The sequence below is a fragment of the Myodes glareolus genome, chromosome 4 (assembly GCF_982192425.1).
Source record: "Myodes glareolus chromosome 4, mMyoGla1.1, whole genome shotgun sequence".
In the NCBI taxonomy this organism is placed as follows: Eukaryota; Metazoa; Chordata; class Mammalia; order Rodentia; family Cricetidae; genus Myodes; species Myodes glareolus.
In genome coordinates this window covers 94122141-94266319 of record NC_142029.1, presented here as the reverse complement: position 1 = coordinate 94266319, position 144179 = coordinate 94122141, and the positions used below count along the sequence as shown (strand labels likewise).

General features: G+C 43.1%; 1 protein-coding gene across 1 annotated transcript; it reads right to left on the bottom strand.

Moving 5' to 3' along the window:
- Window positions 1-63165: 63165 nt before the first annotated feature.
- On the bottom strand, window positions 63166-129729 carry Barx2 (BARX homeobox 2). Its single transcript, XM_048458782.3, has 4 exons — window positions 129106-129729; window positions 76741-77041; window positions 71547-71631; window positions 63166-64201 (listed from the first exon to the last, which is right to left on the bottom strand). The coding sequence occupies exons 1-4, from the start codon at window positions 129290-129292 to the stop codon at window positions 63932-63934; spliced, it is 843 nt and encodes a 280-aa protein (XP_048314739.1). The 5' UTR covers window positions 129293-129729; the 3' UTR covers window positions 63166-63931.
- Between the last annotated feature and the right edge of the window lie 14450 nt (window positions 129730-144179).

Genomic DNA, 144179 nt, shown 5'->3' with positions numbered 1-144179 from the left:
AATTCTACCACACCAATTAACAGAACATTTGAAAACTTTAGAACAAAAAGAAGCAAACTCACCCAAGAGAACTAGATGGCAGGAAATAATCAAATTGAGAGCTAAAATCAACAAAATAGAAACAAAGAAACAATACAAAGAGTCAATGAGACAAAGAGTTGGTTCTTTATGAAAATCAAAAAAATAGTCAAATTTTTATCTAAACTAACCAAAAGGAAGAGAGAGAATATTCAAATTAATAAAACCAGAAATGAAAGGGGGGACATAACAACAGACACAGAGGAAATACAGAGAATCGTCAAGTTTTATTTCAAAACTTGTACTCCAAAAATTGGAAAACTTAAAGGAAAAACGCAACTTTCTGGATAAAGATCACTTACCAAAATTAAATGAAGACCAGATAAGCAAATTAAACAGACCTATAACTGCTACAGAAATAAAAACAGTCATCAAAAGTCTCCCAACCAAAAAAAGCTCAGGACCAGATGATTTCAGCTCAGAATTCTATAAGATTTTCAAAGAAGAACTAATACCAGTACTCCTCAAATTGTTCCACACAATAGAAACAGAAGGAACATTGCCAAACTCTTTTCATTCAGCTACAATTACCCTGATACCCAAACCACATAAAGATATTATTAAGAAAGAGAATTGTAGCATGGTGATATGCTTGTTGGGGCTTCTGTCCTGCCCAGTTCCCACAGTCTTTGGGTCCCAAAGAATCACACAAAAGTTCTACATAAGTTATAAAACTTACTGACCCATTAACTCAGGGCTTGTATTAGCTCTTATAACTTATATTAACCCATTATTCTAGTATATGTTAGCCACATGGCTTGGTTCCTTTTTCAACAGGGCAGGTCACATCTTGCTTCTTCCATGATCTGGGCAGGACTGGGAGGAATGGGCTTCCTTCTTCCCAGAATTCTCCTGTTCTCATTGTCCCACCTCTACTTCCTGTCTGGTTTTCCTGCCTATACTTCCTGCCTGGTCAATCAGTGTTTATTTAAAACATGATTGACAGAATACAGACAATTCTCCCACACTAGAGAATTATAGAGCAATCTCACTCATGACCATTGATGCAAAATACTAAATAAAATACTAGCAAATCTAATCCAGGAACAAATTAGAATCATCATACACCATGATCAAGTGGGCTTCATGCCAGAGAAACAGGAATGGTTCAACATACAAAAATCTGTCAACATAAGCCACCATATAAACAAACTGAAAAATAAAAACCACATGATCATCTCATTAGGTGCCAAAAAAGCTTTCAACAAAATACAACATTCATTCATGATAAAGGTCTTGGAGAGAGCAGGGATACAAGGAACATACCCAAACATAATAAAGATAATATATAGCAAACCAACAGCCAACATCAAACGAAATGGAGAGAAACTCTCAGCGATCCCACTGAAATCAGGAACAAGACAAGATTGTCTGGTGTGGGAGGTCCTTCTGCCTATGTGTTGTTTTTGTTGGTTAATGAATAAAGAAACAGCTTTGGACCTATAGCAAAGCAGAGTTTAAGTAGGCAGGGAAAGCTAGGGTGAATGCTGGGAGAAAGAAGGGCAGAGTCAGAGACACCATGGAACCACCATCACATGGCACTCTACACAGATTAATGGAGATGGGTTAAAATAATATGTAAGAGTTAGCCAATAAGAAGTTAGAGCTAATCTGCCAAGCAGTGATTTAATTAATACCATTTCTGTGTGATTATTTTGGGTCTAAGCTAGCCAGGTGGCTGGGAACCAACAAGCCCCTCCTGCTACAAATTGGCACCCAATGTGGCCAACTAAAATCCACTTAAAAACCTGTGAGAGTTTAATTCTAGACACAAAAATACAAAGATTAATACAGCTTCTTGCTGTTTGCTTGCGGCTTGTCACAGCTCCTTTACAAGAGATTTTCCTGACTCAGCTGTAGAAAAAAAGTCATGCTGTTTTAAAATGCCGGCTTTCTGGACCATGCTGCCTGCACAACCTCTGGCTCTTTCAGGAGACCAACTATATTGATGGGGTTTGTGAACAATGTGCTGAAGTTTGCTTGATGGCAACTTGGACTGGCTGTATGACTGGAAGTGGTTAGGTATGTGTAGCTCTCAGAGGCAGTGAGCAGCTCTGCCATGCTGGACTGGAAAGGCAAGAAGGAAGTACCATATATATCATAGTAATGGCACAGCTTAAGTTTTAGGCTGGCTGGTAAAGCAGGAAGTTCAATATATGCCATAGTAATGGTGCAGCTTAAGCTTTAAGAAGTGCTTAGCATTTTAAGAAGCACTCCTGGACAGTAAAGAATTACAGATATCCAATAAAGACAAATCCAGATGGAAAAGAACTCTAAATGGGTCACAATGTTGGAGAAATGTATGTAGACTTGGCAGAGAAAAAAAGAGAATAGAGAGTTATAAAAGGAAATAAATGGTTTATAAAAAAATAGAACAAAATCTTTAAAGACAGAGTACAGACAGTCATAGATGAAAAGGCGTAAAGAAAAATAAGCCATGTAAAATAGAAAATTCCCAGAGAGTCTGGGTTATGTATATTATTGTCTTTGAATTTTTTGACTGTGAATGAGCTAAGTACAGAGAGACATTTCATTGTATAGGCTGCTAAGCTAAACCAGCATGTATATTATAAAGATATCACAACTTCCAAATTTGGGTCTAAGGATATGTTGCTTTGAAAAAGAGGTTCTTCTCTTATTTCTACAGAGGATGAGAACTTGTGAATTGCTTTCAGACTCGTGTGGTTTGATGGAACAAGACCTCCTGAAAAGATACCCCTCAAAAACACTTCACTCAATAAACATCAGGAAGAAGTTTGGAGAGAACTATGCCCATATTCCCAAATATTGTCTATAAATGTTTGTTTACATTTAAATGGGGATATGATATAGACATGAATAATTTGCATTGGTATGGATCTTGGTTTATTTATACAAATTTAAGGTCAATTTTGTTATATGTGTATGTATTTCTGATCTTGATTAAGGTATCGTGTTTGTGTAGCTCATTTAAAAATGTGATGTATAATTAAGAAATATAAGTTAATAGATACTCATCCATAATAGTCAAGCTTGTAATCATGTTAGTTAGATTTTTTTAGGCGTATAGAGATATATTTCAGTTAGATAGGTAGTCTTCAAATCTTTCAGAGACCTATAGAATATGTCATTTAAAATATTTTAAGAAGTTAGATCTTTTCATGACAATGAGACATATCTATTCCTGGCAGCATCAGTTACTTTGAGAGAAATATGGGCATCGAAGAGGCTTCTTAACCATTTGGGCAAGAAACTGCTCTTGTCTGAACTGCTTAACTGGACATGCAGAACCCACAGAGAAAGGACTGCTGAACTTGGCTAAAGGTAAGACAGTCCTTCAGGGTTCCTGCTTCATGAAAGAGTCTGCTACATATTCTACAGAATACAGAAGAAAGTGACTGAAAACTGCCAATATAGGTGGGACTGTCTTTGAAATTTCCTGCTTCATGGAAAAGTCTTCCAGATACTATTAGCCTGTAAGTTAAAGATGGATGCTCCAAAGGTACAGAAGAACTTTGGGTGATTGTCCAGGCAGCGAGATGTCTCAATTCTAGAGTTTTGGAAGTTGCTTACAATATACTTCCAGTTTACATAGGTAATATAATATCCTTCTGGAGTCTTGTTTGTGATAGCCAGCACCTGGAAATAACCTAAATGCCCATTGACTAAAGAATGGATAAGGAAAGTGTGGTAAATTTACACAATGGAGTACGACACAGCAGAGAAAAAAGCAACATCTTGAAATTTGCAGCCAAATGGATGGAGCTAGAAAACATCATTTTGAGTGAGGTAACCCAGATCCAGAATGACAATTACCATATGTACTAACTCATAAGCGGTTTTTAAACATAAAGCAAGAGAAAACCAGCCTACAAATCACAATCCTAGAGAACCTAGACAACTAAGGGAAGTCTAAGAGAGACATACATGGATCTAATCTATATGGGAAGTAGAAAAAGACAAGATTTCCTGAGTAAATTGGTAGCATGGGGATCTTGGGAGAAGGTTGAAAGGGAGGGGAGAGGCAGGGAGAGGAGCAGAGAAAAATGTAGAGCTCAATAAACTGAATATAAACAAATAAATAATTAAAAATTTAAAAAAACAAACAAAAAAGAAAAGAAAAAACAGGCTTTTAAGAGATAACAATATAATATAATAAGACAAAAAAGAATAATAGTATCTTCTCTATTCAGGATATATTGTATAAGAACACATTTTCAATAAAACGGGGAATTAGTTTACATAATAACTCTGAGACACATACAACAGAGACACAGTGTGAAAGACCCTCTACAAAGCAGAGGGAGAACCCAGCTTTTCCTTGAGGGCTTTTAGTTTGTTTTAGTTATTGAAGGGGCTTCTTTCTCTGATTTAGGATTGGTCAGTCTGAAGAAAACCAGGATAGCCTATTAACCCACACTGGTGTGAAAACATGTCTTGATCTGCCCTTGAACTTGTTGAGCTAGTCTATCATCAAGGGGGTTCCTACTGGTATGAGAAGGAGCCTGCAAGACCTTTGCCTTAAACTGCCAGGTTTTTGTCTTATGTCAGTAGGGTGAGGAAGAAGCCAGTCATCTTGGAAGTTCACCATGTTTATTACACAATAATTGCCATTTTCCCCATCTGTCTGCCTATCAGGGAACCTGTCTAATTCCTAGTCCTTCGTTGTCCCCTCTCAGAGGCCATCCTGACTGCTGTATGGATGGCACTTACTGCTCTCGCCTCTTCCAGTTGTCTAAAGGGGACAAGCAAGGGGCTGCAGTCCGAATGTCTCAGAAAGGGATTGGTCTAAGGGTCCACAAAGAAGCTTAACATATTGGTGACGATCAGGAACATAATAGTCGTTTCATGAGAATGTATATCCTTACAGAGTGATAGCTATGTGAAGTGGCATCTGGAACATAGACAAATAGTGACACTGTTGCTACTACTATATAGCCATGCTACCACATTGAACACACATGATCTCATCTGCTGTTATGTTCCTTCCACCCTCCCTTCCATAATGATCCCTGAGTCCTAGAATAGGTTGTAAAAATGTCCTGTTTGGGGATGAACACTCAGTTGTCATTTATTCTCAGTTTCTCGAGCAGCCATATATCTCTGGACTTAGGACGGCTCATTGCAAAGAGAAGCTTCTCTGATGAAGGCAGGAGGCAGCATTTGTCTACGGGTATCAACATAAGCATTTAGATGGCATCTCAGTGAAATGAGAATTTAATGAATAACGGTAGCAAGTTTACCCCTATGGCCATAGACTTTTCCAGCCGTGGGCTGTGACCAGGTTTACAGCAGAAGGTTTTAATACTCTTCTGTAGAGTGGGACTCAAATGCTGTCAGAGAGTGGTTGCCTCAGTAACAGTCATGTTACTACTGGACCAGCAGTCACATCTTCCTGTCGGGTTGGTTCCAGATCTTTGGTTACCTTTATAAAAGTTTTCAAAAGAAGAAAATGTCATATACATACATATATATATATGTATATATTATACACACAGCTACTATTTTCATTACTCTTCAATTATTGATATTAATCCACACTTCCATACTATATATGCATACATTATAAACCCCAAACACATACTGTATTTCCTAACACTGTCAGGTATCTTTTGGGAGGTAGGATGCCGGGGACTGAATTTAAAGCCTTGGACATATTAGTCATGCACTTGGTCACCGAGTTACACCCCTGTCCTGTCTTCTCAATTATTTTTTTAAAGATAGCTAATGAGAATGAAAGCCTTTTACAGATCCTTGTATTAACTGTATGTGTTCCCTTTTGCCTTTCCTGGCTTCCGTAGGGTCTCTTTCTGCCTACAGGATAGGATTGCTATGATGAATCTTTTTAACTTTTTAATATCTGGAAAACAATCAACTGTACTTTCATTTTTTTGTTGTTATTGTTTTAATTGAGCTGTATATTTTCTCCGCTCCCCTCCCTTGTAGTATGGAGTGTGGGCCCTTTGTTCATCCCACCTGGCTAGTTTACATCTGAAATAATCACACAAAATTGTATTAATTAAATTACTGCCTGACCCATTATATCTAGCCTCTTCTTGGCTAATTTTTAAATCTTAATTCAACCCATTTCTAATTATCTGTGTAGAACCACGAGGTCATGGCTTACCGGGAAAGATTCAGCATGTCTGACCTACATCTCGGGCAGGAGCTTCATGGCGTCTTCTATACTGCCTTCTTCCTCCAAGAATTCAGTTTTGTCCTCACTGCCTACCTCAGTTCTGCCCTATCAAAAGGTCAAGACAGTTTATTTAACCAATGAAAGCAGCACAAATACAGAAGGACCTCATACATCACTCCCTTCTTCTCTACCCCCTCTACCCTCTCCCATGATCCCATGCTCCCAATTAACTCAGGAAATCTTGTTGTTTTCTACTTACCACGTAGATTAGATCCATGTATGTCTCTCTTAGGGTCCTCTTTGTTGTCTAGGTTCTCTGGGATTGCGAATTGTAGGCTGGTTTTTCTTTGTTTCGTGTCTAAAAGCCACTTATGAGTGAGTACATATGTTATTTTGTGGTAGGGAGGCCGCTTGTTTGTTCCCGGCTACCCAGACTTGAAATAACCACTCAGAAACTATATTGTTCAAATCACTGCATGGCCAAACATTTAAGTGTATTGCTAGCTAGGGCTTATATCTTTGGTTAACCCATTTCTTTTGTTTTATATTTTTCTATGAGGCTTGTGGTTTACTGACAAGGTTCCAGTGCATCTGTCCATGGCTGTGGCTACATGGTATCTTCTGCCTCTACCTTCTTCCTCCCAGTATTCAGTTTAGTTTTCCCTGCCTAGCTCTACTCTGCCCTATCACCGGCCAATGCAGATTCTTTATTCACTAACCAATAAAAGCAACACATATACAGAAGGACTTCCTATATCAATATTTGTCTTTCTGGGTCTGGATTGCCTCACTCAATAAGATGTTTTCTAGATTCATCCATTTGCTCACAAATTTCAAAAATGTCATTTTTTTCTGCTGTGTAGTACTTTGTTGTGCAAATGTTCCACATTTCCTCATCCATTCTTCAGTAGAGGGGCATTTAGGTTGTTTCCAGGTTCTGGCTATGATAAGTAAAGCTGCTATGAACATAGTTAAGCACATGTCCTTGTGGTATGATTGAGTATTCTTTGGGTATATACACAAAAGTGGTATTCCTGGGTCTTAAGGAAGTTGCTTCCTAATTTTCTGGGAAATTGCCATACTGATATTCAAGGGACTGTACCAGTTTGCATTCTCACCAGCAATGCAGGAGTGTTCCTTTTACCCCACATCCTTTCCAGCATAAATTGTCCTCAGTGTTTTGATCTTGGACATTCTTACAGGTGTAAGATGGAATCTCAGAGGTGTTTTGATTTGCATGTCTCTGATGGCTAAGGGTGTTGAACATTTCCTTATGTATCTTTCAGCCATTTTAGATTCCTCTTTTGAGAGTTCTTTGTTTAGGTCTGTACCCTATTTTTATTAAATTATTTGTTCTTTTGATGACCAATTTCTCAAGTTCTTTGTATATTTTGGAGATCAGACCTCTGTCTGATGTGGGATTGGTCAAGATCTTTTCCCATTCTATAGACTGCTATTTTGTCTTGTTGACCGCATCCTTTGATTTACAGAAGCTTTTCAGTTTCAGGATGGACCTTCATTTTTAAAGATAGTTTTTAAGTGGGTATAGGAAGGGGGTTCATTTTTGTTTGTTGTTTGTTTTTTTCAGCGTTTCTAAGACTTTACTTCACTCTCTTCTGGCTTATAATGTTTCCAAATAGAAATTTGCAGTTGCTTTTTCTTCTTCTGTATAATGATGTATTTTCTTCCTGGCTGTATTAAGCTATCGTTCTTATCATGAATTTGAATTAGTTTAGCTGTAGCATACCTTGATATAGCTTCCTTCATGTTTCTTGTGCCTGGGATTTGTTGAACTTGTTGGATCTGTGTGAAATTTTTAGCAAATTTAGAAATTTTTTGCCCTTTTTTTTTGCTACATACCTACTCTTTTTCCTTTTAATTACATATATTGTGTGGATAAGAGTTTTCTGCAGTTGCTCATGCTTTGGTTTGTTTTCTTTTTCCTTTTGTGCTTCTTTTCTTCTTCCTTCCCTCCCTTTCTCTTCCCTCTCTCCCTCCCTTTTGCCTCCCTCCCTTACTTCCTTCTTCCCTCCCTTCCTTTCTTTTTCTTCTTTTTGGTCTTCTTTCATTGTTTTATCTTGGGTAGCTTTTATTTCCATGTTGAAAAGTTAACAAGTATTTTTTGCACATTGTCGAAGTTTCTATCCAGTGAATTTCTCATCTCAGATATTATTAATGACTACTATAATAACTATTTTGAGCAATCCTGTCTAATTACACATTTGGTGTTATTTCAGATCATTTCGTGCATATGCATTTGCTTGTGTATGAGTATGTTTCTGCAGATCGAATAAGAGTTCAATAGTTAATTATTTTTGCATTACAAGTAATATTTCCAACTTCCTCTGTATGTCTGCTAGGTTTTGATAACATACCACGAATTACATATTTTCATTTTGGCACTGACTATTTTCACATTCTTGGAAGTATTGTGAACCTTGTCCCAGAATTTAGAAACAATATTAGAATTGGTCTGACCCTGTCAAGTCTTGTTCCGCCTTAATCCGGTGTCCTCAGAACTAGGATCAATGTTCCCTACTATTGAAGCAAAATTCCAAATACTCTATTCTACCACATGAATTATTAGTTCGAGACCCTTCCCAGCCCTGTGTGAGTTCCAGCTATCATCTTTGCTCTTCCTCTAGTGTGCTTTTTCACCGTTCTTGAATAGCTGTCTCCCGGGTACCGACTGGCCCTTACTCTGGTAAAGAAGAGCCCTTTGCAGATCTCTGGACCTCTTTCCTGTGCAGCTTCATTCTCAAAATTCTTGACTCTGTAAACTCTCTCTTCTCTCTTCCCTCCCTCCCAGTTTTGTCTCCTCACTCACCAATATCACCAAATAGTCCCGTTCTCTAGAAACTCTTCTGACCTGTAAGGTGATATCATCACCATCAACTTGCACCCATGATATGTTCCCATTTCTTGGAATTGCTCTCCTTTGTTATCTGGTTTTTGATGTTAAACCATTGTCTGTGGATATGCATATTTATACATATATATGTATACACACATATATATTGCTTTTTATAAATTTCAGATAAGATGGTAAATCTGGTCCCTACTTTCCCATTTTGGAAGAAATTAAATTCCTTATTACCGATCACTGAATTCAACTAAAATTTTGGCCAATCTTGCTTCTGTGGGTTAAATCCTGTACTTGATCCCTGTTTCTGTATAGTAGCCTTGATCACATTCACTCAAAGAAAGAATTTCCATGGCCCCAACCTTCACATGCATCCTCCATCTGCAGAAAGCAGCTGCTACATCCCCAGTCCTTTCACTACCTCTGGGTCATGTGCTCTCAGGGACCTAATTATGGTTGTGTGGATGGTCCCCATGTTAGATCTACTTCAGTGTTCTTTCTCACGCAGAATCCTTTGGATTTCTCCTCCCCACTTTCTGAACACTGTCTAGCACTTTGACTACCATGTGGTAGAGACATGTACCCTGCTGACACCGTTTCAGCCACTAAATGAGAGACAATTGCAATTGCAGAAAGTCCTCATAGCACACTAAACCCCAGATCACCACAAACTGAACTCATATTAATGAATTTGGTCTAAATTTAAAATTCCATTTTTGTCCTCTATCCTCATTCATCCCCTTATCATTTGTATTTCCAGATTCTGACCTTGTAAGTCAGTACAGCCTTATTTCGTTTCCTATTCCCAGACTGCCTTTGCAATCACTTCCATGGCATATTCTGAGACCGGACTTTAGTTATAGGCCAGAAGGCAATGAGAGGTGGTTAATATAGGACATGAGGTCAACTGGCTTTTACCATTAAATGAACAGCTTTTAAAGAGACATTTCATTAAGAAAGGAATGGTTTTTAATGCAGAAGGGAGGGTGGGTTTCTCCTGCTGAGTCTTTGTATATTGACATGCTCTTAAATGTCTCCACAGTAGTTCTCCATGACTCAGTGGTTCCCAGTCAGTGCCCTGACATTGACCTGAGAATCCTCTTAATTCTGAGCTGTCAGCTTCCCATGAATTTTTCAGCTACTTCAGCCTGTGACTACACGAGGTAACACAGAAACTATGTGATTGTAGGAATCTCCAAAGCTAAAAACTTCAGCTTGTGGTACGTCTTTTTCTGTCTTTAAACCCTCAGCAAGAGGGCTGGCTATTCAGGTAGAATGTTCGCATAGCACTCACGAAGACTATGATCAATAGCACCACATACAAAACAAAACACCCAAAAGGTTTAGAAGCTAAAACTGAGTCTGTGTCCTGTACATTTTCTAGTCCTTCCTTTAAGGAGGCCACCAAGCATTCAGTGGGTAGGTTAGGTGATAATTTAGTTAATTATTGAATCGCTATCAGGTATGACTTTCCTTCTAGTACATGAAAGTGCAAGTGATATGGAAAGCAGTCAAATGATTCCATGGTCCAGTCTTGCCTGGAACAAGAAGCCTGTATCTGATGCCAAGAATGTCTTCCCTGCCCCTTGGAAATGCCATCACTTTGTCCCTGTGTGATATTCCTCCATAACCCTTGCTACAATCTGGCATACTGGTTCCTCTATTTATAAAGCAGAATTTCTGGGTAGGAGATCCTTGGCAAATATTAGGACACTGCTGTGCCAAGGCAGGATTATGGTCCTCTGAATCTTAGTCACAGCAAATACTCATAGAAGAGAAGGAAGCAGGTTGTGGCTAAAATTATAGGGTCCACCTGACTCCCAGCAACCAGCCCATCATGCCCACGTTTGGAAGAGCTAATATTCCCTGCCCTTCTAGAGGTCCTGTGGCTGAGGACCACAGCCAGGGCTCTTCCGATTGTGATGCGAACATTAGAATTCACAGGGGCAGCAGTACCCCCTGGGATTAAAAGGTTGCCACCTCTTTAAATCTAATCTTCCAGAGTTATTAGCAGGCTGTTCTTTGGTCTTTTCCTCTACCATCCTTCATTCAGGATGTAATCTGATCCCGAGAAGTAGATCTCTGTGCTCAGGAGGCTCTTTCCTAGCCAGAAGAGCTGTGTAGGAAGATCATCATTAGCAAGACACATTCATCAAATACCTTCTCACCATCTGCTCTACCAGTGCTCTGAGAAACAGAAGCAGGAGGCACGGCCCTTGGCTCAAGGACGTGTAACCTAACACAGACACGGGGGCTTGGACAGGTCTGGAAGGATCAGACATGTGGTGAAGAACAAGAGGCAGCTGACACATAGAAAGACTACAAACTATTGTGCTGACAGTGAACCCTTTGTGTTTAGCCCATCCAGGTCCTCATTACTTCATCCTGGAGCTATGCGAACAACCCCTTCACTGCATGAGCCCACAGTGGCTCTCTTTCTGGGTCCACCCTAAGCATGTCATTTTGCTCAGTGACTACCCCTTGCTTCTCCCAAACCTTTCTTAACCTAAGGTTAAAAACAAAACAAAAACCATAGCTTTCCATACAATAAAATTTTATTGTCATAATTTTCTAAAAGAACCAAAAGCTAGTCATAACTAACCAAATCTTTTCTATTAAGTTGTATTTTATTAATCCAAGCAGTACCCACCTCCTTTTACATTTAAGCGGTACCTTATTTGTTCTGCTGAAAGACTGGTGCACACTCTGATGGGACCCCCACGTCTTACTTTGTCAGGCATTTTGTCCTCTCTAGTTTACTACTCATTTCTAGGTTTGTTTTACAGAGTCCATTCCTTGGCTCATACTGTTTGTCCTCTGAAAACCACTTCCTGCTACTATCTGGTTTCTATCTTCATGTAACCAGAGCCTCCCAATAGTATAAAGCATAATTTAAATACCTCTCAGGATAGTTAGTGCAGTCATTCAAAGCATGGATTCCTTCCAGCAGGGCACATACAATACCTGTGAAAAAAAAATCCTGGATTCCCAAGGCTTTCATCTCCCAGTTCATTGGTTCTGGATGAGAATCAGGAATTGTATTTTTTTTCCATGTCAAAGGACAATAAGAGACGGTTAATTTAGTAAATGTGAACAAAATTGGCTTCTGCCACTAAGCTAGTGGCACTTATTGAAGTAATGGCAGATATTTCATCCAGAAAGGATCAGCTGTGATCCAGAAGGAAGGCCAGGTTCCTCATCCTGAGATTTGGGATATTTACAATGAAACAACTCAATGAAATTGAAGAGAAAAAACTTAAAGAGAATAAATGCCTATATGACGCCCAAGAAAATGTAAATATAAGGATGATAATGAAGACAATTTGGGATTTAAAAACAGAATTCATTAAAGAGATAGAACCATTGAAGAGACTCAAGCTGAAACGAAGAAGGGATTGAAAAACCCAGTAGTCCAGCTAGAAAATGCTAAGGTAGGTCCTACAAGTTAAATGAATCAAGCAGAAGATAGAACCCTGGTCTCAAAGATAAAATGGAGGATCTAGACCAAACAAGCAAGAAACATGAACAATTTAAAATCTACAGGAAAGCAACATTCAGGAAATATGGACATTATGGAAAGAACAACCTTTAAATTGTAGGCATAGATGAGGGAGAAGAATCTCAAGTCAATAACATAGACCAGATCATCAACAAGATGATAGAAGAAAATGTCCCCAAATTAAGAAAAGATACACCCATACAGTTACAAGCAGTACCCAGAACATCAAACAGTCAAAATCAGAAAAGAAAATCCCCATGGCATATTATAGTTAACACACTAAATACACAGAATGAAGAAAGTATTGAAAGTTCTAAGACAAAAGGCAGAAGTCACATATAAAAGAAAACTCATCAGAACAACAGCCGATTTCTCAGAGGAAACTATGGAAGCTAGAAGAGTTGGGAGCAAGACAGTCCCAGTCTTAAAAGACTATGAAGGCCAACCTAAACTAATATACCCAGCAAAACTATTTGCCATTGTTGAAGAAGAAATAAAAGCTTTCTACAATATAAACAGGTTTAAAAATTATACCACACAGACAAAACCAAAAAAAAAAAAAAAACGTAGGAAGCAATGTTTTGAGGTGAATTGAAGAATGAACAGAGTCAAGAGGATGTGGAAAGAAATATGAAGTCATGATTACTAAAAAACCAAAATTCCACCAAGAACACAAATAACAACACCAAAACCCAACAACATATTGATCACAATTAATAAACACATTTCAATAACTCTAAATAGTAATGGCCTCAATGCTCTCATCAAAAGACACAGACTGAATGAATAGACCAAGAAACAAAAATTCGTCTCTCTGTTGTTTACAAGAAGCACAACTTAGCTTCAAATACAGACGAAACAATCCTGAGCAAAATAAAAATTAACAATAGTGCATTTCAAGATACATTATAGAGCCTTGGCAATAAAAAACAATATGGTACCTGCACAGACTTACAGACTTGCAGATCAATAGAACAAAATTGAAGTACCAAATATATGCAACATCAGATAATTAATATTTGATAAAGTTGCCAATAAAATACACTTTAGAAAAGAAAACATTCTCAACAAATGGTGCTGGGAAACTGGATTCCTACACATAGAAGAATGAAATTAAACCCATCTATAACTTTGAAAAAAAACTAACTTCAAATGGATCAAAAATGGGAAGCTTGAGATACTGAAACAGCTAGAAGAAAATATAAGTGGTATCCTACAGGATACCGGTGTAGGAAAGAACTTTCTGAAGAGGGATCCACTTGTCTAAGAATTGAGAGCAATTCATAAAGCTAAAAACTTTTGCACAGCAAGAAACAATCACTCTGGTAAATAAAAACCCATAGAATTTGAGAGAATCTTTGTCAAATATAGATCTGACAGATGGTTAATATCCAGAATATCCAGAGAACTAAAAGATAACCGACCCACTCAAAAATGGGATGAGGTCTAGACCGGGAGTTCTCCAAAGAAAATGTGGGGAGGGGGAACTATCTCTCAACAGAAAAAGTTCATCGAACAAAAATCTTGACACTGGGTATAAAGCCATCTTTTGAATTGCTGGTCCTGGTCACTCAAAAGACTGCTAAAATATTATAGACCACTGCTGTAGTTTTTAGTTGCCCTCCAAGAGGGGAAAGTAATGACCCTTTTACTGAAGATACTATGCACTTCAGACACAGAGCCCAGAGGTCCCTCGACTAGAACTGACCTAAATGCTTCCTCCCTGCGGACCAATTTACATGGAACCAGAAGGCACCATGAAAGATTCCAAAGGAGGGAAGCCACCAACAGGCCTCCCTAGCTATAATACCTGGGAAGCACAGCAACCTGCATGTGAGGATGACCCTAAGGGTGCAAGGGTACAGTCATGGCCTGCATATCTGGGTGGTAACCAACAACTCTCTGATTGGACTGAAGACCCACTCAACAAGAGGGAAACCGTGCTTGGTACGGGCTACCTGGGCAACTACCCAGGGATAGTGAAGTCACGGATCTTGGAAGAGAACCTACAATTGCTACTTTACTAAACCAGCATAGCTCCTAACTACATTCTAAATACTTGTCCTTAACCTCACAGCGAAGTGCAGTCCTCAACCCTTATCAAGGAAAGTTCTTTTTGCAACAGATCACAACTATTTCAGAAAATCACAACCAATCAAAATGCAGAGTTTTGGATTCTAGTCCCAACTAACACATCTACAATGCAATTCATGCGCCTAAGGCTCAGGGGTCATTATGGAAGAGGGGGGGCGAAAGATTGGTAGGAAGAGCCAGCGGAGCAAGGAGTCTGTTGTGAGACAGTATCTCCTAGGAATCCTAGGACCTGCACCTATAAAGTCCCACCAACATGACTGCCTAAACAAGAGTTGAACAGGACAAGATCAACAGACAAGCTAATGCGGAAGGAACAGAGGCTCATGGGATCCCCATCCTGCATGAGGAACTGCAGGAAACTAAGCAATACTGAGAATGGGAGACCTGTTCTTCCCCATACGGACACACATACACATGTAAAAGCAAATAATGAAAAAAGAGCCACAAGTTTGAACGAGAAGAAGGAGGAAGGAGAAGGGGGGAAATGATATAATTATACTACAGTCTTGAAAAAATTTAAAAATTTTAAAACCTGTAGAAAAATAAGAAATCAGGGCAATCTCTCTGATAAGCAAGAATAGAATATTCCCAGTAAGCCAGACAGTGGTGATACATGCCTTTAATCCCAGCACTTGGAAGGCAGAGGCAGGAGAATCTCTGTGAGTTCGGGGCTAGTCTGGTCTAAAGAACACATTCCAGGACAGGTTCCAAAGCTACACAGTGAAACCCTGCCTCACAAAACCAAAAATAAAAAAAGAAATATTCCCAGTAAAATACTTGCAAATTGAATGTAACAGCATATTTTGAAAAGTTTATTCATCTTCAGCAAGTTTGTTTCATTCCAGACATGCAACATGCAAGTTTGATTTAGTGTATCTACATCAATAAATATATGTTAATATATTTTGGGGGTTTTAAAGCAGATATATCCAAGACAGAAATCACGTGACCTTATTAATAGAGGAAAAGCTTTTGGCAAAGTTCAACATTGCTTTATTGAAAAAAAAAGCTCAGGAAAAACTAGGAATAAAAACAACAACCTCAATATAATAAAGTTCATGCATGACAAACCATACCTAACACTATAATATAAAACATACCTAAGAATAAACCAAGGGCACAGAAATACCTCTACAGTGCAAATTTCAAGATGCTAAAGAAAGAATTTAAAGAAGACACTAGAAGACAAAAGGACTTCTCATGTTCATGTCTTAGCAGAATCAATGCAGAGAAATTGCCAAAGGTGACCATACAGATACTGTGCCACCTCCCATCAAATTCCAATGGCATTCTTCACAGAACTAGAAAACAACCAACCCTAAAATTCTCATGTAAAAACAAGGAGACCCTAAGTAGAAGTATTCCTGAGGAAAAAGGACAATGCTGGACATTTCCCAATACCTGATTTCAAGTTACATTCCAGATCCATAGTATAAAGCCAGTGTGCTGCTGGCACAAAGACAGACAGACATACAAAGGAAACAGAGTAGAGGGCCCAGTAACAAACTCACGCAGCTATGGACTCCTGATTTTTGGCAAAGATGGCAAAACCCACATTGAAGAAAAGACAGTGTCTTTAACAAATGGTGCTACAGACAGCTCTGTGATAATGAAGTCTAAATGGCCAATGAAAACAGCACTCCACATCCTTAGTCATCGGGGAAATTCAGATTTAAACTACCCTGAGATCCATCTCACTCCAGTCAGAGTCTAATCATTAAGAGAGCAACACATACTGTCGTGGATGGAGGGGGAAAGAATTCTTATACACAGCTGGCAGGAATGTAAACTGATAAAGCCATCATTAAAATTAATGCAAGGTTTCTCAAAAAACTGTCAATATAATTACCATATAATTCCACTCTTCCACTCGATCGTTGCTACACCAGAGGAATCTTAGTCAGGGTACCACAGAGGAACTTCCATATCTCTGTTCATTTTAGCACTACTCATACCAAGTTCCTGAATCAGCCTAGTTTCCCACCAAGAGATGAATGGATAAAGATGTGAAATATATACATATCATGCATATATGCATAATAGAGTTCTACTTAGTCATAAGGAGTGAAGTTATGTCATGTGCTGGAATGAATACACTGAAGATGGTCATGTCAAGCAAAATATGTCAGACTCAGAGAGATAACTGTTATATGTTCTTTCTAATACATGGACCATATACAGATACTTAAAATTTTACACACACACACATACACACACACACACACACACACACACACACACACACACACACACACACACACCATGAAAGCAGAGCAAAGACTATCTGAGGCAAGGACGGAAACCTAGTGGGAAAAGTGGCAGGTATGGGTGATTATGGTCAACACACATGATACATTTGAGTGACAAAAATCGCCATGTGCAATGAGTATATGCTGACTAATTTTAAGTAAATTATCATCAGGTGGAAACCGAGCACAATCTGCTGACCTGCTAGAGTGTAGATGCTCAAACCCTCTGAACGTGAGCAAGAGGGAAAGAAAGTCAGAATAGGACCACTCCCTTCGACCTGACACAGTGGTCATGCCTGGAGTCTTAACACTCGCAGGGCTGGCACAGGGCTGTCATGAGTTTGGGCCAAACTGAGGTGAAATTAAGGATTCTGTCAAAGAATAAATAAATAAAAACTGATTCAGAAGACTGTTGAGAAGGCACTTGTCACCAAGCCTGACCACCAGAGTTTGGTCCTTGGAACCCACACAGTAAAAGGAGAAAACTGACCAGGGCGCATTGTCCTCTGACCTCCACACATGCACTGTGACATGCACACATGCACGAACAAATACACACACACACACACACACACACACACACACACACACACACAATGTAAAATATTTAATTATAAATATTCTCTTGGAAGTTAAAAAAAAAACAAGCAAACCAAAGCACTCATCCCTGCTGCTCTCACTGCCTTGAGGTCATACTATAACAGGATCCTTCCTATCCAGTTTAATGATGGAAAAGGAAAGAAGGGAGGTGGGAAAGGGAGAGAAATCATGAAACTAGAGAAGAGCTATTGTCATAGCAGAGGGTAAACTGTCTACTGCAATAGCTAAAGGCACTTGCAGTTTCAGTTAGCACTAACGAGTGATCCCAACAATGTTCTGTGGAACCCACTATACAGAAATGACCCATAGTCTTACAGAAGATCACCACTGAAAATGGAAAATAAAATTATGAAAAGATACTACCTACAGCAACAATGGAAAATATAAAATATGTGAGGATGATCATCATATTTATGTTCTGGATGTTGTTGAGACATTTTTTCATCATTAAAAAATAATTTCAAGATTATTTTCTTTAGAGATTCGGTCTCATTATGTAGCTCTGGTTGACCTGGAACTTCCTACGTAGACCAGGCTAGCTCTGAACTCACAGAAGTACACCTGCTTCTGCCTTCCAGCTACTTAGCTACCTAGCTAATTTCCCAGATTTTTAAAAAGATTTTAAAGATAATATTCCCTAAGTTAATGTGCATACTCAATATAATTTCAAATTAACAAGGCTTTGTTTCAGATAGCTTGTTATACTCACTTAAAAGTTCATATTTTATGAATCAAAAAAAAAACTATGTAGGTAAAGATGCTGTAAAGAAGAATTAAATTGACCAGGTAGAACTTTTCTAGAAAGCCAAATAATTATATGAGTGTGCGTTTTCATGAAGGTAGACAAAAGACAAATGAAGTAAATGATTATAAAGTTCACTACAGTGATCCAGACAGTCATACATGTGTGTCTCATAAGACTTTTCAAACCAGTGGAAACTGGATTAGCTATTTAATAAATGACACATATCTGCACAAGAGGAAAACCATATTTTACTTCATGTGCTATACAAAAAAGCAACACCCAGAAGATTCCAGTTGTTGCAAAAGAAACCTAGGGATTATAGGAGAAAACAGAGTTTATGAGACCCAAAGTGTAAACAAGCCACCGGCTAATATTTTGCGACTGCATTGTGATCCACTGTACGTAAGGATAAAGAAAAGCACATTGTAAATTTAGAAAAATATTTTTAGATAATGCACAGAGGAATATACAAAAAGGGAAAACACGTCCACCTAATAGACAATTAGATACCATTCCATAGCAATTAGATTACATAAGAGCAGATCTGACAACAGTCTCATTCACAGCTGCCCATTGCACACTGTGGAGAGTGATTTGGTGATTCCCATCGAGTAGAAGTTGTGCACACAGCAAACAATAGTAATTCTTCCTTCTCGGGATCTGTTCCAAAGAGACTCACAGATATGCTCAAGAGGACATGTACCAGTTTTATAGATTCTGTGCCATACACATGAATGACAGTTGCCTTAGTGAATGTCTTTCTTAAATCATGAACTAGAAAAACAAAGGCCTTGCTTTGTAAGTGTGGTGTGGGGAATTGAACCCAAAGCCTTGTGCATTCTAGGCAACTGCTCTACTACCTAGCTAAATCCCCAGCCTTGCATTTATATGCCCCCAGGCTGTCCTCAAACTCATAATCCTCGTGCCTCTGCCTCCTCCATACTGGGGTTACAGACAAGCATTACCATGTCTGTTTTAGACCTACTTAATCTAGACATAGCATCCTTGAATTCTTGGCAATGTTCCTTGATTAGTTCTTTAATGAATCCCTCCACTTTGAACAATTTAATATGGTTTCTGCAATAAAATTTAGGTTAATGCCTCCCCAGGCTTGTGTTGTGATACTTGGTTTCCTAGCTTATAAAGCTGTTTTGAAGGCTATGGAGCTTTGAGCTTTTAGGAGGTAGGGTCTCATTGATGGAAGCAGGTGCAGGGCTTTGAAGGTTACCCCTGCCCTTGGTTCTGGCTGCCTCTTTGCTCCTGATCCTGTTGTGCAAAGGGGCCATTGGTGCAAGCTCCCATGGCCAAGGAATGAATTACTCCTGCCACCAAGTGGGCCCTGACACAGTGGACTGAACACTTGGGGCAAAATGCCCCTTTCTTCCCTTAAGATGTCTGTGCCAAGTGTTTTGCCACAGCAACAGAAAGGTGGCTAGTCCAACCGAGAGTCCAGTTAACAGCCAGGTGCATTGCTCTGTAGACAAAGATTACCTACATTTGAGGAGCATTCCTAATCGGTTAGAGACAGGGAGAAAAGGCAGAGAACACACGATGGAAGAAGTTTCTTTTCTGTTGTATACTGGGAACTGTACATGGAACTTGGGGTCTGTGTTAGTGGGGTGCATGCACAGGAGCGAGGGCTAGGTCTTAAGGAATTCACTTATGCAACTGCGAGCCCTAAATCTGCAGTGCACATTGGAAGACTGGAAATGCCAGCAGACGATGTTGTCATGTTGACGTTGAAGGTAGACTGGAGGTAGAACTGTTTATTATTTTTTTGAGGAGGGCCTTGGTGTTTTTTCTTAAGGCCTTTAACCAATGGGATGAAACCTTCCCACATTACCGAAGATAAAGAGTTCACTTGAGATCTACTGACTTTAAGTCAATTATATCCACTTCTCACTGCCACAGCAATGTCTAGACTAGTGGTTGATTGAACAACTTGACCCAATGGCCTTTCCAAGTTGACACATAAAATCTACCATCACAGGGCCTCTCTATGGTTAGTGATGAGTCAGGAAGAAAATACAATTCAACTCACCTATTCAAATTTGAAACAAATTCATGTAATGAAAGACAGACTAGCAAGAGAAAAGAAGTATGTTTTCTAATGTGCACAGGGGACCTCTTGCAGAACAGTAACTCTATGTCATGGCTCAGGAGTCTGCCGTCAGAAGCAGCAGCATTCCACTTCAGAAAGGCGACCAGACCAAGGAGAGTGGGCTCTGGCTTCAGAGACAGGAAAGCCATGGGAAGGTGTATATGGGCTGAAAACGTAGACCCTTTAGTGAGGCATCTTAACAGACAAGCATGCTTATTCAGTCTTTCCCAGGGACCCCTTGTTTTTATGAATCTCTGTCCTTCTTTGAAACAACACAGAGGAGACACAGCATTTGACTGCGTTTGATTCAATGCTTCTTTCCTTATATTGGGGCGAAAGGCATTTACTCTGTCTTAGGTACTTCCCCAAACTCTTGATGAAAAATAAAATCACTGACGTCTTCGGGTTAACACTCTTAATCTGAATATCTGAAATTCAAGGGCACTGTAAAATATGGATTTTTTTTCTGAATGTCAGTGATTGATTGCACAAGAGGAAAACATCACACTATTGTTGAAAACATGGTAACATAATGTATAATGTATGAACACAATATAAATGAATTCTGAGCTTATATTTGGGTCCCCTCCAAAAGATATCTCATTGCACATATGCCAATATTCCAAAATCTAGACCATCAGTATACAACATACATTTTAGACTTGGGGAATATTCACTCCCTGTTGTGTCTTTCCTTCTCCCTTTGGCTCCTCCGTGTTTCTCCTTCTGCAGCTCCTCACAGCCGCTTCCATACCTAACATTGCTTCTAGCTTATGATCTGCACTGAAGAGCAGAAGCCCAGTTCTGAGCACTAGTAGACTCCAGTCTAGAAAGTACTGGACCAACGGCCGCATGTGCGTTTAGCATGCTCCTTAAAGATTCTGGAATGTGCAAAAATTGCCAAAAAATGTACAAACAATAGGGGAGACAGAGCCCAACTTGCACCTCTCTTCTCACCAAATGAAGCTTCTAGTACTGGGAATGGGTTACATCAGATTGAGGTTTTGTCCAAAGAGGCTCCATGGGAATCCCCAAACAACCCAGGATCAGAGGTTTGAGGCCAACCCTAAATATAAAACACCTTATCTCAAAAAAGAAAAACAATGTGGGTTACTCATAGGGACCCAACAAGGATCACAAAGTAGAAAGTGATGCCAGAGAGAGAAAGATGAATTGCATTAGGTTATGCCTCCGGGTGACCTGCACAAATCAATGTTTTGATATTTTGAAGTTTCATTTTTCCTTTGATGTTACAATATTCAGATTATCTTATACTTTTATTTCTTGTGAAGCCCGTGTGTGATAATGGCACAGGGTCTTAACCTGTCTCTATGCGGTTATTATTGTAACATGACCTTGTGTTCCTTTATCCTTAGCGTTCTTGTAGCCATTAGTCTGAAAGGACAACCCCCAAAGAAGGTAGCCAGCGGCAAAGGCTGACACACTACATTCGCTATGAGGCATGTGGGCTGACTGGGAATGAAGGGAGGGCCTGCTTTCTCCTCACCTCTTGAAGCTTTTGTTGTTTCTACAACAAACAAGCCCGGTACCAAATAGAGGCAAATAAGGCAACACCAGGACAGCAAGTCTGTCCAGCGCGGAGGTCTGGGTCTGCCTCACCAGTGAAGTCTCTAAGAACTTCTGACCCTGCTTCCACATGGTCTCATTTCAACCTTCTCACCATCTTTTCCTGATCTACTCTCACTTCCTTTTCTCAACAACCTCCTGCTAGGGGTTCTTCTGAGCAGTAGGGCATTTGCCTACTGCAGCTGAGGCCTGGTTCTCTTGCCAGCACTGCAAAAGAATAAGATAGACTGGTGTGCAGGTCTACTCTTAAAGCCATCTCTTAGTTCAATCTGTGCCTTTCTCCTGCCTCAAGACCTGTTTTGTTTTCTGAAGGCAAAAACAAATCAAACTTTTATGGATGCTTATGTCCCTTCTTTTGTCCCCTCCCTTCTGCTATTTACCCACATAAAAGATTCACATCTGAGCCTTGCTTATTTCTTCATTGCTATTCTATAACTAGATACAGAAAAATAACCCATGAGAATTCGAATGGTTTTTAGAGATGAGCAGTCTCAAGCCATTTAGTTTATAGCTGAGACCCCAGAATCGTTTGTGAGAGGCACTGTCTCAGGCAATGCCACTGATAGAAGCAGGATCAAAAATATTGTGTGTGTCCTGCCTGCCGTCCTGCCCCAGGCTCCATTCTGTCCTGTGAGTCATTGGATTTAGTAGGGTGGGATATTCTGGTAAGTGTGGGAGGCTCTTCTCAGAGCTCTTCCCACACCTCTGCCTGAAATAATTCACCACCTCTCATCTTACATCAACACGACTTTTGTTTTTAGCAAAGAGTGTCACTGTCACTTCGTCCCATTCAGCCATTCATTATTCACTTAGCAAACATTTTCAGCCACCAGGGTAGAGTCTTGGGAAACAAAGAGGACTGAAAATATTCTTACTCTTCAAAAGTGTAGAGTCCCAGCAGGGAGGAGGAAGAGGACATAGACACATAAATAATCGTTGACGCATGGGAGTCCGGAAAGTATCTGAGACAAGCTTGGCATCTTCAGAAAAGAACATACCGAAGCAACTTAAGCTTGAAACTCTGGGGTATAAAGGAAATTCCAGGTAGCTTTCTGAGGCTGGAGTGTGGGGGACGGGCCAGTCTTGAGGGGTGAGAGGAGAAGTATGTAAACCTGGCAGTGAGAAGCTCAAATCATGAAGGCCTTGTGGGCCATGCACGGAAATCTAGACGTTATCTTTCAGTCTAACAGGAGCCTTAAAGGTATGTAAACTCTGGAGTTGTGTGTCTAGACATGTATCTTTAAAAGGTTACTTTGGGGACACAGTAAAGAATGATGAGAAGGAAGTGAAGGCATAGAACAGGAAATAAATTGACAGATTGTTGTCACAGCAAAACCAACAAGGGCCTGCATGGATTCACTCACCAGCAGTATTTAAGAAAACTCGGGGTCAACCTTGCGAAGGGGCCATGCTAGCCTTAGGGGAGGTGCCTACTATTATTGCAACTTGATATGCCATGTTTGGCTGATATCCAGGAAAGGCCTGCTGCTGTTGGTTACTTTTTACTCTTTTTGGATCTTTGGGGGCTGCCACCCAGCTCCCAAATAAATCACACACAGAGTCTTATGCTTTCTTATGAATGCCCAGCCTTAGCTTGGCTTGTTTTTAGTCAACATTTTATTTTATTTTATTTTATTTTTTAACTTAAACTATCCCAACCACCTTTTGCCTCTGGACCTTTACCTTTTTCTGTTTCTATATACCTTTCTTTACTTCTTACTCCATGGCTTACTATGTAGCGGGATGAAGTCCTCCTCTCCTTTTTTTTTTTTTGAAACTTCTCTTCCCAATTTATCCTTTTTATTGTCTCTGATTGCCAGTCATGCCTATCCTTTCCCCTGCTCAGCTCTTTATTAGACCAATCAGGTGTTTTAGGCAGGCAAAGCAACACAGTTTCACAGAGTTAAACAAATGCATCATAAAGGGATACAACACATTTTTGTATAATTAAACAAATGTTACACGTAATAGACAAATGTAACACATCTTAAACTAATATTCCATAACAGCCCGCCCTTTTCTGGAGAGAAACAGAGGAGGCGTGGTGGCAGAGGACTGGGAAAAGAGGAGGGAGGGGAAACTGCAGTTGGGATGTAAAGTAACAACAACAACAACAATAATAATAAAACAGTTGGATGTGGAAACATAGTAATAAGAGAGGATTTAATGTACAGGTCTGAGGATTTTGATGAGGGTGGTTAAGTGAGTTGTGGTCCATATTACCAGAAAGTGAGGAAAGTAAAAAAGGTGGAAGGTGAGGTTTGGGAAGGAATAAAATGGCCTCAAGTTTGAGATTCCTACGTTACATCCAGGAAGAGACTTCTCCTTGGCAGATGGAGGGAGATAGAGCTTCTCAAGACAATAACCTGGATCAAAGATGCTGATTTGAACATCATTGTAAGATGAGTCAGCAGCTGAAGCCATAGAAGAGAACGGTCTTTCCAGGATATGGAAAACTGAGGCAGAATCTTACAGAGTGCCAATATTGGGGTGGAAATAGAAAGAGAGGTCTTAAGGGGCAGACTCAGAAACTGTCGCTGAACAGACAGTATGGACCATAGAGGACACAAAGGGAGAGCTTCAGAAGCCTGTGGCCAGTGCTTTCCACTGCAGAGAGGCCAAAGAAGAAGAGATTCAGAAAGATACTCCTATCTCAGCAAGAACTCTGACTACTGTGGTGTTGGGAAAAGCTCAAATGTAGTTGACTTCACTGTGGGAGGAGTCTGAAGACGTAGAGACTGAGTCTAGAAAACCAGCCACGAAAGGGTGAAACGGGAATATGAGCTAGAACCGTGTATACAGCGGCGTCAACAGTACCTCCTGACCAAGCAAGCCTACACACAGTGTCCTGGGGCAATTGCCTCAAAGTCTGCAATCTGCCAAATAATATTCAGCTAACAATAAGACAGCTATGGCTTCACAGTACCAATATAATAGAACATCTCAAATCTCTACTAGATCACTAGAAATCCCTTGAAAAATTCTAAACAAAGGAATGCTTTAAATTCTTCTTAACATGTAATCTTTGTTCTTTTTTCTTCAACATAATGCAATCAACATAACAATATCCATAGATTCAATGGCGTCAAAATCATAGCAAATTATCTTACTGAAGTGGGAAACTGATTCTAGAGTTTACAAGGAGAGGTAAATTACCTAGAATTGTAGAAACAATCCCAAAGAACAGAGTTGGAGGACTGCCATTACCTGATTTCAAGACTTCTTTGGATTCCTAGGGCTGTAACGACAGTGAGTACTGATAAAAAGAAAGGCAAACAGATCAGTGAACCGAATGCAGAAAACAAACAGATCCACACAAGCAAGATCAAATGATTTTTGATGGAGCAACAAAGCTCTTAAGTCTTTCCAAGATGTGAGACTACCTGGACACACACATGAAAAAAGAAATGCTTTTCTTAATTTTAAGCCAACTTTATACTTTTCACAAATAGTAACTTAAAGTAGGCCGGAAGGATAAATATAAAGTGTCAAAGATAGAATTCTCAGGAGATCGACTGCATATTAGTCTACACAGCCACGGGTCTGCCAATAGCCTTCACATGCTGCCGCAAGCACGAGCCATGAAGACACCATTGAGGGGAGGATTTTGTTGTGAATAAAAACTTTCACTCTAAGGAAAACACACCGTCAAGGGACTAAGTAGACAAGACACAAACGTAGAGAAAATATTTGCAAAAGACAGAGTTGACAAAGGATTACCCAAAATATACAATGAACACTCAATAATTCAAAAAAAAGCTTGATCTAAATGGAAGTCCTGAACAGACTTCTCACGAAAGTAGTTAGGACATAGCTGGAGAGCCCGGCATCGTATAAATCAAATGAGGATCTACTAGAGACCTATTTGAGTAGCCAAAGTCTGAAACACTGACAACAACAAGCATTGTGGAGGATGTAAAACGATGGAATGATGGGAGTCTCTCGCTCGTTGCTGGTGGGAATAAAAGATGGTACAGTCACTCTGGATGGCATCTTGACAATATCTTGCAAATCTGAAAATATGACTTCTGCATAAGTTCAAGAATTAGATGTCCCATCCATGCAGTTCAATGGAAATAAAAAATTAGGATAAAACATAATCTCTACACCTACAAGAGTCAACGACTGCCACCACATTTATTAAGCCAGATGGAATCTACTTGAGGAAGCAGACATGGGTACTGAGAAGCCACGCCTAGATGGACTGAGCATCTCTGATGAGGTCAGTGCCAGCCACCAGAGAAGTACTTCTTTCACACACGCTGGTGTCCCTGGAACAGTTAACTGGTCGACCAAGAGCTGGCCACACACCTGGTGGTGAGGCCTGAAGGTGCAACACTTCAGTCTCAACTCATAGAGCTCTGGCTGAGGTCGGTGGGAGCTGCTCACACCATCCTCTCCCTACACACATTAGCACTGGGAACAGTTCCTGGGAAGAGCTGCTGCAGAGCCAGGTAGGGGACAGGACTGGTGAGGGGATCTGGCTGTGGCCTAGGCTAGAGTTGGAAGCTAAGGCTGAGGCAGACTTCTTGGCTGAAGTCAGCAGGAGCCCACAGCAAGGGCTTCCTGAGAGGTTTTGCAGGGGCTCGGAGGACACTGAGATGGATTACGAAAGAGTCAGGGTTTACTGGAAGGGTCACTAATGCCAAAGTCAGATAGGCAGTCTGGCGACAGCATGGCAAGAACCCTGAGCAGATGTCAAGACCCAACTCCAGAAACAGCATGGTGGGGCTCTCTGCAGGGAGACACCAAAGCCCTTGTGGCAGAAGTAAGTCTTGTTCTTATACTTTTCAGATTCTGGGGGAGAATTCACAGCACAAGACTGAAGCGAAGCTCTTTGATACCCAGGGACGAGGCAAGGAATGGAGTGGGGACCAGAATATGTGACAGTCAATGCCCCACTTTGATGCACTCACTTTCCAGGAGGGAGATCCTAGCCGTGGATGTCTGTTAGCTAGGGACTCACAGTGTCACAGACAATGCTGTCAGTGTCTGTAAGAGGATGCTGCCGTGGATGTGACCTCAGCAGAGGCTCCATTCTAACCTTACATTCTTACACTAATCCACCCAGCCTACTCTGAGCGCTGGGGATCCCGAGAAAGGAGGAAGGAGGGAACTGAGAACTATACCACACAACAGAACAGTTGTGGGAAAAACTCAAAAGCAATTGATCTCAACTCCCCTGGAGCAATGCACACACACACCCCAGTCAGTTTTCCTAGGTTTGAACTGGGATTCCAAATCACACTTCCTCCATTAGCTTAGTTTGTTTCAAGAAACGTTACAGGATGGGAAAGTATTCAAAATCCTTCCCATCAAGGAAGAAATCCTAACTGATGTGGCATTTTTAACCTAAGTATTTTTTTCCACGTATTCTTTTTTGTTGATGATTTTTGCTATTTTTATTCCTTTTTTAATTTCCACTCTTGTGTAAATGCCTTAAGGTGGTCTCGCTTCGGCCTGTGTGCTTCTCAGCTAGGCTCTATATTGTTCTGCGTGTTCCTCTAACCACTCTATTGTTATGTGTGTCCTATTATTCCCCCGGCACACACTCATACACATTTCCTCTCATGCCCGCCGATTTCCCTATTTCTCGTTGTCTCATCTCCTCTTCTTTTTCTTTCTTAACTATAACCTTCCGTAAATTTTATAAGCCTTAAAATGAAAGAGGATATAAATGAACCCCTAAATGAATTCCAAAAGGATTCAAATAGCTGAGCAAAATAATAAAATAAATACAATATATGAAATAAAAATTAAATAAAAAATAGAAATGCTGAAAGCAAATCAAATTTTACAAATGGGGCTGGTAAGCTAGATGGCTCAGGGAGGAAGAATGCTTATGTGGAACCCTGACAGCTTGAGCTTGATCCATAGACTCTAAATGGTAGAAAGAACTAACTCCTGCAGCTATTCTCTGACATCCACACATACAGTATGGCACACACACATGCACATACTCACACATACACACACAGACATGCACATACACACATATACACATATGCACATGTACATACACGCACATGCACACACACATGCACGCACATACATACACACACATATACAAAGGATTTTTCATTCTAAAGTCATCAACAATGTAATCAATAAGATCATAGGAAGTCTTACAAATCTCGAAAGGAGAGGACCTCTTTCTCAGCAGATGTTTAGAACAGCAAATGCACAGAAAAGAACCACGCACATTACACTGTAATTAGAGAACAAAGAAAAGTACTGAGAGCTAAAAGTGATAAGCCCCAAGTCACTTATGAAGGAAACCCATCAGAATACAGCATATTTCCTGAACCCTAAATGCCAGGATGGCATGGAATGTCATGATCCAAGCACTAAAAGACAGCAATTGGCCAACCTGTACTATTCACCTGGCAAAGCTATTGATATAATTGAGGAGAAAGAAGGACTCTCCTAACAGAAATAAACTGAAAGAACCTGTGACCACTGGACTACTGAAGATAACTGAAGGAATGCTTTAGACTGGAGAGAAAGATAAAGGCACCCATGATGCCAAACCAAATAAAGATACAAAAATAATAATAATAAAAATTATAGGCCAATCCCACAAATAAACATAGACACAAAAATTCTCAAATACTTGGAAACCAAATTTAAGAACATAGGAAAAAGGACCACTTACCAGAATAAAATTGGCTTTGTTTTTATTTTATAGATGCAGGGGTGGTTCTATAGGCAAATTACATAATGTAATACATCACGTGAATGGACTCAGTGAAGTCCAATAATAAATCCCATTATTGTCTCAATAAACAGAAAAGGGTTTTGACAAAATCTAACATCATAATAAAAGTCCTCAAGAAATATAACAAATGGACTATATCTCAATATGACAAAGGACACGTGTAACAAAAGAATAGCCAATATTATACTAAGTGGAGGAAAACTCAAAGTATTTCCACTAAAGTTGAGAGTAAGACAAAGGTGTTCATTTTCTCCATTCTTATTCAATATAAGATACAATGCTTCAAGTCTTAGCTAAACCAATAAGATAGGAGAAAAACTAGAGCTCACAGCCCTGGAAGATTTACAAGGTACCAGGCTGGTCCTAACAACCCCAGAAAAGACACTACCCACTACCCACTAAACCCCTTTAAACCTGCCCAACAATCCCAGACTACACACACTGATCCCACCCCCGACCCTTGACTCTGTATCCTGGTCTACAACTTTGGAAGAAGTCTTTGACTTTACCAGAGGCCGGGTGGGATCACGGAACCCCAGGTAAGACACTGCCCTCCACCTACAAAACCCCTTTAAAACCTACCCAACAATCCCATACTGCACACACACCAGCCCCCAACCCCACTCCCCTGGCTCAATATCCTGGTGTCCTGGTTGACAACTTCAGAAGACTTCCTCGTCTCCAGAGGCCAGACCAGATGTAGGGACCCCAAGTCTATAACTTCAGAAGAATTCATTTTTACTGAAGCACAGGCTGAATCTAGAGACCCCAGTGCTGTCAACTGTACTCGAGGCTAGGGTAAACCTAGGGACCCCACTGGCCAGACCAGATCGAGGGAGCCCAGTTTGCACCTCTTCCCCTGGGCTCTGTATCCTGGTCTACAACTTTGGAAGAGGGCTTTGGTCTTACCAGTGGCCAGGCTAGATCTAATGAACCATACCCCCTCAGAAACCCAGAGGGGCCACACTACTAAACCTGAAGATACACTAATCACAAGAATCCTTGGCATTTAGACCAGAAGACCAGAGAAGAAAGAGAAACCAAGGATCAAAAACCCATCTAACACAGACAAATGCAGGAATCAACACCTAGACCTAAAATTATCCCAAATCAAGATGCCTAAACACCAGTGTAAGAACACAATCAATAAGAGAAATGGCAATAAGGCATCACCAGAGTCCATCTATCCTACAGCAGTAAGACCTGAACTATCTAACACAGCTGAAGCACAGGAAAATGACCTTAAAATTACTCTATGAAGATAATGGAGGTTTTTATAGAGGATATGAAGAAATCCCTTAAGGAAATTGACAGAAAGACCAAAAAAACAGAAGAAATCAATAAATCCCTAAAAGAAAACCTAGAAAAAAACCAAACAAACAGATAAAGAAAACGATTCAAGACCTGAAAGTGGATATAGAAGCAATAAAGAAAACACAATGGGAGAAAGACCGGAGATGGGAAATCCGGGTAAGCAAACAGGAACTACAGACACACACATAACCGACAGAACACAAGAGATGGAGACAGAAATCTCAGGCATTGAAGACACAGAAGAGAAAATAGATTCATCGGTCAAAGAAAATGTTAAATCTAAAAATTCCTAACACAAAGCACCCAGGAAATCTGGGACACTGTGAAAAGACCAAACGTAAGAATAATAAGAATAGAAGGAGAAGAACCCCAGCTCAAAACCCCAATCAGTCAAGCACGATAAATGGAGAAAACAAGACACGACAAAGTCAAATTTAAACAATATATATCCACAAACCCAGCCCCACAGAAGGTACTAGAAGGAAAACTCCAACCCCAGGAAGTTAACTACACCCACAAAAATGCAGGCAATGGAAAACCTCACACTCAAATTCATAGGAGTTTGCCAAGACTGAACCAACAACCAGGGATCCTGCATGAGACTGACCAAGGCACTCTGCATATATGCTACAGTCATGTAACTTGGTCCTCTCGTGGGACTTATAGCAGCAGGGACAGGAGCTGTCTCTGACTCTTTTACTGGCTTTTGGGACCCTAGTCCTCATACTGTGTTGCCATGCCCAAGCCTCAATGTGTGGGAAGGTGCTTAGTCTAACTGTAGATTGATATGCCATGTTTTGGTGATACTCATGGGAGACCTTTCCTGGATAGAAATGGAAGAGGAGGGGATTGGGAGTGGGGGAGAGAGAGGAGAGGGTGGTGGGGAGGTTGAGGACAAGGTGTAAAATAAATAGATGAAAAGAAAACACAGGAAAAAATAAATAAAAGGGATACGTGTAGGAAAGAAAGACTGGTCAAAGTATGTTTATTTGCCAACGTGATCCTACACATAAGGGACCCTGAGGACTCCACTAGACAGTTCTTAGAGCTGATGAGTATTTTCTAAGGGGTGAGATGAAAAATGAGTATAAAAACTCAGCTGTTTTTTTGTACACTAGGAAACAATCCCATTCACAATTGCCATAAGGAAACCAGGAATAAACCTAGGCAAAAATGTGAAAGACCTCTACAGTGAAAACTTCAAAGCACTGATGAAAGAAGCCAAAAGCAAACAAACGAAAACACTAGAAGACGGAGTTTTCATTCTTGTGGATTAGAAAGATCAATAGCATGAACATGGCCTTACTATCAAAGTAATCTGTAGATTTAACACATTCTCCAGCAAAACTTCAATGTCTTCACAGAAATAGAAAAAGAAAGTTTTAAAATCCCTATGAGTATACAAAAGACCTGTTCTAGTCACTTTTTGTTGCTGTGATAAACACCAGGACCAAAGGTGGCTTGAGGAGGAAAGGGTTAATTAGGATTACACCTCTGGGTCATAGTCCATCATTGAGGGAAGTCAGAGCAAGAACTTAGGCAGCAACCTAAGAATGCTGAAAGAATGCTGATTACTGGCTTGCTCTCTAGTTCTCTGTTCAGCTAGTCCCTAATACAGCCCAGGACTGCCTGCCCAGGGATGTTGTCACCCACAATGGGCTGGGCCCTCCCACATCAATCATTAGTCAAGACAATTTCCTCACAGCAGATGCTGGCCACAGGTCAATCTGATCTGGGCAATCTTCCTCAAATGACTGCAATCTTTGTCAAAGTGGCAGTTGTGGCTATCTAGGACAAGACCCAAGATAACCAAAGTAATTCTGGGCAAAAGAACAGTGCTGGAGCCGTCACCTACCTGTTTGCAAGTTTTGTTGCCGACCCATGGCGCTGTCCCCTAAGCAGAGCGGCCATTATCATCTCCATCAGAGCCGCTGTGACGAGTCCAGGAGCCCTTCAAGTTCAGGTCTTTTGGATTCCCCTCACAGACGAGAGTCCTGAAGATCATCAGAACCTCACTTAAGATTCCAGCCGTTGTTTCCTATACCTCCCTCCGCATGAAATTCAGCATATGTTGCACATGGTCTAGGAGTCTCAGGAAGTGATTGCACATACTGAGTGCGGAAAGTTAATGGAAGAGGGAACTCCACTGTGCTACTGTGGAGAAGCTGTCCCCAAGGCTGGGTACGACTTTTCTGTGGTGTTAATTGTTTGGAGTCAGTTTCCTGTAAGTAGCCCTTCACACATGCTAATAAACTAATTGGCCTGTGAGCTTGGACTTTGGTGGACTTGTACTGCAGTGCCCAATCTGGGCTGAGTAGACGTTTGTTCCTGTCTCCCCAGAGAAAGTTCACATAGTAACACTTTACACAATACCGGCACAAGAACAAGGATGTAGATCAATGGACAGAACAGTGGACCCACACAGCTGTAGTCACATGATTTTTGACAGCGATCCTAAAAGTATCCATGGGAGAAAAGTCAATCTCTTCTACAAGCAATGGCAGCAAAAACTGGTATCTATAATGTGAGATTCCTCTCTGTATCCAATAAATACGTTTTATTACCATTGGTTAATAAAGAAGATGCTCTGACCTATGGCAGTACAAAATAGAGCAAGGTGGGAAAGCTAAACTGAATGTAGGGAGAAAGAAGACGAAGTCAGAGAGACACCATGTAGTTGCCAAAGGAGAAAGACTCCAGAACCTTACCAGTAGGCCACAGCCTTGTAGTGATACATAGATTAATAGAAATGGGTTAATTTAAGATATAAGAGCTAGCTAGAAATACACCTAAGCTATTTGCCAAACAGTATTGCAATTAATACAGTTTTGTGTGATTATTTGGGTCTGGGTGGCTGTAAAACTAAAGCTCAGCCTTCATTTATATACTACCTGTAGGAGAATAAAATGAGATCACTTTCGTCCTCTATCAAATTGTCTCTAAATGGGTCAATGACCATTAACGAAAGACTAGAAACTCTGAACTACTCACAAATGAGACTTCACTAAATTAAAAGTCCTAAGCACAGCACAGCAAACAACCCAGGTGAACAGACAGCCTATATAAATAGGAGAGAATCTTTGCTAGCTATACACATGACAGAATTGATACAAATAATTCTATGAAAAATACTATATTTGTATATATACCTTACAAATAACTCAAAACTAATGAGAAATCAAACAACCCAACCAATAAATGAATTAATGAAACGAGCACACAGTTCTCAGAGGAGAAAGTGCCAGTGGCCAGCAAACATGGAAAGGTGTTCAAAAGTCACACCATCAGAGAAATGCAAAAGCTACATGGAGGGTCTGTCTTGCCCTGGTCAGAATGGCAATGAGGAAAACACATACAATCAATGCTAATGAGGATGTGGACAAACAGAGCCTCTTACACACACACTCTTGGTAGGAATGCAAATTAGTCCAGCCCTAGTGGAATCCGTACAGAGGAGGCAAACCTATCACGCAACAGAGCTATGCCACGCCTTAGTATTTCCCTGAGCGACTCCAAGTCAACATTTTACAGACACGCTTGCACGCTGTTGCTTATGGCAACGCTACCACAATGGCTAAGTTACGTGGTATATACTCACAATGGAACTATATCAGCCCCAAAGAAGAATGACGTTGTCACTGGCAGGACACAAATGGAGCGACTGAAAATGATCCCGTTAAGCATATTTAGTCAGTCCCAGAAAGGGAAATGTTAGTTTGCTCTTACTTGTGGATCCAAGATTCTATATAGATATATAGAATTATATGTTATCTAAGATTATTGTTGCTGTGATAAAAATACCATGACCAAAAGCAAACTGGAGAGGAAAGGGTTTATTTCATTTTACAGCCTGTCGTCCATCATCCAAGGAAGTCAGGGCAGGAACCTGAGGCAGGAGCTGATGCAGAGGTCTGAGAAAAGTTTGCTTTACTTGCCTGTTCCCGATGGCTTGCTCACCTTGCTCTTTTAGAGCACTTGGGACCACCAACCTAGTAGAGGCACCACCCACAATGAGTTGGGCCCTCCCACATCAGTCACCAACCAAGAAAATGCACCACAGGATTGCCTACAGCTCAGTCTGGTGTGGTCATTTTTCTCCTTGAGGTTCCCTCTTCCCAAATGATTCTAGCTTGTGTCAAGTTGGCATAAAAGTAGCCAGCACATTGTATAATAGAGATGACATAAAGGTAGACCTGAAACTGTCTAGGGGGTACAAAGGAGCAATGGGATATAGAGGGGTCAGAAAGGAGAGGGCAGCAGAGAATTTGGGAACTAAGCTGGAAGTACATAACACATTTCCACGAAAATGGCCTTGTACAACTCACTTACAATAACACAAAAATACTTTAAATATTATTACTATATGCTCCAGAAATAATTTTTGGACATTTTCTGAAAGCAGTAGGAAACAAGTTCTCATAAGAACATATACATACATACATACATACATGACATATATAGTAAATTTCTTCATAATTGCCAAAACCTGGAAACAAGTAAGCTCTCCTTCAGTATATGAGCAAACATCCTTCAGGAAGTGAATAGATAAACTATGGTTGATCTAGACAGAGGAATATTTTGCATTACTAAAAAGTATGACCTCTCAAGGCCTCAAAGCACATGCAGGAAATTAAAACGCACATTACTAAAAGATCCAGTCTGAAAGGACTTCTACCATATGATTCCAGCTGTGTGATGTGCTAGAGAAGGCAAAGCTATGGAGACAGTGGACCATGGTTGCCAGGGGTTACAGAAAAGGAAAGAATGGGGAAACAATGAGAATTTCAAGGCCAAGAAATCACTCTACAAGGCTATTCTGGTGGTTAAGTTCCATACTTGTATTGTGTTGATTTGGGGAAAGTTCATGGATTCTAGTGGACTGCCTTCCATCCCCCTACCAGTCATAACCAGCTTCGGAAACTAGCCATGGGGATTAGACAATCAAAAATAGAACTAACTTTAAACAGAAGGGACAGAGGTGCAAAGGCCTCAGAGCTATGCCATGGGACACACAATGGGCAGGTGGGTGGGTCTGCCCTTCCTGATGTTACTGATGGGTGGGTGTGAGGGTTGAGAACAGCCAGAGACAACTGTGAACTGTGCTTATGTCTAGGGCGATGGAGACTTAATATTTTGAACTTTGTGGCAATATACGACTTGCCCTGACCATGGCGAAATTGATGCTGGAGTACAGCTATAACTGTAATTACCACCTGACTCTAGATATTAAAGACAGGCCCTGAACTCTTGTTCATTTACTTATTCAAGAGAATACCAAGGATCTATCATTAGTCAGGGAGTTTTTGAGGCTTTGAAGCTATAATGATAAACAAAATCAGACAGTATTTCTACCACCTGAATACTTACAATCCAGGCAGTGGGAGGCAGAAATTAAGAAAATACACACAAATATATCGTTGCAAACCATGCTTAGTACTTCAATGACAAGATAAAGACAATATAAAAAGAACTATTGAGCTGGTCTAGAAAGTCTGTGGTGATTGATTTTCCTAAACTAGCAATGTGTGTGGCAAAAAACAAAACATGGAGCAGAGAAGGGAAGGAAAGGACGGCAGCAGTACTGGGGAGGGGAGAAGAGCACAGCAGACCAATGAGAGGAGAGAAGGTGACCCCAGAGAAGGCCAGCATAGTTTGAGTCCCATAGCAGCCAGAGGAGGAGTGGGGAGGGGGTAGGAGCTGGCAAGGCGGGCCAAGCAAGGCAGCTCTAGACAATACAGGTACTGTAAAAGATGGGAAGGAATGGAACTGCTTCCTGGGTCTCTGACTCAGTCCCTGGGTATATAATAATGCCACTCACAGGGGCACAGCAAAATCTCTTTTTGTTATTTTATTTTCTGAGGATGAACCTGGGGGAATATTGTGGATTAAATTTAGGATATGTTGAGCTTATGATGTGGTTTTTTTTTTCAGCCACTTAGTACACATGTCTAGCTGGCAGCTGAGTTATCTTTGAAGCTTTGGGTGTACAAGAGATATCTCATAGACTAAATACACATAAGAGAGAAAACAGAGGACTTGTGGAGAATCTAGAGACATGCAAGAACTTAATGACTTTCATAAATTAAGACAAACCTTCAAAGGAACCCAAGGAAACAATGCTGAAATGGAAGAAAAGATGAATAAATGTCTCCAACAGACTGAAGAGTGGGAAATGACTCAAATGTGCTGGAAAGTTAAGTAAGACTGTGTCCAAAAATTATCCCCAGTTCTAGAGACAGTTCAGTGTTTACAAACTCTTTCAGTGATGTGATGAACCAGAATCCAGATTGGAATTAATTAAGAAGAGTTGGAGGTAAAGACATCTAGATTTTGAATCCAGGCAGTTTTTCCCAGAAGGCATCACTGGAAAATGGTGTGATCCATTGCTAGAGATAAAAGTACACTCAAGAGAGCATTTTATTCCTGATATTTAAATACTAATGAAACAGACTTCTGTTTCCACCCAAAATGGAGTAAAAGAGACCAGATCTACCTTCCTGCTTGACATGACAGCATCACCAATTAGGCAAATACCTGTTACGTAGTTCTTATTTAAAATGTTCAAGACCAAAAGTGCTTCAGATGTCAAAGATCTTTGGATTTTGGAATATTCATTTATACATAAGAATGGAGCATAAGTCTAAATGTGAACACCATTTATGCTCATATTAATCTGAACTCATAAATAGAAGGTATTGTTCTTTCGATGACCAGTTTTTTGAGTTCTTTGTATATTTTGGAGATCAGACCTCTGTCTGATGTGGGGTTGGTGAAGATCTTTTCCCATTCTGTAGGCTGTCGTTTTGTCTTGTTGACCGTGTCCTTTGCTTTACAGAAGCTTTTCAGTTTCGGGAGGTCCCATTTATTAATTGTTTCAGTGTCTGTGCTGCTGGGGTTATATTTAGGAAGTGGTCTCCTGTGCCAATGCACTCAACAACTTCTACTCTTAACAGTCTCAATACTGTTCAAGAGTTCAAAGCTTTTCTCAGATTCAAGGCAAATTCTTAGCTGTGTGTGTCTTTAAAGTCAAAACAAATACATACTCCCAATATACAATATGTCACATAGCAAACATTTCCACTCCAAAAGGGAAGAATAGAAAAATAAGGAAAGACTGGACCAAAGCAAGATCAAAACGCAACAGGGTAGACATAAAACCCAGAATCTCATGTCCAGTGTCAGAGACTCATCTGGGATATGATGGGCTTAGGTAACTCCATTTCTGTTCCTTGCATCGCATTTGGCCTCTCTCTTGGACCTGCTCCACCTAATGCCTGCAACTTTTGTTGGCATCTTTACCACATTCCTGATATTTCCAACTCTCTGGAGTCTCTATTAAAGCTTGATGCTCACTCTCACAACGTTATACATCTTTACCGTAGAACCTTTTTTCGGTGGATCTGACCCTATCACACATTGCCTGACATCACTGCCTTTTGTCTGGAACCCTGGTGCAGCCCTCAATACCTTGTAACTGTTGTATTCTGGTGCTGGAAAGCCAGCACTGCATGGGCGATATCTAGGTGCACTGATAGGTTGAGAAGTAACCATAGCAACATGTAGAAAGGAGCTGCGGGCAGGCCTGCTTTTCGCCTCACCCAGCTCCCGCATGGCTAGCTTAGTCCCAGAAATAACAACACACAAATTGTATTCATTTAAGCACTGCCTGGCCGATTATCTCTAGAGAGTTAGTTACTGACTAACTCTCATATCTTGATATTAACCCATTTCTAATAATCTGTAGCACCACGAGGTGGTGGCTTACCGGAAAAGATTCAGCATGTCTGACCTGGTGGCTGGCTCCATGGCTTCTGGCTCATAGCCCTCTTCCCAGCATTTTGTTCTGTTTACTCCGCCTACCTAATTTTCTGTCCTATCAGGGGCCCAAGGCAGTCTCTTTATTGACCAATGAAAATAACACAATAGACAGATAACCCTCCTCCATCATTTCCCCTTTTTCTGTTTAAACAAAAAAGAAAGGCTTTCATTTTAACATAGTAAAATTACACATAACAAAACAGTTATTAAGCAAGAATTACAGTCACAATATTTATAACTATATCTTTATCATAATAATGGAAAACTATAACTATGACTATCCAACCTTCAACTCCATCAAAGACTCCAGAAGGATATATTACCTAAGTAAACAAGAAGTAAGCAACTTCCAAAGCTCTAGAAATGACAGAGACATCTCACTGCCTGGACAATCACCCAAAGTTTCTCTGTATCATTGGGGCACCCATCTTCGGCCTTCAGGCCCATAATATCCGGAGACATTTCCATGAAGTAGGAAATTTCAAAGGCAGTTCAGTCACTATCTGCTATATCCGGCAGAATGTCTCGCAGACTCTTTCATGAATTAAGAACCTCGAAAGATCATCTCACCTTTAGGCAAGTTCAGCAGTCCTCTCTCTGCGGGTTCTCTGTGTCCAGTTTATACAACAGTCCAGACAAGAGCAGTTTCTTGCCCAAATGGCTAACCAACTCCATAAGGAGCCTCTTCGATGCCCATCTTCCTCTTGAAGTAGATTGGTGCTGCCAGGAGCAGACGTGTCTCATTGTCCTAAGTTATTAAAACATTAAATGCTATGTTCTGTAGTCTTTGAAAGATATGAAGAATGTCTCTCTGAAATATATCTATGCACATCTAGAAAATCAGACTAACATTACTACAAGCTTGACTATTATCGATGATTATCCATTAACAACCTATATTTTTAATTATACATTGCATTTTTAAATGAACTACACAATCAAAATCAGAAATATATACACATATAACAAAATTGACCTTAAAATCCATACCAATGCAAATTATTCATATCTATATCATATCCCCCTTTAAATGTAAAAGAACATTTATAAGCAATATTTGGGAATATGGTCGTAGTTATTTCTCTCCAAACTTCTTCCTGCTGTATAGGGGCGCAGTTAGTCAGGTCTTTCATGGTATAACCTGTCTGCCAGGTTCATCTCAGTTGGCAGTTGAGTGAAGTAATTTCTTGAAGGTGTTCACAGCAACCTTTCAGGAGGACGTGGTCTATCATACCATATTGGGATAGAAGCAATCCACAGGGTCTCATCCTCTGTGAAAACAAAAGAAGAATCTCTTTTCCAAAGTATCATATCCTTACATCTAAATTTTGAAGTCAAGGTATTTTCAAAATATCTATCTTGGATTAGTATGAGGGGGCCGGCTTGTTGGGGTTTCCATTCCTGCCCAGTACCACACAGCCGGCAACTCCCAAGGAAAATCACGCACAAGACTCCATAAGGTTATAAATTGATTGGCTCATTAGGTCAGGCTACTTATTAGCTCGTATAACTTATGTTACCCCATTATTCTTATCTACGTTAGCCACATGGGCTCATTACCTTTCTCAGTGTGACAGCTTACATGTTGCTTCTTCCGTGGTCTGCACCGGAATGGCTGAGGGAGCTCTGCTTCCAGAATTCTCCCAGTCTCTTTGCTCCACCCCTACTTCCTGTCTGGCTTTCCCGCCTATACTGCCTGCCTGGCCAATCAGCGTTTTATTAAAATATGATTGACAGAATACAGATAATTCTCCCGCACCATTTCCCTCTCTTTTTTTTTTTTTAAACAAAGGAAAATACCCATAATCCATTTGTTGGGAATGTGGGCATAGTATTTCAGGCTACTTCCTGCTGGTTGGGGGCGCTGATAGTCTTAAGGGGACCTAAAGAAAATTTAGAGTTATAATCAAGTCATGACTGGAGTATCCTGTGAGTCTCGATCATCTCAGGCAGTAGTCTTGAATCTGTTCTGAATGTAGAACTCAGACATCTGGGCCATCTGTTCCTATCGGAGATTTTTCAGGTGGCCTCCCTTGGTCAAAGGTGATTATTCTTAACTCTGAATAAATCCAGAGTCTCTCATTTTCTGTGGAAACAAAAGCAAAATCTCTTCTCCAAAGTAACATACCTTTTGACTTCAGTTTTGAAGCCAAGGTATTTTCAAAATTCCTATCTTGGGTTAGTTCAGCAGCATTTATAAACAAAAGTCTTTTAGCAGTTGTTGCTCCTTCCTCAGCAATCAAACAATTTAAAGAGAGCATAATAGCATACAGTATGAAGATTCTCTGTGCATTTTCCATCTTTATGTGGCTTTATTTTAACCTCTATTTCTTTTATTTTTACTTTTACTTTTTGAGACAGGATCTTTGTATATCTTTGTCCTGGAATAACACTGTAGACCAGGCTGTCTTTGAACTCACAGAGATCCTCCTGTCTCTGCCTCCCCAGTGCTGGGATTAAAGGTGTATGCTACCACACCTTGAACTCACAGAGATCTGTCTCTGCCTCCCAGGCATTGGGATTAAAGGTGTGTACCACCACACCCAACTACTCTCTTTCTTTCCTTTTAACTTTAAGAACTTTAACTTTTAGCCTGCATATACACACTGTAAACCATTTAGAGGTTTTCTTCATCTTTGAATCTCTCTTTACTGTTTATCTCCCTTTTCTGACCACATGAGCCTTTAATTTACTAAGCAATATGGAGAGCAGTGGCTTTGACGGCTAGATCCAACCCACTCCCCAGCTCTCCAGTCTCATGGCTGAGATACCAGCCAGAGCTATGTTCAGTGCCACAACTCTATGGCGTTTCAAGGTCCTTGCCAGCAAGCAAGCTGCAGCATTCTGCTCACAGACCACACTCAGTCAGACTGCCTGCCTGAAAGAGTCAGAGATTACCCTGTCAGGACAGCCCAGAAAGCCGGCATTGTAAAACAGCGCAGCTTTTTTCCTGCTACGACTGAAAACCGAAAAGCATGTGTTCCGCTTTTCATCAACACGGTTTAAGTGCTTCACGGCAGGACCTCTTTAAAGAGCTGCAAGGTTTTGCAGCTAAAGCTGAGTCAGGAAGCCTCTCTCAGATGAGAGTGCTTGCTTGCCTCTAGCAAGCAAAGTAGACCCAAGAAATTGCTGCTACCAACAAAACATGCTTTACTCTATTCTATCCCAAGCTTTCTCAAGCTTTCTGTGGATTCAGTTATCCACGTCTGGGCGCCATATGTAGTGAGGGGCTGCAGGGCAGGCCTGCTTTTCTCCTCACCCGGCTCCCGCACGGCTAGCTTAGTCCCAGAAATAATAACACACAAGTTATATTCATTTAAGCACTGCCTGGCCGATTATCTCTAGAGAGTTAGTTACTGACTAACTCTCATATCTTGATATTAACCCATTTCTAATAATCTGTAGCACCACGAGGTGGTGGCTTACCGGAAAAGATTCAGCATGTCTGACCTGGTGGCTGGCTCCATGGCTTCTGGCTCATAGCCCTCTTCCCAGCATTTTGTTCTGTTTACTCCGCCTACCTAATTTTCTGTCCTATCAGGGGCCCAAGGCAGTCTCTTTATTGACCAATGAAAATAACACAATAGACAGATAACCCTCCTCCATCAGCAACAACAGCTATGAGTGAGCATATGGATGAAGCATATGAAATCACTTCCATTGGTAGCCCTCTTCAGAGAGGTGCCCTGGAAGCTCTCTTTGTTCAAGACACTCTCCTTTCTAATTAGTTCACATTTTGACACCTTGGAGACTTCACTGGGTGGGGTCTTGCTCTAAAGTTACCTTTGCTGTTAACTTACGAAAGTCTGAGGCTACTCTTCTCAACATTAATCTCTTTAACAACAACCACTCCATCTGAATTTGCTTTGTCTGCCTTAAATGCCTTCATGTCAATTTCTTGCTAAACTCTATGCCTTTTATATTTTTTATGTTTCACCTTTTGCTTTGAATTCTCACCATAAATCTAACTGGAAACACAGCTAAATTTGTGCTGACTTAAAATTTCCTCTTTCAAATAAATCTGGGTTCACTCTTTTTAAATTAATTTCAAATTTCCAGGTCCTGGACAGAATGTACAAAGATTCTTCACCAGAATGTACCATAAATGGCCTCCACTCAATTTCCTTTTAAACTCCCTGTTTCTGCCTGAGAACTCGCTAGCACCATCTTTACTGTCCTCACTTCTGTAGATAACATGTTTTTCCAAACTTCCACCAGAATGGCCCATTAAGCTCTGGTCACATCTCTAAGCTCTTCCACATCCCTGGTGTAAACCGTTCTAGAGACTGAGGAATCACATATTGTTGTGTATTGCAGCCAATAACCCCACTTCTCAGCACCAATTTTCTCTCTCAGTAAGTTTTGTGCCACTTTAGCAAAAATGCTTGACATAGCAATTTAATAAAAATAAGTTTATTGTTGTGGGAATTATGGAAATTTGGCCTGTTTTGGCCAGTGACATTTGGGGGTGACTAACCCTATGGGCATGGTTTTCTATGGGCATGTGACCTGATAAAACTAAGGAGAGGGTGTGTACTCTTTCTTGGGTGGTTGGAGCAGGAGCAAGCCTTGAGGTTGGTCCTTATCACCCTTGGGCAGAATTGGCAGGACAAGGGCAGATGGGTCAGCAGCAGCGTTGTTCAGTATGTGAGAGTTTGGTTTTCCATTGAACCCCTTATTAAATTATTGACCAGATCTTGCGGTTCTCACTTCAATTTATTTTGGATCATAGTTTTAGGACATATGAGTCCATTCATTATGGTTGAGAAGGTGTGTGGGCTCAGGTGGCTCTGTCCATGGTGGCAGGAGCTTGCAGTATGGATTGTTATATCTGGGCATATGAGAAATCAAAGAGCTTCAGAAAAACTAGAGACAAGTAAGCCTTCAAAGTCTGCCCCCAGTAACATACTTCTTCTAAATATGCCATAATCCTAAAGGTTGCATGACCTACCAATACCACCACCAGCAGACCAAATACTCAAACATGAGTCTATGGGGGATATTTCACAATCAAACCATATGACTACTAAAATTTGTCTGTATATTAAACTGCAGTCAAACTCTTACCAAGGTTGTCTGTATAAATTATTAAAGGAATCCCAGCACACATATATTCTAATACATGTACATGTCATCCTTATATTTTCTTTTTTTGTAGAATCTAGATGCAGCCCTCAACAACCCTGTAACTCTTTTATTCAGACACCTGCAAGACTAGTACTAAGTGGGTAATGCCTAGTTCTGCTCAGAGATGGAGAAGTACCCAGGCATCTCTGAGACATGGTGGCAAAAGCCTCTGAGTGTCTATGTGGATGAACCACAAATCATTTTCACAAGTGACTGTTCAAACAAGTCCCTGTCCTGTGCCATAGGAAAGCTACTGATACCAAATGGGGTTGCCTCGAGAGACCACATACACTGCAGGGAAGTCTGATCACATGTGAGGATGTGCATGCACATGTGTGCATGTGAAGGACCGAAGTCAATGGTAGACGCCTTCTTCAACCACTTTCTCCATTATTCTCCAAGGTGGGGTCTCTCAGTTGAACCCAGAGCACACAGATATGACAAGTCTAGGTAGCCAGCTTGAATTAAGGATCCCCTGCCTCTGCCTTCTGAGTGCAGAGGTCACAGTTAGGCTACACCCACCTGACATTTACACGGTTATGGAGATCTCAACTCAGCCCTCACACTTGTATGGCCAATACTCTAACCTTGAGCCACCTCCCTGTTCATATGTTCAGAGAGCTTATAATAGACCCACAAAAACTGTAAGAAGAACTGAGATGGGTAATGCTACCTTGGTTCAATACTTATTATAAAACTACAGAAATTAGGACAGGGAGGTGTTAGTACAATGACAGAAGCAGATCAGGAAACAGGACAGACAGTCTAGACATATTATAGACTGCTGACTTCTGACAAAAATCTAAAAGCACTTAGTGACTAACTACAGGGTAAGCTTTACAACAAGCAGTTGCTGAAAAAGTAGATACCGATACTCAAAAAGAGAGGGACTAGAGACCAATAACATTGAGATATTCTTTGCACCTTATACAAAATCTAATTCATAAGCAGATAGATGACAAAATGACCTTATGATTCCTAGAAAATATCCTTGTGACCTTGACACAAAAATTCTTAGATTTGTTACTAAAGGCACTGCCCGTAAAATAATGAGGTTTCGGTTTACCAAAAGATGCCGGTGAAGAAATGAAAAAGACAAAAGTATTTGTAAACTACATACTTGATCTCTGGTACAGAGCATAGGAGAAAATTATAAACAATTTAAAATCTTAATGATAAGAAAGCAACTCAATTAAAATTGATTAAAGGTTTAAACAAACATTTCACAAAGGGGAGTACTCATTCATTGCTGGTGGGAATTCAAACTTGTACAACCGCTTTGGAAATCAGTATGGTGGTTTCTCAGAAAATTGGGAATCAACCTACCTCAGGATCCAGAAATACCACTCTTGGGCATATACCCAAAAACTGCTCAATCATACTACAAAGACATTTGTTTGACTATGTTCATAGCAGTATTATTTGTAATAGCCAGCACCTGGAAACAACCTAGATGCCCCTCAACCGAAGAATGGATAAAGAAAATGTGATACATTTACACATTAGAGTACTACTCAGTGGTAAAAGAAAACAATAACATTTTGAATTTTGCAAGCAAATAGATGGGACTAGAAAACACCATCCTGAGTGAGGTAACTCAGACCCAAAAAGAAAAATATGGTATGTACTCACTCATAAGTGGATACTAGCTATAAACAAAAGATATTGAGCCTATAGTTCATGACCCTAGAGAAGCTAAGTAACAGAGTGAACCCTAAGAAAAATATATATAGATCCACCTGGCAAGCCAAAATAGACAAGATCACCTGACACAATTGGGAACATAGAAGTGGGGGAAGAAGGGAAGGTGGAAGGGGAAGAGAAGGTGAGAAGAGGAAGGGTGAGGAGAACTTGAGGGAATGAGATAGTCGAGCTGGAGGAAGGACAGAGATGAGAGCAAGGAAAGAGATATCTTGATTGAGGGAGCCATTATAAGGTTAGCAAGAAACCTAACTCTAGAGAAATTCCTACGAATTCACAAGGATGACCCTAGCTAAGACCTAAGCAATAGAGAAGAGGGTGCCCAAACTGGCCTTGCCCTGTAGTCAGACTGATGAATATCTTAAATAACACCATATAACCTTCATCCAGCAGCTGATGGAAACAGAGGCAGAGACCTGCATCGGGGTCTCTGGACTGAGCTCCCAAAGTCCAGTTGAAGAGTGGGAGGAATGAGAATGTGAGCAAAGAGGTCAAGACCATGATGGGCACACCCACTGAAACAGTTTACCTGAGCTAATAGGAGCTCACCAACTCCAGCTGGACAGGGAAGGAATCAGTATGGGACCAAACTATACTCTCTGAATGTGATTGACAGTTGCATGGCTGGAGTAGACTGAGGGGTCACTGGCAGTGGCACCAGGATTTAGTGCTACTGCTTGTACTGGCTTTTTGGTAATCTATTCCCTTTGGATGGATACCTTGCTCAGCCTGGATATAGTAGGGAGGTCCTAGGACATTCCCCCAAAGAAGTGTGCCTTTGAGGAGTGGATGGAGGGTGTAAGGGGGGTAATGGGAAGGGTGGAGGGAGTGGGAACTTGGATTGGTATGTATAATGAAAAAGGTAGTTTGTTTTCTTTAAAAAAAAATAAATCTAAAAAAGATATACAGATAGTAGATAACCATCTGAAAAGTAGTTCAACACAACTGTTCATTAAGGAAATGCATAGTCAAACCCCAATAGGAATCCTCCAAAGACTCCAAATGTAGAGACACTATATTGTCCAATCGGAGGACTCTACTAATTCCCATCAACGTCAAGAAGAAGTTTCTCCAGGGAGGGTTGGGCAATGTCTCTGATTTATGAGTATAACAGGATGTCATTAGGAGCCATTTTATTACTTTGTTCCTTTATCTGAGTAATTAGTATCAGCACTAGGCCAGTGGCCTATCAGGTCTCAGATTCTTGGCCCCTTTAGCAGGGTCAGATATGGCTTCCATCTCATGAAGTGGGCCTCAAATTCCATTTTTAGAAAGAGTGATTAGTTACTCGTATAACACAGATGCTGCTATTACACCAATATGGCTACAGACAGGGCCCTATTATAAGTCTCAGGGTTTGTATCTGGGTGATATTGATAATTACCTTTCTCCTCCAGTAACATGCAGAATACCCTCGAGCACCATGATTGTTGATAATGAGGAAGGAAGCATCTAGTTAGGCACCAGCTCAGCTTCTCCCTCTTTGATGACGTAAGTGTGGTCCTGAGCAATAGGGCCTCACCATCACGCTGTAGCAAGTAACCAATAATTGTGGCAATAACCTGCATATTTGGAGCATCCCATTGGACCCCTTTGGCTGTTGACTCAGTGAAATGTAATCCTCTCCTGGCACCGAAGGTTTCACTTGGCTAGCTGAGGCATTGTCTCCCCTATTATTTAATGACTCTACTCAGATTCCCTTGTACATGTACATGCTTCAGAAAGTTTCTAAAATAGTAGATTTGCATGTGGTTTTTCCAATGCCCATTAGAATTAGTTGTTCCTCCCCATATGCCCTCTACCCTTCTCTCCCCTTCCGTCCCGTTTAACCCTCCTATTCCAGTTTCCCTTTATCTTTCCATAACACTATATTCTATTGCCCTTTCCTTAGGAGAATTCCCTCTTTTCCTTAGTCCTTTACGAGATACCTGACCTCTGTGGTTATTCAGATTGTAGCATACATAGCAAAATCTTGAAAGATAATATCTACATGTAAGAGAAAACATGCAATATTTGTCTTTAGTGGTCTGGGTGACCTCACCAAGAATGATTATTTTATAGCTTCATTCATCTACCTGCATGTTTCATAATTTTATTATTCTTAACAGCTGAATAATGTTCCATTGTGCAAATGCACCACATTTTCATTATCCACTCATCATTTGATGAACATCTAATCTGTTTTCAATCCCTCCAGGTCCAGGGATCTATGAAGAAGAGAAGGCAGAAAGATTCAAAGGAGCAGTGTCTTCCCTACACAGCGGGATGGCTGCACATATGAACGCACATAAGCTATGGCATCGTGCACAGCTTCAGTCCAGATGGGATCCCAGCACCAAAAGTGGGAAGTGAATATTTGATTCCCCCTATAGCCAAAAAGCGATTTGTAACTAATATCTGCTGGCAAAGGGAAAAATCATTTTTCTCTAATGGAGTGTCACTGGGCACTGGGTATATCAACCACACTTCAGCACAAAGTCCATGCCCACGAGTAGTTGGCCAACACATAAGTAATTTCCTGTATTTTGTGAAACTTCTTGTTGTGTTTTGGGGTATTTATTGTCTTTTTTGCTTGTTTTTTTATTTTCATTTTTGTGGGTTTGCGTGGTTTTGTTTTGTTTTACTTTGTTTCTTTGAAAGAGAGAAAGATATAAAGCTCAGTGGGTAGGGAGGTGGAAAGGATGGAAGGAGTTGGGGTTCGGAAAAATGATCAAGATGTGTTGAAAGAAAAACAGCTAAAAACAATCAAATAAAAATATTTATAAAAACATGCACACAGTAAGTGGGTCAGGTATGGTGTCATACATCTTTAATCCAGCACTCTAGAAGAGCAGGCAGACCACTGCGACTTCAGAGCCTGCTTGGTGTACATAGCCAGCTCCAAGTCGGTCATGCTACACAGTGAGCCCTGTCTCAAAAACAAAAGTAAGTTAAAATCATAGTTTTACAAAACAGTACAGACCTATACATTCCAGGTAGAAAGAGTGAGTATCCTGTGCTGGTGAGGATACAGAGGGCAGAAGCTGTCTCACGCTGTTGGTAGGAATCAAAACTAATGCAATCGCTTTAGAAAACAGTTTGGTAGTTTTTCAAGAAGTTAAACACTAAGTTGCACAATTGCCAGCCAGTTTTTAGGAACTTACCTATGAGAAAAGAATGCAAGTAATACATTAATATCCACTTAAGCCTCACTTATAATGACATGAAAATGGAAACACCCTCCAGTGTCCATCAACTGGTAAATGGATAAATTGAGTTTGTTTTTATATGCCTTAGAATGTTACTTAGCAATAAAAAATGATTTATATATACAACATGAATCTCAAAATAATTACACTGACTAAAAGAAGCCAGACAAAGAGTACGTAGAGCGTGATTCATTTCAATAAATCTTTAGAAAACAAACTAATCTATAATGACAGAAGGCAGATGCTTGATTATTTGTGGATGACAGGCAGGGAGGAGTAGAGGAAGGGATTAGAAGGGGGCAATGATGGATGCTGGATATATTCACCATCTTACTGTGGTAATGGCTTTTACATGTATATACATATGTCAAAGTCTGTCAAATTATACACCTGCAATATTGAAAGTCTATTATATGTCAATTATCTGTCAGTAACACTGTTTTAAAATAATACTTCTGAAGTAGGCACAGAGATAAAAGAGGAGGGATATATGATAAATTTCCAGAAATTGAGAAAGGGACATCCAACACACAGGTGGAAGGAGTAGTTTTACAAAGAGGAAGAACAGCTTTTAGTTACAGGAGGGAAGGAAAAGGGAGACAGGGAGAGATAGTGGCCTGTAGGTTTTGTAACAGGAAATTGAATGAGTCCCATCTATGTCTTTTTTTTTTTAATGAAGAGTTAGAAGTAAAATCATCATCGGAACATGAGGTGGAGGCACGAACTAGTCACTGCAGACGCAATGCAAAGTTTTCTGAAGCTGAAAAACAGTTTCCAGGAAGTGTCAGGGCGTGGCAGAGATGGCTCATCTTGAAGAGGTAACAGTGTCTGCTGCTCTTCCTGGGATTTCCTCCAAAGCAAGCAGACTCCCTCTGCGACAGTGATGGCAAAAATATGAAAAGGGAAGACGGATCTGACACCAGCAGGGTGTAGAATCTAAGATGAATTCGGAGCAAAAAGGACGAAGCTAAAACTGTCTGAGAAAATGCACCTATAGAGTGGAGGTTCTGGGGGTATTTGATAAGGGTTACAGAGTAAGTTAAATTTAAAATGGCAAGAATTAAAAGTTGTTATGAGACTGTTCATTGCTGCTCTATTAAATAAAAACCAGAAAATGGAAATAACTTAGACGTCTCTCAACAGATGAATGGATAAAAACAACGTGGTACATTTACACATGGAGTATTACTCAGTCATTAAAAATATGGCATCATAAAATTTGCAGGTAAATGACAGAACTAGAAAAAATCACTCTGAATGAGGTATCCCAGACCCAGAAAGACAAATATGGTATGTATATGCTTAGATGTGACATTAGCTGTTATCTTAAGATAATGATAGCCAAGCTACAATCTGTAGAACCACAGAGGGTAGGTATAGAGTAAGGGACTACAGAATACAGGTCAACCTCTCTAGGGAAGAGAAATAGAATATATGGTTATGGATGGGTAGGGGATTAAAATGGAGGATCAAGTGGGGAGTGGGAGAAAAGAAGGGAATGAAGGAGGGAATGCGGAAGAGACGGCTAAAATGAAGGGCCATTTGTGGGATAGTATGGAAACCTAATACAGTAGAAGCTTCCTAACACACACGCACACGAAGGTGGTCCTAATGAAATAGTCAAATAATGGGGTAGACAGAGACCCAGATAGTCATCTCTTGTCACCAAATAGTTTGGGTTACATCTAATTGAATTTTTGCCAAAGATGCCTCATGGAAATTCCCAAACAACACAGGCTGTTGCCCAGACGATAGGCTGCAGTCCACAAATTAACAGCAAGGCTCCATTTTGCTGAAGACAGCAGCTGCACAACTCCTTGAATAAGGTGAAGTCCAGCTTGTGCCTACAAAGAGCCTTCACCCCTACATGCTAGCATCTTTGGTACAGGAAGGTACTTGGCACACTATTAAAGGAGACATGGAAACACCAACCCAGCCACAAATTCTTTGAGGTAAAATGGTGTCCTGCCTGCAAGTTATGCTTGGGCATTGGTGGCACCAAGCTTGTGGGAGTAATTGATCAATATCTGATTTGAGTGAAGGCCCACTCCACTAGGTGGAACTCGTTATACCCAGCACTGTTTAGATGGCTAAGAACCTGATACTAGATAGCCTGGGAACCTAGGGTAAAACCAAATCCTACTGCTCTAAAAAAGAAAGTGCAGTGACAGAATAGCTCATAATTACATTTCTATACTATAAGTGCCTTGTTCAGTCATCTTCAGAGAAATTTCCTCCTGCAGCAGATGGGAGCAGATACGGAGACCCACAGCCAGACATTATGCAGAGACCTTGGAACACTCAACCCTACAGGAGTTGTCTCCATCAAATCTCTCCCCTGAGAGTTCAGGGAATCCCATGGAGGAGAAGGCAGAAAGGATGTTAGAGGCAGAGGAGATGGAGAATACAAAGAAAACACAGCCCTCTAAATCAGCATGATCAAAGCTCATGAGAGCTCACAGAGATGGGGTAGCGGACACAGGGCCTGCACGGGTCTGCACAAGATCCTCTGAAAATATATCACGGCTTACAGTTGGAAGTTCAGCCTCCATTTTGGTGGTATGGAATAAATTAAAGAATAAAAAAGGTACAGCCCATTGTTAGGCCATGATGATAACTGATCTTAAGCTCATGGATTTGGGCCTCTAACCACTCTCTGACTTTTTGTCTGGTTTATCTTTCCTTCCCTGCCACCCTCCAGGAGGTGGCACAGCCAGGAGAGGCCCACAAATGAGCCTAATATTTGAACTTCAGCTCCCAAAGCTGTAAACCTCATTTCATATCTTCATAAGAAGAGCATGTGCATTTTGTTACACTGACAGAAATCAGGACTGACGTCAAGGGTCACTTGCTCTGAGAGAGTGAAGCCATAGTAGTCAACATAAAGTACATTATTAGAGTGTGTGGATTCTGTGGGCTGTGTCTCTGGGTCATGTTTTAACACATTCTTCAGTCTTTTGTTTTATAGATAGATAGATAGATAGATAGATAGATAGATAGATAGATAGATAGATAGATAGATAGATAGAGATAGATAGATATAGATATAGATATAGATATAGATATAGATATAGATATTTTGATCTAGAAGTTCGATCAGAGTCTAGCTTGATTTCTGTTTTGCAGGAGCCCTTCATAAATAATGTTGTAGACTTTTATCAGGACAGAGTTAATGTCTCCTTATTTCCCTGTGACTCTAATATCTATTGGCGATTATCGCTCACATCATTTCTTACTCACTTAGCTTCCAGGGAACAGCTTTCTGTCACTAGCTATTTAGACACCTAGAAGCATCTTTTGTAGCAAATAAACATCTCATGTTATCTCTTTACTAGTTTTTAAAAGCATGAGTTGGTTTCTTATTATCCTTCTATGGGGATGAATTAATTTTAGATTTTAAATTCTGAATACACGGATTTGTATATATCTGATGTACTTCGGTCATGGTTATAATTCTTACAGGTTTCAACTCACATTATCCACTTCAGTCAATGAAAGCATCTTGGATCCAGCTCCTTTGTCCCCCATTCCTTTGGCATGACCTGGTAGTGTTCTACAGCCCCACTGCTTTCTGGTCTAACAAGACATTTCAAGCCAAACTTGCAGAAGTCCCACCCTAGATCTGGAATGAATCACCTCTCTAAGACTCCTAGCTGTTACTTAGAGGGAAGATATTTTGAAGAGGATCATCTAAGTACTACTGGGTTAGCCATTATTGCTTGCGTTTTTTTTTTTCAAAAGGCAGAACTAAGAAGCAATTGTTTTTGGAGACAAATGAATTCACACTGATATTAGCAGTCAATGGCTAAAGTTCATACATTTATGGAAACAGTGAATCTGATTGACAAATAAATTACAAAACGGTCAAGGAGACAGACAATATGGAGATGTTCATAGATGAAGAAAACATGGGAGGCATACTTGCTCCTAAGCTCAAGCCAATCCTTTATATCAGGCCAATACCAGCTACATTTCCTTAATCCATCTTTCAAAAATTGAGCTGGTTCCTTCTGAAAGCTGACAATGCCAGCAAAAAGATGAAGAATGCCTGTGTCAGATTTACTAACTTTTACTCATTACTGATATCAGTGCAAATATGATTCAAATGTGAAAAGTGAGGCAGAGGAAAATAGGCAACAGGGGAGAGGCGGGAACCAAAGGCACAGCCCCAGGGTAAGCCAGTCTGCCCAGCAGCACACTGGCAGTCCTGGCCAACAGGAGAAACCTTGAGTTTAGTGGGACCAGTTGGTGTGATGACGACTTCTCTTGTATGGCAGACTAATATCAGACACAAATGCCATTGTACTGCTCCCTGTTTTTCAAAGTGTATAGTGGGGTGTCTTCTAGAGAAGGGGCTCATTGTTTGAGACTGGGTTACTATGGGGATTTAAAAGTAGGGGACAATTGGAAGTCAGAGAGCCTGGGGATACCTTGCCACAGGAGATGGGTGAGAAATGCTAAGAGATGCAGTTATGGAGCAGAGGAACAGTTGAGCTTAGAACTGCTGAGAAGGGCAGGTAGCAGAGAACTTACGCTGTGGGGACCAGTGTCCCCACTCTCGGGGCTCCCCCGTGAGTCCATCGCCTGTAGAGACCTGACAGGTTTAGGGCTAGGAACTCTTGGCTATGGGGGAGCCTGTACCCAACTGACACATCTACAGCTCAGAGTACAACATAAAGCAAGGGCAGACAGAACGTAAGAGCCAGAGGACCAGGATGATTGCTGCCAAATTGTGTTTTCTAGACACAGCAGCAACATCATTGCCTAACCAAGACCTGCGCAGTGGGACACCAGGTGACATGTCAGGCACGTGCCTAGATGGAGGCCTACAGGCCATCACGGCTGCTGAGAAAGTAAGATACAGTCTTCTGTAGGGATGAGTACCCTGAGACACTATCCAGTCCCAAATGGTCAACCCTAAACATACATACATAGAGCAATGATAAATGCAGTCAGTAGAGTGTGTGTGTGTGTGTGTGTGTGTGTGTGTGTGTGTATGTGTGTGTTTGTAAAAATAGCAATTACAGAGGAGGTAATGAACTTAATAGGGAGTTGCTTACAGGGGACCCAAAGAGAGGCAGAGGTAGAGGGAGGAGCAATTGCATATGGACATGCAATTCTCATGTATAAAATTCTAAAATAATTTAAAAAACTCATTTTTTTAAAAAAGTAAATGGAAAAAGAGGCTAAGGATGCAGCTCATTGGTAGAGTGCTTGCCTAGGATGCACAGAGAACTGAGTTCAATTCTCAGCATCATATAAACTAGAATATTGGTCCATATCTGTAATCTCAGGATTTTGGAAGTGGAAACAAAAGAATCAGAAGTTCAATCTATTTTCAGCCACATAATAAATTCTAGGCCAGCTTGGAAACATGAGATCCTGACTGAAAAACAGCAACAAGCAAAAAAGAGGCTAGAGCAATGGTTCATTGGTTGTGAACATTTGTTCTTGCAAACAACCAGGCTTCGATTTCCAGCACCCATGTGGTGGCCCGCAGCCATCCATAACTCTAGTTCCAGAAGATCTGATACTCTCTCCTGAGCTCTTCAGGCACTGGGCATGCACACGGCGTGCAGACATACGTGCAATCAAAACCTTCATATGCATAAAATAAATATCTATAAAAAAATTAAGGGGTCCTTCCTCCACAGCATCTTTGATTTGCTGTTTCTTCTTTAATTTTTTTATAGATAATTATTTTATGCGTAAACATGAACTGGTCCAGCCAGTATGGAAGTCAGTGTGGCGTCTCCTCAACCGCTAAACATAGGAGTTGGAGAGATGGCTCCGTGGTTAGAATGTTTACTGCCCATCCTAGTTTGCTTTCTGTTGCTACGGTAAACACCAAGACCAAAGTGACTTAAAGAAGAAAGGGTTTATTTGGCTTATACATCCTGACCACAGTCCATCAGTGAGGGAGTCAAGGTGTGAACTCAAGCAGGAGCAGAGGCAGGAAACACAGCGGAAGGCTGCTTACTGACTTCCTGAGTTTGCCTTCTTACATGAAGCAGTACCCAGGGGTAACACTGCCCAAAGTGGACCAGAGTCTCCCACATCAGTCATTAACCAGGAAAATGCCCCCACAGGTCAGTATGGTAGAGGTGATTCCCCAACTGGGATTCCCTCTTCCCAACTGACTCTAGTTTGTCAAACTGACCAGTATCTAACCAACACACTGCTCTTACAGAGGACGAGGCTCGGTTCCTAGCTCACAGTCACCTGTAACTACAGTTCCAAGGGAACTGATGCTCTCTGGCACCAAAGGGCACCTGCACAAATGAGGTACACACAAACTAAAGCAGATATGCATACATATATGTATACTTATGCATACATTTTAAAAATGAATCGTTAAAGCTAAAAGCACTGCTATATGCTCTCCAGCTGTGATGCTCCATGGAATACCCAGAAATGAACCCACCAGCACACAGGAGCAGGACCCCCAGACCATACCTGCAGCTGGAGCAGGACTGACCACACCAGACCTGTGGAAGCATCCTAGATGGCCACATCAGGTGAATGGGTAGATAAAATGTGATATATACACACTTAATTAAATATTATCCAGCCGTAAAGAATAAAAGTCTGACCTCTATAAAAAAAAATAGAAAGAACCAGAAATCCTCAGGGTAGACCGAATTAACCAAACTCAGAAAGACAATATAATGTGTTTCCTCTCATATACAGAATCTAGATTTTTTTTTAAGGTAAAAACATGAAAATAAAAAGAGGAACGTTTGGGAAGAAATAGGGGGACAGTGAGGGAGGGAAACGGGACAAGAGAGGACGATGGGGAATGAATACTCTCTAGGGGCATCATATACAGATATGAAACTGTCATAATAAAATCTCCATATTGTGCCATTAATGTTCACTAATAAAAATGACTAAAAATGTTTTTTTCAAACTCACCTGAGTTTAGCTCACAGATCCTTCATTATACTATGAACAATTTTTTGGTTCTCCTGACAGGAAAAGCAGGCTGCCTTTGGAGCACCGGGCGTTTGTTGGTGTTTTACCACTAAGCCTTAGCTGGTGTTTTACCACCGTTGACTGGTGTTTTACATGGAGCTCTATGCTAAGTCTAAAACTGACCTGATTCTGGAAAGTCCCTTCACCTTTGTAAGGAAACTGACGTCTTTGGCTCCTGTGACCACACAGCCATGCTCCGGACACACACAGCTGCCTTGATAACAAGAGCCAGCGCTTGCCATCCCAGAAAGCGGTCAGAGCAGCCACGGCAAGCTGCTGTGCCCCCGACCATTCTTCATATTTACCTTGGGAGCGGCTGTCTTCATGGGATCGTATAGAGTGGGGAGTTCATATCTTCTACCATATTTGCCTTGAAGACCAACTGAAAACAAAGTGCCCTTGAAAAAAAGCAGTGGCTGGAATAAAAACCAAAACGATGAAGAAGTGGACAGCCGGGGAAAGGAAGAGGTGCCCTTGGGTGGTTGGGGGTCAGTATCAAGCTGACCCTGGAAATGGGATCAGTACACATGAAGGCTGCTGGGATCTCAGAGGTCACTCCAAGGACACCCGGAGAAGAGTGACCTCTGTGGTTATAGCTCTAATAAGGAACTCTAATTTGGGTCCTCCAGTCCCACATTTTCCTCACGCGTCCCTCCCTCCCTGGCGTAAACAGCCACAACCTTGAACCCTGCAAGTAGGAAGTCCTGTTTCAGTGCTCCAGATAAGACTCCTCCCTCCAAGTTCAATCCGTGTGTTAGTGCCTGCTTCCAAGGTTACTGCAAACGGCAGCCCACTTCAGTACCCCTTGAGCCTCTGGACACATAACCAAAGAGGTGAGAAAGAACCCGGACTTGTCATGTTTATGGTGTGTGGGGGGCATTGCACCCCAACCTATGAGGAATGGAGTCCTTATTTCAGCTGTGTGGGAGCAGAGGCAGAGACGCTTGCAGGGAGCGTGAGGACGCGCAAGGCCTGCCGGGAGCGTGAGGGTGCGCAAGGCCTGCCGGGAGCGTGAGGGCACGCAAGGCATGCCAGCGCCTTGCTCCTCTGACCTGGAAAACCTTTTTAAGAGCAAGCTGCCAAAGCCTGGTGTGGGGGACACAGCAGAGCGCCAACTGTGTCAAGCAGCTGCACAAACTCCCTAGCCGTTATTAGGCCTCAGTTTCCCCATCTCTAAAACAGACATGGCAATGATACCTCCGTCCTTGGTCTGCTGAGGGAATTAGCCTGGCTCTGGAAAGAAAGTCCCCACCGTAGAACCTAGTGTGTTGTCGGGATATGTTGGAAAAGGCAGCCGATCTGAACCTTGCTGCTTTCAGCCAAGCGACTTACACGAGTGAGGATCCAAGTGAGGAAGAAAGGCCACCTGAAGGAGAGAGACCCTGGAGGAACCCAGGGAATTTGGATGAAGGGAGCTGCTGCCTGATCCCAAAGGGATGAGGATTCGGCCTGGCATGTCTTGAGGTTCTTGGCAGGCGTTTTCGAACAGGTGCACAGCCGCCACTCAGCCAGCCTCAAATTGTGTGTTCTCTAGCAGGCAAAACAAAGGAATGAACTCTAGACCCCAGCATCCCGAAGGGGCGATGACACACGTCTTGATGAACAGGGTAAATCCAGGCACCGCTGAGGGCCCTTGTTACATTCTTGAGCTGTAGGAGAGGCCTCTGCTTGGGTTTCGGGTGCTTTTGGCCTCCTCACTGACCTGGGGCACTATTTCCTCCTCTTCTCCCCCGTGCCTCCCCCACCTTCTTAAAAAAAAAAAGTTTAAAGGGTTTTGTCCGTGAATGAACTTATTCATGAAGCAGGGATGATGACAGTTCACAGAGTTAAATGGGCACTTTAACTGTGTGTCTAATAAATCCGCAACAAAAATAAACAGAAGGGAAGAGGGTTTGGGAAAGAAAGGAGTCAGGCAGGCTGGCAGGCACGAAAGGAGCCCGTCACACAGATTTACACAGACCCTTGGAAAGCAAGGCGTCCTGCCCCTCCCAGGCACTGCTGACCTGCAGATTGGTCCAAAGCAGCCAGGTAGAGGCCAACTCCAGAGCCCACCTGGATGGGGTGTGAATGGTGGACAAGAAAGGATGAGTCCACTGCCCATCAGAGAGATGAGGGCAAAATGCAAGGAGGCAAAACCAGACTGGTGCTGAACCCCCTTGGGCTCCACACCCAGATTACAAATGGCATTACCAGGCTTTGTCTGCCTACCCCGAATCACCCTCCACCCAGGATTTGGGAGGCAAACTGGGATTAGAGACATTCAGGTGAACTTAACAAACACCTGCTGCTCCGGTGTTAATCACCACTCCGGGTGTACAAGGGGCCTGCAGAAGACCTTAACCCTTCCTTAGCCAGCCTAGCACGGTAAGGGCATGCTTTGGGGTGTAACTGTCATGAACACCATCACAACACAGGGAAAGGGAACATGTCTACGCAGTGGAGACATAGCTGGAACCTTTAGCCCCATCCTCAAGTCCACAGATTATAAACTTCCCTAGGATCTGAACTCACTTGAGGGCAAAGCCACCATTCCTTTTCCTCCTTGTCCACCTCTTGCCCCCACTCAGTGCTGTTTTAAGACTAGGCACGAAAACGCATGTTAAAATGCTCGTCGGCTTGTGGCTATGGGTACTAATGACTCTGCGGAGCCCCAGGTTCTGCATGCTCTGGGCTCTCCTTCAAATCCCTGCCATCCCCACCAGCTTCCACTCTGCAGAACGGAAAGTATGTCTCTGACTGTGGTCCATCCCATGCTTTGGAGCTTGTCTCCATCCTAAAGCCAAGCCTAGAGGCATGGCTCAGACATTATTGCCTTCGCCTTCCAGATACTCTACCCAACTCTAGGGCTCATCTTCCCACTCCGCCTCTTGCTATCCCAGGCCAAACAGCCCCATGACTCCCCACCAGCTGCCCAATATCATTTTGTTCTAGACAGATTTTAATTTTTGTTTTAGATAAATCTTCAGCAAGTATTGCCTTTCCCCCAGGCCCCACACAGCTCACACTGCCCAGGATTCTTGATGGAAAGCACATTGAGGATCTCCTCAAAGCCCTGTCCAGACTCTTCCCAAAAGGAGAGGGCCTTCAATATGGATTCCCTGTTACCCTTCTTTCTGCACAGCTTCCCCAGGGGAAAGTGCCCACCATTATTTCCCTAGGTACTGGGAGGATTTCAGTAGGGTAGTGAAGCTCTATTTTTTTTTTTTTTTTTTTTTTTTTTTTACTGAAAACTGCAGACAAGCCAAGCCTCATGGACAGATCTGCTGCTCTGAGGATGGCCAGGGACCAGAAGTACTTTATGATAAGGGGCTTCAGGCTGCACGACAGTAAGCAATGCAAATTTCTGTGGAGCCAATAACAGCAACAACAAAGATAACAGTAGCAGTTTAGCAGGAAGCCAGGAGAGCACAGACCCTCTGACTGCACAGTTACAGACCTTTGGAGACCTCAGCAGAGAAAGAGGAAGTGTCAGCAGTAAACTGAGAAACAGCCTCAAGGGATTTATGCTCTAAATAGGGGAACAAAAAAGAATCGGAGTCCTTCTTGGGAAAATGGCAGGCCGCAGCAGCACTTACAAAAGGCGCATTAAGAAGAGGCGAGGGAGGAGTGAACAGGTTGGACTGGCGAGAAGGTGGGGTTAGTTCCAGAACACTCTTAGGAGGTGACTTCACACTGTCCTGCTGAGGTGTGAGAAAAGGGAGTGGAGAAAAGACAGTGCCTCTTGGGCACAGGGCACACTGGGGTCCAGTGTCTCACAGAGTCACCTGACCCAAGGAAGAGGGATGCCTCTGTGCCCGGAAAAAGCATAGTAGGCAGCAAACGCAACTGTCGGGAGAACAGTGAGGCTCATGGGAGCGGGTCAAAAAGCACCAGCTAGTTCAGACTTTAGGCAGTGCAGGCAACGCAGCACACTCTGAGAGAGGAGTTTCTGTACATAGTGCATTTCAGCCCTGCCCCTAACGTCCATCTCTGGCTCCTGTCAAGCCAGGGAATGTCTACAGACAATTTCGAGAGGAGTAGGACCTAGAGTAGTGTGGACTCCAAGCCACAGACTTGGCAGGAGCACAACTCCAAACTGGTCTACTTAAAACTTGCTTCTGATGAATCTGTTCAGATGAGTTTGGGGGTTAAGGCTCATACTGTGAGACCCAACGTGTTACCGAATTCTGCGTGGTTTGGGTGTATCTTAGCAAATCTTTAAAGATACATGGGTGCCATGTGGCACACACAGTGACCCAGCACACAGTCACGTGGTTAGATGAGTTCACTGATGGCCTACAGTGGGCTTCACAGCAGAAGTCTGTTTTCTCCCAGAAAGAATGCACGTAGTGGGAGCAGAGCCAGAGAAATTGTCTCAGAAACCCTCAGTGAGGCCAATGGCATGCTCATCCCAGGCCCTTGTTTGGGAGAGAGAAGCCAAGCTTATGAGGAAGAGTCTACAGGGCTGGGACCCTGGCTTGGTCCTGAGCATGGCTCTTGTGCCACTGCAAGACAAATGGCATTGGTATCTCTCTTACTAATGGGCTTGCGTAAAACTGAAAGAATCAGCCCACTTCACAGCCTGATTGGACAGCTGTTGTGGCGTGTAGGGGGTATGTTTTGGGGTACACTGTGTGAAGATGTATTGCTGTGATTGGTGTAATAAAAAGCCGAATGATCAATAGCTAGGCTGGAAAGAATAGGTAGGATTTCAGGGAGAGAGAGGAAGAGGAGGAGGAATGGAGGCAAGCAGATTTCGAGAGCAGACTCAGAAGTTGGAGGTGCTCTAGTGAGAAGAGATAACTGAGTCACATGGTAGAATGCAGATTAAAAATATGGGTTAATTAAGTTATAAGAGATGGTTGGAAACAAGCCTAAGCAAAAGGCCAAGCTTTCATAATTAATAATAAGTCTCCATGTCGTTAATTGAGGACTGGTGATCCAAACAGGCAGCAGTTGGTCAGAAACATCAGGGGAAAGGCTCTGTCCAAGCCTCCCAGAGCAGGGTCAGGGTCACTCCTTTCTCTCTCTCTCTCTCTCTCTCTCTCTCTCTCTCTCTCTCTCTCCCTCCCTCCCTTCCCCCCCCCCCACACACACTTTCTGTTTGTCTGTTTTGTTTTTGTTTGTTCTTCAGACCAGGCTAACCTCGAACTCACGGAAAGGTTCCTGCCTCTGCCTTCTGAGTGCTGGAATTAAAGGCATGCACCATTACTGCCCAGCTCAAAAATCAAAATCTCTTGGGTCAGTTGATCCAAACAAATTCTGAAAGATTCGCCTAAGTTCTTTCTCTTCCTCTGGAAATCTTCAGACATTGACCAGAGACCACCTGTCGCCTTAAACTTTGAGCCCTTGGTGAGCATCGTCCTGCATTCCAGAGAAGAGGGAGAATACATTCACTTAGCAAGACCTGAAAATGGAGCAAGGAAGTGAGGAGGCACTAAAAAATGCTGGGGATGAGGCGATGCTGGGGAAGCCACTCAGTAATTTGTTCCAGAATTCGTTAGAACAAGCTACCTTCTGTGACGTCCCAGAGGAAAAATGTGAAGCTGGCACCTGGATGCCTAGCTCTGGTCCTGGGAAGTATGTGCAAAGACAAGGCAGAGTTGGAGGAAGAGCAGGGCTTGGCTCACCAACAGAGCGTAAGCCCTTTCCTCTCCACTGCTGGAGGAAGACATCGGCCTGCCTGTCTTCACGTCAGCACTCCTCACATGGCAGAGAGGCCGTCAGCCCTAACAGGTGGAGAAAGAGACCCGTACATAGTAGCTACAATGAAATACTGTTGGGCACAAAAGTGAAGAAAATCATATCACTTGGCACGAAAGAAATGGGCCCGGAGGTCATCATACTTAGTGGAAAAGGGGGAGAGCAATCGAAGACAACCATGGCATGTCCTGACTTGGTACGTGGATGCTAAAGAAGTCGAGTGCACGATAGAAGTACAGAGTAACCATGGCAATTACCACATGTCAGAGATGGGGGACTAGGTCAGGAGAGATGCTGGGTAAAGGATACAAGAGTCATGGGGCTGGAGAGATGACTCAATGGTTAAGAATACTGGCTGCTCTTCCAGAGGACCTTGGTTCAATTCCCAACACCCCATGGCAGCTCACAACAGGGTGCAATTCCAGGTCTAGAGGATCCAATACGTTGACACAGACACACACGCAGGTCAAATACCAATGCACATGAAATAAAAATAAATAAATAAAATTTTTAAAATATTTCAGTTAAGATGAGTAGGTTCAAGAGTATTGTACACATGGCAATTACAGGTTTTAGAGTATTAAGTCAGTTACTGAGAGCCGATTTTCTTAGTCTAGCCACAGAATAGTGGTATATGAGTTAATGCCAATGCCAATTTGCCTAATATAACCATTCTACATTGTGTGAAGACTCTGAAACATCAGATATGCCTTAAGTATGTATAATCTGTATCTGTCAATTAAAAAATAATAATAAAGGTCCCGCCTGTCTCATCTTTGATTCATCAGAAAAAGAAAAAAAGAAGCTTTGCACATCTGAGGATAAGCCAAGAGCTGGTAAATGGAGGTACCCTTGGGCTGGGCCTTCCCAAACATAAGGAACGATAATCCCAGGTCTTAAATTCACCAGTGAAATGTCTTCAACCCCTCCAGGCAAGAAACAAACTAAAGAGGACGGGCCAAGGAGTAAGCTGGAGTCAGAAGCACCTGGAACCCAGCACGTGGGAAAAGTGGAATGTATGCGCTCAAACAGGTCCATAAGGTTGCAGTCATAGTCAGAGCACGGTAAGGAAGAAGGTAACACCTGGGTGAGAGACCGAAAGTCCTCCCAGGACACCGGCATCTCGCTGAGAGGCGTCTCTTGGAGTGAGGTCAATAGAACGGCCCTCAGAGTCCAACCCGGCTGCCCTCCGCAGCTTACGCTGGCCGTTGTGCACATTCCTTGTCTTGTTGTGACACCACCTGGTCGGCGGGTTGTACAATTGTACTGCGGGGTGGGTAGAGGTGAGCGAGACAGTTTTCCGTACACTCGCTACAAGCCGCCTCACACTGGCAGCTGGGTGTGGTCTGCACAAACTGGTTCTCGGAGGCCAAGTCCTTAACTCCTTTGTCTATTCACAGGAGTGGAAAGAAAAGAAGGAGGGCTTTCTCTACTCCGCTCGGTAGCAGAGGGTTAAGGTCCGCCATGGCAACACCAAAGCTGCAGTTGCCCTAACGGAAGGAAGCAGGCAGCCAGATGTGTGCACACAGGCAGCGTTTTTCCTGGTGGGCTCTGAAGTGTGTTAGAGGGCTGTTTCAGAATCAGTCATCAGTTCTGCCTCCTAGTCGAGGCCCTGTTGGCAGCTGACTGGTATCCTCCATGTCTTCGACTTGGCAGAGTTGACACCAATCGGTGACTGGCTAGCCACTGGGTATTAAGTCCTGAAGGGCACCACAGGGACACAGCCCTAACGGTGACCCTGAAAAATTCTCCCAGCCAGAGTGTGTGAGAGTCAGACGAACCCTCCTTGGGACACTCGGTTCTTGGCCCTTCCCTGGTCTTATTTAAAGTGGGGCATCGTTACTGCATCTCATTTGCCTTCCTCTGATGCTGGGAGTGGAGCCCGGGCCCCTGTGTATGTAAGAAAGCCTGTACCCACTGGGTACCAGCCCCAATCTGGGGCATCGCTTTTAAATTTGATATTACTTAGTACAGCTAGGCAGTCTATTAAATTTTCTTTTCTTAAGAACTGGACACTCCGTGAAGAAAAGGTGGGAAAACAAGGGAAAAAAACAATACAAATGAGTTTTGACCTTTTAAAGCATATAACTTAATGAGCTATTTGAAAGGTAAAACAGGGCCAGCCTGCAAGTCAGTGAGCAGGTAAAGCTGCTCACCTCCGAGCCTAATGACTTGAGTTCAGTCACCAGAATCCACATGGTAGAAGAACAGAACCGACTCTCACAAGTTTTCCCTCTGGCCTCCACACACATACTGTGGCATGAGCATGCAGCACACACACACACACACACACACACAGAGAGAGAGAGAGAGAGAGAGAGAGACAGAGACAGAGAGAGAGACAGAGAGGCAGAGACACAGAGACAGAGACACAAAGAGAGACAGAGAGAGATATACGCATGTATGCGGGCATTCACACACACATGCAGATAAAGCTGATATATTTTTAAAGGCCACAACAACTTTTGAAGTTGAAGTCCCAGATCTACAGCTGCTGGCATGGGGCTGCTTCGTGGGGCAGCCTCGCTGCTCAGATTCCTTGCCTCGTGACCACAGCCTCACTTCTGTGGCTCCAGTACTTTGGTGGTAGTGGTCTGGTCCAACCTTTTGCTTTGTAGATGGAGAAAGGAAGGTCCAGGGTAGCTGGCTACCCTCTTTTTCATAGGACACTTCTCAAAATAAGAAAGAAAGAAAAGAAAACAAGACAATCCTCTTGAAAGATGTATTTTTAATTAAAAAATAAAAGTTATCTTAACGTATCTGCATTTGCAGCTTCAGGGATGGCAACTTAATGAGGCAGGAAAACCAAGGCTCATAAGTGTTTTATCACCTGGCCATCTTATAAAGGTACAAAGGCACGCGTGTCTCCAAACAGGCAAGCAGGACTCAGAGATGTCCCTAGTAACTCGCAACTCCCTCTAACTCCTTTTTTTTCTTTTTCTTTTCTTTCTTTCTTTGCCTGCCTTCAACAGTCCTCCCCACCCCACCCTCCAAAAAGAACCCCAAAACATTCCATTCTCTTAAAACTACAGAAATAAGCGCTGAGTCAGCAAGGAGCCTGGACAGGCTTCCCAAGCGCTCCCACCTACCTCTCTCTGTGCTGCTGACTGGCTACCCAGAGGGAAGCAGGGAGGGAGAAGAGCAGCCCTCTCTGCAGGCCAGCCCAGCTTGTCACACTGACAGGCTGCTGAACTCAACCCCACAGCCATCACCCCAGCCTGGGCAAACAGCTCCAAGGCGCTAGCTCCCTTACTCAGGGGTATCTGTGACTAACACAGCCTTGCAAGAAGGGCAAGACCCAAGGAAAACAAGTCTTCATCAAACGCTCAAGATGAAAATGCCGCTGGGAGGAGGTGGCCAGGTGGCGCTCCTTCACCCACGTGACTTGGCTTTAGCAGTCTTCTATCCTGAGTCTCCTTGCCTTCTCTCTCTTCCCTTTTCCCCAGTATCCCCCTTCCCCCAAAGAACTTTAGCTTAGCTTAATGGTGGGGGTTCAGAAGAAGCTTCTGGCAACTCCTGGGGCTGGTGAGGTGGCGGTTCTGCCACCTCCAGGGGGACATGGCATGCTTTGGGCTCCTGGGTATCACAGGGCTCCTTGTGTCCCTGCAAGGACTCCAGGTGCTCTTGGCTCTGGGCCTGGCTGTTCATCTTCTCTTCAGCTTCAATCTCCTCTGATGTGGGAATAGAGTTCTTCTTGGGACGCCCCTTAGGTTTTGTGGGTGCTTCTTGTCCACCTTTAAGAACCTATTTGGGATAAAGGGAGAGAGAAATTACTAAATCTAAGAAATCCCTTCAGCCTACACCTTCCTGTCCTGGTTCACCCTCACACAGCATTGTACAGTCTCTCCTGCCAATAGCAAAGCCATAGGGTTTGACCACATGTATTTTAAGACCATCTCCTGAAGTCAGCTTCTTCCATGTTCAGTGGACTTTTAGGCAGCATTATATACTTTGACATTTAATACCCCGATCATAGACACAGAAAAAAAAAGTCACCTCCTTTGGTAAGGAAAGCAATTAAACTTCAAATGCTAATGTGATAACTATCAAACTGATAGATCTGTAACAAGCAAGAGAATAAACACACTTTGTGTGAAGATGGAGCCTGGAAAATCTGATGATTCAAGTTAAAAAGCTTTAAAACATGAACCCCTTTAAAAAAGAAACTCCTTGGGATAAATTCTCAACATTCATCTATTTCTACAAAACGGTTGATTTGCAAAACATAGTCAACTCAACATTGGTTATAACAGCAAAAGTTAGAGTGGGTACCCTAAATGTGAGATAATTACAGTCAATTCCAAAGAGAGATTTCTGATAACCAAAACAATTATTATAGAGGAGAGTCTTTGCTTGGGAAATATTATAAATATATTTTTATTAAAAACAAGCCATAACACAGCATAGTTCAATTTTGAGGATAGACAGCTATATGCTGCCTTGTTTGCAGGATCGAGATCATGGATAACACTTCATTTTTTGTATTATGCTATTTCTAAATTTTCACCAAGGATCATTCATAAGAATTTCTGTTATCAGAAGAAAAGGTGTTAAAAAATATATCCTCCTGTCTTGCTGGAAAGAGGTAGCTGACCACTGTAAAAAGAGTTGCAACCACTAAATTCCAGCCACTTCCCAGCTTTGTCTTTGGGAAACTCTTTAAGGAACCTCAGTCTCGGTTTCCTCATCTGTAAAATGGGGTTCAGAGTACCTTCTACCACAGGGTGACTGGAAAGAACCCACTGTGTACACGAGACACCAGGAAGGTGGCTGAATGGCAGCCTCTCCCTGGATTTCATCTTTTGGAAGCCTACCTGCCCTGTTCCCCTGAGTCAATCACATGCCCTCCCCATGTGCTCTATGAGAACTTTCATCAAAGCACCACCTCTTCATGCATATTTGCCGGCCCCTCCCACTGGCTCCCAGCACGCAGCAGGCATTTGACAACGATATGGACAGACCTTTCTCAATATACACGTCAGAAAGTTGAAGAAAGATAAAAAAAAAAAAAACTCAGCATAGTGACATACACCTGTGATCCCAGAATTTGGGAGGTAGAGGCAAGTGGATATATAACAAGTTCAAGGTGAGCTGAGCTATGTAAGACCATATCTTAAAATATAAATAGGACTTAGGGGCATGAAGAGGTAGATATGAACAAAATATAAAATATATATATGAAATTCTTAAAGACATATATATCTTCCATCATTCCTTCACCCCCAACAGCATTATAGGCTAGAGATGGAGCCTTCTACACATGGGCCTTTGGGGCCATTCTAGATCAAACTATAGAACATCTCTAATTTATCACTGTCTTCTCCATTTGCACAGAAGCACCTTAGGGGCAAATCTCCCCTGACACTTCAGCTGCCAGGACCTTTCTGTGTAGTCATTGGATATTTATTGACCCTGTCTCTTTCTTCAAGGACAAAAGAGGACCTTCTAAATCTCTCCTGACACTTCAGCTGCCAGGATCTTTCTATGTAGTCACTGGGTATTTAACAACACTGTCTCTTTCTTCAAGGACCTTCTTAGGCTAAACCTCAAGAATGAGTACAGCAACTTGCTAAAACTTTAAGTTCCTATTAAAACAGCTTTGAGACATAATTTGCAAGCATGCTTCGTGTATTTAAACTGCCCAATTCAACAATGTTTAGTATAATTGCCAACTCGGGCATCTATCGCTGCAAGGCAGTTTTAGAGCATTTCCCTCATCCTCAACAGAAACCTTATCCCCGGAAACCTTATCCCCATTAGCACCAAACCCTACTCCCCACAACCTCTTTGCCTTGTGCCTTGGCAATCAGTAGTCTTCGTGTTTCCTTACAGATGAATCCATTCTGGACAGTTTGTATAAACAGAATCATAACATGTGGACTTTGCTTGCTTCACTTGACACAACAGTGTTTGTAAGATCCATCTATGTCGTAGTGAAAATAATATTCACTTTATATCTGTATCAAAGTTTGGTTACTCCTACCTTTGGGCTCTCTGAATAATGCTGTTATGAACATGGGTGAACAAATATCTCTGCAAGTTTCTGCTTTGATCTCTTTCAGGTCTATACCCAGACATGTAATTGCTACATCATATGGCAACTCTTATGATTAACATTCTAGGGACTTTTTCTAAAGTAGCTGCACCATTGTGCGTTCCAACCAGCAATGTGTGTGGATTTCAAGTCTCCACCTCCTCACCAATGTCTGTCATTACGACTTCCTGATTATAGCCATCCTTGCTAACGTGAAGTGGGATCTCATTTGATTTGCATTTCCCTGATGTGAACAAGGTTGAGCAGCTTTCTGTGGGCTTGTTGGCTATTTGTACATCTTTTCAAAATAAATTTTAAAATATAATTGCATCATTCCCCATTCCTTTCCTCCAACCCTTCTCATGTATCCCTCCCCACATTGGTCTCCTGCAAATTCATGGGCTTCTTTTCTTTTAATTTTGATATACATTTTCTCTTAAGTATATAAGTACAGCTTTTCCAATCTGTTTACTTCTTGTGTGTATACCATCTCAGGGTAAACCATGTGGAATGGGAAAACCATTTGTACATCTGCTTTGGAGGTAGGTCTGTTCAAATTGTCTCCTTAGAACACATCACAAGGGATGCTTTTTTTAAAAAAAAAAATCTAGATACATGTCTCTTATCAGATAAAACATTTGAAAAATTTGTTCCCGTGCTAGGGGCTCTTTTTTTCACTTCTTCCTCTCTCTTTATTGTTCTCACTTTGTGACAAACCCTTCACACTACAAAAGTTTTCATTTTCATAAAATCCAGCTTAGCTTTTCTATGTTGACTCTGCTTTTGTGTCTTATATCAGAAAGCCTTGTTCAGTCCTAAGGCAAAAATATTTACTTAGGTTTTCTTCTAAGGCTTTTACTGTTTTAGCTCTTATGTTGATCTGTAATCTGATTTGCATTAGTTTTCATGTACAAAGGCCAGAAGAATATGTATTCTCAACAAACACCTCTTTCCTGCTGCAATTCTTCTTGGCTTATTTGAACCCAACTAAACAGCTCCCATGGAGACATGAAGTAATCGTCAGCAAGGTATAGACATTAACAGAATTCACCTCTGGAGAGACGACACCCCTGTATTCCTCTTTGGGTAAGTCAGTATCTGATTTTGATGTCATCAGTGCTTTTGAAAGTGCCTGACTGTGCCAGGACGGAACCTACATGTTGAAAGCAGCTCCACCGGGTATGAAAGGGGTTATACAAAAAGCAGTTGCCCCATGCAGTAATCAAGTTAGAAAAGGGCAGGTCTAAGGAAGCCACCTAATTGGCAAAGGAAAGCCCGGCAATTAGAGGACACCACCCACACAGCTTGGATTTACCCCACCTGGCTGCTTTCCGACAGCATGGAAAAACAGTCAAAACAATCAAACCATTTTCTACATGGAATAGAACATTCCAGTGCAAGCAGTAATTAGAAGACAACTACCCTCCTGGCTGCTTTCCACATAGACCTCTGGCCCCTGCCTCCCAGCACACCTGAGACATGCAATTATCCTGCACCCGCCCTGCACCAGGACTGCGGACTCGCATGCACCCTGCAGCCCTCTCTGGGGGCTTCCTCACTGGCTCCTAGAGACAGTCTGTTCCTTAGTCCAGACTGGCTAGGTAACTCACTGGGCATGAGGTCCCATGCTTCTCTGTCTCTCACAAAAACACCTAGAACAAGGTACTTCATTAACTGTGTCCGTCAGCAGTCCTCCTCTGAACTCTAAACTGGGGCTGTCCTGTAGCTGAGACTGTTAGGATGGGTCTATTGCTTTCTTCGTGAGGTACCTAGATGGTGTTCAGGCAGTCACCTCAGACAACAGAACAGGATGGCAGTGTAGAAGTGTGAATCTGCCTTCCTTCCTCTTCCAATCAAGAAAGAGTTGACAGAAAGGGCTTTCAGGGTCAAAGTGAGCCAAGGACAGAGCTGGGCTTGAAGCTAAAACCCCTAATCACTCAAATCTAACAGGCTGACCAGCAATTGATTCTGCTTAATGTGCAATGAACACAAAGCACATACCACTATATTTCCTGTTCATGTGCATTTGCCCAGCAGATGTCAGGCTTATGAACTCAGAGTCTTGCTGCTCTCCCGCTTCCTTCCTCCAGCACAGTGGGGACCACAGGACTGATGGCAGTTTCAGTGTTGACAGGAGAAAATGTCTGGCTTCTCCTGCGTTACCGCTCACATTCCTGTTTGCCCCAGCCTGAAGACCCAAGGCCTCAAACTGTGTCCCAGTGCCAAACTCTGACCGGGAGACCAACAACCCAGGACTCTCTCAACCAAAAGAGCAACTTGAGGGGCCCTGGAAGCCTTTGACTTTACCGATAGTGGTCTCCAAAGATTCGGTTTATCTGGAAACACGGATTTTGTAGATAACAAACAAGAATAATGGCAGCTAATAGACCTTGCCTGTATCTTGTCTGGCAAGCGCTGTCCTAGGTGTTTTATACATGTCACCTCAGTTTTAACACCACTCTGTGAAGTAGGTGTGAGGTTTTACCAAGGAGACACACAAGAACCTGTCCAGGGTCATACAGGCAACAACCGGTAACAGTGTCACCGAACTGTTGACTCTCTAGAGACAACGCAAAAGCTAGACCAAAAACAATTTTTTTAATTAAAAATAAATTTAAAAAAGCATGACAGTATAGTCCACCCACATTCTGGCGTAGGATTGGATCCTCTTTCGGAAGAAAGATCACTGAATAATAAGATGTTTCCAGGCAGATAGGAATTATGTGGCGCCACAGAAACAGAATACAGGATAAGCACCCCATCTCATGTGCAAGATGAAATTTACTCAACCCGCTCTAGGTTACAGATGCTGACCAGTCAAAACTCGTCAGAGATCCTATCTTGCTCTTGGCTTTGTCCTTGGCAGCCTCAGGAGTGAGTCTGAGAATCAAATACTAATCTTTTTCCAGTTCCAATTAGGTTACTAGCCTTGAGACATCTTTATTACCCAATTATCTTTCTCTTCCCTCCTCAGTACCTGAAGAGATAGCTTTGAAAGAGTTTTTAGCCGGAAAATCTGTGAAGCAATCTAGAGCTCAATGCCTCCCTGTTCAGAGAGAATCAGAACTCAACACTCACAACTGAACGCCAAGCCTTTGTGGCTCCCGCCATTTGAAGGTCCTAAGCACCCCAAACTTTCTGCCTGCAGTCCATCCCCCACCATCACTGGACACACGTCAATTCAGCCACTGATAACAGCTTGATGGCGTCTCTCCCACAAAGCCCTTCCTTCTCTTCTGCTTCTGAAGCCTGTCATCCCTTCCTCTCTGGTGCCCTGGTTATTTTGTGTAACTTAGTTTTCAGGTCCGTGGCCCTGACTTGACTGAAAATGTGTTTTTATATCTTGTGTGTTTGGGTTAATATTTTAACTAGCATTCAAAGCATTAGATTTCACAAAGTATTTCCAAACGTTATTTGTTAGTGATGGCCTTCCCCCTATTCTTCACATCCTCTGCCTCCCCTTGTACTCTTCACCCCATCTGTCCTGACCCTTCAACACCTTCCTCTCCTCTCAAGGTCCATTGGAGCTTCCTGACTCACACTCACAGCCACCGCATGAAAACACAAAGGGTCACAAAACGTTTTTTAAGGTTTTACGAGACAGATTCAGCTTGTCGCTTTGACTCCATTACCAGTTATAAACTAATTGGTCCGTATGTTATCGTTAACATGAACTAGAAGCTCGGTTCTCTTCTCTCCTGAAGGGACCAGGAGTTTGGTTTGCCTAGAACGTTCTCTGAGGTTAAATCTGTAGAGTTACTTCCATTTTGATGTGTAGGGTTGAAAAATCACCATCAACTACCCCAGCACTGTGCCAGTGGTAGAGTGGCTGATGAAAAACAAGTGCGTCAGAGCCCAAGGCGCATGCGTTGTCCCACGGGGGAATGGGCGGTGCTGGCCCAGAGGATTGGTTGTCAGTTCGTTATTCAAATGACTCATGAGAAGATTGCTGATAACCAATTTAAACAATACTCTGCTACTCAGGAGACATTGATTTCCACGATGATGATTGATGAGGAAAGAGGTAGGTGGTGAAGCCTAAAAGGAAAAGAACCAAAGGGACGGGCCCCAAATGGGCAGGGAGGGGCATGCACGGGAATGTAACCCAGCGCCTCTCACTCCCAAACTTGGTTCTTTCAAAGAACGACAACCCACCCCCACCCCAGTTTCCACCGTAAGTTTCATGCGTGTAGAGCCTTATGGAATTTTTAGAATGATTCTATTTATCTGAATTTCATGTTCCTGCACTTTCAATTTCCGTCTGCAGCTGGCTTCTCATCGGAACCCTTTGGGGGCTCATCAACTCAAACGAAATAACCTGGGTCATTGTGCACTCCCTTGCTGCTTCCTAGGCCTTCTTCCTCCAGCTTCATAGCAAATTCTCTTGGGAGCAGGGGTTATAGTTTACTGTCTTTCCCATGGTGCCTAGGACAGGATGGCTAGCAGAGGAACGGCAATGTTTGGGTGTGACCTGTGTTCACATCTCGATGCCGAAGGCAAAATGTTCAGAGGTGGGACTTCGAGGCAGTGAGCACAGTGCTGGGGCTCTGGCCTCAGGTCACTGGGAGGTGGGAACTAGTTGAGGAGAGCATGGTTTGCAATGACCTGGCCTGGCCCCAGCCCTCACATGGGTCTCTGAAATCAGAATCCCCAGAGAGAGAAGGACTTATCTTTCTACCCAGGTGATTATGACCAATTTTAAAGATTCCTGCACTCAGGGGCCTAGGCACAGAAACAAGTGTCTTTTTTATAACTGGCACTACTGCTGGGAGGGGACAGAGTTCTTTGGAAGCACCAGTAGGTGGGATTCAGAATAGCAGCTGAGAAGCTTGTAGGCTTTCTTCTTTGATTTCTAGGGAAACTGAAAAAAAGAATCTCTCTCCGGTTAGGGGATGAGGTCAATCTCAGTTTCCCTCCCAACCACCACATTGGAAGACCTTCCTGTCTTAACAACCAAACTGCCACCAGTCCTCCCTGCCCCCCACAGCGCAGGGTGGGGTTCTTCCCATAAGGATGGGCGTGGGTCTCCGGGCTCGACTCCCTGCCCTCTCTTACCATCTTCTTCCATTTCATCCTGCGGTTCTGATACCAAGTCTTCACTTGCAGCTGAGTGAGTCCCAGAGACTGGGCCAAGTCCAACCTAGAAGGCATGAGACACAAAGGAAGCGTGAGGGAGAGAAGAGGGAGTAAGAGAGGAGGGGTCATACTGGCTAGCCCCAGACACTGGCTTTTGTATCTCAGACTGTCACCTGGACATCTGAGCCTTCAGTCGTCACCCTGATCCTCTGTAAACCGTGTATTCTGATCCCCAAACACGGGAAATACAAAGTAAAGCTATACTTCTGTGGGAATTCCACGCATCAGTCCAGATCCACCTCTGGCAAGCCCCTCAGCTCCCATGACCCCTCTTACTCAGCAGTCCCCCAATGGACCATGCTGTCAGCTCTCTTCAGAGAACACGTTACTTCAACCTCCCCAGCTCAAGACCAAGTCTTTCACTATGCGCTCACAGAAGTACCTACTACGACATTGCTAAATCCAGAAGCAGGGTTCAGAGATTTTTGCATCGCCATGAGTATATGGTTACGTGCGTGCATGTTTGGGTGCGATGTGCGGACACCCGAAGGCGATGTCAGGCTTCCTCTTCCATCACACTCCTTGATTTATTGACACAGGGTACCTTGCTGAACCCAGATTTCTCCCATTGCCCTGGGCATCCCTTGTTTCTTCCTACTAAATTCTGGGATTATAGGGAGGAGTCGCACCTGTCTGACTTTGATGTGGGTTCTGGGACTCTGAACTCGTCCTCACACCTGTGGAGCAAGTGGCTCGTCCCCTGAGCCATCTCTTCAGCCCCAGGAACTTACTGGAGCTGCCCTAACGGAAAGCCGTGAAGAGTCCAGTGAAGCATCAAACCCAGAGTCCCTCCTGCCTTCTACACTCATTGTGTCCCTGCTTCTCTCTGTGGCCTTTGGAAAGGCCCTCGCAGCAAAGCCATTGCCATAGAGAGTGTGGGAGGTAATTCCACCAGCACAGCAACCGTTCCCAGGGCACGACAGCATCCCAGACACACACATAAGCCCCTGCCCAGTGCTATCGATTTATTATTCTGAAGTGGGTGTGGTTATTTCCATTTTACAGGTAAAAGATCTAAAGCTTAGAGAGAGATTGGGATTTCTCAACAATAGAACCAAACTCTTCTTGACACTTGATTTGCTTTTAAATAAAGTTTACTGGGATACAGATAAGTTTGTTTGCTTTCATATTGCTTATGGCTACCTCTGTGCTCCATCAGAAGACTTGATGGAGTAACTGTGACAGACCATGTGTCCCCAAAAGCCTGAAATAAACAGTCTTCTGGCTCTGTTTTTACTGACTCCTGGCGCCTGGAGAGAGAATGAAATTCACCCCTGGCTGACTTGTATGCCACCTTCTGTGTGAGGGTCACCTTCTGTGTGAGGGTCACCTTCTGTGTGAGGGCCACCTTCTGTGTGAGGGCCACCTTCTGTGTGAGGGTCACCTTCTGTGTGAGGGTCACCTTCTGTGTGAGGGTCACCTTCTGTGTGAGGGTCACCTTCTGTGTGAGGGCCACCTTCTGTGTGAGGGTCACCTTCTGTGTGAGGGTCACCTTCTGTGTGAGGGCCACCTTCTGTGTGAGGGCCACCTTCTGTGTGAGGGCCACCTTCTGTGTGAGGGTCACCTTCTGTGTGAGGGTCACCTTCTGTGTGAGGGTCACCTTCTGTGTGAGGGCCACCTTCTGTGTGAGGGCCACCTTCTGTGTGAGGGCCACCTTCTGTGTGAGGGTCACCTTCTGTGTGAGGGTCACCTTCTGTGTGAGGGTCACCTTCTGTGTGAGGGTCACCTTCTGTGTGAGGGTCACCTTCTGTGTGAGGACCACCTTCTGTGTGAGGGCCACCTTCTGTGTGAGGGTCACCTTCTGTGTGAGGACCACCTTCTGTGTGAGGGTCACCTTCTGTGTGAGGGTCACCTTCTGTGTGAGGGTCACCTTCTGTGTGAGGACCACCTTCTGTGTGAGGGTCACCTTCTGTGTGAGGGTCACCTTCTGTGAGGGCCACCTTCTGTGTGAGGGTCACCTTCTGTGTGAGGACCACCTTCTGTGAGGGCCACCTTCTGTGAGAACCATCTTCTGCGTGAGGGCCATCTTCTGTAATGGCTCACCTCACAACACTTCTCTACAAAGCAGAACTGTCAAGGGGACACAGAGATGCCACCGTCTGAGGGCTCAGCCAGCACTCCCAGGGAGCACATGGAGAAAGGGGTAATTAGTCAGGTTCCTACCCTTAGTCCTCAAAGCTGCAGCCAGGGACCTGTGTGGTTACCCGGGCACCATATGAAGAGATGTGGGATCTGAGAGAACTGAGCCACCTTGCCTGCAAGCTCCCTGGAGCACCAACCCTGCTCAGAGAAGCTGTTCAGACTTGTACATCAACCTGAGCAGTGACCACCGCTGCTTGAAGGTTCCCAGGTTTCTGAGACTTGCCACTTGCAGACCTAGGGCCGCTATTTCTTGCAAGCCTGCACAGGCTCAATAACCTAAGCCACAGGCAGTCCAGGTGTGCTGCCCCAGCTGCAGATTTCTCTACCTGAGGAGATCTAGCATTGGCAAGAACTCTGACCCTGGTATCAGCCAACTCTTGGTGTTCACAGGCATGACTCCCAGGACCTCTGAATAGGGTATATTAATTAAGCCTCTAATAATAATTTTAAAAATTGAATCTGCCTTCAAAGGAATGCTGAGCCTGTCTTAAAACTACATCCACACATACTACCTGGTCATCCCTGCAGAGGGGCTACTGGCAGCTGAGCATTTGACAACTGACAAAAGCAGTAAGTTCCCAGTGCCAACACACCTAGCTCTTCCCATTAATGAAGCGCCATGCCCTAAGCAGTCATTTCTATGAACCAGCAACCCAGGGGGATGCCACAGTTCTGGTGCCAGGGCCATTCTAGGCTCTGAGGGTCCTAAGGGTCCTCTCGGGCTCCTGCAGAGTTTTCCTGAGCCTGGTTCACCTGAGGCCATCAGGTGCATTAGTCAGTGGAAGGTTCATAGTTCTGCCCCGGCATTAGCAAATGCTGTTAGCTCACTTGGGAAAAATGCATCCCTGACTCACACTGGCCGCGGAAGCATCTCGCTGTCATCAGCTTTCTCTCGTTACCTGCCACCACTACAAATTCTCACTTCCCTGCATATTCACTCAAATGGGTCGCCTAGGAAACCGTGGAAACAAACACGGAGGAGGAGGAGGGCAGGAGCTGTGGGAGGAGGGAGTGCTCATGGCTCCCAGTCACGTAGGGAGGCAGGGAGCATCGGAGAGGGAGGGCGGGCGGGTTGAGGCGTCAGCCTCAATGCCAGCCAGATGGTATCCTCCTCTCTAGGCGAGTGAATCACTTCTGTGTGGGTCACCTGAGAGATGCCGGGGCAAGTATCAGGAAGCCCCAGCAGATTTATTAAGAACGAACGTTTCTAATGCTTTAAAGTTCTCTAGCTTCTGAGCAATAAGCCTAACTTTCCTTCCATTCTTTCTAAAGACTCTTAGATACTCAAGGCTACATCTAATAATGATGGCTGCTCTACCTACATACACATGAAATTTAGTTACCTGCTACCTGGGGATCACATGGATTAATTCCCAATCCACAGACCTGACTGACCAACTGTGACTCTCAGTGTGAATGTTCAAGGCGAAGGTCACTGTCCCCATCAATCCCAGCCTGCCCTGGCCTTTCAGCTTCCGTGAATAGCATCTTCGTTTCTTAGTGGCCCTCCTCATTCAGGAACCACAGGACATTCAACTTCCACCCTTCTCCCTCACCCAGAGTCAGTGCTGCCCATTCCATTTTCAAGCATCCCCCCATCAGTATGACATCCAGCAGCTAGCCCTAGATTCTTTCATAGCTGGCTTCTCTGTCCCATCAATTACCAGCTGTGGTGCTACCAAAGCTATATCCTAAAACGTAAACGTGGCTCTTACGGATCAGTGACTGCCTCAACAGCAAAACCTTGCTCTTCAGCCAGGCACCTGAGGTCTTTCTTACCCTCCTGGCACCCATGCTTTCAGTTCCTACAACGTGCCCAGGGAGACACGAGTCTAAGCCTTTTAAGGGCATCCCCTCTATGGAGGAACCAAAGCTCTTCTTAAAGGTTTCCCTGCCACACTTAGCAATATCTTTGGGTTTCTATGGCAGCATCTGCCCCTGGTACCGGCTCGCTATGCTACAGCAATTGCAGCTATTCTTCCCCCGTGGAGTCCTTCAAAGCAGGGCTCCATGTACTGCTTCCTGGACCCCTGCCAGCACCCAAGAGACCCTCAGCAAGGCTTGTGGAACCAGTAGACATTTTCCCAGAAGGGGGGGGGTGTGCACTTCCGTTTTGTTTTCTAAACAAGTCCTAAATAACTTCAGGCATTCCTTTACATTTACCCCCGTTCTCTCGTAGGACTGGGGTCAACTGAATAAAGGCAAAGCAGTTAGCAAAGGAAAAAAAAATGATTTTTAAAAAGGTCTGGAAAAGTCCCCCAAGCAATAGTTTCATCCCCGAGCTTAACCATCTCAGGAGGAGATAAGGCAACAAGGCGAGAGATGCCTCTCTGCGTATTTTGTACTTAAGATACTAAAGACAGAGGATGAGGCATTAGGCCTCTCCAGAAAGCAAGGGCTACAATCACCTCCACATGAACTGCAAAGGGGTTGAAAGGGGAGACTTCCCTCCCGCTCCACAGTGATCTCTGCTCTTAGCCCTGCTAGGACACACTATGAAGTCAGAAACCTCCTCACCTGGACCAATTCTGGCCTCTCCCACCCAAAACCAGGCCAGCAAGCTGAGTCCCCCAAGTGTCAAGACGGCAAGGAAGGACTGAAGTCACATCCCAGTGGCCAGGTCTAGACCCCCTGCACAAGATGCTAGCGGTTGGAGGCTTTAAAACCCCAGCTAGCTTCCTGGCAGAGAGCCTGGGCAACTATTTGCAGAGCTTTCCCTTGCTTGTTACACTGAAGAGGTTTATCTGATGCGTAGAAGAGACAGAGAAAAGATTACATTCAGGCTCTGAGCACTAGATTTAGATGGCCGCCTCTTCTAACCCGAAGTTGACATGACTTGAGCAAAGGAACAGAATCTGGACCAAGAGTGGAAGCCAGAATGGAGAGTGTCCTTTGTGAATCCACACCCCACAGAGAGCAAAACGCTTCTCCACGGTGGTACCTACAGAGAGTGCCTTCCTTACGCCCTCACCTGTCTGGAGTGGACAGGTATTTCTGTTTCTGAAATTTCTTCTCCAGGCCCATGAGCTGCAGCTCCGTGAAGATGGTGCGACTCCTGCGTGGTTTCTTCTGGCGCTGTGTGGGCTGTTCTGTCTCAGATTCGCTGCTGGCTAATGCCTCGCCACCAGGGGTCTCGGTGGCGGCAGCCTCGGTGACTGGATGGCGGGAGAGCACGGGGGTGATTCCTGGGCTGGTGGGAACCAGATGGGAGATGACTGTAGGTTGTCGGGTGATCACAGAGAGGAGGGGATACGCCCTTAAGGAAGGAGAGCCTGGAAAACAAAGAGTTGTGTCACCACAAAGTGCAGGAAAGACAAGGAGTCCCAAGAGAACCCCTTGCTAAGACCTGAATGAATAAAGGGCCTCTAGATCATCAGAAGGTTTCAACGGAGCAAGCAAAATGAAGAGAAAAGCAACTCAAGACCCTGAACTGCAGGGTGGGCCAACTATATGGAGTCTTGCTTCAGCTTGGTGTGGGAGGCCATTTGTGCCCCACTTAGCCAAGAAAGGTTCTTGTAAGTCTTCTCATTTAAATAACTCCCTTTCCCATGTGAACGCCTAAATTCTGGTTTCAGGGATATAGATCAATGGAACCATGAAAATAGAAAGCAGTAGCCAAGAGGCTAAAAGCATGTACTTATAAATTCCAATAACAGACCTGCAGTATTCAAATTTCCTAAACAAACAAACAAAACACTTCTATGGTCATGGTCAGCTTAGAGTCAAAACCTCTGCGCCTTGACTCATAACGACATCAGAGCAGGGGAATGCTTAATGATTACCCCACTCAACTCCCTCATTTCAGGGCAAACTAGTCTAGAACAGTTGACTTGCCTAAGACAACGTAACCAGGAAAAGCAGATAGAGAAGTCAAACCACAGTCTTCTGGCTTCAGGTCCAGGGCTCTTAGTATCAGGTCGTGAATCACACATTTACAAGGGGGAACCAACAGATGCTTAACTCACATAAAAATTTGGCTTGATTACGACTAGTTACCAGCAGCACTGTAGAAGGAAGGGTCTCAGACTGGAACTTTCTGGGGTTGATTAACAATGTCTGTCACGGGCAGGTGATAGATGCAAGGGTTCAGGGACAGATGTACTGGTTTGACACTGCTTCATAGGGATTTCAAAGCAAAAGTGTTTTTTGGCAGCTAGCAATCTAAGTCTGTAAAGTGCACATGACAGTGCCCACTTACTAGGACGAATTCTAAAGCATCTGGACTATCGCCTATGAATCTCACTTTGTCTCCCTGACCTGTTTCATCGTCTAGATAATCAGAGTAGCTAGCTTCAGAGAACTCTTCAGTTCTGACATACTGATGCCACCCAAGAATCTCTCATCCCACATTTGACGGCTGATAAAAACAGAGAAGACTGGGATTTGCCCTTTGAACTTCAGTGCATCCCTGCTGGCAGCCACAAGGGCAGAGCAAGGAGAGTCAACCAACATTCACACTAGTCCTGGGCTGAAACCAACTACATCACAGAAGCACCCAGGTGCTGCTGTGAACCGGCTCTCCTCCGACTTGGCATTGCTCTTTGTATTCATTCCTCTGCCTGTGTTCTGGACGCCAGGCCGAGTCATTAAAACAGATAACTGTTCTTGTTCTGTGAGTATGCTCTAGCGAAACCCGGCAGAAACCGCAAGGCTGTTAAGTAACAATAAATCACCCAGTGCAACAACTTCCATGAACCCTAAAGCCAACTCCAACACTTGAGGTTTTGTGTTGTGAATTCGTTTTAAGAAAAAAAAATAAAAATCAGGACTGAAAGAATGGCTCAGTGGGTAAGAGCACTTCTGTTCTTCCCGAGGGACTGAGTTTGGTTCCCAGCACCTTTGACAGGCAGAACACACCTGTCTGTCCCTCTAGTTCCGGGGGATTCTAGGCCTCTGGCCTCACTTGCACACACTCACACACTGATATATGAGAATAATAAATGTTAATTTAAGAAAAAATTCATCTAGAAATAGTACTTTATGGAAAGAAAACCAAGATCCTGTAAGCAGATATTTGATATCTCAGCACACACCAGAAACAACTCTACATAAGAAAGTCTCTGGAGGCTTCTGCAAAGACAAATGCTTCTCATCTCAAATCACTTTCTATACTTTCTTTCATACTTTATCCTTTCTTTGTGAAGCGAGTTTCAGATCTATGAATTCAAGAGTTTACCAACTAGGAAATGGAAAATGTCTACTTTCAAGTCTAGGTTTTTATTACTGATCTCATTTGTAAAGGAGTTGACCTTTTTTTTTTTGATAAAGTGGCACAATATGCTGTGCTGACAAAGATGTGAATAGCAGGCACTAACATATAGTTGCTGGGAATATGAAAGAAGAAAAAGCGTTTTACAGCCCCGCCGTCAGCATCTACCCAGTCACTAACAGAAAACTCCATATGAGCTCCACTGTCCAGGTTGTGAGTGCCAACATATCCACTAGGAGTGGAAAGGGGACACAGTCCACAGACCTATTGACAGACAAGGAACTTGGTTCTATGTGTAGTGTGGGCTATCTGTATAATCTGATAAATACATAGAGGGATGGATAAACTAATCATCCAAACGCATTATTAAGTGAGAAAGATAAAGTGTAAGATTTGTGTCATCAGAAAAGCTGTCTGACCACTGTTACAAATGCATTTTTTTTAAAACCGAAAAGCAATTTCCCTCATGAATAACAATAGCAACCTCCACGGGAAAGGAGGGAGTAAAATAGAATAGGAAGAAATCTACTGGTATTGATCTCATCGAGTATGAGATTTTCCCAGAATAGTCTCTGAGCATGGACTAGGGGCCACACCTGTTCAAAAGCCGGAGTTACAGCTATGAATCAATCAAAGTTCCACCTTCATGGTGTTTACATCTTGGTAGAGGAGGTGAGCAGAAAGCAAGCAATAGACCCACAGGTAGTGGTGAACTCCACAAAGGCAGATACAGCGAAGCAAGAAGACAGGCAGCGCAGGTAGGGAAGGAGGGTCCTTGGGAAAGGAGTCAGGGAAGGCCTCTGAGGAGTGGTGGCCTTTCGGAGGATAGGAGCATCTCAGTGCGCTGGAGTCTGGAGAAGATACGGCGTTGAGCACCAGGGCATGGAACCAGCAGGCGCAAACCTTGAGTCAGGGGAACAAGGTTTGACTCAAAGACTACTAAACGGGCAGAAGTAAGAAGAACAGAAAAGTTCAGAGAGACCTGCTGGGATCAGGCCATGGAGATGTGACTAAGAATGATGACAAGCCATCCATGAGAGTCTGACTGGGCAAGGACATGATCTGGCCTCGTCATTAATGCTTTGTGGCTACTGTGGAGAGCAGGCTTCAGCAGTCAGGAAGCTACAGCCACTGAGGAGTAGAGGCTAAATCCCAGGTAACAGGGCAGCAGTTCTCAACCTATGGCTCATGACCTCTTTGAGGGTCGACCCCTTCACAAGGATCACATATCAGATACCCTGCATATAAGGTATTTATTTACATCACAATTCTTAACAGTTGCAGATTTACAGTTATGAAGTGACAATGAAAATAATCATATGGTTGGGGGTCACCACAACGTAAGGAATCGTATTAAAGGGTCACAGCATTAGGAAGGTTGAGAACCACCACCCTAGAGGCAACATTTGTGACCATGGTACAACCCAATACTGGGAATATTTCACTGATGGTGTGAAAGGGTCCGGTGGACAGCTTCAGGCGACATCCAGGCTCTTTTGTCTTAGCAAATGGAGGAACGGCACTGAACTTCACCTCAGCGGGAAAGTCTAGGCAAAGAGGGTGAGTGGGGAAGCCAAGACTCCTGTGATAGACAAGTAGCTGCTGGCCATCTCTGGTGTGTCGAGGAGGCAGTTGGGTAAAGCAGTCTGGAGTTCGGGGAAGCCGGAGGCTGGACGAACTTTGACTCATGAAGTGTATGTGGCATTTCCAGCCACGACCTGAGTGAGATCACCCAGAGAGTGAGTAGAAGAAGAAAGTAAGAGAGCCAAGGACTGAGCCCATGGGCGTACCAACGTCTGAGGTCATGAGGAGGGAGAGATGCCAGCCCCCGTGGTGTTCCAGGACCCAGACGACACTTATGCTGCGTGTACACTCTGCCACATACTTGTGTTATTTTTGTAAGCTTAAAAAAGGCAGAATTCAGTTACATGAGCCTTCATTTCCATTCTCATTCTAAAGTGTGCTATATTTTCAGTCTTTCCTGAGCTTCTAAGGAGCTGGGCCACGAGAACTAGAGTATAAACTATGTTTGGTTTTGGGACACTATTGGAAAGCAAACTGGGTGTCCTTTCCGGCAAAAGGGACTCTTCATCACATCAAGCATCTACAGAACATTTTCTTCACGCTGGAAGACACTTGCGTTCTAGGCTGGATTATTTTCTTTCCTTTAGAATAAATTTCACTAAGTGTGAAAAAAATAAAGGATTTTTTTTTCTACAGTGAAAAAGACAACAGCCTTGGGGCGGGAGAAAACCCATGCTTCCTGAATTATTTAAAAGTTTACTCAAAATCAACCATAGATTCTCAAACACACAGAAAAGTCTCATGGCTTTGGAGTAGGCTGAGAATTCTTAGTAGTGACACAAAAATACAATGCATTTTTAAAACGGAAAGAAAGTTGATCTTCGTCAAAATTAAATCTCTCATATACAGCATGTTTTTTCGTATGTGGAATCTAGATTTAAATAGTGTGTGTGTGTGTGTATGTGTGTGTGTGTGTGTGTATACGTATGGCGCATGCACGTGTGTGGTGCAAGGGGAGAGAGGAAGAGGGAGGAAAAGAGAGGAGGAATAGAAAGAGGCAAAAGAGATCTTAAGAGATTTTGAAAAGAGTAGTGGAATATGTTGACCCAGAAGTGGAGACTGTGGGGAGAGAAAGAGGGCCAGGAAGCGGGGAGTCCGGGGGATGGGAGAGTGTGATGGAGGAAGGGGATGCCTGAGAACAAAGTGTAGTGACACACCTGTTTGAACATTTCACAGTGACATGCGCTGCTTTGTGTTCTAGCTTTTGCCATGCAAAAGATACTTTTAAGGAAAGGAAAAAGCATGCCACAGATTGATGAGTGTGTGTGGGTGGGGGAGGGGGATAGGTATCACCAACTGATAAATGATTTGCATATAGAGTATATTAAAGATTTCAATTTAAAAAGGATGAATAAAGTGACCAAAATTAGGCAAAGTGTGGTACAATCCCTCGTAATCTCTGGAATCCCAACACCAGAGAGGCTGAGTCAAGAAGTTTGCAAATTCGAGGCCAGCCTGGGCTACACAGCGACAACTGTACATATTTTAAGTATACTTTTTAAAGACACAGATTTGAAGTTTTATGTGAAAACATACCATCAAAGGTGATTAGGATGATTAGTCCCTATGAAAATGCAAACTATAACCTGAAATGTTACCATACAGGGCTAGAAATGTTCACAACTTCTTACAAGCTGCTAGAATCGAGGGCTGACAAGGAAGGGAGCAGCTGGACTCTGATACACTGCTGAATCTTCAGTTTCTTCCAAAGTCAAACACACAGACTCTGTGTTAGCCAACAAAGCAAGTTCCTAGGTGTTGATCCAAGTGAGAAGAGCACCCAAAACCTACAAGCCAATGCTTACAACAGCATATTAGCAATTGCCCAACACTAGACACAAGCCAAGTGCCCCTTAGCTAGAGCAGGGTAAATAAACCAGAATTCACAATGAATACTCTATAGTGCTCAGAAATAAAAGAGAACACTTCAGATGCACAGAGCACAGGGTTCTAAGTAAAGCGCTAAATGCTGCCTGGTTCCATCCCTAATGCTCTGGACACTGCGTGACTGTGGCTGAAGAAGGCACTGCCAGAAGTAGAAACGGGGTGGTGCTGACTACAGAGGGAACGCAGTGCAAGGGAGCTGAGGGTGATGAAACGGCTTTGCATTTGAAGACAACAGGAGTGATGACAGTTTTTCTTATCATCAGAACTCAAATCCATATAGTAACGAAATTTTACTGAACACAAACTAAAAAAAAAAAAAGGAAAACAGCTCAGGTTTTTGTTTGTTTGTTTGTTTGTTTGTTTTGTTTTGTTTTAGGCAACTTTCACTTCCGTACATTTATATTAAGATGCCATGGATCTGTAGATAGGGTCTGCCCCCTGCCCACGGGCTCTGGGAATTGAGGCTGGAGCCTCACATAAGCTAGGCAAGCATTCTGTCACTAACTAACATGCCTATCTTTTAAGAAGTTTTATTTGGGCTGCAGAAATATCTTGGCTACTAAAGGCTAAGCTCAAATTCAAAAATATAAATTTTTGCTTATTTGGTTGTTGTTGCTATTGCTTTTGTTTTTCAAGAGAGAGTCTCATATATCCCATGCAATCAACCTTTAAAGTCTCTATGTAGCTGGAGATAACCATCATCCTCTGCCTCCATCTTCCAATTTGGGATTATGTGTGTACACCACTGTACCTGGCTGTTAGGAGTAGCTTAACCATTTTGTTTTTATCACAAATGAGCACACATGATTTTAAAAGAAATTCAAATCAATTCAGGAGCCTACAAGGTAGAAGACACCCCTCACTGTTTGTGACACCAAGTCTCTAAGATAAATGCAGACATGCTGCTGTGTGCATGCAAACACATGTGTACCAAATCTAGTGATGTGCGCGAACTCAGAAATGTGAGGTGTCAGTTCCTTTGGAACAATTCTAACACCATAATACCGGGCTTTTCAACAGTTTAAAATGCCAGGTTTAAGGTTTAGCAAATGACCCCCAAAATAAGTTGAGAATTTTTGTTCATCAGAATTCTGGGAGCCTGCAAGGGAATTCCCATAACCAGAATCCTGGGACTCTTGCTTCCTAGAAAATCTTCCAGACTGGGGAAGGAACTGACCTTCCCAAGGTGTCCTCTAGACAGGAGTCACACAGAATACAAGATAGGGGAGGGAAGAAGGGAAGGCTAAGCGGGGACAAGAGTGGGGAACACACTTTAGAGGGTGTTGGGAATCTGCAACTTAGATAAAAGTGGAGTCTACAAAGAGATAATTCTGGAAAGGGTATTAACTAAGAGGTGTACTATAGAATATCCACGGAAAGTTTATAAGCTCTTCCTATCCAAGGCTTTTTTTCAACATGAGATCTCTTGCTATGCAGCCCAGGCTACCTATGAACCCAAGGGCTTTGTATGTATCACTATGTCTGGCTCCATGCCAAGCATAAAACAGACTTCTACTGTCTTTGAATGTAATTCTACACATACAGTGTACCACTTAAGGCCCTAGAGATGGTTGGTTAATATTTTGTATATGCCCAGTTTGATTCTGAAGTCTGTTCTACTGAGTAATTTCACTTTGACTATTACTAGACATGATGGCATACTCCTGGCACTCTGACAGCAGAAGTCGGTAGATCTCTACGAGTTCAAGGCCATCCCGGCGTAACAAGTCCTAAGGCAGAGAGACCCTGTCTCAAACAACAACAAATTCACTTCAACTTTAAAATGTGTCTTAGCATATTTTATTATCAGATAGAACAAGTTCTCCTTTATTCTGTTCATAAATCTCTTGACTGTTGTCATTAATTATTTGTCTAATTAAACTTTACCATCAACTTGTTGATCTCTTTTAAGAAACAACACACACACATACACACACACACACACACACACACACACTCATAGGTTAATTTAGGGAAACCTTTAAAATCTCTCTCTCTCTCTCTCTCTCTCTCTCTCTCTCTCTCTCTCTCTCTCTCTCTCTTTTCTGGTGGGGCACAGTACTTTAAGGAACATCAGAATCACCCAAATCTATAGCATCAAGAATCTTAACTGAATATCCTAATGCAAATTCAGTGACAAAAATTATATCCAGCTTCCCCCCCCCCCCCCCCCGAGAGCACTTCTGAGGTTGGGCACACACACACTGACGGAAGACCACTACCGTGACAAATAGAGCAGCAGTGAACTCAGGGTCATGAGTACTTGGTGTGTATCTCTAAGGTTTAGAAGGGACCAGCATGACTGGGATAAGAGCTGGTGGGCAGTGTGTGCGCATCAAAGCCCTGAGTCTCTTGAAGGGTAAATCCATACACAGCAAAGGGAGGCAAAGTATGCGCGAGTCAGCTGCTCCTGTCTTTTCTTGTACGACCCGATTTTCATCAAAATAACTCTGCTCAGAGCTTCAGTTTCATAAGCCAGGTGCATCAACATTTCATAGTCCCATCAAAGGGCCAAGATGGCTTGGTCAATGTGCCTACATTTTACCTAAAAGTGTGGAGGGGGTGGGGAATTTACAAATTAATGCATAATTCCTAGAAATTATCGCGAAGAATGTTGATTGAAGACAGCTGCCAGGCTAGCCTGGATCGCTCGCTCACAAGCACTTGTGAAACTCAGGCAGTTATCAGCCTGAGAGGGAGTGGTGACTGGAACTGCCCGGACACCCCACTTCAACAAATTCACTTTCAGTTGACAAAAGGCGTGTAAACGTGACCACGCTCGATGCATTCTCTAACAGATTTTTCCTCCAACTTAAACAGTGTTTTCCCGTAGGAAGAACAGAACTGTGTGTGTGCCGTATCTAGAAAGACTTCCCTTGCCAAATGTTTGGTCTTTCTAAGACTCTGCCTTTGGATTTTAAAACCTGAGTATCTTAGTGGTTGACCGACATCCCAACAGTTAGAGGAGATGAGCTAAATAGAGCAGTCATAATCTGGACTCATGAATTCCACATCCATGAGTTTACCCAAACACAGGTTGAAAATATTTTAAAAAAAAAAAATCAAGTCTGTACTGAACGTGAACACTTTTTGTCATTATTTCCTAAACAATTAAGTGTAACAACCACTTCCACAGTGCTTCCATTATGTCAGGTATTAAAATCATCTGGAAAGGCTTTCATCATCCAAGAGAAATTATGCCTTTTTAGACAAGGACTCTCTCCATCCCTGTGTTTTCATATCCACAGGAGCAGAGTGACCTAGAACCAGTGTCCGTGATTACTGAAGGACGACAGTGTTTCCTGATTCCACATACTGTATGTGAGCTCACACGCGTGCACATGCCAACGTCAGGCATGGACACCATCCAGGATTGCCAGTTCCTATCTCACCTTTAGCCAAGGCTGTACTTGTACTATCGGATGGAAAGCCCAGACAGTAGAACCTTCCACAAATCTCCTTTGGGCTTCTCTTTCATTTTTTTCAACATACAGTTCCCAAACTGCCTCTCCACACCCACATTTATGGCTGACACAGGAAGGGTCAAAGGTCAGAATGAATAAGAATCTCTGAGCTGCTGATTGACTCATTTATATCCCAGGAATGTGTGACCTACATATGTGTAGAAAGCTTCAGAGCAACCTAAGTAGCACACACAAAGACAAAGAGGTAGGTGTGCTCGGTTCACCTGAGACAGGATGGTACAGCTGAGTTCCTTGGGGGGTGGAGGGGATCATATAATCACTCACATCGAATAATTCCAATAGGATCTCATTTCTCCCAACTGGCTGGTAAATTGTGGGGGAGGGTACTGGGAAGATAGGGCCTCTACTTCCGACTCTCAGAGTGATCTGGAGCAGAGGTCAAATATTCCTTAGTTTTAATGTCATTATCTATAAAATCAAACAAATACCATCTCTTCCCTTATGTGATTGTGATAATTAAATGAATTAAGATATGGGAAGCTCCCCGTGGGCAACAGGTTAATCTTTCTCTTTTTTTTCTCTCATTAATAACACTTTTATTTTTTTTAAGCAGACTCATTTCACTTTATTTTTCTTGTATAAAACCCCTATGTGGTGGCCACAGCTAGAGCCTGGGTTCGATGAAAAGAGACTCTGACGTGGTTGATTTTTCTTATGAAAAAAAGCAGACTTAAGTTTAGCTTGGTGGTGCAGGCCTATAATCCCAATTAGTCAGGAGATTGAGATAGGGAGATTGCAGGTTCAAGGCCTGGTTAGCCTGGGAAGTATAGTCAGACAGCTGTCAACTGCTTCAGAGTTAGGCAGATAGCTTCGTGGTCAAGCACTTGCACTTGCCTAGGACACACGGGTTCAAACCTCAGTATCAAAAGTAAGAAAAGAAAAGGCAAACTTATTAAGGAGCCATGGGCATATCCCCTTGCCCTCTGTGTATTCAAATGCAATGCAATGCAATGCAAAAAAAAAAAAAAAAAAACAAACCCAGCAACCCAGAGTCAAGTAGCTTCTCTCTACCCAGTGAAAGACTTCAAAGGCCTTGGCAGCCCTGTGCTGGGACTGACCACAACCAGAGAGCAAAGACATCAGTGTAAGCTGGCCAGAAAGTCTTCTAAAACCACCAGGAGTCCAGAAACAGTTGATTTTGCATATCTATAGGGAAAAAAATAACAGAGGTAGAAAAGTAGCTCAACGGCAAATTACTTGCTTAGCAAGCAAGAAGCCCTGGATTTCATCATACACACACATACACACAAACACACTCACACACACACACACACACACACACATGCACACACAAACACACATATATACACAAAAACACACTCATACACATACACACACAAACATACATACACACACTCATATCCACAAACACACACATATATACACACAAACATACACACACACACACATACACACACTCACACACATACAAACACACACAAAAAAACAATTCATTGACCAGCCTGAGCATTCGAAGACACAGCCCTTGTCAAGGTAATGGGGAAGGAAAGGTGAATTTCAGGACCCAGCAGACAAAACCAAAGTCAGCGAGCGTCCATGAAGCACAGGAAAACAAGTGAAGCGCAGGAAAACAAGTACAACGTTGTTCAAATGACTTTGTGGCGAGTGAGCTGAGGGTGAACAAACTGGACATGAAGTTCAGTGGCTGTAAGTGTTGCATGAGGGGATATACAAGGAGGTGCTGGATGGCCCTTTAACTCCATGACACACTAGGTTTCCAGGCCAGAACAGTAAACGAAATAGGCTGGACTCCCGGGTCACAGCTTTGCGTGGCTGAAGAAAAAAGAAGCCTTTTCGAGAAGCCGACTCAAAAGCCAACAAAATTTCTTAGCTGTTAACTCCCTCATTAAAAGGAGGTGTAGGCTTTTAATGAGGTAAGTGTAGATGAATTTGGAACATAGAAGAAATTTATTTAAAAACCCACATGAAATGGCCACAGTGCAGAGTATGGAATAACCATCTACGTGGTTCTAAAGCAAGTAAGCAAGCAAAAACCCTGAAGAAGATTCATAAAGGTTCGAAACAAAAAGCAGAAAGCGCACTGGAGGAGTCAAGGAGATGTGGAAAAACATCTGGGAAGGAAGCAGAGACTCAGAGAAACCCTGGGAGGCTGGTTGCATCACCCTCCCGGTTCGTTATGCATGCAAGCTCAGTCTTGTCACATTCGACCTGTGATGTTATCAGCTCTGCAGATATCCACAAAATATCAGGCTATACTGGAAGCTGAGATCAATGAAGACACCCAAGAGGATGGATTTCTGGACCTTTCTGCGCTGTGAACACGCAGGTTGCCCCACCCCACCCCGCCACTGTGGGTCCTCAGCCGTCCTCAGCTCCCTCTGCCAGGGCCTGGTCTTTCCTCTCCCCCACAGCCACCTAGAGTCTATGCACAGCCACACCTGCTCTCCTTCCCTCCTCGCAGGGCAGCACTGACTGCCCAGAACAGCTGTTGTTTATTACCAAAGACAGAATTAATCACTCCTACTTTCGTGTACCCACACCTTTCGTTTGTGTCCTTGTTCACCCTTACTTAATTCAAACCTTAAGTTACAAAATAATTTATTACCCATCTGCTTCTCATCAACTTGCAAATTCCTGTATCAGAAGACAAAATCAAAAGGCTTATCTTTGTGGAACTTGGACTCCCATTGAACCGATTTTACAAGAGTCAAGAGATTAAGGTCAGGAAAAGTAGCTCTGACCCACGGGGCTCTGGGGCTTTGGTTAAATCATCTTCACAGCTTCTACTTTCTCTTTTTAAAATGGCAGCAACACTTTTCTCCAAGTACGTCATAGGGCAACACTGGATAATAAGTATGAGACTCAATGAAGAATTGTTCCAAAAAAGTTCTCACTTTTTTTTCCCAAGCACCCAGTTAGCAGGCCCAACTGAAGCTTCCTATTTTGCAGATGCCCACACTGGCTAGGAAATAACAGCTCTAATGTCTCATCCTCCAGCCGCTCTCCCATGTCTCCTGTTTAGTGGCTTCCAGTTAGGGTCTGGAGCTCGTGTGGACAGCACCTGTATAGTTACTAGAAGGAAACCCTTAATTCTGTCAGCATCAAAGTGTGCAGCAGGAGGGTCCAAGCAAACAATGGGGGGGGTGCAGATTTTCCTGAAAGAACAGACTTAATTGAGGTCAGAAAGGTGCATTTGACTGAGATTCCAACACAAATAGCAAACAGCTAAGAAGGAACAAGTAGAAATGTAAGATATGCTTGCACAAAAGCATACAAATTTGCCGAATGCCATTAAAACTACAAAGAAGAAAGCGCACAGACATAGCAGTCAAGAAAATAGAAGATAAGGGACTTGCGCCTTACTCAAGCGCACTCCGAAGAAGCTCCTATGTTGAAACCGGTTCCACAGAGTAAAGGCCAGTGAGAAGCCCTCTGGAACAAGTCACTAAGACAGGATACTCTCCACCAAACCCTTGTCTCGAAAGGGTTCGAAAAGATCGCTAGGGATCAGAACAGTTCCCATGATGTGATGAGCAGTACTGGGACATTTCCATCGGAATATTTTGACGTCATACACCCAGTCCTATGATCTCTGTGGGTAGTTTTCCTCTCAAGCATCTTATTAAGTTAGGCAGCTTGTGCTCAGGAGGCAAACAGTTGCAAAAACATCTCAAGTGTGAGGTAAGGAAGAAAGGAAAAGTCCTGTGTAATGGCGGGATCTTTTCAAAATTTATTTTACTTTTATTTGTATGTAGGCACACATATGTGGGTGACCATAGCAGCCAGAAGAGGGTGCGGGATCCCCTGCAGCTGGAGTTACAAGAAGTTGTGAGCTTCTCGTATGGGCTGGGAACTGAACGTGGGTCCTCTGTGAGAGTCGCAAACATTCTTGGCCACTGTGCCATCTCTGCAGACCCCACTGACAGGATGTCAGCAGAAAGAATGAAAGCATTCCTCTCTTACTCAAGTCAGGGTGTCCTAGCCGTGAAAACTGTGTGTCACATAAGGACTCACTCACGTCTGAGGCCTACTCCTGGAGGCGTGCATCCCACTGACATAATAGTAACAAGACGTCACAACACCATCAGCAGCAATAGCGCACATCATGGTACCCAAACAGGACCGAGGCCAGTTTCTCCCCTCAGCAAAATGGCTCTGGGCTTACCCTACACTGAACCAAATCTTATACATTAAGATTCATCCTTTGAAGAAACTCTGTTCAGTTTACTCAGTCTTCCAACCACAGTGAGGTCTCTCTGAAATTTCCTCATCTGTAAATAGGGATGCTGATGATTTTATGACTTTTTTTGGTACCAAAATGCAGTGGTCTTATTAGTACATCACATTGAGAAACAAGAGTCTTTCTATACTTCTCAGTCTGATTTGAACTCTTTGCTTTATATTGCTACCTGCCCTTCTATTATGTTTCTCATAGGATATCAGCTAAACAAACACTAACTGAATTAAACAAGCATCCAAAGAGCATGAATAGTAATACATGCAGATAAACTTTTCCAGCTCTACTTGGCTCACAGGAAGTGAGGTGATAAGCTGTTTGCTTATCTGATATCCCCATAGGTGATCCTGATTAACTACTGGAGGCAAATGACTCTATCTGCATAATTCTCCACTTGCACAATTAAGACTTTGAGGGCCCTGTGCTTTATACCTAATGACACACTGGAAACAAAACATGAAGCTATTGTTTTCTAAGGCGGCGGCAAGCACTGAACACAGCCACACAGAGAGTCCGCGTCCGAACTCAGGCACCAGCGCTCAGACCTCTGGAGGAGACGACTGCTCATCTCACTAGACAGCCTTTGTGGACAAGGGCCACCGAATGCTGAGTATGCCGCCCCTTAGTCTGCTTCGTGTAATCTATTTATCAGAAGCTCATGGGCTAGAGTGTCATAGCTAATTATCTCATACGTTACCAGCAAGTGTATGACATTCTGCTTAGAACTTTTTCCTTAAGATCAATGCGTATGTAGGAAGAGGCGCAGGAAGAAAGGGTAAGCTTCTGATTGGCTGACAACACAGAAGTGCTGATACTGGCATTGTCTGATCACTAGAAAAGGATAGTGATAATAACAGACTCTCGAAGGGCCGATCTCACCGAAAGAAAGGAAGTCCAACAAGCCATTCAACCAACTTCATATTGTTTAAACAACACCTCTAATCTAAGGGCAATGGTCATAGAACAAAAAGGAGGAAGGAAAGTTCATGAGTTCCACCATGTGTATTTCATCCCCTCCTCCTCATAAACACCATCCAGTGACTAGGGCATGTGTCGGGGATTTGAACATAAACTCTTTGGTTAGTAGCCATCTTCTTCTAATTATATAATACCACTTTACAAAATTCCAGACCACAGCTCACCAGGAGCTCTCCTCTCTGACACTTACTTACATTCCCTAAACATTAAGTGTGCCTTTGGACATGGTTAAGACCTCCAAAGTGTGTTCAACAGCTATGACAAACGTTAGCTTCCATTGCTTAAGACTGGTCATACCTTGTCTCAAGGCTTTCAGGGTTTTTCTAACATGGTACCTGATTCCCAAAAAACAAAACAAAACAAAAAGACAGTCAAAGGATGCATTTAATTTCTTCTAGATGACAATTGCTCCACAAAAGGCAATAATAGATTTCAGAGTAGAGAAACACAGAAATATGTGCCCCCCAAAATAGATGTGTGTATTCCTACATACAGAAAAGCTACCAAAAGCCCACGGGTTTCTAAAAGATAAAGGGGGCAACAATGTGGAGAGGTTCTTCATCGTTGAGGAGAACCATGGTGCTCAGGTTCCAGTTCAGGTAAGAATGGGACAAAGAATTGTCTTAACCAGGGAACAGCTTGGGGTTAAATAATGGCATTCTAAAATCCATCTAACATAGAAATAACGACTCTGTGACCAAAGCCAGAAAACTGAGCCAGCACACACACATAGGCAATGAATTCAGGTTTGCAGCCAGATACTCAGGAATTTTCTCTTTTTCCATGAGCTTTCTGCCCACTGACTACGTGAGAATGTATATTGCTTGAGATTTCCTTTAATAAGTGAAATTTACTTTTTAAACTGGTAATGATATAATAAGTGCTTCAGGAACACAAGTACAAAAAAAAAGTTAAAAGGAGTGTAACCACCCCCAAAGATTGACTCTGGATTACAGGCTCAAGAATTGTTCTCACAACAGAAGAGATAAGATTAAAACGCAGCAGGGGCTGGAAGGATGACTCAGCAGTTAAGAGCACTGCTTTCCCAAAGGACCTGAGTTGGACATCAAGCACCCATATAGCCACAGCCATCTGTAACTCCAGTTCCAGGGGATCTGATGCCCTCTTTTGGCCTCTGTGGGCACTAGGCACACACATGGTACACATACATACAGGGAAAACACTATACACATACAATAAAAAGAAAATAAATCTTTAAAAGAAAATTGTTTTTACCATGACAATTTCAAAGCATGCATTTTAGTTAGGCATGCACAGTCTACCCCTGTAGTTCCAGTACCCAGGCATCAGAGACAGAAATATCACAAATTTAAGCCAAGCCTGTCTTTATATAAATTTTGGATCTCTTCTGTCTTCCTAGTAAGATGGATGTTAGAATCATTCTGAAATTTTGTTATAAAAGAAAATCATTAAAATGATAATTTAGTAAATTTCCTCCAGAGGCACTATTGAACCTGTGTTACGGTTAAGGGTGTGAATTTGATTAAGAAAAATCCAAAAAAGAAAAAGCAGCACAAATGTAAAATCATAACTATGATCTGTTAGGAACCCGTTCATAAGCCCAGTCCTCCCTAGTACATCGCCCTCTTGACCTTGACATCAGAGAACCTATTTCTCATCAAAAATGAAGATATATATTATGAAATATATCCACAGGCCTTCAAAAATTACAGTATCTATTCATTTCTTCAATTTCATTCGGCATAGAACGGAGGATTTTTGAAGTTAAAAAGAAAAAATCTCTTCACTGAGCCCCAAAGGGAGAGTTTAAGTGTGGAGCTGGCGCTGCAGGGGTGTGGACCCTGCACTGAGCCACCACTTCCATTCAGAGGCTCAGAGTTCCCTGGGCCTTTGAGGACAGAGCCTACCTTCCCTCTCTCATTGCACATCTGACAGCAGGAATGGAGAGTTATTTCAAGGGGTGTCCTTCTCTGCCTCGGGAGCAGATTTGAGCAGGGGTTGGAGTAGAGAGGGGCTTCCCTTCCGTTGAACTTTGCCCATGTTTATATTCCATGGCTCAGTGAAGGACTGGTAGAGGCAGGAGCGCTGTAACATCCCTTATAATGAAACAAAGACCCTGGACAGATGCACTCCTACAATACCCCCAAGAGTTTCCAACAAATAGCTTCAACTAGCAGCTGAACTATACCACTCCAAAATCCAGGCAGATACTGCCCATCCCTGAGGAGAGGAAGAACCAGTCAGTCTCTTACATTTTTATGCCTATAATGAAGCTGGTGAAGTCAGATTCCAGTTGCCAACGTGTTAATTAAACAGCAACTGCCACTGTCATCTTGTCAGCCCACCCACTCACTGGTTAGGGCTTCTAATCTGGTCAGAGTTCAAAGTGGCAACAAGCTTTCTCCATGTATCAGCCCCAAGTGTTTTGGACAGACCACACAACTTTTCATCAGTGGGATCTGATGAGGCACCATACAGTTCTTGGTTTGAAAATTCTTGGGGCATTGCAGATGAAGGGAGGTGGTCAGAGATGCAAAGCTAAGTCATTTCTGAGAACTCTTGAGAAAGTTTCTGTAGGAAGAGTGGCCTTGTTAACTTCTCCATACCCAGGCCGGGTCCTCCTCCTCCTTCTCAGCACGAGAGTATCAGCTAGTCTTTCTTAAGAGTTCCACCTCCATTCCTCACCACACCCTACTCTCTCGAGAACCACCCCTGAACATCACCAGTGGGTGGTAAAAACTCCAGGTTCAGAAATGTCAAAACCCTTTAAGATGCAATGATGGGTCTCGACCGTCAGAGAATAGAGACTGAAAATGTCCATTCCTGTCCTCAGCTATGAAACTACCTACAGATTAGACGTGAGGGCACAGTATTTCCAGAGCTCACGTGAGAACAGCCCACCCACCCAATCCATCTTTCCTGTGAGAATAGCCCGCCCACCCAACTGATCAATCTTTCCATATAGGCAAAGATGAGCAGGCAACCAGAGGTTTATAGAGAAATGCCCACCTCTGAAATTAGGTGAGTCTTTCTGGGGATGAACGTATGGGCCCTAAGAAGGAACACAAAAGTCCAGCCCATGTCAGACACCCACCCCCAAAAAGACATGGAAATATTGACATTTCTGAGACCTAAGCCACAACTAACTTCAAAAATATTTAGTCATGTGGCCCATGACTTCAGGATAAGACTTATTGAAGAAATCTAACATTTTTTTTCTTCTGGAGGAGAGGCACCAGGAAAAGGGGGAGGGATCTTTTAAAATCAATTTAACAGACACATAAAATCATACATATTTACGCATGTACCATTTTATGTTTCCTTGCATGCATGCATGCATGCATTACACATACACTGTGTAATATTCAAATTAGAATAAACCCGTCTATCTCCTCAAATAGTTATTATTTCCTTATGGTAAAAATATTCAAAATCCTTTCTTTTAGCCTTTTGAAATGCATACCCCCTCACTGTCTTTGGTCAGTCTTCTGTGCAGTGACCCCGGTTTCACTCCTGTCTCAGGACTACTGTTCACGAACTTCTCCTCACCGCCCCCCACTTCTGGCCCAGCCTCTGCTAAACATCACCCTATTCTCAATATTTTACAATCCACATAGAAACAAAAGAATGGAAGTCCATTTGTCACTGAGGTCTGGATGGCGAAAGCAGACAAATATCTGTACATTCACGGCCAGCCTGATCTACACAGAGGCTTCAGGGACATCCTGGGCTACACAGAGAGACCCTGTCTCAAAATAGCAAAAACAAAGGAGGTGGGGGGACATGTGGGCTCTTGCATTCACTGTGATTCTCTTCATGACAGCTGGGAAATGGGAAGGGTCCTTCAGCGAACAGATGACTGGATAAAGAAAACGTAGAACGTGTATATAACAAAATAGTATTCAGCCATAAGACGAGGGAAGGGCAAGGTGGTGTGGTGTATGCCTTTAATCCCAGCACTCAGGAGGCAGAGGGAGGCAGTTCTCTGAGTTAAGGCCAGCCTGATCTACAGAGCTAGTTCCAGGACAGCCAGGGCTATACAGAGTAGACTTGTCTCAGGGAGAAATAAAGGGGAGAACTACACTAAAGCTCAGTGGTAAAGTGTCTGCCTTCCATGTACAAGGTTCCGGGTTTGACCCCAGCATCACAAGGAAAATCAATGAACAAAGCCCTGGCATTAGCAACAATACAGCTATAAAACAATTTGGTAGGTGTCTTGTCTAAGTACATCCTATGCACTAAAGGACGTGTTCATTCCTCAGCTCAGTTCCCACTTAGGCCTGAAAAAGAACAGTCAGTTCCCAGAACCCAGTGCTTTGGTAACGTGAACAGGTATCAGCTTCTCCTTTTAAAGGAAAGGGGTTAAAAATAGATGAACAGAACAGACAGACACTCTTGCTTCTCTTAAGTGTCTGGCCAGCTATGAGAAAGCAAGCTGACTACTGGGCCAGTTCAGAAGCCCCCTTCCCATGATTCCCTGCAGGTTTCACTGGGGGTGGGGGCAAGAAGAAGCACTTTCCAATGCTTTTGAGCTGGGGAGTGGGGAGTAAATCACCAAGAAGTGAGCAGTTGGCCAGCAGAGCCCACACAACCAAGTCAGAGAAGACATCAAAGAAGCAGGCCTATTAGGCAACAGGCATACACTTAGAACTCACCATTATCATCAATAGCACCATCAAACTGCCTATTAACAACCTAATTATGGGGCCTCTCACAGGGAGTGAACCTAGGAAGTTCCACACTAGGAAAGCCACAGGTACTGTTAAGCTCAGGCTAGGGAGGGGGACTTGGGAGTCATCCTCTGCTTAAGAACGGACAACTAAGTAAAAACAAACAAAAGTTAAAGAGATCAAAATTAAAAGGGCAGTAGGAAGCAAAGGTGTAAGTGAGCACCAGTTACCACGAGGTGCCTGGGGCCTGAAGCCAGGAAGGACAATGAGCTCACTCATTCAATAATTGCTATCTCATTATTTGGGAGTGCTGTTGACAGGGCTATTGTTCACTTTAATTATTTTTGGCCTAAACTCTTTAGCCCTTATGAAAATCATTAGTAAGAATGCATCTGAATTTCTCACACCTAGCTCGGGTAGCCTCTCCACATACCTTTGATAGGAGTAATCAAGGCCCAGGGTCTTTCTCAAGCTACCACGTGACTACAGTCACAACAGAGGTACAAACACACCCTGATTCACTGCTGGCTTCTCCCCACTGAGGTCATGTGCATGCCATGCTAACCCGATTTAAAGACACAGGTGAGATTCAGAAATACAACACCGTGGAAGCCCAGGAAAGGACAAGCAGACGTTTCTTGCCCTAGGCTCAGAGAAGACATCTGGTACACAGTGGTCTGAAGTTCTTCAAAAAATGAGGTGCATTAAACTCAGTAGCTATAATTAACAAGAAAGAAAAGAAAACAAGGAAATAAGAAAAACAATTTGCTGGCCTGTTGAGAAATATTGTCAGAGTCCGGCATCAGAATCTGATTGTATTTAATTAATGTAATCCCTTTATCTCAGAACTTCTTAGATAAGGCATATAAAACAGCTTAGTCACAGAGGCCAAAATTCAATTATACACAACAGTGAGCTGAATCAAAGGTCGTGTCGTCCTGATAAGCCTGGAATGAAGACAGAACTTACACCAGCTAAGAAAAGCCTTCTTCTTTTCCTTAAAAGTCTGTAAAGAATATGAAGTCTCAACTGTAAGACCTCTCTTCCTACAGTCAGGCAGGGAAGCTCACAGGGGTGCCAGCCTGGAACCTGCTGTCCACGAACTTTTCCTGTTCTTCCCTGCCCTCCCCTCCCCCACGGCTCAGGTCTCTCAAGCTTTGTGTGCGGAGATATCTTTTTAACTGGCCTTCCACGTCTCCTGGATTTACTTTTTTGTCTCTCAAAACAATACTTTCCTTCTTTGTGCCCTGCCCCTCTCTCTCGAAAGCTTTCAAATACTCTACAGTATATAAAACATAAAACTGAACTCTGGGAAGTGGTGGTGGAAGCCCTGGACGAATTGTCAGCCTGGGAAGTGTCTCAATGGACAGAGGGCTTGCCATACAAGCGTGAGGATCTGAGTTCAGATTCCCAGCACCCGGGTAAAACGCCAGGCGTGGTGCATGCATATTTGGAACTCCCACATCAGCGAGGCAGTCAGCCCTGACAACTCCAGGCTCAGTGAGAGACCTGACCTATCTCAAAAGCTAAGATGGTGGTCTCCTCTGACACTAAAAGATCACTGAGTCATGGTTCAGAAAGCACGTGGCCCAGACGGGGCTCACCTCTTCTTATATTCTTGTTCGACAGATGGTTCTGACAAGCAAAGAGCCACACAGCCCCATTTTAGAGAAAAACTCCAACTGAGAAGACTTGGTTTTTCCACCTACAAAGCCGAGATAAAAACAACCCAAGCCTCCCAGCAGGAGGACAGCAGGGAGAGTAAGAAGTACTTCGTGAACAAGTTTAGAGCGATGGCCGCTGGGAAATCGCAATGCTCGCTGGTCCCTGTTTACGTCACTAAGCTGTTGCCTGGAGTTCTTCATGGCAAAACTCAAATTAGATGTGCAACTAGGAACTTTTTCCAAACATAGCCAAACTCTCTTCAAATTTATATTGCCCTCGAATTCCCAAACATAATTTAGCATCAAATAACTCCATTTCTCCAAGCTTGTTATTCTTACTGTCCTCAATCTAAAATAGAAATTTCTTCAGAATACAGACTGTTGTCTCTACTTTGGAACATATTTTAGACCAGGCACATAACTAGCCCTCAGTTAGGTGGCTTACTCCAGAAATCCCAACTAGTAAGATGGCTCCCTCTTCTAAGCTCATCCGCACAAATATATATTTTTTTCACTTGTAAAAGAATTTCATTCCATTTCTTTCTTTTTGCGAATGAAGGAGTGTGTGCCATGGAGTGGGTATGGAAGTCAGAGGAAAGCTCTCTCCTTCCACCACGCGGGTCCCAGGGACCTCAGGCTGGATGAAAAAGAACCTCTATCAGCCGAACCATCTTGTCAGCTCCTGTATCATAGTTCACAAGCTGTCTATCTGCAGTTTATAGACATATAATACGGTAATTTAAATTCTGAGTGTTACATTGTGGGCTCCAACAGATCACCTTAAAAGCAGAGTCTCTGACATCCGCTTCTTTTCTATAAGACTCTCCCACTCTTATGGGTTTCATATTTGTTCTAAACCAAAATGGCCTGAAGAACTTTTAACAAATACTTCTGATTAACTGGCTTGGGGTGGGTCCTGGCGATTGTACTGTGCAGCCAGACCTGAGAAGTGACTTACCATCAGACTCAAACCGTCATTCTTGTCGAGGGACTGATGAGAAACAAGTTTGTGGACTTCAGTGAAGCTCTTGGTCCCTGTCTTTGTGTGAGGGAGCTTACTCTCTCCAGACCCAGTACCCTTGTGTGAACTCCATCCAGCTCTTTCTGTTCTCTCCAATTCCATTGAGCGTGTGAACCCACAACTCAATTATAGACTTGCTATCTAAGCAAGCTGCCCGGAGACTTTGGTGCCAGATGCTGCCCCTGACTCCTCATCCATACAATCCTCAGTTGCATCCCCTGTGCTTGTCTCGGATGCCCACTCTCCATACAACATGCTACAGCTGCGCTGAGAGCCTGCATCCGTCGAGCACAGATCGACTTCAAGCCTGTCCGAGAATTTACTTGGAAAGAATCTTGTGATAATTCAGACACATCGATAATGCGGCCACACAGCTCACATCATGAAGAGAGCATGGTTTCAACAGTCCAGGATCCATAAGGACTCTGGACTCCACAAGTCGATGTAGAGCATAGAGCAGGCAGGCTGGCTGGGTGACTTGTGCAGAGACTTAATATGAACCCTGCTGGGATTCAGCTCTCCTGCCCCATTAGACACATCTCAGGTCACATTCTAACAGAAACTGAGGGATCTTTCTCCAGACGGGGGAGAATAACCTTGGTAAAAGAACTCTAGCACTGATAATGCTGTGTGTCCACCAGCTGGACTGTCTTCCCCCTGCCTGGACACAGGGAAGCACACCTGTTGAGGGGGCGTGCACACAGCCATTCTTGTACACACACCCGTCCCACTCAGTGGCTTAGAGTATAAAAAGACACAACCCAAGTCATTAAACATTGAAGCAAGCCTCCAACATGAAAGTCAAAAATGAAATAGGAAGAAAAAGGGAAATTGATGCAATTAAAGACAATTCAGAGAAGTAGAAGAAAAACTTAAAAGAAAACTCATTAACATCCTCAAAGAGATGAGAAAATTTTCATATTCATGAAATAGGATGCTATTTTATTTATAGAAGAAACTATCAGAGGATAAGAACAAACTTTTAGAACACAAAAATATGATAGCTGGGGGCCATTGAGATGGCTCAGCAGGGAAAAAAACCTTGCTGCCAAGCTTAATGCTCTAAATTCACTCTCCAAACCCATACAGGAGAAAACCAATGCTCATAAATTAACCTCTGACCTTTTCTCATGTGCCATGACATATGCATGTCTCCACATACACAATAGATAGATGATAGATACATACATACATACATACATACATACATACATACGTATATCCATACATACATAGATAGATACACAAGTAGATTCATAGGTAGATAGATGACAGATAATTTTAATATTATGTCCAACAACAACAAAAAATGATTCAGAAGGCAGAGTTGAGAAAATAACATATGCAATAAACTGGGTATGTTGGGGCACGCCTCTAACCCAAGTCCTCAGGGGAAGCAAGCAGGAGGATCACAAGTTCAGGACCAGCCTGGACTAGACAGCAAAATCCTATCTTAAAAGTAAATGAATAGACAAATAAATAAGAAGCAAATTAAAAGCACACAGCTATCAAATACACTAAGAAGAGTGAAGCAAAAATCAGATACTGGAATATCTCAACAGCAGAGCTGGGCACCATCTAGACATTTTGTAGTCATTTGAAAACATGCTGCAGGTCCATGTGTTGGAGCTTGGTCACTAACTTGTGGCACTACTGAGACACAATGGAATCTTGAGGAAATGGGGTACTAGTGAAAGCTTTTGCATTCCAAGTTCAAACCCAGAAATGCTTCTCTGGCTCTCTTCCACGGCAAGTGAGAAAGCACAGCTTTCCTTTGTCGTCAGGGAGCACGTGGCATGCATGCATCTTCATCATAACATTCAACATGATATTTTGGTAATTTCTGTTTGCTTTTCCTATTGGTCTCCACTTGAGTCTAAAAACATACCCTTAGTCCAGGGTTCTATCTTAAAATAAAGGTACATAGGAGAAATCTTAGAAGTCCATAGACACCATGGCTTATCAGATAAAAGTATCTAATAACTAAATGCAACATGGAAAACACCTTAGCAGCTGCCTGTGAAGTAGGGCTGGGTGAAAGGCAAGCTTTTGGATGATTATAATTCAAGAAATCCACAAAACAGATGAGGCTTAGCCTTATCAAATGTGTCCTGTGACTAACTAGGCAAATAAGCTGGAGTCCTCCACACCAGCTGCACCCAAGCAGAGGTTGTCACCAGTACGGTGGCCTGAGAATAAAGGCCCTACAGTATACAGACTACTAAACCAAGTGGCTTCTTAGGCCCCGTGCTACAGGCTCTAGGACTCAGAGAGTCTACAACAGAGAACAGGTGAAAAACACGTGTGTGCAGAGCCAATCCAAGAACATGCTTCCTGTAGACACTGTCGGATTGCTCATTAGATGCCCCTCAGTGCTTCCCTGGTTCTTCTCCACAGGGCATTATAACAAACACAGCATGGAAAACACCATGGCAGCTGCCTGTGGAGTACAGAAGAGTGGAGGCTGGGGTTTGACTATAGTTCAAGGCAGCCAAAACAAGCTGAGGCTTCACTAACGGGGGAGGGAATTCACGGTAACATTTTCAACCCAAATTTTAATTAGAATATATTCTATGTATTCTTTAGCAATTTCAAATTTAACCTATTTTTTTAATGTCTATGAGTGTTTGGCCTGAAGGTACCTATGTATACCACATGTGTGCCTCGTGCCCAGAGTCCAGAAATGGGTGCCAGGTCCCCGGGAACTGAAGTTACAGACAGTTGTGAGCTTCCATATGGGAGATGAGAACCAAACCCAGGTCCTCTGCAAGAGCAGCAAATGCTCTTAATGACCGAGCCATCTTTCCAGCTCCTTAACCTGTTTCATTTACAAAATCTATAGACATATTTTTTAGGCTTTCATATGGCCTCTCACCTCCATTCTCACCACCACACATTACATGAATGCTAAAACCGAAGGTCAGTGTCACAGTTGACTGTGAAACGGATGTCCCTCTGCTAAGACCATGAAAAGGGATGGTGACGGACGGCAAATAAGCTGGACTCTGAAAAGATTCTGACCAGCAGGCAAGTCATGGCATATTCCAGGCATCAGGGACCTCACGGTGGGGGCTGAAATGCAAAACTGTTCATGATAGGTTTGAGAGGAAAGGTCACGAAAGACAAGTGGAGACTTGTGGTGAGATACAAAATCTAATTTCTAAGTTTTCAAAATATGTGACCTTTTAGAAGTCACAGCTTCTTCGATGATCTCCCAAGGTCCTAAATGGCATGCCTAAGCCATGTGTTACCCTAGTGTGTTATCCCAAAATTCAATTCTGTGGGTCATCATTCAGTGTGAGGGTAGACCATCCATTAGGATGCCAGACCTGGTAATAATGGCCTGGACTAAACGTATTTGTGAAGAAGCAGATCTTAGAACAGAGAGAAAGTCTACATAGCCTCTGGAGGCTGGTGAGAGAGAAGAGAGAGGCTTTCCCAGAGCTCAGTGTCTATGTAAGGAAGCCAATGGCAATCCCATAGGTCAAAAGAAAAGAGCCCCTTGAGAGGGAGGGAGGGCAGGATGGAGGGAAGAAGGAAGGGGAAAGGAAAGTTTGGGTTCAGCCTTGCAAACTCCAACATCCAAGTTTAGACTCACCACACATGAAAAAGAACCTCAGGCTTCTACCCCAACTATGGGCAGCCTTTTGATATTAAAGAGGATCTCACTGAGGGGTTTCTCAACTTAGGGGTTCTGGTCCAATAAAACCATTGAGAGTTGTAATGATGCAGGTCAAATACGCATTTAAGGCACATAACCTGTCTCTACTGTGCTCAGAGTGCATCCATTAGGTTACAGTGGTGTAAAAACATCTAAGGCCTTTTTGTAATAAAAGGTCAATTAAAGAATTCCTAAGTAGCGCCACAGGCGATCGTGGGCCTTACGGAACTCTAATGTCTCAGAAATGATGCACAGCCATGTGAAATGCTGCTGCCCCAGTGTCCTGAGACCTTGATCCCTCAGATCATAAGAGCGCCTGGATTTCCCTGCATTAGACAGAAATCTCCCTCAGATCAAGCTCTGATCCCAAGGATGCACAATGCAGATCGAGAGCGTCCGTGCACAAATGTGTATACAGCCCGCATACTCTTTGCATACTTCCAAGCTTCGCTGTTTATGCAGCTGTCCACAAAGCCAACTTGTCTGTTTATTTTCGTCGTTAGAGGAAACGGAGAAGAGAGATCTGCCTATTAGGCACAGGCAGATCAAAGAGTCCCTAACCAGCTTGGGAGAGTGCTACACTCCAACCCTCCATCTAAGCAAAGATCAAAAAACAAGGCTGCAGCGCTGGCCGGCTCCCCAGCAGTGGGCTGGTGGCGGCACCTGTTGGGACCCTCCTTTCACTGCTCACAGCAGATGGACATGCCTCTGCTCTCCTGGGAGTGAGCCATGGAATAACACTGAAACTCTCAAAAGAAATTGCAAAGGGAAAGCATGTCACACCAGCTTTATTGAGGCCGTATTACTATCTCAAAGCACACAGCGCCACACTGCTTTATGAACCAAAAGGGGTGGGGTTTGAAAAAGGAAGAAAGCAAGGCTGCAAAGGTCAACTGGCAAACTAAAGGTTATCCAGCCATTTGTGGTAGACTCAGGAAGGTGGCAAACACTTGCTTTCTCTCTTGGGCCAAGAGGAAAGGACTGGCACCTTCTGTGTTTTTGCTCATCCTTTCTTCTGTGTCATCCTTTTAATTGGTTCTAATCACCGAAAGCAAGACTGTAGGGTGACATTTATATCCACCACCATTTTGGTTGGCTCCAGAGACAGGCGTGCCCTTGTGAGCTGTGAATGGTGCATTGTTCGTCTCATCAGCCTGTGGCATAGCCACTGCCGGCTCCAAGCCGCCTCGGGTTTGCCTGGAGTTATGGTAATAGCCATAGCAATCAGCACCATAACAAAAAAGGCTGTGCGGCAGCAGATGCGACTTTGGGTCTCAATAGTTCTTTTCCTTTGGGAAATTTTAGGATGGGCTGGGTAAGAACTGTGTCACGGAATCTTCTATCCAATCGCTATAGGGGACAGGTTTCCAAGCCAGGATCCTGATCCTGGTTTCAATGTTGTCCTTACACCTGCTGACCTTTCCATGTTGGAAAGGACAGTCTGCATGTTGACATTAAACGCCATAGCCATGGAAATGACCAAGGGCTATATCAGAAAGAAGCAGGGTGACCACTAGGTCACGGCTTTCTCAGCGAGGTTCTGGCAACTCTACCCACGATCTACAACAGGAAATACAAGTTGGCAGCACAGTAGCCATAAAAATGACCATGCAGTATGGAAGCAGGGCACAGCACAACAGACTAGATTCTCCCAGAGTGCTGAGTGGGGACCATGGCCAAAGGTGGTAGGACATACAGAAATGGTCCAGGAGCATAGGCTGAGAAACCAGAGTTTCCCGTTGAGTAAGCCTGGAGTGACAAGCAAGGCAGATCCACATTTACACAAATATTTTGCTGTCATCCAACATAGGAACCCCCAATTTCCACAATAGAAAGCGAGCTTCCACACTGCCCTCCTGCCCCCACCGATGAAGTAGAACGACCCCTTCTAAGTGAATGACTGGTGACAATCCCAATGAAGAAACCTACAGGCTAAGCAAACCAGGTCTGTATGACGGCAGAATGGAGGGAACGGCATGCCACACCTCCTTCCAAGGTTTCTCTGAAGGCCAGCTTCTCCAAAGATGCGTTTGCTCAGAACTGCTCTGCAGCAGGGCTCCCCTCCTCTGAGCAGCTCCTTCGCAGGAACTGTTCGGCTCTCACTTAGCCTGATCCTTCTTCCTAGCACCTCTCCCCTCTGGTAGACCTTCTGCCCTTTGCTGTTTATTCTGGTTCTTCCTGGTGAATTGCGGTGGCTTATATACGCTAGGGATTTAATTAGCAAGCTGTCGACTGACGGGCCTATTTCTCATACAGAGACCCTACTAGGAATCCGAGAAAGAAAAAGAGTTAAACATCAGTTGGTCATCTCACCACCAACATTTGTTCAGTACTTACAAACTTAGTGAATTTATTCCTTCAGCTTCCACAGCGTTTCATTTCATAAGAGTGTGGTGGTGGCGCAAGCCTTTAATCCCAATATTTGGGAGGAAGAGACAGGTAGATCTCTGTGAGTTCAAGGCCAGCCTGGTCTATAAGAACTAGTTCCAGGACAGGCTCCAAAGCTACAGAGAAACCCTGTCTTAAAAAGAAATAATAAATGCTTTTCATAAATAGCGCATTTTTATCATAACATTTTATAAATAAAAGAATGCTCCCATGAACCCCCCCCCCTTTTGGAGCTCGGAAGGCTGTGACATTCCAATATAAGTGGCCTCCTGGTCATGCAGTGGCTTTTGCATTCACTCACACATCATCCGAACAGCTGTTGGGCATCGTGTTGTGGGCACTAATGTGGCACACCTGACAGTCTGCATACACACTTGCTCATTTAATCACCATGGCAATCCTGGAGAGTGGGTATCAGCATGCCTTTTTTTAGAAATGAAGAAACAAATGCTCAAAGTGTCTAAGTCATTTGACCACTTTATCACATTGAGAGCCACATGAGGGCTGTCCCTCTAAAAACAAGCTGTTACGAATGTACACGGACGTCTCTCGATGCAACACAAGGCAGAGCTGGGCCTCAGAGCCAAGCCTCATCCCTGCATAACGACAGTTACTTCATATCAGCCCACACCGCAGTGACTCACACTTGATCACACACTTCTGTGTAAAGACACCGGTCTTCTGCATGCTTGGTATGTTTCAATCAATAAACAAAACCTCTGTCAGCCTGTGTGCTAGAAATTGGCCATTATTTCATTACATGCTGATAATACTCACCATAAACCTTTACACACAAAGTGTCATGGGTAATTTGGGTCAAAAACATCAAGTTTGCATTACCTACTATATATAAACTTCTGGCTAGAGTTGGTTGCTATTTCTTGTTTTGTCTCTACCTCCTGTATGCCAATCTATAATCAATGCAACCCCTTCTTAACTACAGAAAGTTCAGGATCAAACTACTGAAGCCTGAAATAGTTTTATATAAATAAAGATATCTCTATTATCATCTTAATCAAGATCCCTTGGATGTCCATCTTCCAAGTTCTTCATAAGCTTCAAACTCTCTATTTTCCTATCAACTAAAGGTGATTGCTCTACTGTCATAATAAAAATGTGTTTCTCAACTTATATCCATCTCCAACAACTGTCTCTTCCTACTGTAGCTGAGTTTCTTAAGACTATATCATCTCTACTTTCTCAGTCCTAGTAAATCTTCAGTAGTGCTGCCTTTGCCTCAACCACAGGAATGAAACGGTGTGTCAAGGTCATCAGCAACCATTTGCAGACTCAGGTAATACCTCCAAGTATGGAGCGTGAGTCTGCAGTCCTTACAAGCTCAAGTGCTGCTCAAGTCCGAGCCGCGATTCGGTACCCGTCAGTCTTTATCCAGTGGGGCCCTGACTCTACTGATTTCCTTTAATCCTCTAGCAAACTTTGCTCAGGCTCCTGACCTGAGCAAATGCCTGTTAAATTCCTGTTAAATGCCAGGGTTCTACCACCACCACCGTGGCTCCTCGTCTCCGGCCTGTCTGTTGGTAGAAGCCTCTAAATGCCCCCCAATGGGTTCTCCCATCGTGACTCTTGTCCTTGCCAAGATCATCTTCCAAAAACTCCATGTCATATTTTTTCCCTTTCTTAAGCCCATTTGATGATTCTCCAGTGCCTATACAAGATGGCCTGGCCCCTGCTCTCTAATCTCACCCCTCTACATTTTCTCTTTCTACTCAAATTCCATAGACTTGTCCAAAGGCCCAAATGTATGTGCTGCTTCAAGCCACTTCACCGTTGGTGACATTTTCTCTTTTCTCAGTAAGTCTCCTGTTTCACCTCATGATCTCATTTTCTTAGCTAATTCCTTTTTTTCTTTCTTTTTTTTTATTTTTTGTTTTGTTTTGTTTTTGTTTTTCGAGACAGGGTTTATCTGTATAGCTTGTAGCCTGTTCTGGTACTCGTTCTGTAGACCAGGCTAGCCTCAAACTCACAGAGATCCACCTGCTTCTGCCTCCCAAGTGCTGGGATTGAAGGTGTGCACCACTACAGCTGGGCCTTAGCTAATTCTTATTCATCCTTTATTATTGAGCTCTGGTTTGCTCATCTGGAAAGCATTCTAAAGCCTTTTCTTGTCCCTTCAGTGCACTCTGGGCCAATCTACTTTCTCTGTACTTTTATGTCCTTCCAAGCCTCCATGCTTACTGCCTCTCAGCTAGAGATTTCCTGGGTATTTGAACTGACTTTTTACTTCCTTGTATCCCTTTATGAGTCAGAAAACTGTGAGAGAGTAATTCATCCTTTTAGATGCTTCTCCAACCCTACGGAGAGTAGGTTCTTGATGAATGTTTTGGGAATGGACCTCAGCTTCTATCTCTCCTCCACAAAATCAAAATGTTTATGAGAGGAATCCTAAGTGACTTTCTGCTGTAAGCTCTGCAGTTCTAACCCAAGAGTCAGCTCTCTGTCTTTAAAGGAAAAGGAGCTAGCCGAGTCAAGGTTGCCTTGTTGGCTCTCCTGGCTATTTGCCAGTTTGACCTCTGATCAACCTGAATGCCTTGCTATGCGGAAAGTTCTCCAAATAACAAGAAGTCATGAAGTACACTTCCAAAAGCCTGCAGAGCTGGGGAAAGCTACAGAAGCAATGCTGGTGGGCTGATGTAAACAGGCATGAGCTGAGGAACTAGGTCTCCCATACTGCTCTTTATTCATGCTTCTCTCTTTGACAATATCTCTGTAGCTGACTTACAATCCCACGCTGGTAGCTTAGGGAGAGAAAGTAGCACATGGTGTTTTTTCTCAGTCACCGTGTTACAAAAGAAGTTCACAACTAAACAGATCCCCTGCTCTCACCTCCTCACAGCCAGGCAGTCTCCTGTGTGAACAGTATAGTGTACTTATTCAAAGACAGCTATAGTGTCACTAGGAAATACAATCGGATGGTATCACAACTGTACATGAGTCAGTCGCTAGCATAAAGGTCATTGCACAGCCCATGATTGTAGGGAATGGAACCCACTCACACTCAGCTCTTAGCACTGACTCTAAACTGTACTCTCTACTAGGTGAACACATTCAAATGATGTGTGATTCAAATAAAAAATACTCAAACGTGAAACTCACAAGTTCCAATGGGAACAGAAATCATACAGAATTTTTTTATTCATCAGCTACAACAAGGATTCTGTTTTGTTTTCTTTTCTTTTCTTTACTTCGATTTAAAAAAAAACAGAGTTTCTCTGTGTCGTTCTGGCTGTCCTGTCCTGAAACGCCCTTTGTAGCCTTGAGTCATCTCAAGATCAGAGATCTGCCTGCCTCGGTCTTCCAGTCCTTGAAGTACTGGCCTTCAAGGCGTGTGCTGCTCCATCTAGCTCACGACTAGGATTCTAATGCTCTGTTGTAAGCTCTGAGTGTTTAAACGCCGAAGTTTAAATTGGAAAACAGGTGCTGAGACTCTGTTTGGAACAGCTAAAACCTGCAGACTCTTCCTTTGGATTTTCTGTTCTTAGCTGATGTGTAAGAATCAAGGGGCTTCTGCAACGAGGCTGGTCCCTCTGTACAAGAAGAGGAAAGAGTTCAAAAGAGAAACCACCTATCCATATCACTCTCATTATAAAGCTATGAGAAAATGTCACAGGTCAAGGGAGCCTCTGTTCCTGGTAAAGCCCAAAGCCATAGTTTCATCAAAAAGATGTAGATGCTATCATGACCCTCCAAGGCATCAATGTCAAAAAGGAAAAAAAAGTTTGAAATTCATGAAGTAGCAACAAGTAAGGATTCCTACACACTCATGGCTGTGCCCACGGGCATTAATACAAGTTTACAAACATACCATGGAAATACACATTTGCAGCTAAATTACCACTCAGACTCTACTTAAATTGTTTATATGGGACATTTATGACACCGTGTGAAGACTAATGATAAAAAATTAAAAGTTAATACCATAAAAGTTTTGAAATCCTCAACCACCACAAGTGTTTGTGTATATTAGTTATTCCACTCCGAATAAAAAAGGGAGCAATCATTGAGAAAGTTTCTGCCTCTCCTGGACCACTCCTTTTAACCAGCCAGTTGTCCTGCAGGCTCAGCTTCAAGGCTGTCTTCCCTAACTGTTCCAAGTCCCAGTGGGATTTCAGGGCCCCTTCAGCACCTCCACCTCCCAACACGGAATCTGTCAGATGACGCTGACATAGTCTCGTCAGAGCCACTGCATCTCCCATGAGAGAAATAGCAGGGCTTAGAGGCTAATGTTCCATCTCCACTTCTTGCACAGTGGGGGCTGGGAGCAAGTCTATTTTTTTAAGTTTTAGTTGAAATAATGAAGGTCATTAGCTTTTCACTGTTTTAATCAAGAAGTATGATCGCTCCAACATTTTGGAGCTGGATTCAAATTCAATAAGGGTGGTTTTGGGGTTTTTTTTGTATAGATATGGGTTGAGTGTCCCTTATCCAAAATGTTGGGACCAGAGGTATTTCAGATTTAATATTTTCATAGAATTAATCAAGAAGTATGATCGCTCCAACATTTTGGAGCTGGATTCAAATTCAATAAGGGTGGTTTTGGGGGTTTTTTTGTATAGATATGGGTTGAGTGTCCCTTATCCAAAATGTTGGGACCAGAGGTATTTCAGATTTAATATTTTCATAGAATTTATGAGTTACACGACTCTAACTCAAAATCCAAAATCTAAAATATCTATGATTCATTATTTATTACTGTTATTAATATTAATATTTATGTGTGTATTATTATTATTTAGGTGTGTATTTGTGGTCTATATGAGTGTGGGTGCCCTGGAGGTCAGAAGAGGGCTTTGAAGCTGCTGCAGCTGATGCTACCCTGAGCTGAACCACTTGATGTGAGTGCTGGGAACTGAACCCAGGTCCTCCAGAGGAACCAGTGCACTTAACCTCAAAGCTTCTTCTCCAGCCCCCTTACTACTCTACAATCTTAAGCTCTTGGGTGTTTTGTCACTTCCTAAAACTTTGAGTTCTGTGCCGTTTGGACAAAGGTTTCCGAGTAGGGAAGCCGGTCTGTACTGTAACTTCTTTATTAACTTGTTAGAACCTTGATTTTGAATAAATGTTTTTTAAAACCCTGCAATGCTTAGACAATTTCCTGTGAGTTAAAAGAGGCAAATGATCTCACTAATAACTTCATTTCCAAGTGGGTTAGCACTCTTAAATACTATGAGTTTCCCAGGGAATTTTCCACTATCTGCCAGCAAAGGCCAGACTCTCTTCATAAAAACGTGTTTAATTGCAGTTACGCAGATTAAGTGATGAGGGCTTTATTTTCCTGGTTTCTTGGTATATCTTATCTCTAAAGGCTTTAAAGGGTTCTGTGGTTCTTCAGGTGACACCAATTATGTTGTTCTTCTCATGGAAGTTTAACTTAAGAAAAAAGGAGTAGACTAGGAACAGAGGCAGCATACACAGCCCCATGAGTAAATGTTTCTGCTGATAATTCCACCAGTCTTTCTCCTAGGACATCCTGGGGCAAAGGTTCAAGAATTCCGGTCTGAGACATAGTTACTGTCTACAACCCTAAGTTCAAATCCTGCATCTTACAGCTCTCAGTGTCCTCACCAAATTCCAGCATATTCTATTACTCCGACTTCTTTTTCATGTTTAAGCTGTTGTGAAGAGTTGCTATGCACACTTAACAGCTGCCGTTTCGCTCCCGTTCCCCCACATCCACCCAAAGAGGCTACACTTTAGTCTTGTAGATTAACTTGAAATGAACTATTATCCCCCAGGATGAAATACAATCAAAATGAACTTTGAGAATTTAAATACACACGCACACACAGCCAGCAGACACTTTAATGTCTATAAATAAGGCCTTAAATATTAAGGATTTTAAAGTTGAAGCAGAACATTCCAGACCACCACTCCAGCGGCATATTTTAAGTACTTAGTCCAAAAGGCTGAAAAAAAAAAAAAAAGCTGGGAGCGGAAACACATGAAAACGGCATGTGTAGAATCAGAGGACCCCAAGCCTGGAAAAGGTTCATGCAGAAAGATGGAGCAGGGAAAATTATGAGCTGCTCATAGTCAAAAAGCAAAGGCCAAGAACCATCAGGCAAAGATAATTGCCAGCAGTTTACTAAGGCTCAAGTCCACATTGTGAGGGCTGGGGACAGAGCCCTGAGAGGGTACTTGCCTAGCCAAAGCCAGCTCTTCCCTTGGTCCCCAGCACAGCAATGCATCCTGAATGCTAGAGACAAAAGATTAAGAAAGTAGACCTTTGCCCAAAGAAATCTTAGCTTTCCTAACAGGAAAAACGCAATGAAAGCCACTAACGCAGTGGACCAAAAAAGGTGGTGACACCCGAGTTCAAGCTGCCGGAGTGGAGGTCTTGCAGTTGGTAGGGCCCCTCGGCTCTTGCCCATTCCGTTCTCTGGCTTTCTCATGCAAAACCTAAAGAAGTACATGTTGTTTTTTTTTTTTTTTAAAGTTATTTCAGAGGTGAAATGCTTTGTCCACAGCTGAGTCCAAGGCAGCGAGCTCCAAGCCTGGCTGCATTCCTCTAAGGGTCTCATGAAACAGATTTTGAGCATGTGGAGATTTCTCCTCAAGGAGCAGAAAGGCAAAGCCCACCCCTGGCAAATGTAGAGTGCACCAGCTCCTGAGGGATTAAGGGACTACATTTCTTCCATGCTAAACCATGGCTATTTCAGGATGGGGACACAGGCTGAGGGTGGGAGGTGGCCCCAGGGGTGTGACAGCGAGGGCTAGGGGATGTGAAGAAAATGAAAAGCTTCACACCCACCCCTAAACGGGGGCCCTCACTTCCCACCAGCTCAGGCTAATTCAAACGGACTCCTGAAGATCTTCCTTAAGAAGCAAAGTCTTATACCCACTCCCACCCCTTCCCCCTCACCCCACTCCACCCACCCCACACACCCACCCCTGCACAGCACAGCAGGCCGACAAACTGTCTGGAGAGCCCTGGGCCTCTGTTGACACAACAGGCCCCCTTCATGGTCAGTGCTCACCTGGAACCGTTGGTAGAGAGCAAGTTGTAAGACAATGGAAATACTGTCACCAGCAGGAAGCAGGGATGAGGTGAGACCCCTGCAGGCTCAGCATGGAGAAAACTTGGTGTAATCGTCCCACCTCCAAGTGTCAAGACTGTATTAGAGACTTAGTAGTTTAAAACAATATTAGATATTTGGATGAATTCGCACTGAGGCAAATACTTAGGTATAAAGAAGCCTGTCGCTTTCGACATGAGAAGAAATGACGAATTCACCGAACTGTTTCAGAGGAGCCACATTTAAAACACAGTAGGACTCTATTCACTAAATGACGTCATTACTCAGGGGCACTGCTCTTGTCCAGAGCAGAACGGTGGATCAGTTGGTGTCTGCTCCAACTCAGGGCTTCTGCATAACTCTGGAGATTATTCCAGAATGACTTTAGGGTCTACTGTTTTAACTGAAAGAAAAATGTGAAAAAATAAAAATTTCTTTTCCAATCTGTTAATAAACAAACGGTGCAGAGACCATCTTACGGACTTACGGTAACGCTGTCTGTTGGTCTGTACTGAAAAGCTCACTTAATGATTAGTTTTTGGAAGAAAGTGTTTCACATTCTACCACGACTTAATATGTTAAGTTTATTCATTTATGAAATGCAAACATATTAACTATTAAATACACACCTTTTGGTCTTTTTTTTCAAATCATAAATGTTTTTATTTACTTCAGAAAATTAAACAAAAACCACGAGGTGATGGCACACACCTTTAATCCCAGCACTCAGGAGGCAGAAATAGGTGAAGCTCTGTGAGTTCGATACCAGCCTGGTCTACAGAACAAGCTCTAAGGCAGGCTCCAAAGCTACAGAGAAACCCTGTCTTGAAATACCAAAAAGAAAAAGAAAGAAAAGAAAATTAAACAAATCATTATTCAATTCTGGATAATAGTAACCTATAAACCAACTTTTAAAAAAAAAAAACCTTATTTAACTGGTAAATCTGTGCCCCAAATTAAAACTACATCTTTGTGTATACAGGACAGATATAATTGCCATTGGCAACTACGAACTATAGAAAAAATATTTTATTTAAATGACTCTTCAAGTTAATGAGCTGGGGGAAAGTTTGACAAGAAGTTTCAAGCCACAATATGTACAACACTAAGAACAGGAAATATTCCAAACGTCCATCAGTTAGATGAGGAGACAGCGTGGCATGTTTATGCTCTGGTCACTTTAATGAAAATGTGTGAACTAGTGCCACACACACAACAGCGAGGAGGAACCTTGGAAATAGTATGCGAAAAGGGGAGTCACTTAAGATACGCTCAGTTACACTGATGTGATACCCAAAAGAGAAGAAAGCAAAGCAGTCCATGACAGGGACACAGGGACACGCACATGTGAAAACTATGGAGAACAGCAGCCATCGCAGAGAGCGGAGACACTGTGACTTCCAGAGGGACAGGCATCAGGCAAAGATGCTCTTTTCCAAACAGGTTGCTCATTTCATTGTCATTCTTGATGTTCTATTTGGATTTTATTGATAATTTGCTCATTTCATTGTCATTCTTGATGTTCTATTTGGATTTTATTGATAATTTTACACGTGTGTGTGTGTTCAGACTTGGGATTGAACCCAAGACCTTGTGCCTGCTAAGCACACGCTCGACCACTGAACCACACCCTCAACCCAACTTTAAAGCAAAGCAACAATGATAGGAAATGTATTTGATCACCTGCATCCTTAACCACTACCTAACTGGCAAAGCATGATGGGTCAGAGTGGAGCAACATCCCCGACACAAAATTGTTTTACAAATTTGGCATAAAACACATTCCTAGGACTTCGGCCGTATGACATTTGAATGGCTCTAAAAGAAGAAGAAAAATTAAAAAGATGCCTTAATCCTTTTTAGGGATAGTTTGGTAGATCCTAAATTTTACAAATCAAATCAGTAACAATTAAATTAAGAGCCGAAGGGTCTCCAAGACAGCCCATCTGGGAAATGTGCCCGACAACCGGAGCTCAGTCCCCAGCATCCACACGACAGAAGAGAACAAGCTATCCTCTGGCCTTGACATCTTCACTATAGCACTCTAAAGAGCACGCGTGCGTATGTGCATGTGTTTGCGTGTGCACATACACACACACACACACACACAAATATATAAATAAAATGTTCCATTCAAAAACAGAAAATTCCAAAATAGATGTACTTCTGAGGATCCACTATTCTCTACACAGCATTATACCTTTTCAAATACTTTTTTTCTAATAACAAAGCTCTAATTGGGCAGCAATACCCTCAGTGTGTTAAGGTTTGGGTTTGTCTTCTGTCCTTTTACCCACACTGTTTGGGAGTGTTGCTTGGCTTTCCTGGATTGGTGTGGCAGAAACCCAAGATTGCCCTTAATGTAAGTAACCCTATCCAACATGAAGAATTACTTCATCTTCTCCTCCATCCTATTTCTTCTGGGTGAGGGAGGTCTCATGTGATTCCTTCTCTATCAAATGAGGCGAGTTACCCATAGTTATGGTAGGAATTACATAAGGAAGCTCATGTAGAACATTCAGGAGTCAAAAGGTAGGCATATGCAAGTGTTTGCTATGATGTGTGTTTGTCACCATTGTCATTTTATGAACTCCACCTAAGACTGAATAAGAAAATCCGTACTTAGTGAAATTCTACCCACCAAAATCGATAATGCATTCCTCTGAGAATAACTGTCCTTATAACTCTCCAACTCTTGTTTAGTGATAAGAGCTAAATCAACCTAGAGTCTAGGTTAACCCTACAAGGCAGAGGCAGCTATAGAGTCTGGGTTAACTCTATAATGCAGAGGCAGCTATGGAGTCTAGATTAACCCTGTACTGTAGAGGCAGCTATAGAGTCTGGGTTAACCCTATAAGGTAGGGGCAGCTATGGAAAACCAGTTTACTGTCACACACCCTGTTCCTTGAAGAGTTTGGCTCAAAGATTGTCTCCCATGAGTAAGCCTTCAAAAGGGAAGCAAGGGAGCCATGGAAGAGCTAGAGTATCACACTCTGTTCTTCCTGGAAGGATTTGAGAGCTCCTGACCCAGACATTTGGGAACTCACGGGCACAGAGAGACAGAGAGACATCCACTCCCCAGCAGGACAGACAACCACAGTCAACTGCCTCACCCGGTTGTGAATTCTCTCTGCAGCCAGGGCTGTGGTAAACGACTACATGACTTTTGTTTGTCCTTAATATTATGACTAGGGATGGGTGACAAGTTCAGGCCAATTAAGAAGCACACGAACTGTCACCGGTTCTCAAGCTGAAACCGCCAGCCGTCTGTCCTCACTTGTCACCCTCAGATTCCCTCCAGGAGAAACACTGTGGGTTGAGACAGCGAAGAGGGAATCCTAAGATTATTTTATTGAACTCCAACCACTTTATGATGGTTGAAACTCGCCCACTTCGTCGCACGTATTTTTTGACTGTTCTCTCGGCACAGAATCATTTTGAGAAGAATTTGGGAGCTCCTCCTAGGAGCTTGTGCCTGATGACAATCTCTGAGAGTCTTTGCAACAAGCCCCACAACGCTCACCTTCAGCCCTTCACACATCCAAGCATGACAGCAGCACCAGAGACCTCGGATGGATGAAGAGAGTTATTTGTGTGGCTTGGGATGACATCACATGCTGCGGATCAGTAACCGCCCTGTTTCGCAACTAGGAACTCCTCTTCTAATAGCCTCTGTCAAGGGTTGGCAGTTTTTCTGGAAAATAAATACTTAAAGCTTTTGTGAGCCACACTGCCCCATCTGTCACAGCTCCCTGCCTCTTCTGCTCGCCGTGAGAGAGGCGCAATACGCAAACAAACCAGAGGGCACGCGTACACTCTAGGGAAACTTCTACGTAAGGGCACCAGCCGAATTTCAGAAAATTTTCACAGATCGTGAAATATTCTATTGATGTCGCTGTGACTGTTTATAAATAGAAAAACTATTCTTAGCTCATAATATCAAAAAGTAGATGGTGGGCCAGATTTGGCCGGCCTACAGCACGCAGTAATATATGTAATTACAAAGACCATTTAGATTCCCATATGCTTATCATGTTTCTATCTTTTCCGAGCTAAGTTAATTTTCCTAACACAATGGGGAGGCGGGGCTTGTTTTTTATCAATAATAGAATGTAAAGCATTCAGACATTATCGTGAGGGAAGGGCCACAGTAACCAGGCACGGGGGTGGGGGGTACTGGTTTGGTTTGGTTTGGTTTGGTTTGGTTTGTGTGCAGGGCTACAGGCGGAACCCAGGGTTTCACAAATGCTAGGCAAGCACTTTGCCACCGTGCTACATCCCCAGCCCAGGAAGAAAGGTGGTTTTGGCAGAATTTCCACCTTGATCTCTGCTTACGCACTGTCTATGTGCACCAAGCACCTGGTTTTCTGTGTGGCACTGTCTGACTCCCGTGGCTGGGTTAGAATCCAGTCCTGAGGATCTTTGGTGAGCCAGGATGATGACCCTTTTTAACACATCATTAATGTGTGCGGTAATTAGGCTGCATGTGTGACCGAGCAGGCTATTGCCCCATCAGAAATCCGCGGCTGCCGTGAGTGGGCAGGAACGCCTCTGAGAGGAGCACGTATGCACAGGGCTGTCTCCAAAGACAGGGTTCCAGGCTTGTCGTTAACACTTGTTTGTCTCCTGAGGACAGCAGGTGCTGAGCAAGCACCTCGGGAACCGGCTGCAGTCCACTGGCCAGCTTCCTCACGTCAAACTTCTCATTCCCCATTTGCCGGCATTCCTCGTTCACCCCCACCCCATCCCTGCCTACTGTCCTCCCATGAGAACACAACACACACACACACACACACACACACACACACACACACACACACACACACACACTTTGTCTGTATCCACAAGTCTCACAGAATATTTTCAGCAAGCTGCTAAAGATCCGTAAGCTCAGCTGCATCCTGTCCCCACCTAGTCAAAACTCAGCCTACGGTTGAAAGTCCACCCGAGAGTTGACTGCCTTCCTCACAAACACCGCCCTACGGTGGCACACCCATGTTATCTTACCCTCTCACCTAGCCCCCACCACCGCGAACGTGGAAGAGGACACTAGGTCTTGCTTATAGAGCAAAACATTTGAGCGGTTGGACAGATGCACTGCCCTGTGCTTCCTTTGTGCCAAAGGAGTCAGAACTGCTTGTCGGAAGGCTTTTCTCACGCCACGGGGAATCACCAAATGAAGTATCGCCAGCAGATTCTAAACTTTTTAAGATACCAGTGATCCTCTGAGACACGATTCCAGAAAGATTCATGCAGGACTCTTAATGTAGGCAGTCCTTCCACACAATGGCCATCCACCATGACCACTTAGAAGATCACCAAAGCATTCACCAACAATTCAAAACTATAAAATAGGAGCTTAGTATAGGATGGACCCAAATCGTAGACCCAGAAATAAACCAGGAATGCAAGTCACCCTCAAACTGCTACTTTCTCCTATCCTGTCCAGTTAGCAAATGTTTCCGTCAAGTGATTTCCGCCTCGGGATTGTGAGGTAAAAGAACATGAACTCTTGCTCTCCTGTAAAAGACAACCCCCCCTGAACTCTAGTCTTCAGAAGAAAAGCAGTCAAACTCCTCTCCTTTCCTCATACAGTCCTGGAGTCTCTAACACCCCATGACGAAACGTTTCCTACGAGTAATTAATCCAAAGCAACTCCTATGGAAAAGAAAGTCACAGAGCCCACTCTGTGAGGTGGCAGGGTTGACCTGTGTGTGCCGCTCATTTAACTTTACAAAACTCTGAGCTCCCGTTGTAACCCAGAAAGGTGGGAGGAATGAAGCAAACCTATCCAGGAAGACCTGAACTCAAACACTTCACACAGACCACCCACGATGCCCTAAAAGGCATGATGTCACCCAGGAGGGTGCACAGAGTAAAGTGGAGGTTTTTGAGAGAGAGTTAATTTTGCTTGAGTTTAATTCATAAATAATGGTAATCTTTCCCTAAAGGGCTGTGCCTCAATCAACTGAGAAGACACTCTTTTTATAAGATAATTATTTTTAATACAAGCTATCAATTACTGAGTGCTTTGCTTCCAGGAACGATGCTTAATAGCTTTATAAACACTTATCTTGTTTAACTTGAACAACTAACCCTATTGTGTAGTCATTATTATCTCAGTTTTACAGATGAGGAAATCGAGTGTCAGAGAGGTTAAGAGGTTTGCAGACAGGTCACACAGACAATAAAATACAAACCTAGGGCTGTCTGACTAAAAACCTGTACACGGTACGCCTCCACTACAGGTTTTGTTCACAATACACTCATGATGTATAGGGTAATCCCACTACGCCCCACCTGCTTGTGGAAATCCATGGAGACTAGATCTGAGCGGTTGAGCGTTTTCTACCCAGCTCATGACAATGAAGGAATGCAGATTCCACCCTGGTTCTTCTGTGAGCAGCTTCACTCAGTGACTCACAGCTCAGTGATGCCTGAGAGAGACTCAGCGACTGTCACCCAGCAACAAGTGAGTCACAGAAGCGGATGGCAGCAGATCGGAAACCTCCTGATGACCAGATAACTTCATTTCCCACCCAAAATCCCATTGCCTCGTGGGATTTTTCTGGAATCACTGAAAACCTCGATCACAGGGAAAATTTTGGACTTTTGCTGTGTATATTATAAATACACACATACACAAATATATATTATGAAGCCTGCCTAACTGGGAACAGATTTGAATTCTAATTTTCGAGCCTAATAATCACATGAAGTATGCAACTCTCCAGTGAAAGAGATGCATGGTCTAATCTCAACTCTGCCATCTGCTCGTCACTTCCATAAGCAGTGATGGGAACCATTTCATACAGGGTCTCCGTTTAGGTTAACTGCTCTTATATCTACAAGTTCTTAGCACAGAGCCTGCCACACAGCTGCCTTTTTATCCTCAACACCTTAAACAGCAAAACACATTCTGTTTCGACTAATTGTTACAAGCATCAAAGACAGAATATTCCAGTAGGAAAACACAAGGCTAACCCTCTGGCAAGGTGATCTGTCATGCTATGATCTGAACAGGCAACTTGGGAAAAAAAAAACTTTCAGTAGGCACAGCCCTCTAATGTGCTAAGAGCACTCATGAGTTACCTTGATGATATCCAGGAAAAGCAATTTTTTTTTCAATAAAAGGGTTGTTTTTTTTTTTCTTTTTCTTCTCTTGGTTTTTCAAGACAGGGTTTCTCAGTAGCTATGGAGCCTGTTCTGAAACTTGCTTTGTAGGCCAGGCTGGCCTCGAACTCACAGAGATCCACCTGCCTCTTCCTCCCTAGTGCTGGGATTAAAGTTGTGTGTCACCACCACCATGCTCAATAAAAAAGTTTCAATCATGAAAAAAGAAGTAACGTAGACAGAAATGCCTTTTCTCCCCCCAGTTTGCCCATGCATCGCCATTTCTTGAATATCCTATTTTTTAAATCTTCTTGTTTCAAGTAGTTTCCTTTTTTTTTTTTGATAATTTGTTTTTTCACACAGAGTAGCCTTGAGTAGGCTGGATCTTGCTGTGTAGACCTGGCTAGTCTAAAACTCAGAGGTCCACCTGCCTATGCTTTCTGAGTGCTATGATTAAGGACATTCACCACCACACCTAGCTTAAGTAGTACCTTCTTAGATTTATTTTATTTTTATTTATACGCATTTTGTGGGATGGCAGTGTCTAAGGAGGCCAGAAAAGGGCATTGGATCCCCTGGAGCTAGAGGTACAGGAAGTTGTGAGCAGCGAGATGTGGGTACTGAACAGAACTATGGTCCTCTCAAAGAGCAACGAGCACTCTCAATCACTGAACCACCTCTCCAGGCCCTGCCCCAGGTAGTTTCAACATGAAGATTTAAAAGTAAAACTATCAGATGTAATGCCGGTGTGCAGACTTTCATAGTTTGCAGAATGATGGCCCCTGCAATTTTCTCATAGTCATTCACATGGCTGCATGGAAGTTCTTTGGATTCAGCAATCCTTATCCTTACCCAAAGATGACGTGTTTCAGTACCCTCCATGGGTGTATGAAAGCGTAGCTACTACCAATTTCTGCGTGTTCTGCATATATATATATATATATATATATATATATATATATATATATATACATATACATATAATAGTAGGTGACTGATAATAATGAAATACAACAATTGTAGAAACACACTATATTTATGTAAGAGCGATGCCCGTCAACATCTTATTGAACTGTTCTCACCCTTCTTCCCATGTTGGGAGACGTTAGTTGTATCTTTGCTCATACATTTATCTGGGCATCAAGGCATAGTCTGGGGAGTGGGGGATGCTTTGGCAAAATCAACTGTTCTAATGACTTCACATAAAGGAGGGCAAAGCTCACAAAACGCTGTGTTTTTTACCAAAAGGCCTAAAAGCAGTATTTCTAAATTAGACATACCATGCAATGATAATTAAAACGTCTAGACTGCTAGGATAGCTGAATAAAGCATCTGCCACCATGGCTGCCATTACAGAATAATGTGGTTGAGATCAGTGCCTCTAACAACAAGATGACCACTTATTACTGGTAACAGACATCTCTCTGGAGATCACCATGGTAACATTCATCCCTTCCAACAATCCCTGACACCACACACTGAACAGTTTTTAAATTAAATCATGGCTACAAAATATAAAGAAATTTTAAGATGACATACAAATGGTCTTATCCTCCATTGCTAAAGAAACTATAACTTAACATTATATTCTTTGATATTTAATCTCAACTATCATAGACAATTTTTGCAAATCAAAATATCAGTACCAGTGAAAACCTGACCAAAAATCAAGGGTAGTGTGCCACCATATCAGCAAATATTTGTAAAAGTAGGTTGCAAAGCAGAGGCGGTTTGCTGTGACTTTAAACATTGCTAACAATAAGAAATCCCAGTAACTCAGACTTACATAATTATCAACACATATTAGCAGGGAACAACAATTAAGAGTTAAGAGTTCTAATAATTTCTTCAGAAGTTCAGAGTTTCTTTGCTCGCATGCCAAAGCACTGATGGGGTACAGCAGTGACCCTGGAGAGAAATAACATTGTCAACCAGGCTAGGAAGGTGGGCAAGACCTCAAATCCAGCTTCAAAAGTCACAGTGGCTGTGTAGTATGAGCTGTTCATGTATCTAATTATAAATTGACCTTGTGTCCCCACTGTGAAACTGTCGACAAGCTCTGTATTTAAAAGCTTTTATCTTGGGATGGAAAAGCTATTGAGAAAGCCATCAAAAGTTCCACAAGATTAAGAGTTTCACAGATATGTGTGGTCCCATACCCTATCGTTTTTCAATGTTTACGTTATGAAAAGTTTCAGCTATACCCAGAAGTGCAAAGAGTAATATCATGAACATCTGTGTACCCACAACCAAGTGACAGATTTGTAATGCTTAGACTGAGTCACAGAAGGCCTTTTTAAATGGCAAACAATTACATAGGAAAATAAAACTTTGTGGGTAGCTCTCCCCACTGCCATCCTCCCGCCCGCAAATATCCTGTACTGCCCTGAATGTTTTCGGTCACTCTATAAACTGTACCAGACTATACACACCAATCCACAGCTTGTTCATCCCCAGGATTTTTATTTCTAAAAATGATCCATGTTGTTGACACAAGCACATTTCTTTCGTTTATTTTAATTACTACATAAAGTTTATTGCATGATTACAGCAAATGTTATTTTATTCCCAGAAAGGCCAGTTAGGTTGTTTGTTTGTTTGTTTTAGTTTTCCCTAATCTAAAAAGCATGGAAATGAACACTGTTATGCGTGCCCTGGTGCACATCTACCGTGACTCCTCCTCGAGGCACTGCATTGCAGGGTGCACACATCTGTGGCATTACCAGGAGTTGCCAACTGCTTTTTGTAGTAATCCAACTCAGACTGGCATCCTGACTCAGCCCAAACAAAGTCTCAGATTTGATCCCACCACCACCACAAAAAAAAGTAATTAGACTAAGTAACACCCTAATCATCAGTGTCTATCTGGGATTTGAGAAGGTCTACTTATTTACTTCTCCGTCCTCAACTAAGACAGCCAGACCCTCTGCTTTGCCTACCTGGTGGCTGTAAGACAGCATCCCATTATCCCATTACATTTTCCTCACCACAGTTAGGCTGAGCATCTCTGCATTTTACAGGCCACCTAGACCATTAACGTGACTTAACTTCTCAAGTTCCTCACTAGAAAATGGAGACAACAGTGCTCCCTCTCAGGGATGTTTTAGAACTGACTTGAAAAGCATTTATTCCAGTGCTATAATATATCAGTTGATTAAAAAAAAATACTGGACCGGCTAGATGGCTTAGTAATTAAAGGTGCTTGCCGCCAAACCTGACAACATTGAGTTTGATTGCTTGGGCTCACAATGGTGGAAGGAGAGAACTGACACATCCCCATACGATTATGGTTATGCATGTGAATAAGGAGGCTCAAAACATAAAGTCTTTCTGCATTTCTCCCAAGTTTACAGTCTGCTCTGGATGATTTCTGCAAGACTCAGAGAGCAGATTCTTTGCAATCCCCCTTGCTCAATCAACATAGTTCCCCAAGATAAGAAGCTACACTGTCTGTTTCTAGTGTCCATTCAGGAAAAGTACAGTCAGCAACACAAGGTATTGTGTAAACTGAACCTCAATCAATACACACGTGACTGCCACCTTGTTTGTGACAGGATCATTATCTTGAACCTCAGCAATTGTTTTGTCACAGAGTCAAGGGAACTCTTTAAAAACAGGGTGGTGGAGGCTGACAGGGACTTGCCATGCCCAAGAATTTCCTGGAGTGGACACACAGCCAGGCCTTCATAAATGTCACTATTCCCAAGGTCACTCCACTTCCCCACAGAGCCACAGTGATCTTGCGTATGCAAAGGGAACGGGCAATCATAGCATTTACCGAAAAACAAAGTCATGTGTTCTAAAAGCAATAAACAAAGTATATTGAATCTGGGTATGATAGCACAACCCTTGAATCCCAGCACTTTGGAGGCAGAGGCAGGCAGATCTCTGTGAATTTAAGGTCAGCCTAGTCTACAAATGGAGTTCCAGCCAAGGCCAGGGCTACACAGTGAGACCCTGTCTCAAACAAAGTATACTGAGCAGGCATAGTGGTATATATCTTCCCTCACTCAGGAGGCTGAGATAGTAGCATTTCAAATTAGATATGGCCTTGAACTACACAGTGAATTCCAAACTAACATAGAATATGTAGTGAGACCTAATTAAAAAAAAATGTGTGCTCTGCCTGGACTCATGCCATATTTAATGTCCTGTGATCAATCGCCTCTGGACTCACTTCACTTCCATCTGACCTTTCCTTTGGGAACAGATGCGCTCATCCTTGCAACCTTAACTGGTAGAGTCAGGAAACACATACAGCAGCATGCTAGACCTATGGCATGGTCCTGACATCAGCACCCGCTGGTGATTGGCAAGGCCTCCTCAGATGTGCTTTCATAGCCTCTGAAGTTCACGATTCCTATCCCCTGCAATCAATTTGAGCTGGCACTCAGAGACCAGAAACTCCTCAGTAACTACACTCAGAGATTCTCTCTCCCCAGAGTTGACTTGAGGCTCAACTGCAGCCCAAATATAATTAGGCGGCCTTCTGGAACTATCTAGGTGCAAGGCTTTCTTCCTCACATGAGTGCCAAGTTTCCACTTTCGAGAACTTAAACTGCCATATAAAATGCTCTAGCAAGGATGAGTAATTAGACACTGTAATGGAAAATTAACTGTGTTTTTATTTAGAGCACTTATTTTAACAAGACTTTTTTCCTAACTATTATTAAATTGCAATAAAAATAAATTAAATTCTGAGAATTTACAAAGACATTCTGTTTTGGAAAAAAAAAAAAGTGAACGCTCTCCTGGAGCGTGTTTATTTTGTTAATGCCGTGAAGTGTGTGTAAGGTCCAGGTCATAACCTCATTAGTAATGAGTCCTAATGCTGATTCTATATCTACCACACTCGCTGCGGAGAGACACTGTTTGCAGCTCTCAGACAGCTAAAACAGCAGGCACTGCTGTGTAGGCACCTTGGTCCTCTTTTTCTCCTGCCCTGCTGCCTGCAGTAGACATGTCCTTGCAGCAGAATGCTCTGTGAACACGCAGTGAGCACCTGTGGCTTTAGCAAGTTCGTGGGTGGGAAGGAGGATGTTGGCTAATCCAAATATGAACCCATCTCAAGAGACATGCTGGAGATAGTTCTTCCACCCAACAGAAGTGCCATGCAAGTACTTCCTAAAAGATGTGCATATCTCCTGTCATCCAAATTTTCGCAACCAAACCCTTCAATCATATTCCAGTTAAGAGCTGGCAAACTAGCTCATCCATGAAGCCACAAAATTTACTCCAGGACGGGACAATGGCAAGATGGGAGAGCTGGCTCCGCGGCTCCCACACTAGCCAACAGGCAGGGTACAGCGTGTGAAGCTTGGGCCATCTGAGCTGCTTTGCTTTTCGTTTGTTCCTTTGCCTGCGGCCTTCCAAGCCTGAAACGCTAAGCCCTCCTCTTCCGAAGAAGAAACAGACCCTCAAGATGTTTTGGGTATGACATTTCTCCAGCCGCGTACCCCCTGCCATGAATGTTCAATGATGGGCAGGACCAGGTTCCAGGGGACTCCACTTAAGGTGCCAAGCATGAGTCTAAGTAATCAATGTTACCTGCTTATTGTCTGTGGACAGTGCTCTCAGAAGTCACCTTGATTTGGTCTATAGAATGCTCTAAGCTATCCTATGGCATAAGGTTGAACCTGAGCAGCCTTGAGATTTCACAGAAATCCACTTTTTCTCTTTTATCTTCCTTTTTTTTCTTTCTAATCTCTCTTTACAATTTAAACAACCATTTCAATTCTTACTGCTTCTCATACAGACCAGTAGAAAACCTACAATGTGCTAAAATTAGTTTTATACTGTCTGTCTCCATTTGCATTATAAATTCAGTCTCCATCTCAAAGAATAAATAGCCTGCATGCATCTATGTAACAGGCCTTATAAATGAGTCTGTCTGTCTGGGTATTCTAAGCAAATATAAATATTTGTTTAATTAAATTATCAGATTCAATGATATAAAGGATTGTAGACATTGGGAGAGGCACTTTAAGTCTGCACAAAATTTCTAATCCTTTTTCCATCTGCAACCAGAAAAATCAGCAGCAGCAGGAACTGCTAGGGAACAATTCATAAGCTCTTAGAGCCAATTCCTAAGGAACCCCTCAGTATCTCAATATAATTTCTTTAAAGAGAAATCATAAAACTTAAGGTGAATCAACAGTTGCTCTGCAAACGTATTCTGACCCTGATATCCCCGACGCTGTATGTCCCTCAATGTGTACTCCCTTCAAATGGGAATAGGAGAAACCGGTGTGAGTAATTGCTAATAAAAGCCTGCTTGCCTCTGGCAGCACTGATAATGATCATTTTCTCAGACCCTGGTTTATGTTTCTCCATCTACATTCCAGGGCCAAATTCTCAAGTTCCCAATACGCTACTGGATTTGGTCTCCAACTGAAAGACCCGAGGTTCAGGGACTCAGTGGAAGGAAACTCATGAAGCACTTGCTGGCTCTCTAACAGAGTCGTGCATGTCTGGGCCTCGGATAACTTTTCACCGGCGTGACACCCGGTCTTTGTGGTAAGTGTGCACAAGGACACCACCCCAAAGAACTTGTTTCTCACGGACCCACCAGAGGATAAAATGTTCTCAGTGCCACCTCCTAAGATGGCACACCCTGCCCCAAATGCCCCTTTTGATTGGTTGACTGGCCCCTGGGTGCGACTGCAGGAGTTTATCCAGGGTGTGTAACCAAGATACCACTGTCTTCCTGATTTCTGAGAGTCCTGACAAGGACAACTGTGTAAAAAGTGGACTGAACTATGCCAAAACACCACCGTGATGCTGTGATTCTGAAAAAAAAATTGATAAATCTATCTTTTTCCACTTGGATAGATTGACCTCTTGACCCCTGCCAGCTCCAAAGTCAAGGCCAGACCTAAAGTATCAACTCTGAAGGTCATGAATAGATTCAGCAGAACTATTCTGCCCAAGAAGGGGGAAGGAGCTAGACTACAGATTGTACTAGAATAATTGAAAGTCGCAGGTCTCAAAGTGTCCAAATATCTGTAAGCGCCTCCCCAAGATGAGCAAGTGGAAATGTAAACTCATTCTAAATAGCAACAATAAATTATAAGTGATTAATCCCGTAGGTGTGTTAATCAATCACCTCACAGGAAAACCCTTAGGGTGAGCTGTTGCATGTTTGTGTTTGTGGAACAAGTTGCCTGTTTTCCCTGAACATTCCTCAAACTTAGAAACTCTGACTGTCTCTAAAGATTTAAACACAGAGGCAAAGCTTTCAACAATTCCAGTGCTTCACAATCTAGTTCACTGTGAGGGGCCAATCTTATTCAAATGACTTTCCACCAATGAGAGTTCACCCTGATCCAAAACAGACAACAACAACACACCCCAGAAGGTATACTGCATTTATGAAATCGTAAAGTATACCTTGTTTGGGTAAACCTTCAATCACCGCCTCCATTCTAATATTTGAGAGATGATTACTAACTTCCAACTGGCAATATATTTGATTCTGTGTGAGGAATACTGCTAGCAGATTTAAACATAAGACCTACGGGTCACATACACATTAAGTCAAAAATATTCTATACCTCGCTGACAGTGTGAACAGCAAACCTTGTTTACATGGAGGCTTCCTTTAGATTTTGTTTTCTTTTGTAATTTGATGATAAACTTTTCTTTAGTTTGGCTTAAAGAGAAGGACTCTCCTCAGGATCTAGTAAGGTGGTTTAGGGGGAACCTACTGGAAAGCAGCATTTAGAGACTACTCTCAAAGAGTATAACTATTGTGTTTTCAATAAAGGGCCTGTTAAACAATACTTTTTGATGACGAGTAGTCCATCAAGAGTAAAATGTTTAGTAATCAATTACTTCCAGGTGATTAGCTGCCTAATGAAAAAGACTTCCATTCTAATGTTCGCTTAAATGCATACTCATCTGCCGGAGATCTGATATCATGCGCCGCAACCTGGATTACCAAATCTAGCAACATGGACTGCTTAATTAGGCAGAAGTCTTTTAAACGCGGCTTTTGTTCTGCCCCTGGCCTGTGTGGTTATTAGACATGTTGGTAAGGCAATTGCGAAGAATTTTTTTAGTCTTAGTTTTCAGTATTTTGCCTGACAAAATTCACTTCTGCTGCAGTTACTTTAGCTGGTGGACATGGGTAAACTAAAACGAGAAAATTTGGTAACTTTAATTTCAGTATAAATTTTCACTTACTTTGAATTTTTTGTACATTGCTCCTGCCACATACGCTAAATATCTGTTTCTATCCAGTTACTGTTTCATTATAGATACTAGCAGCTTATGATTTCTATTTTTAATTCATTTTTAAAAGGTTGTACTTATCCTAGCTAAGATTTTTGAGCCTGCATTTGACAGTTAAAAAGTATAAAAAGGCTTTGGAAGCATGAGACCCCAGAGAAGTCACTAATGGGCTTCCCATGATGTTACACATAAGGCTTCCGCTGAAATCGTACACCCACTGAAGGCTGACGATCTGAAAGCATGAATTGTTGTAGCTGGGTTTTACGAGTTTAATTCCACTAGCAAATCCTACTTTCTATATTTTAAGTCTCAACTAGAGCAAAATTGAGGCACATTTTGAAAGAAACAATCCAGAGGAAGAAAGTCATTGCCAATAACCCCTTCTGCCGCAAACCATTAAGAAACTTCTAGGCGCATAGGACTAGCCTGCCATGCCTGTCAACCCACTTTTAACACTCACGAAACTGCCTTTGAATCATTACATTTTGTCTGTTTTATTTCCCACACAAGGTTCAATAAATCATGCAGCTTAGATGACTGCATGACAATTTTCTGGGCCTTTTTCTCCCTCTCTTTTTCCAGCATATATTTTTTTTGCATGACCCAATTCTGTGACTCCTACAAACCATGAAAAGTTGCCTTAGAATTATGGCAGAGTCCGTAGAAGTCAGCAGGTACTAAAGGACTCCTAGGTCCTCCCGGAGTCTCTCTCCTGGGCAGTGACTGAACACGGTGCACTAGGATTTACCACAGAAACAAATCCTTGATGGAATTTGCATTACTGCGGCAAATAGATATTCTCAAAAGAAGACTGAGCCCACTTCTCCCAACCCAGCGTATTCACAGACAACTTTCATGTGAGGCACCACATACAGCAGACACACGAAAGTAAAAATGTTAACATGACAGGTCTCTCCTGTGTCTCTAAAATCTCCTTTGTGTATCTTATTAATCTCCTTGTTTGTAAAAATCCAGTATTATAAGACTTATTGTGGAACATCAGATCTAACTCTGCCTTGCTGACAAAATGTGTAATATTCATTTCTTGGCCAAAAAACGTAGGAATATCTTGGTTTTGGAAAATCTTTGCTGTATTTATTACAGATCTGGTGACAGGTTTAGCAGGACTGTCAAAGAAGCAAAGGAGAAATGGGATTCCAAGCATTATATTTAGCAGATTTTTATCCTAACAGCTCCCGTAAGGAAGTCTTTGAGAACCACTGTTAGCGCACACTTTTATTTTTCAAAATATAGTTTCTTGAACTTACTTTATGGCACTCAGACAACAAGCGTAATGCCAAGGCCCCTCTGGTTTAGAAGCACTAAATGTTTGTTTTTAATGGGAAGCATGGTCAAGAACTTCTTTTTAAAAGAATTTTTTTCTTTAACTTTTTTTTTAAGCTACTCCCACGGTTTTGTATCCACACCACAAATCCCCGAATCCCCACCATGCCAAGCAAATCTAAAACCCGGAGTTTCTCTCACCACACTCAAAAAGTGTTTTAAACGTCTTATTGGGTTGGTTTCCTACAGAACTACTTTTCCAATATTGTTATTAAATTCTGTCTCCTTCCTATTGTCAAGTTTTTGTGGCGAGAGGAAACCAGGTTGGAGGGATGCTTTTACTGTTACCAGTGTTTAGTCCCTTAAAACAAACAAGGGGTTGGTCCCCTGCCTATGTCAAAACGCAGCATAGTCCAAAACTGCTTCCCCAGAGGGAGATCATTTTAAGTTCGGTGAATTCATTAGTTTATTTTGAAGCCCAGGAAACCGATTTACTTGTAAAATTACAAAGATGACATAAGAAGTCGGGCATTAAGTGTACGACCACCAAGCTCAAGTTGAAACCGACAAACTCACTGCGTGAAACCACCTAGGCACTGAATCTGATCAAGTGCTTTGAAGTTTCTCATTGGAACTCCACAGTGCCAGGAAGAAGCGTATTTTCTCCACGAAACAGGAAAGGGCACTACAGAGGCGTCCCACTCCCAGGGCTGCTTGGTCTTAACTTATCTCCCATCCAGGGAGCAGTTCCTTCCCCGGCCCGGGTTGCAAACGCTCCGCTTTTGAATGTTCACTGCTAGGGGGTCAGTTCTTGCAAAGACGCCGGAAAGGAATCGTTCGGTCCTTCTCGCTCTCAAGTTGGAAAGCAGAGGCGACCGCACAAGGGAGAAAGTACCACAACCCACTATCTCCCAGCAATTCTTACCGGTACAAGAATGCAGAGGCTTGGGTCGCACCACCAGCGACGGGCACACAGAGTAGAGGGAAAGTTTCTCAAAGTAGTCGCAGGTCTCCTTGGAGAGGATCTCATCGATCATGAAAGTCTTGTAGCGCCGCCTGGCTGCTTTGAGCTGGCCGGGTGAGCTCAGCCTCAGTTCCGCGTGGCAATGCATGGTGAGCCGGGACTAGAGCCTGGCGACCTGAGTGCTGCGAGCGCCGACTCGTCTCGGACCCCGGGGGCTGGCAAGCGGGCTGGGGCCTGAGCCCCGCTCTTCCGCAGCCAGAGGGGCGCCGGGGGGCCGGGGAGGCGCGCGGACCAGAGCGGGCACGGGCGCGCCTGCTGCGTCTACACCCACCCGCGGAGCAGCATCTTTGACTACAGCCTTTTTGGGACACCGCAGCTGTCAATCAGCGCGCACTTCCTGCAGGGCCAGGTGCGGAGCGCGAGCCGAGGGGCGTCGGCCGCCACCCCGCCCCTGCGCGTCCGTGCGGCCCGGGTGCTAAACTGCGCACCCAGGGTCCGGCAGCTCCAGCTCACCTCCTCCCGCCAGTCCGAGTTGAGCGCTCCCCACGCTAGCTCTCTATTTTAAGACACTCGCGTCGGCTCTTCTCTCCCCATCCCCCAAGCTCCAGGTGTGTGTACGGGGGTGCGCGCGCGCGCGTGTGTGTGCACGCGCAGCACAGCCGGCGCGCGCCACCTCCTCCTGCGGCCCAGGAGTCCCGCCGCCGCTTTTCCAAGCCGAGTCTTCCTCTGTCCTTGCTTAAAGCCAGTCCCGCTAAAGGGGCACACCGCTCCCTGCTCCGCAACCCTGCGGATAGCTATGTCCGCTTCTCTTACCAAAAAGTAGTGGACTCCTCGTTCGGACTCGAGAGGCTCCGGGCCCCAGAGCACGCGCTTCCCGACGACCTCTATGTCTCACTTGTCCTCCCGTGGGCCGTTTCCCAGGACCACGGCGTCCCCTTCTCAGTCCGCAGCTCCTAAACCTGCGCTGCACCCGCGCGCTCCCGGCGTGGGGGCGTTTGCGCCGAGGTTGTAAACTTGTTTGTCTTACGATCCCAAACTACAAATGACTTTAACACAGTCCGTTACCCCAATAATAAACTGGAGGAATAATGTGTATTTGTGTGTGTTTAAATTCTGGTCATAAAATGGTTTGCTTTGCTGGAAAGGGCCAAAACAGCAGGATCGTGGCGTGTCCGCGGCTCTTCCACAGTCAGCCTAAATTTTGCCTTTTTCTAGTGCCCAGTCCCGGTTTTCATTCTCAGACATGACAGACTTCAGGTGTTTGGGGATGGTTTGTCTTTTTTTAATTTTTATCTGTCTGTCTGTCTATCTATGTATCTATCTATGTATCGATCTATTTATTTTAACGTCCTAATCTCAAAGTCTGTTCCAATCATTGCCTGTACGAACTTTTGTTTTCAATCAGAGTCCTTGAGTGAGAGGGACCAGCGGGCACCTAAGCGCCTGGGACAGCTCCCGCTGTCCTAGACGCGAACCGCCCTGAAAAGCGACCTCCCGGTGCACTCTCGGTCCCAAGACTGTGTCCTTGGAGCGGTATAGGCGACCTGGGAAGGAAACCGACATGGAGACACAGAATTTTGGACACAGACAGCCGGTGATGCTTCCTCGGTGCTCTCACCCTGCAGGTGACCATGAATCTCCAGGAGTGTTCTTGCCGGGCTGCGCGCTAAGACTAGCTAAGAAAGCAAGTCCGGACGCGCACCCAGGCGGGTGGTTCAACTCGCGAAGGAACAAACTTGTTGAACTAATGATTAAGCACTTAGGGGAAAATAGGTATTAATGGATGGAATAATAACAGAGCGTTTGCTATGATCCTCAGCCCGTATTGACGATCTTTATTTCCCACGTGTCTGCGTCCTCCTGATTCCGCTTCCCTCCTCTCCATTTGGAATTGCTTTTATTTCTTCTCCAGACAGAGGCAACTCACCAGGACTACAGCTAGGTATCCCAATGGCGACGCCTTCCCTGCTTTTATTCCCGGACCCTGTGGCCTATCTGACATGGGGCAATCAAGGGCCTAGCACTTGTCCCTGATCAGTCTGAGCGCTGCCTCCCGCGAGGAAACCGGGCCAGGGACTGGAGCGCAGTGCTCGCTGCCAAGGCAACCTTGGGGAGCTCTCTTCGTCCCCAGGACAGTGCCGCGCTATCGGCCGCCGCAGGGAAGCTGAATGCTTTGCAGGATCCGCGTCTAACAGACGCGACAGTGAGGCGGGCTTACAGCGCTAGGAGCCCGGTACCCGAGTGGCAGCTGTCGAGCTTAAGCAAGCAGGCTCCGCCGTGGGCGCACTGCACGGAAGACGGATGCTCTGGGTCACCCTGCAGGAACCCTGCCCACTGTACTACTCTCCTTCAACTTTTTTCTTGACTCTTTCCATTCTTTCTCCCACTAACTCTTTCTCCCCTCCCCCCAATTTCTCCTTTCACTCATTTGTCCTCGCATTTGGGGCCTCTAGGTTTAGCCCCCATTTCTCTTTCCTGTTCTGTTCTCCCCCGTAGCGCGTTTTTGTTTCTTTTTCTTTCTTCTTCTTCTCCACCTTCTCTCTTTCCAAACTCGGATCGGGAGTGGCATTTGTGTACCCCTTTCTTGTGGAAGCTCATCTGCAGACACAGGGCTACGAACTCCCAGCCCAGCACGCAGGACTCAGCCCTTGGTTTGACCTCTGCCCTGACATGTCTACCCAAGACAACCCTCTTCCAACCCTCTAACTCCCTGCTTCCACAGAGCCGCGGACATAAAATTCACTTAGGCCCTGCAGTAGATTTGGTTTGAAATCTAGCGAATTTCGATAGCCAAAGAAGTAGAGCAGCCCTCATCAGTGCCTTAGTTAGTTAGTTTGTTTCTTTGTTTTTCTGTTTTTCCACTTTTCACTAGGAAGACCAGAAATCGCCGAGAGGTCTGTGGGAACAAATTTTCTCTGGAGGAAGAAGTGAGTGGTTCTGGATCGGAATCTGGAGTCTTTGGCACTCTGGTATTCCTTTCTTAAACTGACCTTGTCTTTTCATTTCCAAATGAAAATTTCTACTTCACAAGGTTGGCCTTTCAAAATCCACACCTTTAATGAGCCTTGCGTGTAACTGGAATATCCTGCCACCTCTCCCCTCTCTCCTTCTCTGCCAGAAAAACTAGAAAGCCATCTCAAATACAACCTCCTCCCAAGACCTCCTTTCTCAGCCCTAGGCCTGTCCCCGGCTGTTCTGCCTCTACCCCAGCCTTGCCTTCACTGTGTTACTCCTGCATGTTTATTTCACCCACCATACAATGAATTCCTCACGGCCAGTGCTTTGTTCAGCATTATTCCTCTCCTACCGTCATCATCCAATAGCATCTGGCCCGTGGTCCCTTCTCAGTAAGTGTGTCCTGAATACATGATTGTATGAAAACTCTGGAAACAGAATTATATAATGTGTTTGATGGGACATCACATCTTAATTAGTTGTACTAAATTTGTCTTTCTCTTTAAACGAGTCTCTCCCCTTTCCTTGTTAATTTGAGCTTTGAGCAATGGCAAGCATCCCAATTTCTTCAGGCTCCTTCTTTCCAGCCCCTCTCTGCCGTTCTTAGACTGTGCAGCATTTCCGCGGGAGGAAGCACACCCCAGCTGTCAATCACGAAGTGGAACTCTCTTCAGAATAGTCAGGGGTTTTGTTTCCAAAGTTAATGAAGTGGCTGAAACAACAAACATCTGCCAGAGGGGCTCAAACCTTTTCCAGCTGCTGGAGACTGGCAGACACTCTCCAGCATCCAGTCACCATGCCCAGGCAGTGTCTGCCCTTGCAGCCACAAAGGAACACACACAGAGAGGGACAGACTGTTTACTCTGCATGGTGAGCATGCAAGGTGAGAAAACTTCACACTCTGGAGGACAGGTCTCAGAGGATCACACCCCCTCCCCCGATTGACCCCCCCCCCATTCCCAAGACAGCCCAGCAGGAGAGAAGGGCGGGAGGACAAAAGTTGGACAGGGTGATCTGAAAACCAGCGACTCCATTCCCCCTTCGATCTTACACTGGACATCTCTGCTTGACAAGAACTCTTGAGGTTTAATGAATGGATTCCTCTAATTTCAAACGTGACACTTAAATTACATGTAGGACCTACCTTAGGTGCTATCACCTTAACTCGCTAGCCACCTCCTTTATAATCTTGATCATAATGCAATCAGGTATAACTATGACAAATACACAGTCCATTTCCCAGCTGTCACTTCTTCAAAGGGGACTGAGGGAGCAGAAAGCATTTCTTATGGTCTGGTCACGTGTATTTAACAACTTGTATTTCAGCCACTACGTTTCGAAATAGTTTCAGACATGTAAAAGCAAAATAGGGAAAGTCTTGTAAGTTAATATTCCCCTGGGCCCCAGGTTCATGCCAAAACCGCTTGCTGTCTGTGCAGCCCGACCAGGCAGCCTCAAATAACAAGTTAAAGGAGGTGTACGAGGAGGCCAGCTTATTTTTAATGATGATATTAATTACAACACTGCTCTCATCCACTGTAAGGCACCTTTTTAAGAGAGGCCACAGATGCAATCCACTTGACCAATGAGCTTAGAAAAGGATGGAGCACAGCCCTCGAGCCTTATCCAAAAGCCAAATAAAAACAGGAAAAAACTAAGACAATACTGTATCTATAAAGCACTGAGCATTAATACAAAGATGAAAAGGTTCAGTAAATGACCCAGGTAGTTCCAAGTTTGAGAAGCTTAGTATACAGATTAAGATTTGTAGATTCTCACAACACAGACACATACACACGTGTGTGCGTGTGTGTGTGTGTGTGTGTGTGTGTGTGTGTGTGTGTGTGTGTGTACGTGTGCATGTGAGCCGGCTTGAATGCTTTCTTTGTTTTTTGAGATAATGTTTCATGTATCCAGACTCCCCCTTGTACTTACTGTGTAGCGAAGGCTAACCTTGAACTCCCGATCCCGCCATGTCCATCTCCCCAATACTAAGATTATGTAACTAGCTGGCTGTGTTTCTCCTTTTCACCTGTACTATGCTGACATCATTTAGACATTTTTTTGCAAATGTGCCTCAGTTATCCCAACTGGTGTAGCCAGAGAACTAAAATTTGGCATTGTGAAGTTTACCGTAATATTGTGTGAAACCCATGGGAAGCCTGGATCATCAGTGACAGTGCTTTTCCCCACCTGTTACCCTTTCACTAAGGAGAAAGCTGCAGCAAGAAAGTGGCAGAGTGTGAGACACAGTGGAATTGCATTTGGGGTGAGAAACATAAACCTTCCAGCCAGGCCGATCCAGGTTCCATTCCTAGCTCAGATGCCGCGCTTGTCTCTGACCACTGGCCTTCAACCACCTGTGTATAAGAAGAGCAGATGCAAGTTTTGAGGAAGATACTGTGGGACTCCATGTACCCAATGCTCAAGAATTGCTACTGTCCCTGACACTTGCACTGTTTCAATAACATAAATGATTTTCACGAAACAAAACTGTGCCTTAATAGGCACAAGGACCTGCCTTTCCTGTTTCATAGTCTTAGTGTTAGATTTTCTCAGTGTTCTAAGACCAGAATCAACCAAGGTCTTAAGAGTGGGAAGACAGGACACGGAACTTAGCAGTCAGTGAAATGCCTGCCTGGGTTCCATGCTCAGGACCACACTAAACCAGATAGGAGAGCATGTGCCTGCGCTGTCCTCATAGGGAGAATCAGGGGTTCAAGCTCATCCTTGGTTACAAAGCAAGTTTAAGGTCAGCCTGGAATACATGAAACCCTTGCTCAAAAAAGACTTTTTTCTTATTTATTTATTTTTATTTTTAAATGAAATCGAGGGTAGGAATAGAGGGCAGGACTAAAGAAAAGAAACAGCCTTGTCTACCTGGGGTGCCTAAAAGTTTCTGGCCCTACATACAGCACATCTTCAGGTTTACCCGACACTTTACAGTTTACTGATCAGTTTACCCAGCACTTTAGAGTTTACTGACCAGTTTACCAAGCACTTTACAGTTTACTGACCAGTTTACTCAGCACTTTACAGTTTACTGACCAGTTTACCCAGCACTTTACAGTTTACTGACCAGTTTACCCAGCACTTTGCAGGAGCCTGGGTCACTTATGATCCTCATGATTGATCCACTAGGAGACATCTCATCAAAACCAGTTCATAAAACATGTTTGTCTCTTCTTGTTCTCAAGCAGTTTTGAATGGGATTTTGTGTGTATTCGTTGTAGGCTTCCCCAACCCAGGGCAAGAGAGCTGGGTTTCAAAGAGAGCCAGCAGTCCCTGGGTCAGCTGTTATGCTAACGAGGCTCCCCCAGCACTGGAAGAGACTTGTGGAGACAGTGGCCTTTGGAGCAGACAAAGAAAAACAACACTCAGGAGAGCATTGGGTGATTAAGAGAACCTGCTGGCAGGATTATTGCGCTGCTAATGCAGAACAATATTTACCAAGAACACTGGGGGCAATATGCCAATCAAAGTGTAATGGTCTCTGCACTCCAGGTCCTTAAGAAAGAGGAAGTTTGTACAGAGTCCTGGACACAGGTGCTGATCACCTACTAAGTGCAGAGGGTGTGTGTGAGTGAGTGTGTGAGGCTGTGTGCTGCTTTCTGTATGACCACAAATGGTCTTGCTCCTTGAACTTTTCGTCTGACTATCCCCTCTCTCTCTCTCTCTCTCTCTCTCTCTCTCTCCTTCTGTGTGTGTGTGTGTGTGTGTGTTGTCATTGTGACTTTGTTTTTGTTTTTCTTCCAATGATGAGCAGAGAAATGGAAAGAAAAGACATTTTAAAATGGTATTTATTAATCAAATTTAAAAAAAAAAACCTGAGCATTCTCAGCAACCCACAGTTTCATATCTGAAACATGGTTCTTCCTACTCTCAGCCATCCTTTGCTGCATGTAAAGAGATGTAAATTGTTTCTGTTTCTAAGATCTACTTATAAGGAATGTTCTTTATCATCTGTGGAGATGGTAACATAGCAAATGTACTCAGGGGAAAGCAGAGAAACAAAGTATGAAGTATTCTGGAATAAAAGACTATCATATGAAATAATCCAAAACTTAAAATGCTAAAGTGTCTTTCCTTAGAAAATAAGTCAAAGGAATCTCTGTTTTTGTCTTTTATTTTTTTTAAATCTCTGTTTTTGTCTTTTCTTTTTTAAATCTCTGTTTTTGTCTTTTCTTTTTTAAATCAATTTTTCCCCCTGTGGAGAAACTTAACTTCCAACAGACAACCCCAGGACAATTTTTTCATTTCTGTGACGCTATGAATTTTCTTTCATCTCTTTCAACAGTTATAGGAACGCACAGACGTAAACAGGCTGTAAACTAGCGAAGTAAATGAATGAGATGGTGCCAATCTCTACTCATTTCGATTATGTGAGCAGACGGCCTTTTTTTTTTTTTTAATTCAAAGTCATCACGGAACAGAGACTCCCTGATTTCGCTGCCAGTGCACATTCTGATACGTTTACTTAGATCAATTATTGAGTTAGTTAGATTATGTCTCCAGGAGCTGCCAGAACATCTGGTGGTTTCAATCAGGTCAATAAGAGATTGTGCCAAGTCAGGGGGAAAAAAATTAGTCCGATTACTCATTGGTATAGGCAGAACAAGGGCTTGTTTTCTTCGCGTAAACAGTAAGTGGATATAGCTCCAACTGGTTTTGGTTTTCTCTTCGGAAACCATAATACAGTCCATAATTCCTGAAAGAGGTTGTGATTTTTATCAGTTAATGCTTGCAAAGTATTCTGACAGATCTTCAGTCTGCGAGGTGATGGGTGTGAAGCTGGTTGCTTCGTGTCTATGAGACAATTCTGTGTTGTTTAAATTCTCTGTTCTAGAAGTTGGGACCGAGCCAACAGACCAAAGCTGGTTGGTATTCCCTGAATGCTGAAAAATAAAAGTAGCCAGGCTAGCATTCACAGAACGATGTCCTCGCTGTAACAAGACTCCACACGTGCTTTCATTGCCTAAAGCAAGCCTAGCCACAGCTTTTCGCTGGAAGCTCCAGGCATGGAATGCTTCTCCATACGATCAAGTATAACCTGGGATCAACAGAGAACTTTGATTTCCTCAGCCTCTCATATGACATCCTCAACTGATACCAGGAATTTCAAATCATTATCTTTATGAGTCATATAGCCACAGCCCCAAGAGAACAAGGAGAGGGAAAGCCCCAAGAGTCCGGCATTCTGAGGACGTTGTCCTGATTTTCCTTTCCCATACGTTCCTTGGGGAGGAAATAGCCTATGGTTTGTAACGTTCTATTAAATGACATGATTCAGAAATCTGCACTATGATACAGATTCTCTCTTGAAGAAACTCACTAGAAAAAGAAAACATTTTCATATTGATTTGTACATTAAAGACAGATTACTATACTATGTCTAATTAATTTCCTATGTCTAATTTTTATAGCTTTCTTATATGCGTATAGCTTTAAACTGAAAAAGAAAGCCAGAGACAATTAGAAACAATTATTGTCATGTATGTAATATAAACTTTGTGTAAAGGTCGGGGGTGACTCACTTTCGTTCTGAATATTCCAGAGCACATAATCATTTATGCTGATGTCTGTGTGGAACTTGTTAGATGTCTACAGCTTAATGGTTCAGAGTTAACTGCTAATAAACTAGTTTTTTTTTTGCCTTGTTTTATTTAAAGAATTTCTTTCTCTTAAAGGGAAAAAGCTTTCAAGGGCAAAGAAATATAGAGGAATTCATTTTCTCAATAGGAGGAAGTGGGGTTTTTGTTGGTTTTTTGGGGGTGGGGAGAAATACTTTATTTAGAAACTCAGCATGAGTAGACCCTTGCTTCATTTAAAAAATAGGTAAGGGCTGGAGAGATGACTCAGGGATTAGTAGCTGTAGCTACTCTTCCAGAGGACCTGGGTTCAATTTCCAGCACCTCCATGGTGGCTCACTACCATCTGTAACTCCCATTCAAGGGGATCCACTCCTCTCTTCTTGCCTCTAAGGGCGCTAGGCAAGCATGCGGTGCACATACATTGAAGTATATCACCTATATACAGAAAATGCATTTAAATAAATAAATAACAAATTTTACTGATGACTCCGACTAATGCTGAAACTCGAGTTCACATGCTTTGAGCAGAGCGGGTGCTGGGATGGAGTCCCGATCCATGCGCGCATCCTACACTGAGTTATACAACCAGCCCCTGTGCTGTTTGTACGCTAGCCTTCCTATGACTGGTATAACCTTAGGAACGTGGGCCCTGCAGAGAGCGGCTAGGCAGCAGAGTGTGGAAGAACGCTGAGGAGGTGGAAGAACGCTGAGGAGGTGGGAGTGTATTCTTGAACAGGCTATGACGCCCAACTCCCAGCAACCTCAGAGTTACTGACATGCCAGACTTGCAGTTTCAACTTGAGAATGCCATACCTGCCCGTGAACACATGGAGGCTAGCAGCCTACAAGTGAGCTAGCGTCCTAATGACAAACCGAGAAGCAATTTACAAGGACCACGGTTAGACACACAGAAAAGAGGCCAAGCGACTCCCACCCTGTTTGTGAGCATGTGGCCTGGTATGACGCTTCTGGAGGGCTGCTTGGCATCATGTCAAATTCAGAAGCTATCTAGCAAACCCATGCTAGCAACTGAAACCAAAGTTGTGGCTCTCCAGTGCGATATTGACATTAACATTCTCGGTCCTAGAGTCCTCAACTTCTCCTAGAGTTTACAAGAAGTTGCCTGAAAACTGTCAATGCCTGGCATGTGAGAATCAACTCTTCTTTGGGTTTTGTGGGTTTTTGTTTGCTGTTCTTTGGATTATTTTTATTTTGTTTTTTGTCTTTTATTTGTTTTGGTTTGTTTTGATTTGGCTTGGTTAGGTCGTTTCTTGAGATAGGCTCTCTCTATGTAGCTTCAGCTGTCCTAGAACTCACTCTGTAGACCAGTCTGGCCTCATAACTTACAAAGATTCTCCTGCCTCTGTCTCCAAAGTGAGATTAAAGGCAAATGCCACCACACCAGCAAGAATTGACGTTTTTTCAAGAAGCTGTCTGCTCTTGGTTTTACAATAAAAGTGGGGCAGTCATGAGCAGAAAACATGTGAATTGCAAGATTCATTGAAATTACAGAAATTAGAGATAGTTATTTCACATTTCTGAGCCTCAGTTTTCTTGTGTTTGATACACACACACACACACACACACACACATACACACACACACACACACAGATCTCTTGAAGCACTTGTGGGATTTAAAAAGATACACATTTAAAAAATGTCCGACATAAAGATAAACAATTGTTAATTATGAATACCGAATGATAAAGTTCATTTTTTTCAAAAAGTCCATTTAAATCATATGTAAAATATAATTCAGTTTTTGAACTATTGTTCATGGGCTTGTGTGTACATGCCGACATGGCCCAGAACATGTTTGAATATTAGCTGATAATCTCTTGCTGGTGGATATTTACAGGATTTATCTGAAATTTTAAACAAATATTTCCACTATTTTACTTTGTATTATCTATATAAAGCAATCTATATGGAGATAAATCACACCTTTAACCTCAGCACACAGAGACAGGGGTCAGCCTGGTTTGAATAGTGAGTTCTAGGTCAGTCAGAACCACACGGTGAGACTTTGTCTAAAAAGTAAAGATGTGAAAGTTGTGTGGTTAAATTTAGCCACGTAAAGTGTACTTCAATAATATCTTATATTTGAATAATACATTTACAGAAGTGTTTTGCATGCATTGCTTCCTAGAAGCCTCAAGCAATCCTATGCATGGAAAACTAATATGTGCACTACTCCTGTTTTACATCGAAGGAAATGAAGTCATCCGCTTCCCTTAGGCTTCCCAAAGACAGCTCAGTTTTCAGAGTCGAGTGCCAAATTCAGGTTGTTTTGGTTTTTGCTGCTGTTGTTTTGGTTTGGTTTTTTTCTTTTGGTCCAAGTTAAGAATGCCCCATGTTGGACAATGTTTTCTTATTGACCCCAGTTACGTTTTTAAAAAGAATTCTAATTTCTACTGCTCATTTGTCTGCCCTATGGTTTTGTTTTATATGCCAAGCCATTGATGACATTGAAATTATTTGACTATTAAGAAGACTGGCAGGAAAACATATTTGTAGAAACCTTAATCATCTCATGGCCCATGACGCTTCAGTAATGAAGTAATCTAGATATAAATAGTTCCAATTGCCTTTTTGAATTAACAGAAATTTCCTGAGCAAGGAAATCAGCGGAGTGTGTGAAGTCAGTGCAGCCAACTGGACTGCTCTGAGCTCTCCGAAGCGTTCTCAGGCCGGCAATACAGCGAGGAGCCTGGCGGAGAGTTATCAGCAAGCAAATTTAGCTGTTGACTTTGCCTGGAACCCTCAGGAGCCCCTGGCAGAGGTCACTTCTCAGAGCTGCAGTTCGGTGATTACTGCCCTCTCTCAGAGATGTCATCTATGAGGTGGAGTCACGGCTCCCTCTATTGACAGGACACGGGAATGTCCCTGAAGGCAGTGCTCCTGAGAAACGGGTCAACTCTACTAACTTCTCTTCTCCAGTTATCCTCAGGGGTCTGATTTCAACACATTGTCGGAAGCATCACTGCCCACTATTCTTCCCAGATCTGGAACCAGCTTTGACCGTGACAAGAAAGGCTCTCTGTTGGTCCTACCTTCATGTAGGTCCTGGTAATCTCCACCGTCAAGGACTTGAATATGCATTGAAAATAATTTAAGTGCGCCCAAGTCCAAGCTCCATTTGTGGACCTCAAGCAATACTAAAAGCCCACTGGCCTGAGAGAATTAGCCTCAGAGACCTCATTGGTGCACTCAGCAAATCTCCAATATGATCTACACTATGTACTTATAGTGTATTTTAGTCTATGTGTGCCGACTTCGGGCCGTATTTTAACACACCCAGCTTCTGAGGGTTGTCTGTGTTTTAACATCACCCTGAACTTACAGATATGCATGCTCTCCTTGAACCAAGCCTGTAGACCTTCTTGGAAAAGAAGTAGAGATTGTGGCTGAAATAGGAAGATGTAAGCTACAAAATGTTAAAAACAGGATGCAGATAAAAGAAAACAGACTGAAAACATCTTACCCTTCCTACCATGGAGAAAAAGTCCTGGTCTTAGAAATGCCTAGGTCACTGGTGACATGGCAGCAGTGACATGGGTGTTTTCACATGAAATGCCTATTTCCTTATTCACCCCTGTTCTGTAATAGGACATAGCAAGCTAACCAGTCTGGCTAGGCATGAATAGCAAGTTTGTACGTCTCTTCAGCCATCCAGCCCTGCGGAACCTTTCAGAGCAAAGCTCCAGTTCATGTGACTGGCTGAAACCAGCACAAACTACAGAGCACTATGGATAATCGTTAAGAAGCTGGTTTAGGTACTGCATTCCCAGTGACGATTTGGCCAATCAGATAAGTGCGCTTAGGACCAGGACTTTGTTGTTTCTTGATATTTAACACCACATTGTTCAATAGCAGCATTTTTCCTTTACACTGCACTGCCTTCCCACAATCAAGGCTGTGTACTATAATTCTGTGTGACAGAGAAAAATGCACATAAGTTAAATATAGAGATAATTTATCTAATTATTTGTTGACCATCAGTTCTGTTCCAGAAGCCCTCGGGAGGCTGTCAGAGAAACATGGGTTAAAAAGTGTACAGTCCCACCTCAGAATAGCAGACAAATGAATCAATGAGCAACTAACTGTCTATGTCCTAGAGAGTGTGTTTGGAGCTAGTGTAGTCATAGCTCAGTCTTAGAAGAGAGCATGGAAGAATTTCAGAAACAGAAAAGGGGGGGGAAACTCACTTCCACCTAAGCTAAGGTCTGAAAGAAGATATAAGTTAGCAAACAGTGACTAGAAAGTTAAAGTCATTCAAGGCGAGAGGCAAGTGAAAGAAAGTATCTGATGGTCTGGAGGTGGCAAGTGTAACTGGAGAACAGTTACAGAGAGGGCAAGGTCAGTCGAAGGAGATGAGCAGGACCATAAAGCATCTCCCAAACTGTCATCCACTTAACCTTATTCTGAAAGCCTAGAGAAGCCCTGTCACCTCCACGGCAGGAGTGATGTAAACAGACACGTGCGGATGTGGCAAAGAGAGATGGGAAACCAGTTAGGAAGCTACGATACTAGGGTCCGTGGGTAGTAGCTATTTTCGGAAGTGATGGAGATGAAGTGAAGGAGAGATGGGAGCGGTTTTGAGAAATTTGAATTTGTGAGACTCGAGGATTACTTTAATGTGAGAAAAAACAAAGAAGTCAAAGTCGGGCCACACATTGCCATCATTCCTATCATCCCAGTCTTTGGGAGGCTACGGCAGGATGATTATGAATTTAAGCCTACAGTAGAGTACATAGCAACATCAGGCAAGTCTAAGCCATTATATAGAAAGACATTGCCTTAAAAGTAGAATGAGGGAAGGTCATGGTGGTACATGACTTTAACCCTAGCACTTCAGAGGCAGAGGCAGGCAAACCTCTCTGGGTTAGAAGCCAGAATGATCTACACAAGCACTTCCAGGCCAGCCAGGGCTACACAGGGAGATTCTGTCTCAAAAAAGAAAAGGAAAGGAAAGGAGAGGAAGGGAAAGGAAGGGAAGGGAAGGGAAGGGAAGGGAAGGGAAGGGAAGGGAAGGGAAGGGAAGGGAAGGGAAGGGAAGGAAAGGAAAGGAAAGGAAAGGAAAGGAAAGGAAAGGAAAGGAAAGGAAAGGAAAGGAAAGGAAAGGAAAGGAAAGGAAAGGAAGGAATGTTACAATTTAATATTCAGAATATTTAAATTCCCTAGCAACTTCATTCCAAAGCGAACCACTGCACTGATTCATACCTATAATCCCCAAACTTGGGAGGCTAAAGCAGAAGTGCAGCCAGGACTTTGAGCCCAGCCTGTGCTAGACAGTGAATTGAGTCCAACTGTCTCAAAAAAAAAAAAAGGCTTGGACATATTTTCTCCAATAAAGTTGCAGAAATGTCAAACACAGACAAGAAAAGATGTTCAATATTATTTATCACTAGGAAAATTAAATGAATAAATCAAAATCATAATGACACATACTACCACCAAAATGAAACAACAAAAAGTATTGGTGCGGATGTAGAGAAATTGGAGCCCTTGCTTTGACGAGACTGCTGGGAAAGTTAAATGGTGCAATTAGTCTAGAAAGCAGTCCAGCAGCGTCTCAGAAACCTAACATAAGATCACTAAACTGTCTTAGTTACTTTTCTATTGCTGTGCTAAGACAACTTATAGAAGGCAACTTAGAGAAGAAGGAGTTTATTGATTATCTTAGTTAGTGCTTCTATTGCTGTGAAGAGACACTATGATTATGGCAACTCTTATGAAAACATCTAACTGGGGAGGCTTCCTTACAGTTTCAGAGGTTCAGTCCATTATCATCATGGTGGGGAGCATGGCAACGTGCAGGCAGATATGGTGCTGGAATAGTAGCTGAGAGTCCTACATCTTATAGGCAACAGGAAGTCAACTGACACACGGAGTGGTATCCCAAACATAGGAAACGTCAAAGCCCACCACCACATTGATGCACTTACTCCAACAAAACCATACCTCCTAATAGTGCCACTCCCTATGAGATTATGGGGGCCAAATACATTCAGACTCCCTCATTCCACTCCCTGGCCCCATAAACTTGTAACATTATCATAATGCAAAATGCATTTAGCCCAACTTCAAAAGTCCCCATAGTCTACCACAGTCTCACCAATGTTTTAAAGTTCAAAGTCTTTTCTGAGATTCATGCAAGCTCTTACCTGTAATCACCTGTAAAAGTCAAAATCAAAAAGCAGATCACATACTTCCAACATATAATGAGACAGGATATACATTTTCATTCTAAAACATAGGGAAGGAAGTATAGTGAGGACATATTGAACCAAAGCAAGACTGAAAACCAACTGGGCAAACTCCAAACTCTGCATCTTCATATCTGATGTCAAAACGCTGTAAAGATCTCCAACTCTTTGGTCTTTGATCATTTACAGAAGTCTGCCAGAATATACATTTCCTATTTCCTACTGGAGTTTTTGATTCATCCTCCACATCTATTCCACCATCCAGATCAGTATGGTTT

What these genes read in the sequence shown, in the direction of transcription:
- Barx2 (XM_048458782.3), bottom strand. Translation starts at nt 129,292, where the DNA reads ATGCATTGCCACGCGGAACTGAGGCTGAGCTCACCCGGCCAGCTCAAA. An exon ending in GCCTCTGCATTCTTGTACCG is followed by an intron (nt 77,042 to 129,105) that starts GTAAGAATTGCT and finishes TTTGTTTTCCAG; the next exon opens with GCTCTCCTTCCTTAAGGGCG. An exon ending in GGATGAAATGGAAGAAGATG is followed by an intron (nt 64,202 to 71,546) that starts GTAAGAGAGGGC and finishes TATCCCAAATAG; the next exon opens with GTTCTTAAAGGTGGACAAGA.